At 37.2% G+C, this 144,179-nt stretch overlaps 3 protein-coding genes and 1 long non-coding RNA gene across 9 annotated transcripts in view; 2 read left to right on the forward strand and 2 right to left on the reverse strand.

Moving 5' to 3' along the window:
* Positions 1-641: 641 nt before the first annotated feature.
* LOC122313239 (DNA repair protein XRCC2 homolog) lies at positions 642-24,766 on the forward strand. Of its 4 annotated transcripts, none has more exons than XR_006243335.1 (10): positions 642-976; positions 1,165-1,315; positions 3,761-3,921; positions 6,372-6,442; positions 17,497-17,559; positions 20,129-20,266; positions 23,776-23,869; positions 24,171-24,226; positions 24,332-24,432; positions 24,509-24,766. XR_006243335.1 is itself a non-coding variant. In XM_043128062.1 (10 exons), the coding sequence occupies exons 1-10, from the start codon at positions 785-787 to the stop codon at positions 24,530-24,532; spliced, it is 1,032 nt and encodes a 343-aa protein (XP_042983996.1). In that variant the 5' UTR covers positions 642-784; the 3' UTR covers positions 24,533-24,766. The 4 variants fall into 4 exon arrangements, 3 of the variants coding, with proteins under 3 accessions (XP_042983996.1, XP_042983997.1, XP_042983999.1); XM_043128062.1 differs by having other exon boundaries at positions 24,171-24,207; XM_043128063.1 differs by having other exon boundaries at positions 1,165-1,230; positions 3,742-3,921; positions 24,171-24,207.
* A 32,606-nt stretch (positions 24,767-57,372) lies between these two features.
* LOC122313151 (peroxisomal ATPase pex6-like) lies at positions 57,373-101,634 on the reverse strand. Its single transcript, XM_043127905.1, has 24 exons — positions 101,328-101,634; positions 99,859-100,465; positions 99,626-99,750; positions 99,444-99,538; positions 99,126-99,365; positions 98,287-98,377; positions 94,620-94,671; positions 82,176-82,327; positions 75,242-75,312; positions 74,914-75,108; positions 74,724-74,762; positions 73,640-73,747; positions 71,987-72,076; positions 71,737-71,812; positions 69,922-70,018; positions 69,772-69,841; positions 69,509-69,685; positions 69,287-69,409; positions 64,327-64,410; positions 62,677-62,861; positions 62,241-62,379; positions 62,107-62,166; positions 59,299-59,370; positions 57,373-57,782 (listed from the first exon to the last, which is right to left on the reverse strand). The coding sequence occupies exons 2-24, from the start codon at positions 100,440-100,442 to the stop codon at positions 57,669-57,671; spliced, it is 3,039 nt and encodes a 1,012-aa protein (XP_042983839.1). The 5' UTR covers positions 100,443-100,465; positions 101,328-101,634; the 3' UTR covers positions 57,373-57,668.
* A 14,697-nt stretch (positions 101,635-116,331) lies between these two features.
* LOC122313879 lies at positions 116,332-118,783 on the forward strand. The gene is made up of 2 exons (XR_006243534.1): positions 116,332-116,502; positions 118,524-118,783. It is a non-coding gene; the product is annotated as an uncharacterized LOC122313879 (long non-coding RNA).
* A 22,253-nt stretch (positions 118,784-141,036) lies between these two features.
* Positions 141,037-144,179, reverse strand: part of LOC122313878 (U3 small nucleolar ribonucleoprotein protein IMP3-like) — a 4,040-nt gene continuing 897 nt past the window's right edge. For all 3 annotated transcript variants that reach the window (XM_043129165.1, XM_043129166.1, XM_043129164.1), the window contains exons 2-5: positions 143,646-143,881; positions 143,401-143,508; positions 141,841-141,924; positions 141,037-141,434 (exon numbers count right to left, since the gene is read on the reverse strand). In XM_043129165.1, coding sequence (XP_042985099.1) covers positions 141,203-141,434; positions 141,841-141,924; positions 143,401-143,508; positions 143,646-143,779 — 558 coding nt within the window. In that variant the 5' untranslated portion in view covers positions 143,780-143,881 and the 3' untranslated portion in view covers positions 141,037-141,202. The remainder of the gene's footprint in view (positions 141,435-141,840; positions 141,925-143,400; positions 143,509-143,645; positions 143,882-144,179) is intronic.

Here is a 144,179-nt window from a genome sequence, read left to right on the forward strand (position 1 = left end):
AAAAATATTTATTATAATTTACATACTTTTAATTAATAAAGTTTTGGAGTGAAAAAAAGGTGAAAAAACTTGCATGCCGTTTGTGATCATAATATATAGCCAAAGTTTAGAACAAAATGGAGGTATGTGAATATTGTACGAATAATTAGTTAATATTATATATTTTTACCAATTTTGATTTAAATAAATTTCTCTAAAAAGAGCTTGTGCAAAATTCATTTTTAAAGGCATTGGGAATCATTTATCATAATATTTGTATTTATAAATACAACATATAAATAAAATCATTATTTCAACATCATTTATAAAAAAATCAATCATTGATGAGACTCACACATTTTTCAACTTCTTACTCAAAAGTTAATAACTTAACATATTTCATACATCCAAATACATCAAACTCATTCTCAATAGGACCCACAAACGAAATAGTTTGATTCTTTAACTTCTCTCAATTCATATCATCTAATCATTACAACTTTCTTAAATTTGAATATAAAATATAATAAACAATTCAACTTTTTTAAATTATAAAATAATAATAATATTCTAATAATATTTTATTTAACTTTTATCTTGACTTAACTCAATATAAAAACGTAGTCATCTCTTCTCATAGTTATTCATAACTCTTCTTTTAACCATCTTCAACACCCAAACGTATCCTAGTAAATGTGATATTGAACATGCCTTCTGATTTGTTTGGCCAACTGTCATGTGCTGATATTGTTCCCACAGACTCCCGCCCAAAGCCGTCTGGAAGTAGTTTCAAGTGAAAAAAAAAATGGAAAAAGTGGTGGCCAGCCCCAGAGAATGGATCGATCGGAACGAGAGCGCCAAAGCGATGCTCGCTAGGGTTTTAACAGCGCGCCCCTTGTTGCTTCTTCCCCCACTTCATAGGGTTCCCCTACGCGTCGGTAATGTGGTTGAGCTTGTCGGCACTTCTTCTTCTGCCAAAACCCAAATCCTGATACAGGTCCCAGATAATGATTTCCTCTTATCTTCATTATTTTCATATTTTTGTACTAGAACTGGTCTATGATCATCCTATTGATAATAACGCTAGAAGAAAAAAGAATTATACTGGTTGCATATTTGAAGCTTAATTTAACTCAACTTATGATTATTACTCCGATGATATTCTCCATAATTAGATGTTTGTAGGCTGCAGTGAGTTGTGTTCTTCCTAAAGAGTGGAATGGGGTGTACTATGGAGGCCTCGACCGCTTGGTAATGTTCATTGACTTGGACTGTCGGTTTGATATTTTGCGCCTTTCTAAAATGCTGAAGCATCGAATAAATGGGCAATCTAATGGTGAGAATCTGTACCACCTTCCATTGTTTGCGGATAAAAGGGTAAATCCATGGCTAAGAGATACCATACTTTAGCTTATGAATTATTCTATTGACCATCCTCTCACCATTCTACGTGGTATCAACTGCTTGGAAAGCTATTTGATGCCACATCAGAGGATGATGAAAGTATGATGGTGATGATGAATAGCATTTTTCTTCGCATAACTGTAAATTTGTAGTATAGTTTATTACACCATCAGTTTCACCTGATATAGCATTCCAATTCTTATACTCATGGTACTACTTGACATTTTGTCTGAAAAAATAAAAATTACATAGTCACTGACATGGTCCAACACTTATACAAGGGCATCGCCTATGCTAGGTGATTTAGTGATACAATAAATTCTTGTAAGTTCATACCACTATAATCTATTACAGAAGTCCAATGGAATAAAGTTTTAAAAAAGAAAGTTCTAAGCTCATGCATTGACCACTCAAGATCTTGAAAGCTTCTATCATTCCCCTTCTCCCAAAGGCACCACCCACAGGCACATTGGAACCATCTTCCAGATTTCTACGATCTGTGAATTGCCCTGAAGGCATCTCCAAGAAGCTAGAAGATCAATTACTCTTCTCGGCATCACCCAAGCTATCCTAGCTAATATTTCATCCCACAAGGTCATGGAAATCTCACAATGAAGTAGTAGATGATCAACACTCCCCACTCTTTTTGCACATACAAGACCAATCCATGATAATGATTCGAGGTTTCCTTACATTATCTAAGGCAACGATCTTCCCTAAAGAAGCCATCCTTATGAAAATACTGCTTTTAGTGGAGCCTTAGGGGTTGTTTAGGAAACACATCCCATCTCATCTCATATCAAAATTTCTCAAAATTTCCTTACCAACATCATTCAAACACATACTTCTCAATTTAAAAAAATTTTCAACTTTTTCATCTAATCATTACCTAATCATTACAACTTTATTAAACTTCCAAACAAAACACAAAAACAATTCAAACTTTTCAAATCCCAAAACAGAAATAATATTAAACAATTATATTCTAACAATATTTTAACTTTATATTATTTTTATTCAATTCTTTCTCTCATTTTCTAAAACCCAATAAAACATCATAACTCAACATCATTTTACTACTATTCATAGATTACTCAAAAAAATGGACTTGCATTATGAGTAGCAAGGGATTGGTAAAAATGAGTGAACAGTGAATTTCCCTTTCTTTGTAAGACGCAAAGAAATCATATCTTCAATTTCCTCCCTCAAGAATTTGTCTACCTCTTATAGTCATTTTGAGATTATGATATACTCTTCTCCACCACCATGCTCAATCTATTCTCTAGACTTCCGAAAGAATTTTGTCCATCCCACTCACCAAGCTAATGGGACAATAATCTTTTATTTGTATCACACCTAGTCTTTTGGGAATGAGAGCAATGAAGGCTGCATTGAGACTTTTTCAAACTTGAAATTTTCATAGAATTCGTCAAAGACCCTTATGATATCTTCCATGATCACTTCCCAACATGTTTGAAAGAAGGCCATAGAGAAACCATCTGGGTGTCACTTGCCATACTTCTTAACACTTTCTGGATCTCCACTCCACCTCTTCAAACGGCATCTCGAGCCCCCCTTGCTTCTTGTGAATCAAGAGCATAAAAAACAAGTCATGTAACTTTGATCTCCAAGAGAATTCTTCTGAAATCATTTTCTTGTAGTAGAGCTATATGATCCAAGATCTCAGGGAGGTTAGAGGTTGGCACACCATTCATCATTAACATCTCTATGGCATTGTTTCTCCTATGCGAATTAGCCATCCGGAAGTACTTGGTGCATTTAACTCCCTTCTTCAACGATAAAAGGCTCTCGATTTTGGTCTCCAAGATATATCCTCAAACAAAGAAACTCACTCAAGTTCTGCAATCAGTTGAGTTTTACCTAGACCTCTCCACTTTTGACATGTCCCGCCCCACTCCTCCTCTATACCCTTCAATCCCTTGAGTTCCTGGTGGGAGGAACCCTTTATTTTTCTTTTTGATATACCATATAATAAGCAGAGTTATCCAAGTGAAAGGGCCAAACACGGCATTTTATTTTAAATGCCGTTGCAACCTGAAAATAGGAACTTTAGAAATGGGTCAACTATATGCTTTGTTATCACCTTGCTTTGTACCACATATAATGTATGAAGCCATGCGAAACAATTCTTCATTCTTTTCCTTATTCTCTATTGTTAAGAATGAGAATTCAATGCTGGTCAATTGACCTGTTTATGCAGTCATAGAAAAGGACTGTAACTACTGTTACACATGATATAGGAATCCTGATTTCATTTTATTTCCTTGAACAAAAATAAGTTTTTTAATCTCTTTATTCATATAGAACTTGAGCAAGTAATAATTTAATTTGTTGTAGTTTTGTTTGAATTTTTTAGGATCAATAAAAAAAATAGATCAGGAGCACATGGATTTTGACTTATGGAACAATGATACCAAAAAGAATCCTACTTATGACGAGGAATTATATTCTTTGTGCATGAGACGGTTCCTGTTCATTCGCTGTTATGATAGTTTTCAGTTTCTTGCCACTCTCAAGGTGAGGATATCTTTCGTTATTTTTTATCCTTTTTATCTCTAAATAATTTTTCTGTTTTTCATGCTCATGTTATTTCTTTGACTTTTCTACATATAAAAAAAGAACTCATTGAGTTTCCCATAAACCTAGAGGCCAAGAATAGATCCACACAGCTTAGGAGATATAAAGTGAAAAATAATGCTCCTCGGAGCAGGAATAATGATAAAATTATGCTCCCACAATAGTTCGTGCTTCATTGGAGGAAAATTATCATAACCTCATAGTAATTATTTGGTAACTACCTCCATTTACTATATGTGGAAGTCAAAGTTGATCTACTTAAGATATTAGAATTTACAATGAAAGTTTATTTTTGATAGGTCAATTTACACTGAATGTTATGTGCCGCTAGAAGTCAAATATAATACGAACATATTAGGATATACCTTAAGCCTGCCCAATTTGACAAATAATTTTTGCCTTCACAAAGATGCCCATATAATAGTTTTTCTAAAAAAGAAAAGAAAAACCCATTAAAAATAAAACTCAACTTTGTTGTTGGGTTCGTTGATCATATTCCGAATTGTCCAAGATCCAAGAGCGAGATGGTTCAATATATCTCCTCCAATAACAAAATAAGGGCAAGCAAGATCAGATAATGATTCACTAGAATGAATGGAAGGAAAACATAGCAAAGAAGGATAAGACATCACATAACTTCGAAAAAAATATGCTCCAAAATCTAAACATGCAAAACAGGGGGAATGAGAAGAGAATGAATGATGAGAACCAGAACAAAAAGCCTCTAATATGGATAAAAATAGCATTTAGATATATCTGAATGTTGCATCAAATGTCATGAAATTTAATAGATGTGGACTGCATAAACTTTTAGGGGACCATGTCATTTGTCACTAATAGTTCCTAGACTTGTTGACCTACCTTCTACTATTCAATGTGTCACATGCCATTGCTTTTATTCTCTAAAGTTTATTCCAACACCATGGTTTGAGTGTGTCATAGTGCTTGAAGGTGAGAATCAGTTCTCTTCCATATGCAGATCTGCAAAAGTTCACTGTCAAATTGAAGTGTAAATTTTCATTGGTAAAGTATGCTATCATGTCACTGATACAATGCTATGAAGCATCTAATATATTCTTTGAAAAAAGGTATCATTGTGGATAACATAGCAAGATGTAAACTTGATCTCATCCAGCAATTTTGAGGCTCATCCAAGCATGAGATGAATCTCATTCTCCTTGCCTTTAAGTGGTCAGTTTATTTCTCTAAGTAAATTTCTTCCTGCGGTAAGCAATCTTGAGGATTTTGAAAGCCATCATGAGATTCACTTATTACTTAATGGATTATGTTCAAACTTCGCTACTAAAATAATCTTGTGGTCTTTTAATGCTTAGATATTACTTTGATCAGTGAAATTTCAGCTTATGCTGCTTCCTTTAATAGTATGACTCCATTAAAGTTATTATAGGTGAGATTCCTAGAATGCCCACGTTGAGACTCCTAGAAGGTCCTTGTTAGACCACAAGGTTTATTACTTCTGTCCTCTCATTTTCTACTTTCTTTGAATTGTGGGTCACAATCACATCTCAGTAAGATTTCCTTTTAAACCTCATCCAACTGTAAAAATCATATTCCATAAATCCCTATAATTTCTACTGGTGATGAGTACCATTCAAAGGTCCTGGACAGCAAATCTATTTTTCTTGTCATTTTACAACGTCACTTCTGCCCTCATGTTTGCTTGACCTTGCTCACTGGAGATAGAATAAATTGTCTTACAGCAAAGATGCTTTTTGATGGGAGTTTCAAACTCAATGGTGATATCTGAGCATAAACTTGTTCTTATGACCTCCTGCTTTGCACTTTATTAGGCAAGTAGTTATAATTCTTTATATATTAATGTTGATGAAAATGAAACGCACACACATTGTAGTTCACTGGAATACACTTGCCAATAAGTTAGTAAATGTGAAGTTTTATTAAAAGCCATGAGCACTGATCTATAATCCATCCCTGACGTTTTTTGGCATGATGGACCACTTTGTGCCAACCTGCTGCCAATAAACCTTCCAGCTCATTGAACTATCAATTCTTTTTTAGGTCATTGTATCAAACAAAAAGGGATTCTCTTAAGATTAGATGGCAGAATAGTAACAATAATAAAAAATAAAATCGAAAAGTTTTAGAGGTGTTCTTTCCTTTTCTTGTCTCCAAGAATTACTCTTTCGAAAAGCATCATCCACCATGTTAGCAATGGCAGATATTACTTTAAGATGTGCATGCCAAAAAAGAAGCATATGATAATAAAATTAGCATGATTTTTTAAAGAATTACTTACTTCCTAAAACAATTTATATACCATATTCCTGTTTAAAACTGTCGCATTTATTTTGGTTCTATTTACCGTGGAAGATCTTATATATTCTGTTCTTGAACTTTCCTGATTATAGACATTGCACTATCGGATTCAGAAGGAACAAGAACTGCATGGCATTAGTGTTCATATACTCATGATTGACGGGTTTGTTTTCTAATATGGAACATTACATATCTGCATTGTTTTTCAAGGATTTTGTTAATGGCATTACCAATTCATGTTTCGGGTGTTGATATTTTTCCTTGCAGTTTATGTTACATTGTTACACTTGGTTAATTTTTAGAAGTGGTTAGTTTTTTTCTTTTTATTTTTATGTGGGTGGGGCTACAATTTTCACTTCAAAAGCTTCTCGAGTTTTAGCTCATTACTATAATCATTATTTTAATTTCTATAATTTTTGTGGTTATCATCATCAGTATAGAATATAGGTACATCATCTTTGTCTATAATTTAAGAATTAGTTTACGATACTAAAAAGGGTATGGTCATGTCACTTACCTTGTAGAGCTAATCCAATAATTTAATCACGAAGCTCGTCACCTATATAAAATAACATATCTTCAATTAGTTCTAATCAAGTGTGTGCTAATATTCTAAATAATTAACCTATACTAACTTTAAGAGAATAATTTATGTTGTAATTAAAAATAATTATTTAATTTTGATAAAAAACCAAACTCAGAAGGGACTGAGAAGGTGGCATAGTGAGTTTAGGTAAGTTTGAGTATAATGGGAGTCTCGAAAAAGTTAGTTATTGAATAAAAAAAGACTTTGTCTTGATTAGGGAGGGAGGCTCCTTGATCATAACAGAGAGGAGTTGGAAGGTTTGGGGAAAGCAAGGTTACACTGGTTTATTAGAGTATTGGAGGAATGCCTGAGGGGTGGGATGATGGATATGTATGCTACGACAAGGAAGGTGATAGAAGCTTCATAGCACAGAGGTGCTCAAATACTGGCGGCAGATATATGGCACTAGTGGAATATGGTGGGGGTGGAAGGCGTAACTTTATCTTCATTCCAGAAGATGTGGAGGGAGGGGTTGGAGGAGGTTGGCAGATGTGATGAAGGACCTTATCTCGGAGGAAAAAGGTGTGAAACATAATGGAGTTGGGATTCTGCAGGGGTTACCGGGATGAAGTTTAATAATCAGCACCAGTTGTATAGGGAGGCGTTGGTGAAGTCCAGGGAACAACATAGGGGTGGAGGCACTTGAGGGAGGGAAACTTATGGTAATGGCCAGAAGCCAGTAATGGTTCTTAAGCCCTCGGGTATAGTATGTATGCAAAGGGAAGGAGGTGGTTAGGGTTCAGCACAGACAATGTCGGACTTGGACCCTACCTCTGACTCCTACTTTGATTCACATAGCCCTCGATCCGACTCTTGTCGGAGTCAGAGTAGGATTTTGATTTTTTATTGGGCTTTTTTTCTTAGGCCATTTAAATTTCAATTTGAAAATTTTGGGCTCTCACTAATCGGATTGGGCTTCCATATTTCAATTTTATTTTAAAAAACATTTTTTCAAATTTCAATTTTATTAAAACATAACCAAAATTGAAAAATAAATCATTGTACAAATTAATTTATTATAAATTAGTATTAATATTATTATAGATTAATGTTTATACATTAGTATTACATGTTATTATACATTGATTATTATGCATTACTAATACATGTTATTATATTTTATTTACTATAAATTAGTATTGCATGTTATTATAAATTTTTATATTTGTGTTTGTACATAATACATAGTATTAAATATTATTATACATTAGTTATTATATAATTAGTATTACATGTTATTATATATTAGTGTTTATACATTTGTTGTTATTATACATTAGTGTTACATGGTAGTAATCGTTAATAGTATTGTGTTTACATATACTAAACTATTATTACTCAATTTATATTATTAAGTATATTATTCTATAATAATTTGCTCATACCAATATATTTATATAAGTTTTAGTTATATAATATAATATATAAATGATTGATATATAAAAATACATATGTTTTTATAAAATATATAGAATATCGTAGTTGGAGTTGGAGTCGGACAATCAAAGTCGGAGTGGAGTCGGAGTCGGTACAATCTCTACCTCCGACTGACTTTTTTGGTAAAAAAACTCCGACTCCGACTTATCAAAGCCGGAGCAGAGTCGGTGTGAAGTCGGAGTTGGATTTTCGGATTTTTGCTTAGCCCTAGAGGCGGTGGCAAGTTCTTTGATGGCTTGTCGAATAAAGGCGTGCACGCTACCTTACGAAAAATGCAAACATAGGTGGAGGCACTACAGGAGCAAATCAGCTTATTGATACAGTGCATTGAGGAAGATGAGGAGGTGGGCCTGGGCTTGGACCAAGAGATAGAACAAGGATGTGGGCAAGTTGAAGTTGTGGGCTTATGGGATGGTAAGGGTCAAACTGAAGGGCCTAAGGGCCAGGTTTGTGGGTCATAGCCCACAGGGCTCGTCAAGGGCATATCCAAAGCAGGAGCCTAGCCCGTTTGGAGAATCAAAGTGGGAGGAGGCTGGCCCCTCTACCGGCAGGATGCTGTAGGGTGTGCCAGCGGAGAAGATCCTGGTGGGAAGCTGTCGATTGTGACTAACCAGGTGGGAGACGACGATGTTTGAAGAGGTCGAATTTGTTCCTAGGTGTCGCACAAATGAGTGTCTATATTTAGTCCCAACAAGGACAGACAAGGCCGAGACGGATAGAGGTGGAGAGCCCCTCTCGAGATTCAGCCAGTAGCTTTGCCAGCGAGTGACTTTTACCCACTGGATGTAGCCTGTGTTCTAGTTTCAGAGTCTGGGAGCAATGGGAGGGAGGCTGTGTGGCCTTCAAGGATGCTAGTTGTTACAAACTTACAAGGGACTCCTCTGGGTGGGGGGAAAGGCCTATTTGTATTGAGAAAAAATAGAAGTGCCGATAAAGACACAGTGGGCACCCAGGGATGCGATTAACTTGAGGGGGGACCCGATTCCACTACAATACCTGCTACCAGATCATTCTAGTGTTTCTGACTGGGTGTTGCATAAGGTAAAGGAAATCCAACATTGTGTAGGATTTGAGTGTGGAGGTTTTGAGGAACAATTTATGGCTTTACAAATAGCCATTGAAGTGGGACATGATCAGTTAAAGAAACCAGATTCCAAAAAACAGCAGGAACTAAAGAGGTAACATGGTCTATAAATTATTAAGGTAGCTCAAGCTCCAGACTACAGTAGAGAAAGAGCTAAGGGGAGGGGACAAGCTCCACATTTATGAAGCCCAAAATAGTATCTTGGAATGTCCGAGGGCTTAATATGGCAAAATGGTTTTCTGCTATTGTTCTAAAGGGCAGGAATGTTCATGAGTTTCTATTTTCTTTATAGCCCACTAGAATGTAACTAGGTGTCTCACTTTGTATACTCTCTGTGTACTTGGGCATTGCCTAGTTTCTTCATATTCAATAAAGATTATTAACTTTTTTCTCTCTCCAAACTTTTTTCTCTCTCCAAACTTTTTTCTCTCCGTACACCTGAGAAAATACAGATTCATTTCGATGGTGATTGTTTTTAGTGATGCTTAGATTAGTCTTGGAGTCTTTGTGAGTGTTATATTTTAGAGTTAGTGTGTTGAGATGGGGTGGATTAGGAACATTGTTATTGACCAGAAATGTTTTGAGTTTGAGAAGGTTAGCGAGAGGTGGTGGAGATGTACAGAGAGCAGTTGTAGAGCTGTTCATCACATTTCTCTCGACCATGGATCCTTGGGGTGGTTGGCTGCAATGGTTAAGGAGGGGATAGCACACCGGGGGTCATCAGAGTTCATTAAGTCACGCAGAAGTGGGCCTCAAGTTCTGGTAATGCAGAGACAGCGTAATTCATATGGGAGTTTCTTCTCCTTATCAGAGTTTGGCCATGGGAAACGTCGTGGCGTGTTAATGATACCAGAAGGAGGAAAGGGGGTGGGATGGAGGTATCTTGATGAGTTGCTGCAGGAACTCACAGCTTCATACTCTGTTCCGAGAGTGCAAAACAGGGGTAGCTGCCTGTGGCGTCTTCCTTCATCATGGCAGGGAAACCATCCCCTGTCGTACAGTGAAGCAGTGTCTCGAGCGCCAAAATATGCAGAGGGAGCAGGTGAGATTTCCTCTCTGGTGAAAAGTCACACTCGTGTAGGGGATGGCAGGGGGATGTCGGGGGTGAATATGGAATACGTGGTTCGTGCTTTGGCTGATATGGAGAAGCAAGTGGGTTATTTGAAGGAGTCCTTGGCTGTTCTGAAACGCAGCGTTGAAGGGGGGGAAAATGTGGGTCTGGGCCAGGTAGAGGTAAGGCCCATGAAGGTGGGCTTTGAGAAGAATATTGAAGACTTGGGTTTAAGGGGGGATGAGGGAGTGTTAGATGGGCTTCAGAAGGGTAAGGGGCTGGCCAACGGCCCACGGAAGATATGGGTACCCACGGGAGGCCGAAATGTTTCGGCTCTGGGTTCTCTGAAGGGACCCGATACTCATCCAGGGGGCCCGAGTCTTGGACTGGGTCTTGGACAGAAGGGGCCGATGGAGGGTGGCGAGTCGTCTGGCGGTGGTGCGACGCTGAGGCTGCCGCCGGTGGAGGAGACGGCGAGGGAGCCTTCTCTCGGTAAAGTCAGGGAGCCTAATGTATCACAGTTGCTTCTGTTTTCTGAGGCTGAGCAGGTACAGAAGGGATCGATGGAGGCCTGTAAACCTTCAGGTGAAAGCTTGTGCATAGAAGAGGGGGAAATCTTTGAGGGTGATAAGCTGTCTCCGAGAGTACGGGAACAACAAGGGGAAGGAGTGGTTTTTTCATTGTCACCCGAATTAATGCAGGCTAATTTCAGTTCTTGGAAGGATGTGTGTAAGATGGGAGAGGTACCGGAGGTAGTTGAAATGAATTCCTTAGCTATGGTGACTAAAGAGGTCACGGCAGATCAAGAGTTAATAGAGGGAGAGGGAAATTTGGTTTTGTTTGAGCCGTGTGACAGTGTCTTAGAGGGGGAGGAAGATGTTGAGGCAGACCCAACCCCTATCAGTGTGGTAACCCCTACTAGATCTTCAGATTGGATTTTGAAAAAAATAGAGGACCTTCAGAACTGTCTGGGAATCTCTTGTGCGGGTTATGAAGAACAGTTTAAAGCCCTGATTATAGCCATTGAGGCAGGCCAGAATGGGGCTGGGACTAAAAGAGAGAGAGAGTTGAGGAGATTGACCTGGTCCATTAACTATGATGGTAAGGAGGGGAGCGCAAGCCGTGGTAGAAACAAAGGGAGGGTCGGATCAGTTGTTAAATGAAGCCCAAAATAATTAGCTGGAATGTTAGGGGTCTTAACGAGATTAATAAACGTCTCCGGGTAAGATCTTTATTAAGGCAATGGAAGGGGGATATTATTTGTCTTCAGGAAACTAAGTTGAAGCATATTGATAGAAATATTATTAGAAGTTTGTCCAGCTGTATGTATGTAGGCTGGATTTACTTACCGTCAAACGGGGCTTCCGGGGGGATCCTGGTTATGTGGGACAAGAGGGTGGTGGAGAGCATAGATGAGTTCGTGGGAGAACACTCGGTGGGATGTCTCTTTAAAAATACAAATGATGGTTTTTTGTGGGCCTTTGCTGGGGTTTATGGTCCTAATATAGATAGTGAGAGGCGGCTACTTTGGGAGGAGTTAGCTGGGTTATGCTCATGGTGGGAAGCTCCATGGTGTATCGGAGGGGATTTTAATGTGACAAGATTCTCTAGCGAGAGAGCAGGAGGGGGTCGTCAAAATCAAGCCATGGTGGATTTTTCAGACTTCATCTCCGAGATGGGACTTATGGATATACCGTTAATGGGTGGGGAATTTACTTGGTCCAACAACCATGTGTGGTCAAGGTTGGACAGATTTATTATTTCCCCGTCGTGGGAATCACATTATCCCGGCTTAAGTCAGAAAAGATTCCCGAGACTATGTTCGGATCATTTTCCCATAATGCTAGATGGTGGTGGTATACAAAGGGGGAGAAGGCCTTTCAAGTTTGAAAATATGTGGCTAAAAGTGGAGGGGTTTGTGGACGTGATTAGGCAATGGTGGAGTTCATACTCCTTCGAAGGTAATCCGAGTAAGGTGTTGGCGGATAAGCTGAAAGCATTGAAGAAGGACTTGAAGATATGGAATGAACAGGTTTTTGGTGATGTAACCGCTCAGAAAAAGAATTTGTTTTTAGAGTTACAAACCTTGGAGGGAGTAGGGGAGGAGAATAACCGTAAAGTCCAAGTCAGTGCTGAATTAGAAAGATTGATTCTAATGGAGGAAATATCGTGGAGGCAAAAGTCAAGGGCTTTGTGGCTAAGAGAGGGGGATAAGTGTACACAATTTTTTCACAGGATGGCTAATGCGCATAGGAGATTCAATGCCGTTGAGTCCATGAACATTAATGGTGAAAATTTTTCAGATCAAGAGGTGATAAAGGAACATGTGGTTAGTCATTTTCAATATTTGCTAGCGGAACCGCACGATTGGCGGCCGACCCTAGATGGATTAGCTTTTGAGACCATAGACCAAACTAGCAGAGATTGGTTGGAGAGACCGTTTGAAGAGGAAGAAGTACACCAAGTTATTAAGAAAATGAATAAGGATAAAGCACCGGGGCCTGATGGTTTTACTTTGGCTTTTTTCCAATCTTGTTGGGAGGTGGTGAGAGAAGAGGTAATGCTGGTTTTTCAGGAATTCTTTACGCATGGAAAATTTGAAAAAAGCTTAAACGCTACTTTTATTGCCTTAGTCCCTAAGAAGGCGGGGGCTATGGAGGTTTCGGACTTCAGACCAATAAGTCTTGTGGGCAGCGTGTACAAGATACTTGCAAAGGTTCTTGCCAATAGGTTGAGTACGGTAATGGAAAAGATCATTTCTAAATCTCAAAATGCCTTTGTGAAGGGGAGGCAAATTTTAGACTCGGTTCTTATAGCAAATGAGTGTTTGGACAGCAGAATCAAGTCTGGAATCCCAGGTATTTTGTGTAAACTTGATATGGAGAAGGCGTACGACCACGTGAATTGGGATTTTTTGGTGTATATGTTGGTTAGAAGTGGGTTTGGGGCAAGATGGAGGCAGTGGATAAGACACTGTGTATCAACGGCGCGTTTCTCGGTCTTGGTTAACGGGGATCCAGTGGGATTCTTTAATAGCTCGCGGGGGTTACGGCAAGGAGATCCATTATCCCCTCTCTTATTTGTTCTGATTATGGAGGCACTAAGCAGAATGGTGTCAGCGGCGGTAGGGGGTGGATTTTTCTCAGGTTTTAATGTGGGGGGCAATCATGGTTCCATCATTATTTCTCATCTCTTGTTTGCAGATGATACCTTATTATTTTGTGAGGCAACGGCAGGTCATATAGAATCCCTGAAGGCTATTTTGCTATGCTTTGAAGCTGTGTCCGGGTTGAAGATCAATCTTGCTAAAACGGAGATGGTTGCAGTGGGAGAAGTAAATAATATCAGGGGGCTAGCTAACATCTTGGGTTGTGTGGTCTCTTCCTTGCCTTTGAAATATCTGGGCCTTCCGCTGGGGGCTTCTTTCAAAGCAAAATCTATTTGGGAAGGGGTGCTGGAAAAATTCGAACGTAGACTGGCTGGGTGGAAAAAGGTATACTTATCAAAAGGGGGACGAATAACCTTGATTAAAAGTACGCTATCTAACCTTCCTACATACTTTTTATCCTTATTCCCACTCCCTGCTAGCATTGCACAGAGATTGGAGAAACTTCAGAGAGATTTCCTATGGGGTGGGATAGGAGAAGAGTTCAAGTATCATTTGGTGGGATGGGATAAGATTTGTACTCCGTTGAGAGATGGTGGGTTGGGGATTAGGGATGTAAAGGCCTTTAATATGGCATTGTTGGGTAAATGGCTGTGGCGGTATAATTGTGAGAGGGAAGCTTTATGGAAAGGAGTGATTGACATAAAGTATGGTAGTGAATGTGGGGGTTGGTGTTCTAAAGAGGGAAGGGGGACTTATGGTGTGGGGCTTTGGAAGTATATAAGGAAGGGGTGGGAGTCCTTTTCTTGCAATACCCGGTTATGTTTAGGGGATGGTAGTAGGATCAGTTTTTGGATGGATAGGTGGGTGGGTGATCTGGTTCTAAAGGATGCCTATCCCACAATCTTTGCTATTGCACGGGAGAAAGCAGCTGTGGTGGCTGATTTGAGGGTGATCTTTCAAGACACACAGGAGTGGAATATTAGTCTTACCAGGGATGCAAATGATTGGGAAGTAAATGACTTGCTGGAGTTTATGAATTTACTGTACAGCTTGCCCATTGCTGCCACAACTGAAGATGTGATGGTTTGGAGGCCGAATAGAAAGGGGAAATTCTCGGTACGTTCCTTCTATGAAGTCAATACCATGCAACAAAGGCCTAAGTTTCCGTGGAAGAATATTTGGAGAAGCAAAGCACCAACTAAGGCTGCATTTTTTGTATGGACAGCAGCACTAGGGAAGATCTTGACCACTGACAATCTTAGAAGACGTGGCCTTATTATTGTGGACTGGTGCTGTTTGTGTAGAAACAATGGAGAGACAGTGGACCACATACTCCTACACTGTAAGTTCGCAAGTGAGATATGGAACTACTTCTTCAACAGAATGGGAATAGCATGGGTAATGCCAGGTCGGGTGGTGGAGCTTTTAGCAAGCTGGCGAGGAATCTCCGGGACTCCGCAAATTGCATCTTTGTGGAGGATGGCTCCAATTTGTATTTTTTGGTGTATTTGGAATGAAAGAAATGAGAGACTTTTCGAGGATCATGAACGTTCCTCGGAAGAGTTTCGGAGTTTCTTATGGAAGACTTTATTTCTGTGGGCCATGGCTTTAGACTTTAATGGCCTAAGCTTCCATGATTTTCTTGCTTCTGTCTCTAGTTCCTAAATAGGTGTATGCTCATGTATACCTCCAGTGTACCTGGGCTATGCCCATCTTTATCTTAATAAAGCTCTCTATTACCTATCAAAAAAAAAAAAAATATGGCAAATTAGTGCCTTCGGGTGAAAAACCTGCTTCGTGAGTGGAAGGCAGACATTGTGTGTTTACAGGAAATTAAACTAAAATTTATCACAAGGAGGATTGTTTGGAGTTTCTGGTGCTGTACATGTATGGATTGGGCCTATCTTCCTTCCACTTGCCAAGGAAAGACTCTTCTTCACCTTTCCTTTGCCCTTGGAAGGTGATCTATCTTCTTACGCTGGTGCGTTCCTCACACAAGAAGAGTTGGAGCAGGAATAGATGATCGAGGAATTGGGCATAACACAATCAGTGAAGAATTGATAGAGTTGGCTGAAATTTCCTTACATTCTATAGTGTTTCCTAACCCGAGAACAATGAGTTTTGGGAAGGATATAGAATCAATGTGTTAGTATTTTGATAGATATTGGGATTACCCATAATTTTTTGGATACCTTAGTAGCTACTCAATGTCAGTTACCCATCTCGAAGACATAACTTATAAACGTGAAGGTGGCAAATGGAGAAACCTTATGTAGTGAGGGAAAATGTACTGATACAAACTTCAGGGTGCAAGGTATGAACTTTTCTACTGATTTCTTTATCTTTTCATTGGGGGTTTGTGATTGTGGTGTTGGGAGTCCAATGGTTAAGATCATTGGGTACCATAGTCTGGGATTTTGTGCAGATGACAATGAAGTTTCCCTATAACAACAGTATGTAGTCTTAGAAGGACTCCACACTAATAATGAGGAGTTGATTCATGGAAAGGAGGTTACTAAGGTTCCTAAATTGGAGAGTAAGGGAATTTTTTTACAGCTTATGAGCTTAACAGAAGTGCCACTCCTAAAGAGCAGACTGAAATTACTGCTCTATTAACAAACTCTACTAAGGTTTTCGAGGAACCTTAGAGTTTACCCCCTCAAAGAGTTCAAGATCACCAAATCACATACTCCTTTCCATTTCCGATTCCAGACCAGATCAACCAGTTTTTGTGAGACCTTATCGTTATCCATATTACCAGAAGACTGAAATTGAAAAAATAGTGAAAGAGCTCTTAGCAACTGAAGTGTTAAGGCCTAATCAGTCACCATTTTCATCTCCTGTCTTCTTGGTGAGAAATGCTGATGGTATGTGGCATATGTGTATCGAGTACAGTGTTTTGAACCAGGTTACAGTGAAGGATAAGTATCCTATTCCAGTGGTGAATGAGCTCTTGAATGAGTTACAAGGAGCTACAATTTTCTCTAAGCTGGACTTGCGTTCTGGTTACCACCAGATTAGAATGAAGGAGGAGGACATTTCAAAGACAGCTTTTCGCACTCATGAAGGCCACTATGAATTTTTGGTTATGCCTTTTGGTTTAACAAATGCACCTTCCACCTTTCAAGGCCTCATGAATGAAGTTTTCAGGCCTTTCTTGAGAAATTTGGTTATTGTTTTGTTTTATGATATTTGGTATACATCATGAGCCTAGAGGCTCATCTAATGCATTTGCAATCTGTGTTGCAGACCTTATAGGACCATCAATTATAAGCTAAGCAGTCCAAGTGCAAATATGTATACTTTGAGATAGAGTGCTTGGGCCATACCATATCTCAACATGGTGTTAAAGCAGATGCCTCTAAGATTGAAGCTATGGTGAAATGGCTCTGCCCTAGGAGTGTGAAATCCTTGTGGGGATTTCTTGGGCTTACTGGCTATTATTGGAAGTTTATCAAAGATTACGGAATGATCACTGCCCCCTTGACTGCCTTTCTCAAGAAGGACCCCTTTCATTGGAACATTTTAAAGACTGAAGGTTGCTGTCACTAGTCCTCCAGTGTTGGCATTGCCTGATTCTTCTAAAACCTTTGTTATAGAGTGTGATGCAAGTGGGGATGGGATAGGTCCTGTGTTAATAGAAGATGGATGGCCCTCTTTAAGCCAAGCTTTAAAAGGGAAATAATTGCAGCTGTCTACTTCTTACCTGCACATGTTCTTCCAAGATTTGTTGTTGACTTTAAATATGAGAAATGCAAAACACAGACTATCTTTTCATACTTCTAATATAATAATAAGAAACTTTAAACCTTTTGAAATTACATTGTATGCTTCTTACCCTTAGCATGATATCCAATGTGAAGTTATGTTGGTTTTAGTGCAATTGGATCTGAAAATAGATTGATTTTGTTTAATGGATAATATCTAAATTTGGATCCCTTTCATACCAGTATTGGAGCTTTCCATTGGATAGATCGTGCCTCAACATTCATGCCATTAGGGGCTACTAACAGGTAACAAGAGCAATTAGGTGACTGATACTTCAGTCGAGTCATTGATTTTTTTCCTTGTTATGAATTGTTTTGGCTTCTATGGATTTGTTATCAGTCAATTTATAATTTTTCCTGCAACCATATTTTTTCCCTAGTTTGGCTTTTTGGTTATCATACTAAGCACATAGACTTTGTAGCATTCCAACAGTGGCCCATATCAAATCTAGACCATACTTTTGAATAATTTGATCTTTATGCTTGCTTTCTCTGGAGCTTCTCACTCCTTGTGTCCGTTTAATGTAGGAAAAATCATTTGATATGCCTAGTTGGTGCTTAGAAATCAATCTCATAAAATTGGTCTCCAATGCCAGGAAGCCCTGGCGCTAACTTCAAGAAAAGCTTTAATTCAATATGCCACATGCATGTTACCTGTTCTTTTTATCAATCACAAAAGAATATTATATCTCACTAAGAGCAATACTTTTAATGTTTTGAACCCCATGCCTTCACCTTGAAAAGGTGGAGAATTTCAAGTACATTGCCAAATGATTGTTATTGCCTCTATTTATAGATATCGGAACCACTATACCCAAGCCACAATGGGCTTAATATTCAGGAATACCTTGTATCTATTTTTTATTAACTCCAGTTAGGTGCTCATTCTTGTATACATCCTGTGTACTCGGGCTTTGGCTAGTCTTTTATTCTGTTTTAAAATTCTTATTTAAATATAAAAAATATACCCAACCTAAAACTACATTATTTTAGGCTTAGGAACTACCACCGCCTAGAGTAGACAGATTGTCTTAATGTGAGCTACTGCAGGGGGGTGGGAGTTAAGGGACTTGATTTCGCCCAAGATGAATTTATGGATCTGTCAATGACAACACAGATATGAAGTGAGAGGCTTTTTACTGATTTAAAAAGAGTTTTAAGTGAACTGAGGTCCTCCTTCCGCAGGCTTCCCTTTTCTCCTTGTTGCTATGATTGCTGCCAGGAGGAACACACTGGAAGACAAGAACTGCTGGTGAACAATTAAAGGTTAAAAAAAAGACAACCCAAACCTCACAAACACTCTGTCAAGCACACGGTAGATGACAAAACGAATATATAAAATACAAACAACTGAACGTCACTGAAACAGTAAAGAGAGAGAGTAGAAGCACAAGAAGTCACAAGCAAAAGGAAACAAACAATCAGCAAAGGGAAAAAATAAATACACAAGAGTCAGTTTCACACCACAGCAAACTGAAGTTCCACCAGTCGAAGAAACTAAAACTTTTCTGCCCGTCAGTAAGCAAAAACTGTCTTCATTACCTGTTCCTCTATTTTCATGCAACAAAGAAAACCCACTAAAATAGACCATCCAGAAAACCAAACAAAGCAAAACACAAAAATCAAAGTAAAATTATCCATTCAAACACTGATATATTGTTTCAAGAGATATGGGAGGTGCAGTTTGAGAGATGCATGAAATGGCTAAGGTTTGGGGTTACAGATTCTTAGTTTTATTGTGAAATTGGACTTTTGGCCTTAGAATTGAAACTCAAAATCAATTTGAAGCCAATTTGAGAGACAAAAAATAAATTTTGCATTCGGCCCTCCAAATCCACATCCAAGATACAATTTATTGCCAAATCCAAGCATCCATCCAGATTGTACGTATAATTCATGCAAAGTTCGGTGTAGCGCTCGGTTGAAACAAGCTTGATCTTAGATTGGTGCAAAAGTGGAGCTGGGCAATAAAAGGAGTTAGATTTTGAATAAATAATTTGTCATTTTCTCATTGATATAGTGACATTAATTTCGTTTTGGTTTTCTGTTCCTCATACATCCAAGTAGGGGTGTAATTGATCCACTCAGTCCATTCGGTCCGGGCCAATGTAAAATGGTTCAAACATACAAAAAGCCCAAAATCACTTCTGATGTGTATTTTGACTATTTTCAGCCCATCAATACAAAAAACCTACAATGTTTGTAGTATTGAATATAAACTATTCCTCTTTATTTTCACATTTTGTGCTTGAAAATTGCCTAAAAAAAGTTGGGAAAATTATCAAAATTACCCATATCCATCCATGAGAATTAGCAATCATCATAATAAAGTTAAAAAAAAAAATAGAGAATGAAATTAAAAAATGCAATATCATCCAAAGTCCAAATACATATGGTCAATGGTGACAGGTTAGATGAAAATTACATAATTAACTCATATAACTACTATATAAAATAATATATATAAATTTCTTTTAAAAAAACTATAGATATACTTTGGTCAATCTGGTCCGGTCCAAAAAAATACACCCCGAGACTTAACTGAAAACCAAAACTCTAAGATATATATGGACGGGACCGAAAATGTCAGGTCCAGACCGAACCATTCGGTTCGGTCGGGTTTTCCTTTCTAGACCAATTAACTTACACCTCTACACCCAAGTAGCAATCATCCTCACATATATGCATTTGACTTTTATTATGTTAAGTTGGTACAATATGTGCTGTAAATTTAATAATTGTTGGTGTAAATCTGATTTGTTGCGAGATTCTTAGATCGTAACTGATCTTGCTGATTATATTGTTTGATTTGAAGGAAAACCCCCTCTCTTCAGACTGTGTCAGAAACTGTAGTTCAGGAGATTAGAAAGCTTCTGCTGCTGCATCCCATGCTTGTCATAGCTACAAAAGCTACCATTTTTGGAGATAGATATTCCATGACGGAGACCAAACGGTGAGTCCCCCCGAAAGGCCAAAAGTTCTGATTATGCCAGTTCCAATACTTTTCTTATCAGTAAACAAAATTATATTGGTCGTAAGAATAGGCAAAAGCCCAAGCACATGGGAATGTGAGTTCCAATCTTACTTTCCTTTTGTGTGAAAGATCCTAATTTTTTGTTCCCAAAGGTCAAATGATAATGATTCTAAATGATTTTTTTTTTTTGTGGTCAAGGGTCATATCATCCTAGATCCAAGCTCCAGATCTAGAGGTGGGGATTACCCTTTGGTAATTGATCGAACGAACAACTTCAGTATCAATTAAGTCTTAAAAAAGAAGTTTATTAAATGATCATCCAGAACATGACTAAATGAATCTTCAGTAATTACATTACAAATTAATTTTAATTGAACTGTTGACAAACCTCCTAGTTTCAAATTTGAAGTATTACATGTTGTATGTCATAATTCAGCTCCACATTATACAGAATACACTCAGACAGTGAATAGCTTTTCTCCAATATTTGTTCCATTCTTTGGCTTCAAGTAATATGAAAATTATCATATGATATTGATTTACCGATCAAGGTCTGTAAGACAGAGGTCAAAATTTTCATAAAGAGAAATATGATGAGTTGATATGATATCTGGACACAATCATATAAGTTGATATGCTCCCATTCATACAATATTCTGACATGACCGACCTCTATACTCTTTGACATGATTCAGCTCATGGGGTGTCATGTTCACCAGCTCGGCTAATGAATGGGAGGTTGACCTTTTTCATCATTCTTTGACAAGTTTTATGCACATATGGTGGAACAAAATGGTGTTAATAAGTTGCTTTAGAACCCATCTAGGAGAGACTTCTTTTAAGTGAAGTCTTAATGTGAAGTGCTATGTAATCACTCCAATGAACGTTTTAAATGGAAGCTTATTTGGAAGATAGGGTTTCTCCAAGGGCATCTTTTTACATGTGGAAAGCGGCTCTAAGGAAAGTCCTTAGTCTAGATAAAATTAAGAGGCATTGGACATGATAGCAGTCAACCAGTGTTGCACGTGTAGAAGAAATGAAGAGGCTGGGGATTGCCTACTTTTACATTATCAGTTTGCTAGCATGGAGCATATTCTTCAATTTTTTGGTACTAAGTGGGTGATGCCTTCAAAGGTGGTGAATTTGTTAGCACTTTGGAATGGACTGTTTAGCCACTATCAGTATGTTTGATCGTGCAAGATGGTTCAATTGTGCATCTTATGGTGCATCTGGAGGGAAAGAAACCTGTGTGGCTTTGAGGATAGTGAAAGATCGTGTCAGAGTTAAAGTTTGTGTTTAACCACCTTTTATCAGTGGACATAAGCCCATTATGGTGCTTCCTTTTCTATTTCTCGTTTTCAGAATTTTATACCTCTTTTCCCCTTTGTTAGATATGTGAATTCATGTTTAATTCCTGTATACATGAAAAGGGGAGAGTTCTCTTTGTACTACATTTCCAGCAGTATTTAACTTGGCTGGAAATCAGCAGGTCTCAATTTCAGAAATACTATGTCGTGCCAATGGGACGGTAACTTGGAATATCACTTTTACAAGAAATGCGCAGGATTGCAGGATTGGGACTTGAAGAGCTGGTAGATTTTTACAGCTATTTATATTCAGTAAATCTAGGCGTCAATGGGGGGGACCGTATGTTGTGGACTCACACGGGGAGTAAAAAGTTTACTGTTAAATCTTTTTATAAGGCCTTGACAATCCAACAGCCAACTTTCTTTCCATGGAAGAGTATATGGAAGGTGTTAGTACCTTCTAAAGTTGCTTTCTTTATTTGGACAGCCGCTCAGGGGAAGATTTTAACGATTGATAACCTTAGAAAGCGAGGTATGGTTGTCATGGAGGGGTGCTATATGTGCAAAAAGAGTGGGGAATCAATAGATCACTTGCTTTTACATTGTGAGGTGGCTGGGGAGTTATGGGCTGGAATACTTAGTAGAACCGGGCTAAATTGGGTTATGCCTAGGAGTGTGGAGGAGGTACTTGCATGCTGGAATAGACCACACAACAGTGCTCAACTGGCAGCAGTGTGGCGGATGATGCCCTTGTGCTTAATGTGGTGTTTATGGTCGGCAAGGAATGAGAGGTGCTTTAATGATAAGGGGTGTGGAGTGGGGGAAATCTGGAACTTTTTTGTATTCTCTTTGTTTCAATGGTTTTCTGCTATTGTTCTAAAGGGCGGGAATGTTCATGAGTTTCTATTTTCTTTATAGTCCACTAGAATGTAACTAGGTGTCTCACTTTGTATACTCCCTGTATACTTGGGCATTGCCTAGTTTCTTCATATTCAATAAAGATTATTACTTATCAAAAAAAAAAAAAAGGGTATCACTTTTCAAAATTTATCTTGTAAAAAATGAAGAAAATGCTAAGGTTTGTTGGGATACATCAGGGCTGACAAAAATAATATTTTTAACTCCTAAAGACTTGATTTCCTTGGAAAATTAGTTTGGATAAACTCCTAGAGTTTTGACAGCAAGTATTGGAAGAAGAGTCCTAAATCTATGATTTGTCCTAAAAGATAGGGCTGGCAGCAAAATGGCATTCCTATTTCTAATAGGAATTGAGTTTCCCTATGATAGACTTTTAGACAACTTCCTACTCTTTTAGGAAAAAGCTGGCAGCATAATTTGAGGAAAAGGTATCCTGAATTTTAGGCTTTATACATAAAAATTAGGGGGTGGCAGATCTGATTGATCAAGAGGAATCATTGTACAAGGATTCTTAGTTTTTCTTGCATTTTATTTACTATTCCTATTAGGACATGGATTGGGTGTTGTTACCTTAATTGTAGGAACTCATAAACTAGTTTTCTTATACCTCTTTAAAGCCCATTGAATAAACCTGCAGAAAGAATAATAGTGATACAGAGAATATTACGAAAATTGCTATTTTACCCCCTTAATAAAGTTGGTGGTGTGACAACAATCTAAGCTTGCCAGAAAGTTGAGGATGAGACTTGGGGGTTTGTAGCTATAATTTTAAAATTCAATTTTTGGTTTTGCCATGTGGACTTAAGAAAATACAGATAAGAAGTTGATAAGTATCTAGGAAATTACTAGGAAGGAGTAGGGAATGACTCATGAATCCTTCAAAAGTGGTGAATGGGTTTCTACATGTTTGGGAAGGAAAGTTTCTTGCCCTTTCACTTCAAAGGACTCCAATTGTAACCTTACTAGTCCTAAACGTGGCTTGGGCCGCCCTTGGACGGTTACCTAAAGAGCTGCTGGGAATTTTATTTAGTCTTTCTCTAACTTTGACAGACTGGTGTATATGCCTTTATATTAGCTTTTGCCAATTCTTGTCCTAAAAAGACTAGGTGGAGAAAGTGTCGTTCTTGAATGATAGAAAAGTGTGATCTCTATGTCTGTTCTTGGTTTCGTGACAGCAATGGATTATTTTTAGGCCACTTTTCCTTTGCAAGCCTTCATTCTGCTTTAGGTTCTTGATTTATTGTTCTATGTGCTGGCTGGCAGGAATTTGGGGAAATTGGATGCCTCAAATTCAAGAAGCATTAGCAGTACATCTCTGCAACTTCCTTACCGTGAGTACATGCCTTCTGTCTGGCAGGTAATGTTTCATGATTAGTTGCTTTTTAATATTATATTTTCACCAGTATATAACGAGGAGGTAATATTCAACTGCAGGTGATATCGCATATCATTATAAATTACTTGAATGTGGTGTTTCAAGATGCATACATTTTTGTCCATGTATCTTGTGGTTCTTAGTGGTTGATTATAATAATATGCATTGGACTGTGGGATAGTTATAAGGGACTTTGATGTTAAATTATTAATTTTGAAATTTTTAGGGTGCATCAGTGTTAAAAGTCTTATTGAATACTTACTTTTATCTTCAATCTTTGCAGACCTTTGTTACACACAGGGTACTTGTAGGAGCATCAGGTTTAGAATTTTCTTTATGGTGAAAATGCAAAGAATTTTGCCTTACTAATTGTCGTCATGGCAATATCAGCCAATAACTTTTTTTGTTCTCAACTACGGATGTACATTGTTTTGTTGCTTCCAGATGATCCTCTCATTCGAACCAATGACAGTGATCGCTCGCTCTATTTTTCAGAATGGCTGCTGCCACCACAGAGTTTTGTGGATAAATTTATAGTCAAAGAGGTAAGCAAGAGCCCATGGTACTCATCGATTGCGAATGTTCTAAATTTGACATCATAATTTGTTTTGGAACCTGTAGGCTGGTGTCTTCATGGTCCCATGAACTGCGTGAGGACTTGTGCAATATTCTTGGTTCTTTCTTGATCTCTAACATGATGCCGATCAAAAGGGGGAAGAAAAACAATTACAAGAAACTATTGTAAGATTAAAGAGAATCGAAAGATTGTAATATATGAATCTAGCTCTTCAGGAACTCAATATCATTTATCTCAAATTACTTATGTATTACATATGATCCACAAGATTCACTTTTATAGATATTGAAGGATAAGAACTATAAAATGGTGATGGATGAATTTCCATGAACTTGGAAATTCTAAAAAATGTACATGAATAGGAATTCCAAGAGTTCATATATGAATGGATAAGAATTTCAAGAGGTAGAATCTATATGATTATTTAAGTGTGTTGCATATTGAGTTAAATTGATGATGGATGGGATATCGTGACGCCCCTAACTTCCACTTGGGATGTAATGGAGATTTAGAGCGTTGAGACATGCAACACAAGATTACATATCCCGTACATGACAATTAATATACTTAGCTTAATCACACTTGACCCGTGGCATGCACTCTAGTTGATGCCTAAATGAAATTTCGACTATTGACCCATATGAATGCATGCATGATAAGCTTCTTTAATTGAAAATAATCACTATAATCCTTAATGACATGTTAAAAGTTTAATGTTAAGCAAGTTCATCCCAACACTTAATCATGCCTAACAAAATCCTTAAATTTTCACTAACTATACCTTAAGTGATGCATGATATGATCTTTTCATCAATAACAAGCTAGATTAAATCATGCATTCTTCTTATCCTAACTAGAAGGCTTTTCTAAATGCTCACATTTCAAACCTAAGTAAAATAAATCAATTCCCACAAATTAAGCATGATTTTAGAAATCAAACCATACATCCTTTAATGATAAACACAAGATAGAGATTAAAACCTATTATGGCATGTTTCTAACCTCAATTTAAATCCTCAAATCATTCTAAGACATAATCAAACCATATCAAGAATTATTAAGACATGTCATAGCTAATAATTCCACCAAAAATAATTTAAATGTTACATCTATCCATCAAGATTTTGGTTTCCACTAAACAAGGCGCCTCTTCCTAAATTCACCGAAATTTGTTCTAACACTAAAAAGTAGGGGTGAGTTCGGTCCGGGGAGGTTTTGTGGACCAGACCTATTCGGTCCAGGGTTTCTCCACCTTGGACCGGATCGAACTCCCTAAGGGTCGGGACGATCCGGTCCCATTCGGTACGGTCGGTCCACGATTGACTTTTTTTTTTTTTTTAATTCTATGACATTTTGTTTAATACTTATGTAATTATATTGTGATATATTTAATATATATAGTATACTATTATATATATTAATATATATATATTAGTAATATGCTAATACTATTAGTCTATTAGTATATAGTAAATTAGTAATAGTTATTAACTTATTTACTATAACTAATAATACACTAGTACTAATACTATAACTAATAACTATATGTAATAATAGTAATACTATATGTAATATACTAGTATTACTATATCTCTTCAAACACCACACATTGATTAATACTCTATGTAATACTATATTAAATAATAGTAATACTCTTTTTACTAATACTCTATGTAGTTATATTAAATACTATATTACTAATACTCTATGTAGTTATAGTGATTTAATACTAACATATTACATATTAAGTTAACTATACTAATACATTATAAATTTATACATATATGATATATTATAATTTATACCATAACTCTTATAATATGTTAATATATTAATATATACTAGTACTATATATTATAGTTAATAGTTATACATTAAACAGTATAATAATACATTGATACTAAATATATATAGTTATAGACTTATAATGATTTAATTATTATGAATTTACGATTAGTATAACTATATAATAGTATTTGTATTAGACTATTGGTAATTTAGTATAGTTATATTATATTAGTAATATTACTTATATTGAATCAATCAATTAGTATAACTATTTTGTACATTATTAGTATTAATAATATTAGTATTAGTTATAGCCATATAGCCTACATTAGACTTAAGAGTCTTAGATTATATAATAGACTAATAGTATTAGTACAACTGTATAAGTATATTGTATAGCTATATCAATACTAATTATAGTGAAAAGTATAACTATATAATAGTATTAATAGTAGACTAATAGTATAGCTATATATTAGTATTAGTTAGTCTCAGCAGATTCTAAATTGGGTGAATTAGCTGACGTGGCAAGGAAGAAATTTTTCTCTCTATTCTGGTGGGGCGACTAGGGCTGCATGCGTTCAGCTGCCTGTTCCTTGCCGCCGCCTGTAGGGCAGGGCGTTGGTGGAGATCCTGGGCTCCATGGAGAACAGGGGGGGAAGGTTGCGAGCAGTGTGGGAGGACTTCCTATCCAGGGTTTTGCAGAGGTGGTTGCTGCGAACCCACAGTTCCTTCCATGTGTGAATCTGCCTGCACGTAAACCGCGGTTTCATGATGGAGAAATGTATTTTCAATTTACAAAGGCAGAGATTCAACAATCTGCTGAGCCATTTCGTTACTCTGTGGTGCTGAAATTTCTTAGACGTAGACCTTCACTGGATCATGTTCGGGGCTTCATTAAGACAAGATGAGGATTAAAGTCCATACCGGTGATTGGGAAATTAAGAAACCCACGGAATGTTCTGGTTCGGATGGCAAAAGAAGAGGATTTCATCTCTGTGATGGCAAGAGGAAATTCTGAGATTCATGGGGTGCCGTTTCGTGTATCTCATTGGACTCCGAATTTCAACAAAGAAGATGATTCACCGTGGGTTCCAATATGGCTTACGTTACCGGGGTTGGCACCAAATTTTTTCCAGGAATCAATCTTAAGGAGTATTGGGAATGGGTTCGGTCGGTACTTGAAGCGAGATAACGCCACGGCGTGCGTGACTCGGCCAGAGGCTGCGAGAATCTGTGTTGAAGTGAATGTTGCCCAGCTTGTTCGAAGATTTTTTTGGTTGGGTCCACCTGGCCTTGCTACGAGTCGTTATCAGGAGGTAATATACGAATCTTTGCCGAAATTCTGTGTGTTTTGTAATAAATAGGGTCATCTGGAAGCAAAGTGTTTGAGGCGTGAATGACCAGTGGTGGACAAAAAGCTAAAACAGAGTGTTACAGTGCTTGAGAGTAAGAAAAATCAAGGCAAAAACGTATGGAAAAGGGTCGAAAACAAGGGAAGTAACAATTCTGGGGTTGATAAGGAGATGGGGGAATCTTCGAAATCTAGAAGGGAGGCTATCCTTGAGTCAATCCGGATACGTAAAGAAGGCAGTGGAGTGGATACTCCGAAAGTGTGGTTCGTGGCATAGGGGGGGGAATTATATGATGAATGGGAGGATATGCAACGTGATGAAGTAGTACCGGAGATGTGTAGTGATGGTGGAGAGGTTCAGGCTGAGAGAGGAGATGATCCAGCTAGTGATGAAATATTAAAGAAAGCGAGCCATCAAAATATTCAGACAAGGAATCAGGGAGGTAAATGGGCTGATATTATAGAGCAAGAAATGAAGAGGAAAGCCAGGAAATTAGTGTGTCTGCTGAGCTGAGAAGTTCACTTCGTTTGGTGGATGAGGCGTTGGAGTTTGAACTAGGTGAAGGGGGGGACCGAGAATTCCTGTTGAGTGGGGATGACTTGGCAATAAAAGTGGTTCCGTATAGAGCAGGATCTGAGGGAGAGGATGAGGATGGGCTGAATGAACTAGCAGAAAAAAATTTTGAGTCCGAACCGGAGATGCAAGTACCGTTGAAAAATTTGAAAGGGTTAAGGAAGGAGAAATCTATTGTGCGGATTGAGCGGCGGACTTGCTCAAAAAAATTTACTTCATTTAATGAATATTCTAATTTGGAATATTAGAGGAATTCTTTCGTCGAAAAGTAGATTACGACGTATTTTGAATAAATGCTGACCGTCAGTGGTGGCCATTTTAGAACCTTTTGTACATGTGAATAAAGGTAGTAGATGGGGGCGATGGATGAAGCTGCCATCGTTTGCTAATAATGTAGGGGTTGGAGGAAAAATATGGCTTTTTTGGGAGGATGAGTTTGATTTTGAACTCATAGCTATGCCGGATCAAGCAATTAGTGGATGGTTTATCAAATCGAATAAAAAGATTCTTGTTACGGTTGTTTATGCGAGGTGTTTTCGAGCGAAGAGACTGGAGCTTTGGGATTTTTTGCGAGGGAAGAATTCTGGTGGTAGTCCTTGGTTTGTTGGGGGGGATTTTAATATTATCTGGTATGATAATGAAAAGATAGGAGGACTTTTACAGGCCTCTCGTGCGAAAAGAGATTTTAATGATTGTATCCAAGACTGTGCGTTAATGGATATTCCTTGTATTGGGAATAAATTATCGTGGTGTAATGGAAGAATAGGAGGTAGCGGAATTTGGGCAAGATTGGATCGTGTGATGGTTAACTTGATGTTTTCGAATTTATTTGGAGATGTACAGCTATCCTATTTGCCGAGGACGTCATCCGATCATGCACCAATGCTGATAACACTAAATCGAGATCGGGAGGTTTGTGTTCGTCCTTTTAGATTTCTTCGGATATGGGGTTCGCATGATAGTTTTATTCCTCTGGTTCAGGAAGTGTGGAATTCTGATAATAACGGCTGTGCTATGGTTCGCATAAGCAGAAAATTAAAAGTATTGAAAGGTGCTTTACGGAAATGGAATAATGAAATGTTTGGTCGAGTAGAGGATGAAATAAAAAATCTGGAAGGCCGCATGGTAGAACTGGAACTTAATATTACTAACTCGTATTCGGAGCAACGAGAAACTAAACTGATAAATTGTAAGCAGGAACACCTGAAATGGGTGCATAGAGAGGAGATGTTGGCTTGTCAAAAATCCAGAATTAAATGGCTGACTGAGGGGGATGCTAATACTAAATTCTTTCAAGCTTCTATGCGGTTAAAGAGGAAAAGTAAGAAGATTGAAAATATGAGATTGGCAGATGGCACTTTACTCACATCTTCGGATGCAGTACATGAGGAGGCCGTCCGGTTTTTCCAGGAGCTTCTTACGACGTCAAGCGTGAACTGGGAATCGGCTGATATGGGATTACTGGAACAAGTTGTTTCGGGGTCTGAGAATGACATGTTATGTGCTGAACCTTCTTTAAGTGAGGTGAAGGATGCTCTATGGTCGATTCCAGCTGATAGTAGCCCGGGGCCTGATGGCTTTGCTGCAAGTTTCTTCATGTTAACTTGGGATATTGTGAAAAATGATTTGTTAGAAATGGCTTCTGATGTTCTTGCAGGTAAAACGTTTTCTACTTTCTTTGGTGCTACAAACTTAGTATTGATCCTGAAGGTTGATGAACCTGTTGGCTTTAGCCAATTTCGGCCTATTAGTCTTTGCTCAGTTGTCTATAAAATTATGACAAAGATTATGGTGTTCCGAATGGCTCCGATTTTGGATAAAATTATCTCCACTGAGCAGGCTGCATTCATTAGAGGAAGGAGTATTTTTGATAATATGTCGATTGCTCAGGAACTAGTTCAAGGCATTAACAGGAAAGTCAGAGGTGGAAATGTGATGATGAAAATTGATAAGGCAAAAGCTTATAATCGGGTTAATTGGAGTTTTTTATTGACGATACTTCGGAGGTTGGGTTTTTCGAAAAGATTGTGTAGCATCATTTTTAATGCTATTTCATCTCCTTACTATTCAGTAATGCTTAATGGTTGCACTAGAGGTTTTTTCAAGGCTTCACGCGGGCTTCGACAAGGTGATCATCTTTTACCTTATTTATTTATTTTATCGGAAGAGATTCTGTCGCGTATGCCGAAAAAAGATTTCCGGACGGGCTATATTAAACCTTTTCATTCTAGTGGAGGTTATGTGATTTCCCATTTATTGTATGCGGATGACCTTCTTTTTTTGCTAATGGAGGAAGGGCATCTATGCGTAATATTATGAAGGTGATGAGGAGATATGAGAGCATGTCAGAACAATTAATTAATGCAAGTAAGTCGTCTATTTTTTCCTCTTCTTCTATTTCGGCTGAAAGAAAGATGGCTTTGAAAGATATTTCTGGTTTTATAGAAGGAAATTGGCCGTGCACCTACTTGGGGGTACCTCTATATGTGGGACGTATGAAAAATTATATGTTTGATCCGTTTTTGGCTAGAGTTCAGAAGAAAGTAGCTGGTTGGAAGAGTAAAATTTTATCTTTTGGGGGAAAAATTGTTCTTATCAAACATGTGCTAAATAGTATGCCTATTCACATGTTATCGGTGATGAATATTCCAAAAGGGATTATTTCGGGGCTTAAAAGGATTTTGTCAAATTTTTTATGGGGATACTCGGCAGAAAATAAAAAAAGAAAATGGATTTCGTGGAAGCAAATTTGTTTATCGGTGGAGGAGGGAGGGCTTGGTATTCGGGCATTTCATGAAGTCCAACAATCCTTGATTATGAAGTTTGCTTGGAAATTAATTAAAGGAGGTACGATGTGGTCTGATTTTTTTGCTTCAAAATATGTTGGAAATGATCATGTGTTTTCAGCTATGCAGAAAAACAGAGGAACGAGATTTTGGAAAGGAATTATAGCTATTATGCCGAAAGTGCTGAATAATTTGAAGTGGTTAATTCGGGAAGGAAATGTTAATTTTTGGATGGAAAATCGGTTAGGTGATGGTCCCTTAAAAGAGTCTATGCCCATTATTGGAAATGAGAAGCTGAAGGTTAAAGATGTGTTTGATGATTCGGGGCCTATACTGAATTGGCTACAGCCTTTGGTAAATGACGCTAGCTTGGCAAAAATTGTTGCAACAGGTGTGCGGCTTAAATCAGGATCAGATATATGCGTGTGGAATCATACAATAAATGGGGAGTTCACTACAAAATCAGCTTGGCAGTTAATTAGAAACAGGGGGGCAGTGTGTACTTGGAAAAAATGGTTATGGAAGGAATGGATTCCGAAGAAGATGGCCTCTTTGTTTGGAGAGCTAGAAAGAGAGCTATACCGATTGATGATGTTATTCGGCGACTCGGAATACCTATAGTTTCAAAGTGTGAGTGTTGCGATCAAGCCAAGGTAGAGTCGTTTAACCACTTATTCTATGAGGGGGAAGGACCTAAAGCGGTATGGAAGTTCTTTGATGATGCATGCCACATAAATATTGCACACATTAGATGCTGGGAAGGTATGATGTACTGCTGGTGGAATAAAGCATCCATGAAATCTCAAGTGGGCTGGATTAGAGGTTCTCTTCCTATTGTCATTTCTTGGTCAATATGGAGGGCAAGATGTGAGGCAAGGATGGAAGGTGAAAAATTTATGACTGATAAGATAATCCGTTCAGTTAAAGTATGGATTAGAGATATGGCATACAAAATAAAAAATTTCCAGCACATGGGTGGAGAGGATAGAGAGACAATGGAGAGGCTTGCATGTCCGGTGATCCCTATTTCACCAAAGCCTATTAAGTTAATTGCATGGAGTCCCCCAAATAGAGGTAGAATAAAGTTAAATGTAGATGGTGGCTCTTGTGGAAACCCGGGACCAGCAGGGGGAGGGGTTATTCTTCGGGATTATAGAGGAGATGTGATTGGGGGGTTTGCACATGAATATGGAATGCCACTAATACTATTGCTAAATGCAAGGCCTTATATGATGGTCTTCGGTTATGTCGACGGTTAAATTTATGGGATGTGTTAGTCGAATCGGATTCTGTAGTTATTGTTGGTTGGCTAGCTTCCGGGATATGTAAATATTGGTTTCTTTGGGATTTTTGGGAAGAAGTGCAACTCATGGTGAGGGAGCTTAATGTACATTTTCGGCATATATATAGAGAAGCTAATATGGTGGCGGATTTTTTGGCAAAACAAGGAGCGAGAGGTTTGACGTTAGATTTTAATGATGCATCTGCCATTCATGGGCAGATTTGGGGTCTTGTACGGCTAGATAAAATAGGGATGCCTTATTTAAGAAGGTGATATGTAATGGGTTTTGGTTTTTTGGCTCGTAAGGGTGGGATGTTTTGGTTCTTTATTTTGTGATTGTTTTATGGTATTTCTCCGCCATACGTGAGGGTCTTTTAATAAATTCAGGGATGGGGTCTCTCATGGACAAGAGACCTTAGTCTATTTAAAATATATATATATTAGTATTAGTTATATTGTTATAGTGATTTAGTATATTATAATTTCTATATTATAATTTATACTATAACTTTTATAATATGTTAATATATTAATATATAGTAGTACTATATATTATAGTTATACATTAAAGAATATAATAATACATTCATACTAAATATATATAGTTATACTTATAGTGATTTAGCTATAACTATATTAGTATTAGTATTACTTATAGTATTTAATATAACTATATAGTCTATATTAGTATAACTATAGTATATACTATATTATAATATTAGACTATTAGTATTATTATTTTTAATACCATATTAGATTATTAGTATTAGTATAAATATTAGTATTAGTATATAATTATAAATATTAGTATTAGTTAAAAATTATATAATTAATTTATAAAATTATTTATATAAATTATATTTTATTTATTTATTTTTCATTCGGTCCGGTCAGGGGTGGAAAACCCCCGGACCGAACTCATTCGGTCCTCCTAAAAATGGACCGGACCCAAAAATGGCCGGTCCGGACCGGCCAAATCTCACCCCTACTAAAAAGCATAACTTAGCATGTAAACTAAGATATTGATAGAAAAACTTACAAAGTTTTCGTGGCCCTTGAAGCTTCCCACTCAAGAACTCACAAACTCAAAGAATAAGGGAAGAGAGGCTCTCAAAAACACTCAAAGAAAGCTTGAGGAATGAAGTGAGGAAGAAGTGAAGTGGAGAGCAGCTTATATATGACTCAATGGGGTGGTGAGGTGCGGCCAAGAAGGATTGCTATTGGTTGGTTTGGGCGGTGGGTGATGATGCCACCTAGAACCCTCTTTGTCGTGTTTGGTTGGTTGGATTCTGATCATCATTGCATCTATGTAGGCCTGAAATAGCTAGGGGAAGGGATAGAGTTGCTGTGGGGGGGGGGGGGGGGGGGGGGTGGAGAAATAGAGGAGAAGTAAATGCTTGGCATGAGGCTAGCCATCGTGCCGCCGGGTATGGTGCATTCCCAAGGCCAACCATTTTTATCTTATTCATTTGGACTCATCTCTATGGCTGTTATGCCTAGCTTTAAGGTACACTTGAGTGGTTTCATAGGTGGTAGACGATGGGGATTGGTGGTTAAGTGATGATGGTATGGCAGTCAAATAAATAAGGGAATTTTTTATGGTGGTTGCCAAGATGCTCATGGTGCTCTCGAATTGGGCCAAATTTTTGAGGTGATGCTAGTCCAAATTCTTCATGCTAATTGGAGGGGCATTTTGATAAATGGGAGTGGAAGATAGTGGAATGGGTGGTGGCTCCTCCATGGTAAAAAAAAAAAAAATTAAAAAAAAAAATTAATTAAAAAGCATGCCATTCGGTTGCTTTCTAATTAAATACTTAGTGCCTTTGGTTTTGGGGTTTTGGCTAGGTTTTTGAAATCAAAGCTTGGTAAAAATTTTATGAAATGAAATGAAGTGTCAAGTGACAGAATTGCCCTTGAGCAAATGGCATGAAAATATTTGAGCTAGGGGCACATCAGTCCACTGCACACAAGAGTATGCATGGGTGCCGATTGGTGTGGATTTCGGGTTGGACTTGTCATTACTCTAAATCACGTGTGTAAAAGTTTATCTAAAGTTCTAATATTATCTAAGAATGATGGAATTGGATAATCAAGCATGAAAATTTCAGATCATAAGGATGAGAAATAGATAAGAATAAAATTAAGCTTAAAATATAGTTTTAAAGATCACTAATTGTGTGGTGATCGATCAATGCTCTTGACCAAAATTTTAAACTTAATTTAATTCTTTTTAAACTCTTAGGGTAAGCATTATTCTGGGGGTGTAACTAGTCCAGTTTTTGACAAAATTTAGGACCAAACCGATATGTACCAGTTTTGCATTTTCAAAAACTAATTATGCACTGGTTACCCCCTAAATCGGTACTTTCGGTTGTACAGGTTCCAGTCCGGTTTTCTAGTTTTAATATACTATATTATATATATAATAATATAGTGATAATATATTATAGTATATTATAATATATTTTACAATATATTATAATATATATTATAAGTGTATTATAGACTATAGTGATATGTTATAATATATAACATAGTGATATATTATATTATAATAATGATATAGTATTAGTATAATAGAAAACTTTTAAACCGGTTCGGCTGTTCTAATTCAATAAACATCCCTCCAATAATAGCCTTCCGCGTAGGTCTTTCACTTTACAGCACACTTTAGAAGCACACATTTGACTAAATCCCATAACAAATGAAAAAAGATTCCTACGAATTCAAAACCCCTCCCCTGCAAAAAGCCATTGCAAAATCACGACTCTTGCATGAGCAAGAGAGATACAAAATTAACATGAGACACTTCGAGAGAGACCAAGGGGTGGCAGAGGGAGCGGGACCTTGGGAGGGAGCATTGACAAGAAGTACTCCAGTAATGAGGAACCTCCTAAAGAGTTTTGATTCTTGGAGCTAGATGGAACAAAAAGGGTAAAACTGAGATCAACTTGGGCATGAGAGCGCTAGGAGAAGGAGGCACTCCTCCACAAAAAGGTCATAGTTCTGAACCAGTCGCCTCAAAATTTCACAGAAACACCAATCTTCTAGATTTTTTTATTTTTATTTCCTCCACTCAAAGTTTTCAATATTAACATAGAAGATATTGTTGCTCAGACAAAGCTTACAGCAGAGGAGCCAACAACTACTGCAGAGGAATGCACAATAGTGCAATACAATACATGATTCGAATCCCTTTCAATATGTTTTTCTAATATGATATCAGAGCATTATCAACTCACAGTCCCTCTGATCCATGGCCCTCTCTTCTTCTTCTGCTTCTTCTTCTTCCATTTCCTCTTCAAGTCTCTCAACCATGTCCTCCTTTTCTCACATCATCACTACAAAGCTTAACACTAATAATTATCCCTTATGGCAAGTATAGATTTATGCCTACCTCTTTCAATATGTTGATGGTACACTGGTTCCTCCTGCTAAATTTCTTCCAAATTCTTTTAACCCAAATCTAGCTTATTTCTCATGGAAGCGCACTGACCAACTGGTCCTTAGCATCCTGTTCTCTTCTCTTTCTAAATCAATTATTGGTCATGTTCTTTGCCCAAACACGTCTCGTGCCCTTTGGCTTTCCCTCTTCTCTATTTACTTCTCGTTACCAAGCCAAACAGTTTTAAGCATGCTTTCAACCGCTAGCTAATATCACAGAGTACTTTGGCAAGGTCAGATCTCTAGCTAATATCCTTGCCACCGCTTGCACTCCCTTGCCTGCTCCCGAGTTTGTTACCTACCTCCTTATTGGGCTTGGTCCCTCCTATGATTCATTTGTTACTTCTGTGACTACAAGGGTTGAATCCATTTCCTCCAATGAGCTTTATCAATTACTTCTTGTGCATGAAATTCGACTTGCTCTTAGTGCACACTCCTCTGTCACCAGTGACCCATCTATTAACTACAAAAATGCTAGTGGGCGTGGTTGAGGTCAGCCTCGTGGTGGCAGAAGTGGACTCAATGGAAGGGGCATAAATCGTGGAGGTCGAAGTTTTTCACCTGCTCTACCAACAACTACTTCATACCAACAGTGTCCTACTTGCCAAGTTTGTAACAAGGCTGGTCATGTGGCCTTACAATGCCAATTTTGCTTTGACCATTGCTATCAGTATGGAGCACCTCCCTCTTTCTTTGCCAACTTCACCTGTTCAAACAACTTCATGGATTCAACTTGGTACCCAAATTCAGCAGTAACCCATCACATAACCCACATTTCAACAACCTCAATCTCTCCTCTGAGTCGTACTATGGTAATGATCAAATCTAAGTGGGAGATGGTTGATTGAGCTGAATTATTGCATTTTTAATGCTTTTGGAACCAATATATATTAATTCTTTCATTACTTTATTATTGGTTTTATATGGAAAAATGAATAAATCAAAGTTGTGATTTTAATTGATTAAAAGTATGAATTTCTACTCTAATTTTATCAACTGTTGATTAATATAGTTTATGGTACATATCGCTTGAGCGGCAGCTTCTGGCCGCTTGAGCGAAGTCAAGCAGATTCAAACGCTCGACTTCCGCTCGACAGTGGGCTCGAGCGAGTTGTGGGAAAAGAGATCGCTCGAGCGGAGGCATTTGGCCGCTCGAGCGAATTCAGGCAGAGTCGAACGCTCGATGTTCGCTCGACAGGCCGCTCGAGCGAACTTAGGCAGAGTTGAACGCTCAATGTTCACTCGATACTCCGCTCGAGTGAATATCGTATTTTACAAATCAGGGTTTATTCCACCGTCAGAGTATATAAATGATTTTTTACATCTTATGGCCGACTCTTGGCTGGGAAAACTCGGTTTTGAGTAGAGAAACACTTAGAATTTATTATTTTCCATTGATTTTCATTCAGATTCGGAGAGGAGGATTCATACAATTGATCATTCACTCACACTGCAGCAGATTGAAGAACTCCTTGAGGGGTCCAATTGCCACTGCAGCTCAGCCTCCTCCACCTCTTCGAATCTTCATCTCCATTCAACTGGCTTGATCTTTTCAATTCCCTACTTGCTATTTCATTTCAGTTTTGAGTTTCTGAATTATTTTGGAGAATTTTGATTTAGACGTTTGAGTAATTTATTTGTTATTCATTTAATTCATATTATTTATTTTTATTGTTTCGTTAAGTTTTCATTTTAATAGTGATTACAATTACGGTGGTTTAATTTGAGAATTTGTGATTTGAATATAATGATGAACCCTAGAACATTGAATTTGGGGCTTTTCAATTTTCAGTGCATGTTTTGTCAATTACTTCCTAATTTAGTTTAATTCTTAATTTAGTTTTATTAATTTCTGAGTTTAATCTATTAGTCCTTTAAATTCCAATCCGACAATCAAAATCTAAAAATATGAATCTAGTCCATGACTAGTACCCTTTTCCATCCATTGCACATACCATCATTTTATTTTCTTTTTGTGAAATTTTTCACCATTTTCAATGAGTTTGATTTTTAAGTAACTTTTCCTGAGGAGACGATCTAGGAATTTATTCCTAATTATTACACGACATCCTCCTGCACTTGGGATAGCTTTAGTGCTACTCATTTTTGAGTGAGTCAATGGTTCGGGTCTTCCAATTCAAGACACGGGTGCCTCTTCTCTAACTTCTTCTTTATCTTCCTTTTTACTTCAAAACCTTCTTCATGTTCCCAGCATTACCAAAAACCTCATTTCTGTTTCAAATTTTTGCTATGATAATGCTTGTTATTTTGAGTTTCATGCCTTCCTTTTCTGTGTGAAGGACATTGTGGCCAAGAAGATCCTCCTTACAGGGCCAATCCGTGATGGGCTCTATGTCTTCCCATTAGTGTCGGATCTTCCTTTCACTTCTCTTCCTTCTCCATCGGCTAGCTTCAGAGAGAAAACTTCAATGGCTCAATGGCACCACCTGTTGGGTCACCCTTTGTATCTCCCGTCCTTGTGGTGGGTCATTTTCAAAATGATTTTAATAAAAATTGAAGGGAATTACGGTTTCTTTTAAAATTTCTTTTCCTTTCATGCTAGGATACAAAAGACTCCATATTATAAATAAAATTCATTTTCTTAATTGAAAGATTACAGTGGAAAACATTACATTTTATAATTAAAGTTTCTCGTACAAAATATCTTGCCTAGGCCTTCGTGCTCTTCCCCTTGGGCTGTGCCCGTCCTGACCTGTCATGTTCATCTTGTCCCTAGGAGGGCACACATAAAAACTAAAATGATTCGATGACTTGTAAGCATTGCTTCATATAGTTAAAATATAATAACATAAGTTTTTAGTCACGCAGTTATCATTCCATACATACATATCATACTTATCATGCATGACCATTCAGTTCATTTTAAAACGTTATGAGGTGGGGTTTTTCTTTAAAAGCATGCTTTCTTTCCTTAAAAACAGTTCCCCATGCATCGCTGCCTTCATTTCTTAAAGGGTCTTTTCATGCATTCGTCTTTTTACATACATTCATGCATACATATATTCATGCGTTCATCTTTTCTTTCTTACGTACATTCATGCATTCAGTCCATTCGTACATACATGCATTCTTTCTTAATATGCATATGTTCTTTTCTTACCACTTTCATTGGCCGTTGCATACTGTTGCGCCCTTGTGCTAGGGTTAGCGGTCTTTTGGACCTGATTACACCCGTAGCCATGGGTTGGGAATCCATTCCGTTAGGGTGCAGCACTGGGTGCACTACCAGTACTACTTACTCGGCATTGCAATCTGCCCAGTCTAGTCCATTGGTACCTTTTCATTTTCCATTCATATGGCCGTTACGTATTTTTATACATCATCCATTTATTTCAGTCCTTTTATTCCTTTACAGTCCTTTCCTTTCCTTTTCAGTCCTTTACATTTCTTTATAGTTCTTTCTTACAATTCTTACGGTTCTTTACAATTCTTACAGTTTTTCAGTTCATAAAGTCATTTTAAAAGAAAATAGTTTTCTTTCTTTTCATAAAAGTCATTTTAAAAGAATTTTCTCTTTCCGTAAAAGTCATTTTAGAAAATCAGTTTTCTTTCTTTTCATTTTAAAAACGTCTGTTCTTGCATCTTTCAAAGCTTCGTTTCCTTGCCTTTCGTGAACATACATACAATACGCACTGCATATAGCATCCATTCACATACATACGCATAAGTACTTTGGGTGCGTGAAAAGGGACTGCCAAGGAGGGCCGCTACATACTTATACTTGAAAACTTATGCTTCGTTTTCTTTTTCGTAAAACGTGTCTCCGTAGAGAAAAGTTCTATTTTCCTTTTAGAGAAAAGATTTCATTTTCTTCTTCGTTTATATATGAAAACTCTAGAAGAGTATGAACGCAATACTTATTTGGACTTCATGCCATATTCATTTCATGCAGTCCATTCGTGTGCGTGTCAGATGACAACTTACATGCATACACATAATCTTACATCATCATCTATCTAATGCATAAGCAACTATGCTAAAAATAGAGCTATGCCTTACTTGGAACACTCTCCATCCATCCCTGGGCACTTGTGTGCCATTTACTATGCTAAAACCTTCGGGGTCTTATTCCTTAAAGTGAACCACCGTGATTCACCTTAGGGCTAAAACACTAAGACCTCCATCTCGTTCTTCTATTTCCACATTCCTACGCATGATTCTGACCTACAGAGTCATGTGTCTCAACCTTAGACTACTTACCCATTACTACATTCACGTATCCTAGCCCATACTGAATTCTCATTTCCAACCAGTCAGGCTACATGAATTCTAGCCAACTCTGGGGCTAAAACACCATGTAATCATGCTGAGGACAGATTATCCATTATATATGGTAAATCTGTCCGGCACATGTGCCTCGCCAGAGATACATGTATCTTATCCCCTTTTATCACCTAAGAGCAACTTATAATTCCAATGGACGCCCGCTTGTATAAACAAGCTCCATACTCCAATACCAACTTGCTCAGACCTAGTCGATAAGACTCTTCCTACTTCTTGGCCCTGTACAAGTTTATCCCAACACTTGACAGGAGATGACTGCATCCACAAATGCACCTTTGTCACGTCACGTAGCTCGAGACAAATCTCGAGTCACGTCACGACGCCCATCATGCTTCCGTTGGACTCTCTGATACTTTTCCACCATTTCCATATACTCTCAACCATAAGTCAACCACAAGATGACACCCGTCACCTCGAACTACAGGCCAGGTCATAGCTATTTCGGGACACTTACACAATTCCTACCACTTAACAAGAGGACTGAATCCACAAATGCACCTCTGTCACGTCACATAGCTCGAGACAAATTCTCGAGTTATAGCACAGCATCCATTATGCTTCCTCTGCACTCTCTAATACATTTTCACCACTTCACACACACTTTCAGCCACAAGTCAACCATAATGTGACACCCGTCACCCTGGGCTACAGGCCACATCACCACTGCTTCGGGACACTGTTACACAGTTCCTGACACTACACTATGCACTCCACACTTCTCCACTATGCCATCCAACCCTTCGTGACACGTAGTCAGGTGTATCACGACATAGCACTGAGTACACTCACGTGAACTCTCTTCCACCCACACTACGACACACATAGCTACGATGCACACCTCACAGTGCATCGCTGCACAACATGGAGTATGCACCATGTGTACTCCCTTCGCTAAATCACTTATTATCACGACACACATCATATGGTGCATCGTCATACAACACAGAGCACATGTCACATGTACTCTATTCACTCTACGCCACACGGCACTACAGCGCACATCACACGTTGCGTCGCTGCACTAGACGGACTCCCTTCACACTTCACGTTGCATCACAACTACGGCATCCATCTCATGCCCACTTCATAGCACAGTCCACAATACTACACAATCAAGCCCAACACTTCACAACTACGCATCGAACTCCACAATTAATAACTACACAGTCTATAGTCCAACCAATCAACTACTATAAACGTAAATAACTAGAGATAGAGGGTTATACCATCGACGGGATAACTCGTGCGACGCTCGTTGCCCGTCACGATCAAGACGTCGGAGAAGTTGTACGTGGTGATTAACATCGTGTACGGTGGCTGTCCACCACATAAAGTGGCGGTTTGGGCTTAAGAATAGCTAGGCGTGGTCTTGGAAAGGCTCAAGGTGGCCTCGTGGTGGTCAAAGGTGGAGGAACATAGCGGCATCACACCGTGAACAGTGCATTCGAAAAGGAGGGAGGTTGCTTGAGGTGGAGGAAGGCTATGGAATTTCATGGGAAATTAGGGAAAGGTAGAGGAAGATGTGGTGGAGCTGTGGTGGCGAGGTGGTGGCTCACGGCGGCAAATCAGGCCTTGTAGTGGATAAAAAGCCGTGAGAGAGTGGGGGAGAGTGAGGGTCGTGTATAGCTCGGTTGGACATGAAAATTATTGGGGAAGGTCGTGGTTATGAGAGGAACAAGATGGTAGTGGTGAGACATCGTGGGTAGCTGTGCGTGGCGGTGCATGGTGGTTGTTGCCCAGATGACTAACACAAGAGGGGGTGAATTGAGTTGTATTTAAAAATTAACAATTATAAATCAAATATACAATATAAAATATAAACAAAATACGAAGCAACAATAAATATAAAGAGTAAGGGTAAGAGAGAAACAGATTCAGTATGTTAACAATGTAATATAAACAAAATACGAAGCAACAATAAATATAAAGAGTAAGGGTAAGAGAAACAAATTCAGTATGTTAACAAGGTTCAGCCCCACTGCCTATGTCCTCCCCTCAAGCTACCCCTTAAGGATCTCCAAATTCACTATTTAACCTTCTTCAGGTGGAGATAGAAACCTATTACACCTTTGAATAATACCGCTACAAAGGATCCTTGTAGAACACCCTCTATACTTGCAATCACCTTACACGTAGTGATTCAACTATTCCCTGTGTAGAACACTTTCTACATGCACAAGGGTTATACACACTTTTTTACTGATACAAGAGCTAATAATGGGTAGGTTATCAGAAAACACTCATCAATGAGTGAAATAGGAACAATACAGCGCAAACTATATCTCTCAAAATGAACAAGGGTTAAGGCTCAATGCTTAGAGAATAGAAAATGAAAGTTTTGAATGAATGTTGTATGTTGTTGGTGTTGTAAATGTAAAGCTCTCAAATGATCTATTTATAGGCATATGAGACTTCATATTCAAATTTAAAAAGATTCACATGTCAAAGACAACATCATTCACTTTTCAAAAATTTCAAATCTAATCTTTTTACTTTTTGCATATGACGAAAGGAGCACATTTTACTTTTCAAATATTTCAAACAAAATCATCTACCTTTTGCATAAGTAAAAAAAACATCAATCACTTTTGAAAATATTCAAATAAAGCATGCACATGTGAAAGATGACAATCAATCATCTTTAATATTTTCAAAATTTTCAAACAAGATCATCTATTTTTGCATAAGTCAAAAAGAGCATCAATCACTTTTGAAAATATTCAAATAAAGCATGCACATGTAAAAGATGACAATCAATCATCTTTAATATTTTCAAAATTCAAATCTTTAATCATGTCATGCACATGTGAAATATGACAATCAATCATCTTTCAAAATTTTCAAATTTAATTTTCAAAATATTCATGCACATGTTGAAAATGTATTTTAATGTTTTATGATAAAATATTAATTTTAAGCCTTAAACCTAATTTTAAATTTTTAAGAGATTTACAACATTACTCTATGATTTTAATGTGAACTTTTTCCCTTCTTGCTCATGCTTGGTTCCTTGATGTGCTTGACTCCATTGTATAGACAACTTGAGTTTGAGACTCCTTTATTCTTTAAATTCATTTGTTATCATCAAAATCCATGTGTAGATATATAATTACATAAAGTTTGAAACCTTGGGGTTCAAAAATCTCTCCCTTTTTGATCATGACAAATACTTGATAGAGCTTGAAACATGTATTAATACTTAAGCTCCCCCTGACAATGTGCGTTAGTTTTTCAAGCAAAAGTATAAATATAATTCCAAGCATATATAACAAGTTTAGCAATTCAGACAATGTTAATGTTCTAGTCTAAAACTTCTCTCCCTATTGGCATCATTAAAAAGGATTCACAACAAGTAAATGGACTGAAGAAAAAAAAATGGTGTGTTAGTAAAAAAAATTGTAGATAGTTGAAAATTTAGAGCCGCCCGTGACCCGACAAGTGTGGCTTGAGATTTTAAAAATCGCCTGATGTTGTTAAAAAAAATGATCATTTTCATCTATTGGATACCAAAAAGAAATCACATTGCTCATTGACTTACATAATATATTGTCTTGTTCGTTATGCTATCTCTATAAAATCAATCTTAAAATTCATCTAATCCGCATCAAATCTTTTTCTCATCTCTATAACTCATCTGCATTCCTTCAACATTCTCGCTTTAAACTTTCAATTCTTTTATCAATTGCTCATTCTTCTAACATTCATCTGGATTCATCCATGAGGTATTATATACCTCAATCTACTATCCTTTCTGCAACTGCCATTAGTGCCATGTTGCAGTAACAAAATAATAATTTGGCTAGTAAGTCAGATTCCGATGCTATCTACGACTTGGTGAGTCTCGGGACTCGCTACTCCTCCTCTATAGTTACTTTTTCCCAGCGGCTACAGGTCAGAAACCATGAGGTTGAAAAGCTTAAAGAATAAATTATTGTACTTCAATGAATTGTTCAAGAGTCTCACAAAAGGGAAGGAATCCTTCGGTAGAAGAATAAACAGTTGAAATCTCTATTAGATTCTTCATTCCACTTGCCAGTTCCCATGGATAGGGATGACATGATATTGTATGAAGAGAATGAGCGTCTCAAACATGAGGCTAAGAACCTCAAGTTTATGTAAAGTATTTAAAAAATCTATCTCTATTTTTATTGACTCTGGTCTATCTTTTAAAAGATATTCATAGCATGCATCATACCTATTTCTCTTCTAATCATACATAATCTATCTTCTGGTAAAGGTTTTGTGAAAATATCTACTAACGGATCGTGTGTGTTTGTGAACTCTAGTACTATATCGCCTTTCTACACATGATCTCGAAAAAAATAATATCTTATTTCAATATGCTTAGTTCTAGAATGTTGTATTGGGTTCTTTGAAAGATTTATAGCACTTGTATTATCACATTTGATTGAAATGTGATTATATATGAGTTTAAAATCTTCAAGTTGTAGTTTCATATAAAGAACTTGAGCACAACAACTACGCGCAACAATATATTCTGCTTCAGCAGTAGATATGCAACATAATTTTATTTTTTACTAAACCAAGAAACTAGTGCGCTTAACTGCAATTAAATCAGATTCTTTTGGAGATGATTGAAAGCATGCGCATAAGCACACACTAAACATAATATCCAGTCTACTGGCTGTCAAATATAATAAGCTACCAATCATACATCGATATACCTTTGAGTCAACTGCCTTACCGGTTTCATCTTTATCAAGTTTAGTGGATTGGCTCATTGATGTTCTAATTTCCTTAGCACCTTTCATCCCAAACTTCTTCAGTAATTTCTTAATATATTTTGATTGATTGATGAATATCTCACTTTTTGCTTGCTTAATTTGCAATCCGAGAAAGAATGTAAGTTCTCCCATCATGCTCATTTCAAATTCTTCCTACATAATTTTAGCAAAAACTTGACACATATTTTCATTAGTAGCACTGAATTAAAAGAATATCATCATTTTCATGTTTAATGAAAAGAGTTGTGTCGATTTTTCATCTTAAAAAACATTTTTTAATCAAGAAACCACTGAGTCTCTCGTACCAAGCTCTAGGAGCTTGTTTGAGTCCATATAGTGCTTTTGTGAGTTTGAAAACATAATTTTGAGAAATATGATTTTTAAAACCTGGAGGTTGCTCAACATATACCTCTTCATTTATAAAACCATTTAAAAAAGCAATTTGAAAAAGTTTGAAATCTTTATAACAAGCATATGCAAGTAGCATTTGAATAGTTTCTAATCTTGCGACTGGTGCATATGTCTCATCATAATCAATTTATTCTTCTTGATTGAAACCTTGAGCTACAAGTTGAGCCTTATTTCTAGCAATGACTCCGGGCTCATCTTTCTTATTTCTAAAAACCCATTTTGTTCCAATAATAGTATGATTTTTGGGTCTAGGAACAAGTGTCCAAATATCATTTTTTTCAAATTGATTCAACTCTTCTTGCATAGCTAAAATCTAAGATTCATCAAGAAGTGCTTCATCAATTTTTTTGGATTCAATCTGAGATAGAAAAACAGTATGATTGCAAATATTTCTAAGAGATGATCTAGGCATATGAAACTTCATATTCAAATTTAAAAAGATTCACATGTCAAAGACAACATCATTCAATTTTCAAAAATTTTAAATCTAATCTTTTTACTTTTTGCATATGACAAAAGGAGCACATTTTACTTTTCAAATATTTCAAACAAAATCATCTACCTTTTACATAAGTCAGAAAAGCATCAATCACTTTTGAAAATATTCAAATAAAGCATGCGCATGTGAAAGATGACAATCAATCATCTTTAATATTTTTAAAATTTTCAAACAAAATCATCTATTTTTGCATAAGTCAAAAAGAGCATCAATCACTTTTGAAAATATTCAAATAAAGCATGCACGTGTAAAAGATGACAATCAATCATCTTTAATATTTTCAAAGTTCAAACTTTTAATCATGTCATGTAAATGTAAAAGATGACCATCAATCATCTTTCAAAATTTTCAAATTTAATTTTCAAAATATTCATGCACATGTTGAAAATGTATTTTAATACTTTATAATAAAATATTAATTTTGAACCTTAATCCTAATTTCAAATTTTTAAGAGATTTACAACATTACTCTTTAATGTGAACTTGTTCCCTTCTTGCTAATGCTTGGTTCCTTGATGTGCTTGGCTTCATTGTGTAGACAACTTGAGTTTGAGACTCCTTTATTCTTTGAATTCATTTGTTATCATCAAAATCTATGTGTAGATATATAATTACATAAAACTTGAAACCTTGGGTTCAACAGTGGTGCAATCGAACGTGTAGTTAGGGAGACTCATTGGAGAAAGAGAGAGAGAGAGGTAGAGGAAAATGAGGACATGGGGAGGAAGCCCATGATGTGGTGGTGCTGGTGGAAGTGCTCGTTGGCCATTTTGGCCGTGTATGGCAATGCTAGGTGGAGGAAATGGGTGTAAAACCCATTTTGAAGATGATGTTATGGAGGGAGAAGGAGGGCATGTGGGGCTCGCCAGTGGGAGGGATTGTTGGCCAGTGGGTGAGGGTCACTTGGTGATCGGTGGTGAAGCCATAAATGCCGTGTACAACGGCGTGAAGGAGGAGGATGGGTTTTTACCCCATTCGGGTAGAAAGGCCATGGGAGGAGAAAGGGAGAGCGTGGGAGCTTGCTAGCGGGAGGGGGTGGTGGCCAGCATGAGAGGAGTGATCAGTGGCTGGAGGTGAGGCCAATAGTGGTCAGCAGTGGCTGGGCTGTTGGAGAAGAAGGCTACGCACGGTGATGTAGAGAAGAGCACATTGGGCATGGTGAGAGAGAGAGGAGAGAGAAGAAGGAAAGGAAAAGTGAAGAGAAAAAGAGAGGGGCTTGGGTATTTAATCCAAGTTCTTTGTTTTGGGATTCTCAAAATGATCTAACGATGAGTTTAAACACTGATTTGAAAATGCATAAGTATTTTATTTAAATTAAAGTTTAAAATAAAAAACTGAGAGGAATTAAGATGAGTATTATTTTATAAACTAAAGTTTATAATATTTCTTCATCATTATTTAAAATGATGAAGTATCATTAATTACTCAAAGAGAATAAAATCATTTAATTTAATTTAGAGTTTTCAACATAAAGTTAAATCTCTTAATATTTTAAAATGATTAAAATATTTAATTTAAGTAAGCCTTTACAATTAGTTTGTGCTGATGTTTGGGGCCCAACCCATACTGTTTCTAGATTAGGTTTTAAATATTATGTCTCCTTTGTAGATCAATATATTCGGTACACTTGGTTTTATCCCTTGAAATTTAAATCGGATGTTTTACATGTCTTTTACCATTTTTTGCCATATGTTGAAAGATTGTTAATACTCAACTCATCACCCTTCAAACGGATGGGGTGGTGAATTCAAATCCTTTACGTCTCTTTGTCACAAACTTGGAATTCATCATCGCTTTTCTTGTCCACACACCCATCAACAAAATGGACTTATGATACGAAAACATAGGCATATAGTTGAGACTGGGCTGGCCCTTTTAGCCCAAGCCTCTCTTCCTTTCAAGTTTTGGGCTAATGCTTTTGACACAGTAGTGTATCTTATCAACCTTCTACCCACTCCAACTCTACAAAATAAATCCCCATTTTATCATGTCTTTTATCAGGATCCAGATTATCATTTTTTAAGAGTTTTTGGCTGTGAATGCTTTCCAAACTTGCACCCATATACTCAACACAAATTATCATATCGCTCCACTCCATGTCTCTTTTTGGGTTATAGCTCCACCCACAAAGGATAAAAGTGTATGGACTTGAAAACCAATCGGATCTACTTTTCTCGGGATGTACTTTTCCATGAGACCACTTTTCCATGCTCTGTTCCTCGACTCACTTCCTCATCAAACCGGATTACCATTCAAAACTCATCTCATATATCGTTGCCTATTGTCCATCCCTTACCTTCAATTCTTGGCCCAGGCCCATCTTCTTCAAATCCCTCTTCATCCCTGATTTCCCAATCTCAATCCCAAATCCCTAATTCCTCTTCTCCTTCTCCCTCTGCTATTCCAATTCTCACTCTACCACGTTCCCCGATCATTACTCGGGCTCACACGAATTCTTCCAGGACTCGTACATGAATGGATGGCACAATACCTTATCTTTCTCGGCGATGTCTCACTATCACGGCATCACCACCTGACACACCCACCAGCTACTCTGAAGCCTCAAAACACTCGGCATGGCGTGATGCCGTGGCCAAGGAATATCAAGCCATCATTCAAAACCGCACATGGATCTTAGTCCCTCCTAATCCTTCAATTAATGTCCTTTGTTGTAGGTGGGTTTACCAAACGAAATTACATGTTGATGGGTCTCTCGAAAGAAGAAAGCCATGACTTGTAGCCAAAGGCTACCATCAACAACATGGTCTTGATTTTCGCGAGACCCTCAATCCAGTGGTCAAAGCCCCCACCATCAGACTTATTTTGTCAATTGTGGTTACTCAGAACTGGCCCCTATAGATTGACATTCAAAATGAGTTTCTTCATGGAACGCTCACTAATAAGGTATTCATGCATCAACCTCAAGGTTTCATCAATCCCAAGTTTCCTAATTACATATGCAAACTGCAAAAAGCAATTTATGGCCTAAAACAGGCCCCGAGGGCTTGGTTTGCCCAATTGAGCTCTTGGTTGTTTGCTTATGGATTTCAGGCCTCTCAATCTAATGCATCTTTATTTTTTCTTAATCATGGTGATCTACGCATATATTTGCTAGTCTATGTTGATGATTTTATCATAACTGCTTCCAAGGCCACTGATATTGACACCTTGATTTGAGATTTGAGTCTAGCCTTTCTTGCCAAGGACTTGGGTCCTCTGTCTTTTTTTCTTGGAAAGGAAATTACACAATTGAAAACTGGTCTTTTACTCTCTCAAAGAAAATACATTAAATACCTACTTACTCAGAGTCATATGTTACATGCTAAGCCCATTACATCACCTATGGCAGCCTCTTTAAAACTGTCTAAATTTGATTCCTTGAGTTTTGATGATGTTACTGCTTTTAGAAGTATTGTTGGAGGGTTGCAATACCTATCTCTCTCAAGACCTGATATTTCTTATGTGGTTAATAAGGTGTGTCAATTCATGCACATACCCAAATTGTCACATTGGGATTCTGTAAAACGCATACTGCACTATCTACAGGGCACAATCAATTATGGTCTCTTTTTCTCCTCCCAATCCTCTTTTAAATTACAAGCATATTCAGATGTGGATTGGGCTAGATGCCCGGATGATCGACGATCTACGGGTGGATTCTGCATCTACTTGGGCAGAAATTTGATTTTTTGGAGCTCCAAGAAACAAAGAACCATTCCAAGATCTAGTATGGAAGCTGATTACAAATCAATGGCCTCATTAGTACCTGAGATTATATGGCTTCAAACACTTATCTCTGAACTCGGATTACCTCTTAAACAAGCGCCAACATTGTGGCGTGATAATATTGGAGCCACTTACTTGGCTGCCAATCCTGTCTTTCACTTAAGGACAAAACACATGGATATTGATTTTCATTTTGTCTGAGATAGAGTTGCTACCAAGGCTTTACAGCTTTCCTTCATTAGTTCCAAAGATCAAATAGCTTATCTTTTTACTAAGCCATTAGTAGCTAATAGATTTTTTAAGCTAAAATCAAGTCTCAATGTTGTTGACACGCCCTATGACTCGAGGGGGCATATTAACATAGAAGATGTTGCTGCTCAAACAAAGCTTACAACAAGGGAAATAAAGCTTATAGCAAAGAAGCCAGCGACTATTGTAGAGGAACTGTTGTGACGCCCCCAGATTCTGTTTGGGATCGAACAGATATTTGAAGCATTAGGACATGTAACACAAGGTTACCTACCCTCATTCATGACATATAAAATGCAATGTTCCTAACATGCATCTAGTATTATGTAATATTCGCAGTGGATAATTTTTTTTTAGAGCAATTCTATGCACCAAACTTATAATATCCCAAATAGTTAAATCGTAATCCAAACATATTTAACAAAAATCAACATCCATGATTTCAGTACGACTCTCAAAAGACTTGTAATCTTAAAAACATGGGAGGCCAGACCCCATATTTACATTACCAAAATACAATATTGAAGAAGTTCATCGAGTAACTCGTATAACTCGACTAATGAGGCCAGAATACTGTCAAAAAACTAACTATGGAAGCTGTAAGCTCCACGTCGTGTTTGCAGCGTCTAGTCAACCTCCTTCAATCTACCAATATCTGCTCCCTGCTCTAATCCTGACATATCGCCTACCATTCGGGAAAATGGTAGTTGGGACTACCACGGTGAGATTTGATTATAAATATCAGTAAGTTAACAGGAAACTCTCACACAGGTTAATGATGCATGCATGGCAGTAAAAGTATGAATGCATAATTAAAGTCGTAAGTAAGCATAGCATAACTTGACATATAGCATGCCATAACTGACATAACCTGAACTGAAATATGAAGTGAACTTAACTTGAATGACATGAACTTGAACTTATAATATAACATGGGCTAGCAACATAACATGAACGTGAACTTAAAATATAACATGGACTTGAATCATAGCATGAACATGAACATCCATAACATAAACATGAACTTGAATTTAACATAAATCTGAGCATAACATGACATAAACATGAACTTGAGACATAATGTAAACATGAACATAATATAACATGAACGTGAACTTGAACATAACATGTACGTGAACATAACATGACATAAATGTGAACTTGAAACATAACGTGAACATGAACATAACATAACATGAACGTGAGTTTGAACATAACATAAACGTGAACATAACATGATATGAACATGAACTTGAAACTTAACGTGAACATGAACATAACATATACGTGAACATAACATAACATATGTTGAACCCAAGGTTTCAAGTTTTGTGTAATTCTATATTTACACATGGATTTTGATGATAACAAATGAATTCAAAGAATAAAGGAGTCTCAAGCTCAAGTTGTCTACACAATGAAGTCAAGCACATCAAGGAAATAAGCATGAGCAAGAAGGGAACAAGTTCACATTAAAGTCATAGAGTAATGTTGTAAATCTCTTAAATTCAAAATTAGGATTAAGGCTCAAAATTAATATTTTATCATAAAGCATTAAAATACATTTTCCACATGTGCATGAATATTTTGAAAATTAAATTTTAAAATTTTAAAAAATGATTGATTGTCATCTTTCACATGTGCATACATTGATTAAAGGGTTGAACTTTGAAAATATTAAAGATGATTGATTGTCATCTTTCACATGTGCATGTTTTATTTGAATATTTTATAAGTGATTGATGCTTTTTTATACTTATACAAAAGGTAGATGATTTTGTTTGAAAATTTTGAAAAGTAAAGTGTGCTCATTTTGTCATATACAAAAAGTAAAATATTAGGTTTGAATTTTTTGAAAAGGAAAATGTGCTCCTTTTGTCATATGCAAAAAGTAAAAGATTAGGTTTGAATTTTTTGAAAAATGAATGATGTTGTATTTGACAGTTGAAAAAGAAGATCATTTTATTTGAATTTTTTGAAAAAGTGAATGATGTTGTCTTTGACATGTGAATCTTTTTAAATTTGAATATGAAGTCTCATATGCCTATAAATAGATCATTTGAGAGTTTCACATTCACAACACCAAGAGCATACAACATTCATTCAAAACTTTCATTCTCTCTTCTCTAAGCGTTGAGCCTTAATCCTTATTCATTTTGAGAGATATAGTTTGCGCTGTATTGTTCTTATTTCACTCATTGAGGAGTATTTTCTAATAACTTACCCACTATCAGCTTTTGTATCAGAAAAAGGGTGTGTATAACCCTTGTGCGTGTAGAAAGTATTCTACACGGGGAATAGTTGAATCATCACGTGTAAGGTGATTGCAAGTGTAGAGGGTGTTCTACACGGATCCTTTATAGCGGTGTTGTTCAAAGGTGTAATAAGTTTCTATCTCCACCTGAAAGAGGTTGAATAGTGAATTTGAGAATCCTCAAGGGGTAGCTTGAGACGAGGACGTAGGCAGTGGGGCCGAACCTCGTTAACATACTGAGTTTGCTTCTCTCTTACCCTTACTCTTTATATTTATTGTTATTTCATATTTTGTTTATATTTTATATTATATATTTGATTTATAATTATTATTTTTTTTAATACAACTCAATTCACCCCCCCTCTTGTGTTAGTCATCTGGGCAACAACATAACATGAACTTGATCTACTTATTCTTATCTCATGGGGTCACCATGATTGCTTATTCTTAACTTCTGGATATGAACTTGGAATCTTGTTCAATAGACTTAATTAATAACGTGACCATATGGGTGCTACACAAGTCCCCTTGAGCCGTGTCTCCTTGCCGATTACCGCATCACAACACAGGTATCTACACCAACTGTGAGTGCGTTAATACATACTCCACAGTTGTTGTGGCCCCACATATCTACATGTCACAATTGTTGTGTCTCACGTAGTGTATGCTCCACAGTTGTTATGACCCGATACTTCATGCTCCACAGTTGTTGTGGCCTCATGAATTGTTTGTGCCACACTTGCTATGAACACACGTAAAATAAAATATAGCTCAATTGGTGTTAGTGCTCGGCGTGCTCCGGTGACCAGCTATTTAGGCCTCATTCGCAACCTGTTGACTCTACTTCATCAACTCAGGGAATTTCATACCTATTTAGACACTCCAGCATGAACAAAGGAGTTCCACTAAGATATTACCCCATCCTAGCACTTAAGGTCGTGATTGACATGAATAATTTAGCACAAACGTGATCTGAAACTTGATTTAACATAAACTTGATCTGACTTCTTTACTTAACATGACATACTTGCAATGGTGAATATTACATGATATGACACACATGTAACATGTGGCATACTTATAACATATAGCAATATGTGGCAGAATAGATTATGTAACAGATAAATATTCATGACAGAATAAATCATGCATAACATATAAACATGTAATAGCGTGGCATATATGATAACATATATACATAAATTGTAATTCCCTTACCCATCATATAAACACAGTAAACTGATAGTAAGTTAGAAGCTAACTTACCTCGTTCGTCACTTTCTACAAGAATAAAGTGCGAAACACAAGGAACTGTAAGAGGGTATTCTAAAAGTTAAAAATTTAATTACTAACAATTAGAAATGTGTAAAAAAGATAACTTAGAGTAAAATTACTATTTTACCCTCTACATGTGGGAAAATGACCATTTTACCCCTAACCTAAGAATTTCACATCCTAACTCCAAAAATTTTCAAAATTTATATTCCTCATGTAAATTTTGTCCTAGAATCAAATATTAACTCAGATAAATTTAAAACAAATCACAACTATGAAAAACACACTATGGCCAAAACATCCACAGGCCATTTCTCTTGATTTTTGTTGCAATTCCTTCCAACTTCAAAACTCATGCTTAAACCAAAATTTTGCAACAAAGATCTTCCTATTCTAAGTTTAAAACCACACTTAAAAAAATCCATTTAGAAAAAGCTAATAATCAACACCAAACGTTTTGTAGAAAGATCCAAATACTTGAATCACAAGTTTTGACCCTAAATCAAAACATCTCCAAGAATTCCAAAAAAATCAAATCTTACTTCTAACATATTCATAACATCATCCTAAGATCAACCATGCTTTAAATCATCAAACTAAAGTCCCAAAATCCCAAAATAACACTTGGAGTTTTTGGTTTTACACTTAGTCCAAAAACAAAAACTTTTTCCTCAACTAGCTTTGATAAATCTTTTGATCAATGGCTTAAGAAGGTAAGATCTTCAAAATCAAGCATCACATGGTTTAAAAATGTGTCCTAAAGAATATCCAACCATCAAAATTAAAATCACTTGGCTAAAACTCAATAAAACATGGATCTAACCCAAAAACATAAAATCTTAGGCCTAACTGAAATCTTATTGCATAGAAAAATCATATATTTAAAACTAATACTAAATATCTTCAAAATAACATCCTAACATGAAAATAAGAGACTTGGGATCATCATATAAAAATATCAAATCCTTTAGAGTAAGATAAAACCTCGAAATATTCAAACTTTCTCCAAACAAAAACTGTTTTTCCAGTTCCAGTTTTTAAGTTTCTAGATTTAAGAAAATCTATCATCAAAAACTTTATTCATGCAACAAGACCTCAATGGAAACTCATAAACATATTCTAACAACACTCCATAAATTTTCGGACCAAGATATATCCATTAGTTTGGTCAAAAACTCCAAAACATAACATACTCTCCAGTTTCACGCCCAGAATTACCTTTCCATGGTTAAAAACACTTTTGACCAACCAAATCACCATGTAATGATACGAATAATATATCTACAGAAACTATACTCAGAGAGAAACAACTTTTATGAAGGAGTCATTGTGTTAAAATACTTACAAAGGGTTAAAAATCTCCACGCAAAAAGATCCATAAATCTACCTGAGAGAGCTCTTTTGGGTTTCTCTCTAAGAACGGGGTAAAGAAGTGATTAAATGGAAAGAAGTATGTCTTGCACGACTCTAGAAATCCGGAGGAGGAAGATATGATCTTGAATGACCCTTGATTGGAGGTGGCTATGTGACATAAAGTGGAGAATAGTAAGGGGAAATGACTGCCTGCAAAAGCTGTGAGGTATGGAGGTTGATGGGATGGTTTCTCCATCTCATCAAGGCACTATTGGGTGCAGCCAAAGGAAGTGAATGGTCTGCCATGTAGGGGAGGAAACTTCTTCAAGAAGTTTTGCCAAGGTAACCAAATTCATGGGCCTCAACCAAGTGGGCTTCAATTTGGGGTTAAAGGAGGTTTGGTTAGGGTTTGAGATGCTATCAAACTCAAATCTAATTTTTCTTGGCCCAATCAAATTTCCAGGATTTAAAAGGTTGGATAATGATGTCATAACAAGAATTTGAGAAATTAATAGCATGTGGAAGTGATTTAATCAAGTGATTAAATACAATGTTAGAAATTGGATCAAAAATGGTTTGAAGACCAACTTTAGGGTTTGGGGAAACCATTTAGGATTTCGATTTCAACCAAACTTTTGGGGTTTCAATTGGATTCCAACAATTTAGGGTTTCACTAGGGTTGAAACCCTCTTTGATCTGACTCAATTTGGTTGATCAGATGAAAAAAAAAGTTTTGCTTAGGTGGCATGATCTCATACCTTGATTTCCTTCACAAATCCAACTAATAGTTCCTCTTTGTGCCAAATGTCTAATACTATTCACTATGTGTGGCTAAGATCTTTCCAAGTGTCCAAATAAAACTTCTCTAACCTAATTTGGATATTCCACACTATGATTTTGAAAACACTACACTTAGTACACTTATCAAGGTTACTATTTACTCCAAAAAAATGAATAATAAACTTAGTACTGGAAAATTATAAATATTTATATTAACCTACAGTGAAAAATCGTTTACCAAAACTCAACCCCAAAGTGCCCCTAAAATAAATTCACAGTTTTGAATAGGCTTTTCGTCCAAAATTATGAAAGTTGGTTATTGCGCCATAAAATCCTAAATATTCAACTGAATCAAGTGGCACAAACCATAAAATATTCTAAAACTTCTAACTACCTCAAACAATTAAAATCGTATTTCTGGCACCCTAGTAAGGGATAACACTGACTATGTTGACAGACTAAAACCATTGCGATTAATCGATTCGTAAAAACTTACAGAGTTTTTACGAGATTTCAAAGTCTACAGAAATTCTACTATTGAATTTCTAGCAGACTGTTACAACCGTAGACATTTTTTGTTTTGTTTTTTGTCTCAAGGTGTATAACAAACTTATTCCTTTTGATATTTTAGAATATTTTACAGACTATAAATTTTCACAATAGTGCAATACAATACATGATTCGAATCCCTTTCAATATGTTTTTCTGATATTCACGAACTGTCTCTCTCTCTCCCTCTCTCTCTTTTGTGGTGATTGTTATTTACTATAAATCATGAAGTCGCATCATATTTCCTAATAAAAGTAGAAACATTCTTTTCTAGAAGATGGTCATAATCCTTAGTCATTGGATTCAACTTTGAATTTGAACTTCGAACTTGATTCCAAGAATGGCCTAGCTCGTACTCCATTCCATGTCCTTGAATTGGAGTAGGTATTCGCAGTCCACTAATGAGTTTGTTTTGTTGGGTTTGGGTTCGAAATTCCATCTACTCCTGTAGCTGGCAATCTTACGTTTTTTCTTCAATTTCGTTTATTTTTTGTTAATTTCTTTTAACAATTTTCATAATTCCTTTTTATTTTTTATGTGTACTGTAAAAAACTCTAGGTTGTTGTTTAAAATTTAGTTTTTAATTTTTTGTTAACCTTATGTTTTTTAATTTTAAATGTTTACTAATTTTTTTGTCTTTTTCTCTACTTGTTTTGTTGATTTTCTAAAACTTATAAGAAACTTATTTTAATCTTAAGTTTTAAAAGTTGTTTTCAATGTTTTCTAAGTTTTTTAAGTATATGTTTGGGAAATGAGATAAAAATATATATATATTTATCTATCTATTAATAATAGTGAAATAGCTTGTAAAATGTTAGTTAAATGATTTGCAAATAGTAAAATAGTTTTAGTTAAAATGTTTATTTAGGTATAGAGAAATAAGATAGAAAAAGTTGAATAAAAATATTATAAAATTAAAATATTATTTTCTAATATCATTTTTGTTTTGATATTTGAAAATATATTATGGTTTTATTTGGTAGTATAGGAAAGTAGTAATGATTATATGAAAATGTTTCAAAATTTGAAATTGAGATGTGTTTGTGTTTTGTTGACGTTTGGAAGAGAAAAAAAAAAAAAAAAAAAAAAAAAAAAAAAAAAAAAAACCCCTTAGAAAAAATTTCAGATAAAATGAGATAGTATATCTTCCCTAACAAGCCTTAAGTGTTTTTATTTTTTATTTCTTTTCTTTTTTTTAATACATTGGAGGGTTTCAAATCCAAGACCTACATTTTGGAAGCCAGGGTTATACCAATAAGGCCACATGCATTTGATTAAGTGTTCTTATTTTTTTAAGTCCTAATAGAGGGACTAATTTAAAACTTGAAGATAACCATGGATGTTTGTTCAAAACTTTTAAAATCAGCTGTAGCAGTTTTAAAGAAGTGCATGCGGTAGGAACTTGAACTGTAATTCTCCTTATGATAAAGCACATGGTGACACTAAAGAAAAAGAAAAGTAGGCAAAAAGAGAGGCTGTTTCGGACCACCAATTATACAAATGGGGACTCCAGAAATCCACCGGTCATGGCAAATACGGGGTAAACTTCAAAATTGTTAATTAGCTTTTTGTAAAATAACTTAAAACAATGCCTAAGGTTAGCAGTATTTTACAGGGCACAACTGGAACCGAAATATTTTGGGAAGGAAATTAAAAAAAAAAAAAAATCTATATGGCAGCTTTATTACATTACGTTACAAGACAAAGCCTTCTCCCTCGTCTACTCGAAAAGAGGAAAACGTGAGATTTCCTCTTAGGCATACATTTACACCAGAATTTGGTGCCCTTTTCCAAATTTCCCAAGAATAAATTAATGGTAAATCTCTAAAATTACTCCCCGAAACCAAATGGTGATTTCCGCCTACTTCCGCCTTCCCCATACTGCTCATTCCATTTCCTTAGCTCATTCATGCTTGCAGCATCATAGGCAACTGATGGCCCAACCTATACACCACAATGAGACATCAATTTAATGTTTCCGTTATGTTAATGCCTTCTACAGAAAACATATTCATACTGAAATAAATCATACAGATGAACTCGAATAAAAATGAGGAAAAGAAATTGGTGGGATATTCCATCTGAAAGGCTCCGTTAATTTTTGGAATATTCATGGCCAAAAAGAAACAAGAAACAACAACACTACTTAATCCTAAGCACAGCAAACAGTCAGTAAAGTTCCCAGACAGAATTCACCTGCAGAGCCGATCTAACTACACCAAGAAAATATCCACTCAGAGAGCATACAAAGAAGAGTGTTTGATTGAGTAATATAAGCAATATGAGCCCAAGAGAAGGAAAAACAAAAAAAAAAACAAAAAAAAAATAAAGAAGAAAAGACAGCTATTGCCTCAACTGCCACCATATACATTTTTGACACAATGTGATCCACACTTTCGGAATGTTCGTAGGATAAAGTGACTGCCTTTAAAGCTTCAAAAAAGTCCACCGGAACCCATGAGCAAAGATGGCAGAATCATAATGAAATCAGGGTGGAGGCGGGGTCCTAATGTCCGAAAATAAATTATTTTTCTCATATTTCTTCGTAAAAGCATAGAACTTTTCATCCATACTCTACCAACTAGCTTAAACTATTCTCAACCCTGTCTGCAATCAGCAGAAATTTCAAACTATAACACGACCATAGAACAAAAGCAATGAAAAGATGGCCTGCACTTTTTGCACTTGACTTGCACGTAACAGTGGTTGGGACTCATCTTCCATCACATAACCCAGAGATCAGCTTCCTTTCGTAAGGAGCAAGGTAACAGTTCGATCAGTTCTGATAATTAGAGACCTCAAGTAGGCCGTCGTTGTGAAACTTCTACTCAGAAGGGAAGGGGCACAAAGATAATCTAAAGGTAAACTAGAGAACCAAGATCCAAAGCGTGCAAAATGTAATCATTGCTGCTTTGAAAAAGGCTGTAAGTGGTGCAGCGTATATGAAGATGATGATGGGGAAAATACTTTTTCCGCTAGTTAACCCAATTAAAGCTGAAGAAGCTTATTGAAAGGTTACCGAATGGCTGTTAGTCTTAAATAATTTATGTTGCATTTCTATATTAACGTTTATGGCTGAATTATCTTGAAGCAATCCATCTGGTCCTGAACTATTGACCTGCCAATGAATAAAATAATCGCACCCCACTTTGAGAGTGTAACCTCTTAGTACCTGCTTTCTGATATTTGCCTGAATAAGTAGCTCCAATTCCTAACCAGCCATTTCAGAAACTCAATGATTTGATTTCCACGTTATTGTAAATCTTTTCCAACTTCATATACATAAATGTGAACTTCATAATTTCCTTTTCTTTGATAGGAAAACTTGCATGCACTTTGAAATGTAAGAGCAAAACGCATACCATGATAAATAATAATCTTATGCAATAAAGCCAACAACTTATCAATATAATAATAAATAAATAAATAACGTCAACTTCTAAATTTTAAATTTCCCCACCTTCGCTTTTGACTGGATAAAATCATCCAAACTAAGTGGTCTTAACACTGGACCTACACCACTTTTGTCTCCCTGCAAAATAATTAAAACGAACGCAAAAGGCAGATAAAAGGAAATTATTTAAGATTTTAAAAATATCAGAAGTTGAATGATTAAACAATAAGGTTAAGACCCACATACACAAGTGTACTAGGAATGGCAAAATAACAGGAATGCAGTTTTAATTAGATCATCAACATATATGCTAGAGAATCCATCTCCATCTGAGAGAGAGAGAGAGAGAGAGAGAGATGTACATTCAGCCTCAGTGGAGGCTTCTTGGAGCCAGATAATGAATTTTCAGAAAATTTTACAGGTTTCTCAATTCACGAATTTGCTCGTCTGTTTTCAGAAAATTTTAAAAGAAGTTTTGTTCTATCTCCAACAGACATTTTGTTGATGCATTCCTAATTTGCAAGATTCATCCTAGCATAAAGTGTTGAGGTGTGAATTGTCTCACACATACTTAGGTTGAATCTTAAACACTAAGTAAATTACTAAAATAGTCCTTGTGGTTTGCCTTTTGAATATATTGATCCCTATACTCTAGTTTTGAACTTCTAACTTCCTGTAATTTCGCTTTTGATCAAATCAGTCCTTCTGTAAACATTCTGGTAATTTTTTTTATTGGCACCGGGTCCGGGAACAGCATCCCGACTAATCCCGGGGGCAGGGCTGCATAGGCCCTTGGCACGGATTTTTCCGCAAGTACACCTCAGGTATTTCAAGGGAAAAATACTCGGTTCCTAGAAATTGTTTGCACCAAAAGCGATTTGAACCTTAGACTTGGGGGAAGCATACCCCCTAGGGCTGTACAGGAACCGACGCCGCCGACCGCCACCGACGCCAACCGACCGCCACAGCACGGAACCGGCCGAAACCGGCAGGGAACCGGTTGGCCGTCGGTGCTATTTATGTAAAACCGATGTCGGTCGGTTCGGCAGCGGTTCACCCCCCTAAAAATCGCTGAACCGGCCGACTATTTATATTTATATTTTTTTTTAAAATATACTTATCTAAACGGCGCCGTTTCACTCAAAACTGAAGTGAAACGGCGTCGTTTTATGGCTTAGTATTGGAAAAAAAATTTAAACGAACGGCGCCGTTTTAACTCTAGGGTTAACACAGCGCCGTTCCTCTTCCCTTCGTCTTCTTCTTCTTCTTCTTCGTATCTCTCTCTCTCACCAGCCGCCGCTTCTCTCTCTCTCTCTCTCTCTCTCTCTCTCTCTCTCAAGGCGCACACAGCGCAGCCACGCAAGGCCACCTCCGTCGCCAACTCCCTCTCTCTCTCTAAGCTCACCTCGCGGCGTCATATCTCTCTCTCTCTCTCAAAAATCTCGCGGCTTCACCGTGGTCTCTCGCTCTCTCTCACGGCGCACACAGCCACCGACGACGCTGACGAACCGACCGGAGTTATGCCGAGACCGAGGACGACGGTTTCCTCCCCCTTCTCCGGCCGGTTTCGGTCGAGATTTTCATCAGTTTCACCCCATCAGTTCGGTCTCGGTTTTTGTCCAAAACCGAAACCAATATGTCGGTTTTATTACCCCCAAGCCCAAGGTCTTTACCACTTAAGCCAACCCCTAAGGGTTAAAGTTCTGTTAATTAACTATTAAAAGTGTTGAGGCAGCATGCCACATCACATGCCCCATGTCATGAAAAACAAAATAAAAATAGAATAAAAATCTAAAAAAACCTATATTAAATTAAAATTTAATACAAAATCAAATAAAAATTTCAAAACAATTTAAATTAAAAAATTAAAACTCAAAATTGGTTAGAGAACTTGGGGGCCATCCTCGGCAGGGTTCTTGGGGGTGGTTGCAACATAGGGGTGCTACCCGCCAGTCTCCCCAGCCCTCCCCTGCCTAGGCGGGGTGGCTATTTTTATACTTGTGTGTCCCTGCCCTCATCTTTCCTCAAAATTACTGCTAGATAGGCGGGCGGAATGCATACCCTATCTGTCCCAAACCAATTTTTTAACACAATCCAACCAAACCCAAGTTCAAATCTGTGCCCTGTATGTGCTCCGAGACCTAGTAGAGACTCACAGGCATGAGAGGAATGATGACTGGTGAGTACACTGAAGAGAGGAAGAAACGAAGGAGGTAGACACTGAAAAATGAGAGAGAGAGAGAGAGAGAGAGAGAGAGAGAGAGAGAGAGAGAGACGACAAGTGTCCAATAAAGAGAGAGAATGAGGGGAAAATGTAGGGTTTTTATTTCTTATATACTTACATATAGCAGGTGGGTGGGTTTTTACCGCCGTCCGCTCACTTTCTCGTACTTACAAAATCCAAATCCACCTGCCTGTTGCCCAAAGGGAAAGGCAGATCTGGGTGACCTACTGCCCACCCCTAGCGGTCACCTACTTGCAGATCTCGGAGTGGTGGCCCCCAGTTCTCTTTGGCATAGTCTTGATTGTTTTAAAAAAAAAAAAAAATTGGTTTAAATTGTTTTTAATTTTGTATTAGTTTTTATTTTAACTTTTACGTCTTTTATTTGTTTTTAAGTATTTTTATTTCTTATATTTCATATTTTTATTTTTCAAGATAGATGGCGGATAATGTGACATGCCACATTAGCACTTTAAAAGGTTAATTAAGAGAATGTTGACAGAAAGACTAATTTGATCAAAATTGAAACCACGAGGAGTTAAAGGTTTAAAATTAGTGTACAGGTATTAATCTATCCAAAAGGCAAACTATAGTGACCCTTTTGGAATTTGACCCTAAAAACTGACTCAAGATTATATTTAAAGGCACCGTACCTCTTTTTCTTCCTCCAAAAGTTCTTGAACAGGTCTATATGCTGCAGCAATACACAGATTCTGAGCCCAAAAAAAAAAAGGTATGAGACATCCATTTCTTTTAATCTAAAACAAATTTAACATCTGTGCATTACCTTCAAATCGCTACCCGAGTATCCCTCAGTTGCATAGGCAAGTTTGTCAAACTGAAATTCAGGTTCTAGATGCTCTTGTGAAAGAAATATTCTCAAAATCTTCAACCGATTTGCAGCATCTGGTAAGTCGACGTATATCCTACATAGCATAGAAACATTACTCGACTAGAAAACAATGTTGATTCTGTTTTGCTTCAGATTAATATAAACTTTTACTTTCAAATTTTATTCATAGTAATAGAAGAGTATGCAGGAAGTATACAGGAGGAAACACCAAACTTTCACTAACACCAGGGTCTTTGGCACTAATGTATCAGCAAATAAAGCATGTAGTCAGTCAGATGCAGAGTGTAGGAAGGTTTTGGCCAATAAATGAAAAACAAAAGGCAGCCTATAGTCCTTCAATCCCAATAAACATTCTTACAAAGCAATTTACCTTCTCGGTAAGCGACGAATTACAGCATCATCAAGATCAAAAGGTCGATTTGTGGCGCCTAGAATGAGGATTCTTTGGCTGTCTTTGGACCTCAATCCATCCCAAGCTGCCATGAACTCGTTTCTCATTCTTCTAGTTGCCTCATGCTCAAATGCACCACCACGAGCACCAAGCAGACTGTCAACCTACAGCACAAAACCAAATATCTAAACAAAGAAAATTGCAGAGATGAGCAAAGACAAGCTATAACATATTATAAGGAGCCAACTTTGTGTAATTATGACAACTATGTATCACCAAGACGACAACAAAAAAAATCTTTTACTTTCTGTGACTGCCCCCCAGCCGATCCCCAAAGAAAAATAAATTTAAACAGATCATTAATTTTATAGCATAAAAAAATAAAAAATAAAAAATAAATAAAAAAACTTGAAATCATAGAACCTCACCAAAACTGACTCATTTTTCTTCTTATCATGCCAAACCCCCCACAACATCGTCCTTTGAGCCTACCTTTGGCTAGAAAACCTCAGACACACGATCCCACCCGCCAAAATTGTGTATCAAATAATCCAAGAAACTCGATTGCGGAATAGAGCATAGGATCCTGAGTCTATAGCTCATCCCAGGTCAGCCCTTTACCACTAAGCTGCACCATGATGGGCAAAAAACCAACTCGACACCTTTTGAGACAAACCGAAATGGGAAATGGTAAAAGTGGAAGAATGTGCAGCAACTGGAAAGCATTTTATAGGTTACTTTAATCTGCCTAAAGTTGTTAGAGATGGTTATCAAATTCTTCCCTACAAATAGTACCATAAGCCACATCATACTCCCCATTTGTGTGATTACTAAATAAAAATTAAATAGGATTTACAACTAAGTTAAACATATAAAACAAAAAATATCAATGAAATTATTTATTTTATTCAAAACTAAAATTATATTAAATGAAAAGTAATATATTTAATTAAATTACTATTTTCTATTTACATAATTTTCATAACACCTACTTTTTTGTTTTCTCGACTTGTGTATTTTTACTTTAGCACACTATATAAATAGCACTTTATCCATTTCTTCGCTCAAGCAAAGTTTGTACTTTAGCACACTATATAAATAGCACTTTATCCATTTCTTCGCTCAAGCAAAGTTTGTGAGAAATGGTTTCTCATCACTAACATAAGAAGAGAGAGAGAGAGAGAGAGAGAGAGAGAGAGAGAGAGATGATAGAAAATTAAGTTGCTTAACCAAAACTTTGGAGATCAAAATGCTAATATTGACACTCTTTTAAAGGATTTTTGTTTTTTTAATAATGCCTCAAGGTATATTAACTTAGTTGCATAGTATATTTTTTATTAAATAAATTTAGTTATTCCTGCACATCACACAGGTTTGCGACTAAAATGTTTGAAAAGCTAAGTCATTTGGAAGTTTGTCATACCATCCCACCCAAGTTTTTCATTGAGGGATAATACAGTTAGAAAAGGCTATCCATATGCTAGTCATTGAGATCTACTGTCAGAGTAAACCACATGTGCATTAAAAAAGAACTACACAAAATATTTATGTTTAGATATGTAGATGTATCTTTTCATGACAGAAACCAAACTCATCATTTATTGCATGTTTTCCATAATGAAAACTCACCTCATCAACAAATATAATGACAGGAGCGAGCTTGCTAGCAAAGGAGAAGAGAGCCTTGGTAAGCTTTTCCGCGTCTCCAAACCACTGTATTGGTAACAGTAAAAAAATGAGTATTTTTTGTGCAAAACAGAAACATCAGAAGCCCCAAAGTAACACCATTTTGTTTCTTGTGGGCTTGGTATGAAGCACCCATAGAATTAGAACTGGCAGACTCCCAGCCACCACCCAAAAACTGACAGGGTGCAAGTGCCATATATGCTACAGTCCATTGGTAAAATATAACCCATTTGACAAGTTGACACATCTGGGGAGGTAATACAATAGTGAATAATATTGCAGACCAAGATGATTGAAAATTGGGTGGATCCTTGCACAATTGGTTGTTGATGAAAGTATAATGAAAGTAAAAACTTCTCGAGATTAAAATGGTTGTCGCGGGTGGATACATATCCGGTGGCGAGGGTTCCATGTGAATGGCCAAAACTTTGTAGCCAAAATTTAAATGATATGAATATTTGAATTAAAGGAGCTGAAGTGCTAAGTCTCGGAGGTGTACATTGCAGAAGCGTGTAAATTTGTGACGTAAATTTCAGGTTTCTGGTTTTTGTATTGAAGTCTAACAAACTTTTATTGGGAGCTTTCCAGATTTGATTCTAGGAAACAAATTTAATGCAAGTCTCATTCAAGGCTTAGATAAGGCATAAATTCCTCTTATTAAAAATTGTGTTGGTTTAAAGAGTTAAATGGTTACTCTTTTAGTGTAGGGCTCGACGTATTGTATTGGTCTTGAATTAGGTTCCAAGTGACAGTTGGTAAAGGATCATCATGGTCATTACATTGACTAGCAAACAAGTGGCTCTTGAATGGGTTTTTTTGTTAAATATTAGTTGAGAAAATGTGCACTTTAGACTTGTATTTTCAACTTGTATAAACTTTGGCTATGTACACATTTCCTTGTTATTTTGATATTAAATGTGGGCCTTTGAGAAAATTTTGTTTATGGAATATGTTGGAACAGATGGAGAAATGCTTTTGCGTATATTTGGGGTTTATGAATTTTTGGAACTCGTGAGCATGCCATTTATTCTTGAGCCCGTGATATAAATGAATTTGTGACCTGTTTGAGGCCCATCATGGCGTGATATCTTTGTGGTATATCAATGTTCTCATGGCATGATATCTTTGTGGTATGTGGTGATTTCCCTCTTTATCATGTAGCCTTGAATAATGTTTTTGGTTGAAACACATTGTTTTTGGTAAAATTTGGTATTGCTCATATCTACTCTTATGAGAAAAGAGCCAGTTGTGAGATTTTCTTGACACACAGATGGATGAAAATGTCCTTGAAGGGATGACGCTGGTGCAGCATTTTGAAGTTATCCTTTTGGTCATTTTGCAACTTTTACACATTGGCTGGAGCCCTCTGTTGGATTTTTATGCTTTCCACTCTTGTTACTGTCTCATCTCGCCTGGTTCCAAGGAAAAAGTGTCGTCCCATTTGTTGCTTTACTTCCCCCATCTAATGCAGTTGTCGCGTCACACGTCAATTTTCATCCTCTTCAGAAGCTTCACTGTCCCCAATCCCTGATAACTTCATTACACTTTTCACTGGCCAAGGTGTTTTCTTTACACTGCTGTCTCACATTACCCTTCATTTGTCCGCTCTGCTACCACCAAATCCTTTCGTGTTTTGCTCCTTTGCCCTTATTCCGTGTTCATGTGTTTATCTATAAGAAAGGTCTTCCAACACATTCACGTCTAATGTCTCGTCCCACTTCCAAAATCAGGCTCCTTTACCTTTTTGGTGTAAAAAGCAGGTGTCCTTTATGCTGATCCCTCAGAAGAACTGGACCCTCTTAATACCCATCATTAGTTCATCCTTGGACCCACCATTTCATAAAATACTCCTACTACTATCCACATACGGACCATAAATACCTGCAAAGCCCCATTCGAAACCATCACCCACTCTCTTAAAATGGCATGCCACCAAATATTCTCCCACATAATGATCTATCAACTCCACCACCCTCCTATCCCACATAACAATGATACCCCCCAATGCCCCTCTCGATACTAACTCAACCCATCACACACAATGACAACTCCACAAACTATTAACAATAGATTGATTTACAAACTACAGTTTGGTTTCTTGTAAACAAATAACATCAACCCTCCATTAACGAATCAAATTCTTCACCCAGAGACATTTTCTAAAATCATTAAGCCCCCAAACATTCCAAGAAATTATCTTAGGTTTCATTAATAATCATTGGCAGCCCTCCCCTTGCCTTTATTTCTGAAGGCACTTCCCCGCCCCTACCATTATCAATGACTGAGCACAACAATCTCTTCAATTCCCTCTCCTTTTTCTAAGCAGATCTAGCCAAAGAAGGTTGACGAGTCTCAATAGCAATAAGGAGGGCTCTAAATTGTTCCTCAAAGCCATCATAAGAAACTCCCACACAATCCTTAATTTCATCCACCTTCCTCAACACCCAATTAGAAGATTTATTATTCCAATCAATCCATGGAGGAATGGAACACAATGGATTAGGAGCATAATCCTCATCTAATTCAAACATATCACCAAATTCACTTTCCTCATAATCTTCACCTCCAAAAAGAGCCAACTGCATATCTGTATTATTAAACTGGGTGCAAGGGACCCCTGAATCATGTATCTTGACAACCCCATGAGCATTCACCCTCAGCCCCTCACCACCATCTACCTCCTCGACTATCACACCCCCTAGCACATGCTCAACACCACCATTACATAATTGATACGACAATAAGATTGCATTGAATCCTCATTGCCCTTCTCTAAGATAAAATCATTATGTGCAACCCCCACAATAGGAGAACACGACTTCCTCCCTCTCACCGGAGTAAATCTTATCGTCAGAGATCCCCCGGAATATTCTCCTTTCGTCGTCAACCCCTTCTGAGTTGCAAGCCCATCCATCTAAGTCGTCTATGGACTGGGCTGAATGTCCACTCATGACGGGCTCTTGGATCTCTGCCGACTAAGTGTCACCTTCGTGGAACTCAACACCAGAATGCCCCTGAAGATTCGCCTGCTACCTTCGATCCTTTTTGTGAAGATGAAACTTCCATCGGAACCGCCGTCCGCTTGGGCTGAGCCTCCACCACACCTAACAGGCTTGAGACTTTTGCTGCCCATGAAGAATCTTAGGCCTCCAGTGGACAGACTCAGTGACTGGTCCAGCCCAACTCCTTTCTTAGCAACCAGAGGCCCAGACAACGCCCCCGATGCCTTCTTATTTTCTTTAAAAATCACTGAGACCTAGCCCAAGCCCATGAGCAAGCCCAAGCCTCTGAGCAAGCCCGAGCCTCCATCTACCAGTTTCAGCAGAGAATCAAACTTCTCCTTCTAGCCAATAATCTTTGCCTGTATATGCCATAGTGACCATTCCGCTTCTCCAAGTCTCTACAACACTTTGGAGGACCAACCTACAGCTCCGCCATCAATTTGACTCTGTCGGGACTCCACTATCGAACCTTCCTTCCTATTTGTTCCTTCCGACATAATCTCATCCTTTCTCTGATATCCATTACCACCCTTCTGGTGAGAACCAGAATGCCCAGGCACTGGCTTCAATAATGCCAACACATAAGAAGCTTCACCAGAGGAGGTTGCACCTTTGTGAGAAGTGGCTGTAAGCACCTCTTTACCTCTAGAATCCTGTGAAGCAATGCTATTGTTAATAACGACTATGTTATTGTGAGCAGAAACAGAGGAAGATGAACTAACCATCTCTCTCATATTCCTCACAAAGCAAGCCCATCCACTCCCTTTCCGCCCTTCAGGAATCACTAATATACCCTTTCCCCTACCAGTACCATACTCGATCAACTTCACAAACCTACCATACGAATTTTGTCCTCTTTGAACCATGAAAATTCTGTCTCCTTCCCTTCTAGTCTGGTAAGAATCCATTTTTCACAAAGTCCTAGGGCAATCCTCCACCACCTTGGCCATCCAAAAAACCATCCCTCCAGAAAGATAAAGAGACTTCATTATCTTCCTGCTCTTTTCATAGATACGAAAAAAGCTACCCCCTTTTCTTCTGAACACAAACAACTTTGCTTCTATCCAAAAACTACAATCCATCTTCAACTAAGGAAAAATAAGCAATCCCCATAAAGAAATTGCTAAAAGAAAAAAGAGAGGGTAAGAGGGCTCACAAACAAAATACAAACTAATATAAGGTTAACGATTATTCCCAGCGAGAAGCACCGAGAATAGAAGACGAAAATACATAGCAGAGAGAGAGAGAACGAGAGAGAGAATTACAAGCATTTCTATCAGAGTAGTCGAAGGTTCTTTCTCTTGAGGTTATAGCTATCAAGTTCAAAGACTTCGGATTGGACTAGGCTATAGCTGCTCGAGGTTGAAGGCATTGTGGCTGGATGATCATCGGCTTGCATTTTGTGATGTTACAATGATAACTTTTGCCAGTACAAAGAGTTTTAGTTGTAATTGGACTTTTAGGTTGATTAATTTTTTGGACTATACATTGTGTAAATATTCAAATTTCAGTTGCTCTGGCCAAACCTTGGAAATGTTTTGAGATATTATTTCTTGTGTTGGGAGATTGCTTTGAGATTTTGTAAACAGGGAGGAACTCTAAATCATGAATGGATCGGTCTGTTTTGTACTTTTGGGTTTGAGGCATCATCCAATATCACATGGCTGGCCTTACTAGGTGGTTTTGATGCTTTATGTAATGACACAAAGAAAGCCTGAGCTACATCAAGGTGTATACTCCAAAAGGACTAGGTTGAAATTGGAGCTTCCTTCTAATCAATATGGGATCTCATTCATCTCATATTAAATCCTGGGTATTAAAAACATAACAAAATAAGAGATACGGCTAATTGTTTGGTCCTAAAAGATTATTACGGATTGAACAACTTATTTTATGCATACCTTCGATGTAAGAGTCGAACCCGTTATGCTGATAAAGTTTGCCCCAGCTTCTGTGGCAAGAGCCTTGGCAAGAAGGGTTTTCCCTGTTCCAGGTGGCCCAAAAAGTAATATTCCTTTGCAAGGCTGGAAAAGCATTCAGAAAATCATATAATGAAAATGCACACCACAAACCCCATTCATCCTTGATCAAAATGCATACAAGGCATAAAAAAAAATCAATACCCGCAACAAGTTTCCATGAGAGAAAAGCTCAGGTCTCCTCATTGGAAGAATGACAAGTTCATTTAGTGCCTTTTTCACATCTTCCAAAGCACCTATATCATCAAACTTGACACCAATTTCACCCGGGGGTACCACTGCCGAAATAAAATTGCTCTCATATTCATTTTTTGCAATGTTCTGCCATAATTTTTGTGTTAGAGATGTACATGATATAACAAGGCTTTATTAATAGTATTCAAATACTCATTGTAAATGAAACGTGCCTTCAAACTTTGTGAGGGCTTTCGAGATATAGCTTCTTGTTCCCTCAACCTCAAGATTGCAATTTCAAGGCTTCACACACCAAAGGACAACAGCCAACTTCAAGGGTTTGCAAAACCTTAATGATTTATAACAATGGAAAGAAAACATACCTTTCACGTGGTAAAAGCAATCTTTCCCCTTTTATCAATGGAAGCTCACAGTAAGACAAGTAATGATTTTTAGCCCAGCCAACAACTTTCTCAGCTTCTGCAGACAAAGTTTAAAAATAATGATTTTCGGAAAAATTGGCTCAGTTGACAAGACAAAAGACATAAGTGACAATCCTGCATGTGAAATAAGCAAGCTTCCACAACCCATAATGTAAACGGATGATTTCTTATACTATCTTCTAGGGCCATACAAGCAGGACTGAAACTGACTAGACCGGCCAAAACTGGCTGGAAACCGATAGATCTGGCTGAAACCATGGCAGAAGCAGTCAGTATGAGGTCCAGCTTGATTGGAAACCGACATTGGTCAGGTATTTCTCGTTTCTCCTCCTCTGTATTTGGTTGCAGCCTCTCTGGTCTCTCCCCACCGCAGTATCGCAGTGTTGCAGCCATTGCTCATCTCCCCTTGAACTGACTGCTGTCACTTCCGAAGTCCATTATATGTCGCCTTCTCTTTCCCTCTCTCATCACCCATTTTGCTGTTTTCGGTAAGTGCCCAAACCAATGAACTGACCGAATCGACCACAGACCAGCCAGTTTTAGGCTTAAAAAAATGAGTTCTTGAACCAATTTGCCAGTTTTTCACCCCTACTATCTGATTGGGCACATATCCAACCTCTTTTTTTTTTTTTTTTTTTTTTTTTTACTTGAGCATCCTCATGGTTGGTGCAAACGGAGAAAATATTTGCACATCAATTCTGCTACGGTCAGGCAATTTTGGGCACCCTTTGTGCACACCGCTGCATGTCAGCAGTTGTTTTATTTTTATTTTTATTTTATTTTTTTTTAATTATTTGAAAAACACAAATACAACGGACTCGATGGACTACTCCAAAATCTCTCCCATTTTCATACTTGATGATCTTTAGAGTTTTCCTTTGAAGAAACAAAGAAAACTACGGAGTCAGATCACATAAATGGAGGAAACCACTTTCTCCCTGTGCACTTTGTATTGTTTTGCAAGCAGTGTCTTTTCTCTCTCCTAAAAACAGCTTGTAAAAATGTCATTTTTCCATGTTCCAATTCATCAATGCCTTTGTCATTCACCCGCTGGACCTTTTCTTCTCATTCCTCAGAACTATTGAGAGAAGGAAAATCTCGAACACCCAGATTCAAACCCGGTATTGATTTCTTGACCCATTGTTTCTAAATCCTCCAAAAATCTGGAATCACTAACACCCAGATTCGAAGAAATCAAGCTTATCTCTGAACCCTAGACCTCTCCTCCTGTATCGAATGTTTGTGGGAGGTTTCTAAATCAAAGCTAAAGATCAAGGAATCAACCATTTCGTGACCAAACTCATTCAACCCATTTGGTTGATTTTTCATGGTTATAAGAAATCATAGATATACCCAAATTCAAAAACTATTCCGAAGGTCAAATTCTAGCTTTTTGGCAGGCAACAAGAGAACGACTTGGTATGAGGAAGGAGAAGAGAAGAGAAGGAAATGGCAGAAGGCATCTTTGACTAGACGACGGGTTCAGATGCAGGAGAAGAGAAGATAAGAGAAGAGAAGAGAAGAGAATGGCAGGAGGAGAATCTCGTTTTGGTTGAGACGAAACGCACCGTTTCATAAGTTAAAATCTTTTTCCCACAACGCGTCATTTCATTTGTTACTGTGGCCTGCCAGATCGTTTTCATGCGCAAGGGGTGCACGAAAACGACTGTCTTTAGAGTTTTCCTTTGCACATAGGCATATAACAATGTAGTTTTTCAACAAATAGAAAAAACAAAAGATATGTTAGTTTCTTACTCCTTTTGGTCAATACCACATCATCTGTATTTACATGCAATAGGTCCATGCAAGACAGCTCATTTTCTTCGAGAACCTGCATATGCAACATCAGCAGTCAATGTCATGGGTCAAGTAGGTTAAATAACACCAACTTATGCATTATGAACCGTTCAGAAGTGAAACAGAGTCCATCAAACAAGAAGTAAATATTTATCCAAATCCAAAATGCCATCTTTCCTTCAATACAACTTTAGAACCAGCTCCATACCTTATTTAATTCATTCAAATTGCTCCGTGTTATCACAATCCTCCGGTCTTCTTCAACCTGTTTATTGAAGGTTCTAAGGAGATCCTCCTCCTGCAAAAACAAGGAAAAAAAGTAAGGTAATCATTATGAATCACAAAAATAAATTTGTAGAACAAGTTAAAATGAAACGTTTTTTATAAGTATCAGTTAGAATGAAAAGTTACAGTGACAAATGAGAGTTGAGAAGTTTTTTATGACATGAAATCTCACCAAGGCAGGAGGGGCATTCAAATTCACCCCTGGAGAGAAAACCATACACAACCCACCCTCACAAAACCGTGTAACAGATAAAAAATTTAGTTGAGAAGTTTTAGATATATAAGCATAAAGAGAGTCCTGAACAACAATATCCAATCCCTTCCATACAATGTATATTAAACAAAAACAACCAAATATTTTTACAGTTTCTGGACAAAACCTGGAGGGACTAATCAAGTTATTTCAATGTCTTTCCTTTCTCAAGAAACATCAATGTCCTGCAACTCATGTTTGTTTTTTCAAAAAGTAAATATATATATATATGGAAGGAGAGGGAGGACTTTAAGTACACAAATGGTGTACCAACGTTCCCCCAGACCCAAAATTAAATGTCAATACAAAAAAGTCCAAACATAAAGAAAAATAGCAATAATGAAAGGCATACTACCTTTTGACATCCAATGAACTCTAAACCTCAAAACCAAATATATTGACATGTTAAAAGGAAGCTCAACCAATGCTTTAAATTCTGTTCCGGTGATCATTCCGGTTTAAGTACTGCAATGGAATATTTCGGTACTGGTGCATTCCGGCGTACCATTTTGGGATTAGCTATACATATACATATATATATATATAAACTGATAATTAATCAAAGAAACACATGTATATGACACACACTTACATGTATATGTATTTATTTGATTAATTATCAGTTTATATAGATATATATGGAAGAATTGAAGATTTCTAAAATGAATATGCGTTTAAAACATTAAAAAAAAAATTAGAGATATTGGTGTCAAAAGATAATATTAAAAAATCACCAACTTCGTTGAGACACAAAAATACAAAGACAAAATAAAGAGCCGTGAAAGTATAAAAATAAAAAAAATAAAAAAAATAAAAAGAGAAAATAGGGGGCAAATATTTGAAGTTACACTTTGGAAGCTCAAGAATTGGGTAAAAGATGAATTGCTTAAGGCAACATATTTTTTAATTTCATTAGAAGCTCAACTCGGAGAAATGATGAATTTCAGGTCTTCGCCACTTGTTGCAAATTTAGCACATAATTCATATGGAGTCACTTCAGAAGTTAATACTATCAAACCACAACATGTAGACTTCAACCTAGGCAAACACATGGACACCTGGCATTTCTTAGGCCACCACAACACTTTTTTTATTTTAAGTTCCATCAAAAAGTGTGAGACCAAATGTTCCAAGCAACAACCAAAAACAAAAAAACTAGGTCATAATTCTTAGCATGTAGAACCCGACAGTAATATAATGCATAGAAAGACAAATGAAATGGCAAGCAAAATATGAGCAAACAAACATCATTAAAATATGCCTCAAGGTTATTACAATGATTATTTCATTTTCTAGTATGCCCAAGAATACGTCAACATTTACCTTGGGGGGATATATGCACAAAACATTTTCAAAGAGCTTATATATTTCGTTGTTATCCGATCTCTTTGTCGCCTTCAGACCCTCAGTGAGATGCTTCAAAGGGAGCGGCTGAAAAGTACAAGTAATTCAAATTTAATGCAGCAAATTATATTAGTTGACTGTAAAAGATAACAACAGCTGCACCAATATCAAAAGCATCAACAATGCAAGCAGTCCACAGTAATAAACAAAATCCCTAACATGGATTTTAAAGAGAAAGTGGTACCAATAAACCATATAATATCAGAAATAAAGCAAACATGGTGTCTGTACAATGGAAATTTCCATGTCACACAGCTAAATATTCCATCAACACAATATGCTACCATCTAGTGCTTAATCTATTACGCATTGGCTATGAGAAAACGAAATAAATCTGCCACTCAATTTTGAATGTATACATATAGAAGTAGCGGAATGTTTTCTTTTTTTTAAATGTGTATATATATATATATATTTGGGGGCATAATGCCAAGGCCTAACAAATGGGAACATATTAGGCTTGCATTTGGAGACACAGAATTAATCGTGGCTACCACCTACCATGCAAAGGTTTCATCATAATCTGGTCTATATGCTTGACTAAAGCCTTGGCTACTAGCCTAACCTTCAATTTTCCTATAAAGCTTGCTAGAAATCTATGAAGGAAAGGTGCATCCGTGCATGGATAATATAATCTAGGCAGTAGGTATAATTTTCTTATAACTTCCAAAATGACTCGTGAGGGGGAATTGTTGGTGTCATAATCAGCACCCAAAACAGCGCTTCATGTCAGATGCCCAATAGTGCACTTGTTTGTAATATTGAAAATGCTACTCTTTAAAAGAAGTGTTTAGCAAATACAATGTACGGGTAAATTCACATTCTTCAAATGTATTCAACCTCTGATTCCAGAAGCTTGAATGTGCAGTACATTATTTAAACCATTTGATCAAGGTAATCAAAGCGGTAAGGTAACTGACAATAGAACATGAAAAGTCGACAATCTATCAATTTAGAGAGTCTGTGTCGATTGCAGGGTGCTCATGAGCATAGCAATCATTACCAGTTTAGCAAGGCGTCCGAAATTTGGAAGTATCATCGTCTGCCAAACAACATATAAAGATGAAGTAAGAAAAAGTTTAAAAGCCAAAGAATGCACCCCAACGCCGCCCCCCCCCCCCCCCCCCCCCCCCCCCCCGCCCCCCCGGTCGGGGGCAGGGAAAAACAAATTAAAATTGGGACGTAAAGCTTACAAATTTCTCCTTCTCCTTTGACCCTGATTCAACTTTATTCTGCCCACATATTAGAAAAACTGGACCTGATAACACGTCAAACATTTCCTGCACCTTATGGACAAACTCCTTACGATTTGACTTGGGAACTGCCCTAGACAACCATTCAGAAGAGTCTGGAAAATAGACAATGAGTGGTTGCATGGATCTCAAAACCTAAAAACATTTCAAAAGTGAACATCACATGTTTAGGGAGCATTGCTTGAAGTATTATCACATTTGATTGTATTTTGTTCTATTATTGTTCACATCAGAAAACAAATATGTCAAACTTATCTTCACTTTATACCTCGCATAAAGCATCTATTGCAACATAGCAATCTTCTGTCTGAGTGTCCAGATCATGCTCTATCTCCTTAACTGTAAGCAAATCAAACTTTTTACTTTCATTGGAAGCAAATGAGCAAATACACATGCTAAGAGTGACAGATAAATCAGGAAGTTAACATCTCTAAGGTATTGCTGCTACTATTTTTCTTTTCTTTTTTTTCCTTACAAAACCAGCATTATAAAACCCTACTTGGCCAATTTTTTCCTTTTTCAAAACAAACAGAGAATGATATGATCCAAGTCATATTCATCAATCCTACGCAGATAAGCAAAACTCAAATAGAAAAATAGTTTGAATGATACTCAGCATGAAAAAGGAACACTAGCAAATTACTTAACCCTTCACAGGTAAAAGCATGAAGTCTCTGCAAATTAACAGCTACAACAGCTGATCGGGTGAAAAACAGGCTCACATATAACTTCAGAATAGCAGTTCCAAAGACGATTTAAAAAAATGGAAAAAAATATCAGAGATTCAATCACAATTGAAGCTAACAGATTGACAACTATTTGATGGTATCTCATGTCAAAGCTGTCCATCTTCCATAAAACAAGCATCAATCTAGCAAGAAAACTTATGAACATAGACTGAGAAAAGCAAGCCTCTCATACATCAGAAGACTAGATAAGAAAGCCACGACTCACATGAAACAACATATTGCAAAATGACAGAACAACTGATTTACATGAACCTTTGTACTGATGGAAGGACAAGTTGACAACTGTATTGCGCTGGTAAAAAAGTTCAATATTGAATCAATGCACAAGGATTTTTTTTTTTTTTTTTTTTTTGATAAATAAACAAATTGTATTGATCAATGGCAAAGCCAGTATTACAACTCTAACGCCCTAACTAGGTAGGCACATTAGATACAATAAAATCATGCATGGCCATGCCATTAAAATCCACAGCAATAGCCCAGTTACAAAGTGTTCTAAAAAATAAAAGTTTAAGCTCCTCTACTGATCTTTCTTGGTCCTCAAAGGTCCTCTCATTTCACTCCTGCCATACACACCACATAATGCATAGAATGATCATCTTTCAGATAGCTTGGTTTTCTACCCCTTATATTTGACCAGCTAGACAGCGCCGCCTCCACAGTTTTAGGCATCACCCAAGCCATATCCAGTCGCGAGAATACCTCATTCCAAAGGACCCTTACCGTATCACAATGTAGAAGGAGATGGTCTACCGACTCTCCCCCTTTTCTGCACATGCAACACCAGTCTGCAATAATGATCCTCCTTTTCCTCAGATTCTTTGTAGTAAGTGTCTTTCCCAGGGATGCAGTCCAAACAAAGAATGATACTTTAGGAGGAGCCTTATTTCTCCAGATTTTTCTCCAGGGACACTAAGAAGTGGGCTTCTGGGTGAGGGCCTTATAGAAAGAGCAAACTGAAAAATTACCTTTGTCTGTTAGAGACCACCACAACACATCCTCTTGCTGGCTATTGGGTCTTATGGAGTATATGAGGCTATAGAAGTCTGCAAAAATGCTTAATTCCCAATCTTGTGCAGCCCTACTAAAATTAATGTTCCAAAGAATCTAGTCCCCCTCTAACTCCATAACTTCTGCCACTGAAGCCTCCTTATCTCTAGCCAACTAGAACAGAGGAAGGTACAAGTCTTTCAAAGCCCTAATAGCACACCATAAATCTCTCCAGAATTTGATTCTTGATCCCGTGCCCACACAAAGCTTTACATGTCGGTTAAAGACCCCCCATCCTATTCTTATATGTTTCCATAACCCCACTCCATAAGCTCCCCTTACTTCTCTAGTGCACCACTCCCCCCATAGACCACCATACTTCTTCTCAACCACCAATTTCCATAGAGTCATGTTCCTTGGCAAATCTCCACAGCCATTTACCTAATAGTGCACGGTTGAACATCCTTAGGTTTCTAACCCCCAAGCCTCCCCCTGATATAGGACGACACACCTGCTCCCACTTAACCAAGTGGAATTTGAACTCCTCCCCCAAGCCCCCCATAAGAAATCTCGTTGGAGCTTCTCAATATGAACCGCCACGCTTGTTGGTATTGGGAAAAGAGATAAAAAGTAGGTAGGTAAGTTAGAGAGTGTACTATTTATCAAAGTAGTCCTTCCACCTTTTGACAAGTACAACCTCTTCTACCCCGCCAATCTCCGCTCTATTTTTTCGATTAATGAATCCCAAACTGCGGACGCCCTCGAAGCACTCCCTAAAGGAAGTCCCAAATAAGTCATAGGGAAAGAAGATATCTTACACCCCATCGTTCTCGCTAGGTGGCAGATATTAGAAACTTCCCCAATTGGCACCAACTCTGACTTTTCCAAATTCACCTTTAACCCAGAGACGGCCTCGAAGCAGAAGAGTAAAGTCTTTAACACTTGCATCTAATTTTGCTCGGCTTCACATAGAATAAGTGTATCATCTGCAAACAGGAGATGAGAAATGATAATATTGTCCCTGTCCGGGTTACCAATCAGGATCCCTTTTAGGAGTCCGTTATCAACCAAAACCGAAAGCATCCTACTTAGGCCTCCATAACTATCACAAACAGTAAAGGTGACAATGGATCCCCTTGTCGCAATCCACGAGAACTCTGAAAGAAACCAACTGAAACTCCATTTATCAACACAGAATACTTTACCGTAGATATACACCAGTGTATCCACGTCCTCCACCTTTCCCCAAAACCACATCTCCTTAGCAAATGTAGAAGGAAATCCCAGTTAACATGATCATAAGCCTTTTCCATGTCTAGTTTACACATGATCCCTGACTTTCCGTCCTTCAACCTACTATCAAGGCATTCATTGGCAATTAACACCGCATCTAAGATCTATCTGCCTTTTACGAAGGTATTTTGGAGTTTTGTAATAAGCTGCCCCATAACCTCACTCAGTCTGTTTGCAAGTACTTTCGAAATTATTTTATACAACCCATTGACTAGACAAATAGGCCGGAACTCCTTTAAATCCATAGCCCCCACCTTCTTGGGTATCAGTGCTAGGAAAGTGGTGTTTAGACTTTTCTCAAATTTTCCAGCGATGTAAAACTCTTGGAAAACCTTCATAAGGTCCTCCTTTAATACATCCCAACAATCTTGAAAAAAGCCCATGGAGAAACCAGCCGATCCTGGAGCTTTATCCCTGGCCATCTTACTCACTACCTTAAAAACCTCTAACTCCTCAAACTCCCTTTCCAACCGAGAGACGTCATTTGACCCAATAGTGTCAAATTCCATCCCATTTAAGGGAGGCCGCCAACCCTCCTGCTCTGTCAATAGGTTCTCATAAAAATCGACTACATGATTGTGAAGTACCTACTCATCACTACACTCCGCACTATCCACTATCAGCTTCTCAATATTGTTATTTCTCCTATGAGAATTTGCAATTCTGTGGAAGAAACCAGTGCTTCGATCTCCTTACAACAACCACAGTGCCCTGGACTTTTGCCGCCAAGACATCTCTTCTAACAGAATCAATCTCTCAATCTCAATGACCAACTCTGATCTCCTGTCTTGTTCTTCCTGAGTGAGTGGTTGTACCTCTTGCAGCCTCTCAATCTCCTGGAGTTCCAACAGCTTGGCTTTCCTGTTTACTTCTACGCTGCCAAAAGACTCAGTTCCATTCTTTTAGACCTCTTTTTAGGGCTTTCAATTTACCTGCAAAAATGAAACTAGGAGTACCTTGAAAATGATAAGAAGACCACCACTGTTTGACCCTCTCCACGAACCCTTCTGATTTTAACCACATATTCTCAAATTTAAACGGTCGACGACCATTATGAACTCCTCCGCAATCGATCAGAATAGGCCAATGGTCGAAACCAATACGGCGCAAACGTTTTTGCCAAACATCTGGGAAGTGGCTTTCCCATTTTGGAGAAATTAAGAACCGATCCAATCTAGACCATGACTGATTATTTGACCAAGTCGCAATGCCTCCAGCAAGTGGCAAATCCACCAAGTTCACATCAAAAATAAACTCTGAGAATTCCTCCATGGCTGGTCTCAATCTTCTAGTACCCGAAACTTCACTCGGGAATCTTACCACGTTGAAATCTCCCCCTATACACCATGGAAGTCCCCACCAGGAGTGAATCCCTGCTAGTTCCTCCCACAAAAGTTTTCTTGCTGGATCTAGGTTGGGGCCATAAACACCTGCAAAAGCCCATAAGAAATTATCGAAGACACACTTAAACGAGCATGCTACCAAATATTGCCCAATGCAATCCTCCACTTTCTCTACCACCCGTCTATCCCACATTACCACAACCCCTCCAGATGCCCCGTTTGATGCTAAGAATGACCAATCCACATGACTACCCCTCCATAGGCTCCTCACAATTTTCCTATCAATCAACTTCAGCTTCGTCTCTTGTAAGCACACAATATCCGCCTTCCACTCCCTAAGCAGATTCCTAACCCATAGCCGCTTATTTGCCTCATTCAACCCACGGACGTTCCATGACACGATTTTAGACTTCATTGAGGAACAGACAGCCCCTTCCCTTTCGCCCTTCCCCTACTAGCACTACTCTCCGTGTTCATCAACCAATTTAATCTTTTAAGCTCCCTATGCTTCTTCGATTCGCCTTTAGTTTTTTTATTGTGGCCCACTTCGATTGCTGTAAATAGAGCCATAAATTGCTCCTCATATCCTTCACATTCAATACCCACTAGTTTTTGTATTTCCTTCACCTTATGGAAGACCCAATCTAAAATATTTGGTTGCACTGGTAAGCAAAAGTTCAACGGCACCGGTTTCCTCCACCCTACTGATCTGCAAACCCAGAAAATCTCCTTCTGCTGGTAGGTCATCCAACCCTAACTGTCCACACACGTCAAGGAAGGTGAGTTCTTCCATCTCTTCATCCACCGAATGCACTACCTCCTCTGAACCCTCCTCCTCTTCAACCACTACCTCCATTGGTGTGATAGAAGCCTCCACCGAGCCCAAAAACAATGGATCTGAGCCTATCGGGCTCCTCTGTCCTCCCTATGCCGGAGAAAACCCATCCTGACATAAGCCCAGGCTCGGAGACGAGCACGGCGACTTCAGCTTCTCGCTCAGGGCCTCCGGGATATCGTTGGCGGTCTCCAAAACCACCGTCTGCGAGTTATGTGTCATCGCCGTGACCCTATCTGCCGACGGCTACGACAGTGGAGTCTCTAGGTCCTCAGAGACGTCAGCTGAAACCGGGTTGAAACAACCTGGATTGAGTGAAGGCTGACCTGAGTTTGGGTCTTCAGAAAAGAACCTGGGCTGAGGAGGCCTAGGCCCGAAACAAGGCCCTCCACTCGTGGAGGCCTTGTTTCCATGTATTACAATTGGGCTACTGGGCCCAGAACCCATCGCCAGGCCCACGGCATACAGCCCTAAGAGAGGCCCGGCCTTATTTGTTTCACTAATCCCATCCCTCTGAAACGGCACCGTATCAATCCTCACTCTGTCATCCTCCCATCTCCCTCCTTTTTCCTTAAACAGCCCGACAAATTGTCTGACTTCCTCCATCTCCTTCTGCAGCTTCCTCAACTACCCCTATAGCTCCAACAATTGTTTACTTGACACCCACTTCTCCTGTCCAACTAGCCTGCCAGACTCTACATTTCGAAACTGGCATGGGGCTCGACGTTCCCCATCTGTGACGTGACCAGCTCCACCAACAGGCCCCCTCTGCGTCAGTCCCGTCGTGAGAACCTCCTTGAAGGTTCTGGCCACCATGTTTGAAGCCCTTTCCACTCTATTTCTCTGCCCTCCTCCGCCTGTTCCATACCCATTACCATTTATCTGAACCATCTCTAAAGCCAGGTTTTTCACTTTCCTCCATCCCCATCCATCTTCACCTTCTGGAAAACAGAGCAATCTAGTTCTTCCTTCCTTTTCATATTCGGCAATCGACAAATAACGCCCACGCCTATTCGAGCACCATTGAGCAACAAAACTGCGATAGCCTTCTCTAATTACCAAATACACCTCCTTCTTTCCCCCCTTCAGGCAGTCCTCCAACACTTTTACTATCCACAGAGTTTTGTTTCTGCCCACCAGTAGATCATACCTCTCCTTCCATACATGTTCAAAAAAACGTATATTAATTCCTTCCTTTGTGAGGATAATCAACTTGGACTCAACAACTACTTCACGTGAGACTGCCATTGCACCCTCCTATAACTGCTAAGATTACACCGGAAAACAACAAGAACCTCGCCATGACACCCTTACCACAGTAAGAAGTAAAATGTGTACGAAGAGAAAACAAAGAGGAGTCTTCTTTACTTTTTTCACATTTTCTTAAGTAGATCAAACTAATTCAATGCACAAGGATTAAACTGGTAAAAGTAATGGTGTAGGCAATGATATCAAAAGCCACAACTATTTGATGGGCTCCAGTAGAATAATAAGGGCTTAGGCATATGTCCGGTTGCATAGATTCTATTTTTTTGTAAGTAAATGATTTACTAAAAATAATATAGAAACTCATTGTAAAGCACATGTAAAGATCTCTAAAAGATTACAATTGATAATTCATACAATTAAGGGGAAAAACAGAGAGAGAGAATTGCAAGTTACATTGCCATGGAGATAAGTTTTGTCGAATAGCTGCAAACTAGTTATTTTTTCATAAGTTCACTAAATTCAATCAGCTAAACCTTTTCCATTACCATTCAATAAGTCACAAAACTGAAAAGTTTTTTCCAACAGAACAGCTTTAAATCGTAGGCACCATTACATACAAAAACACAAGGATGACACGCATTCAAACATATCAAAACTGCAACTTTTTTTTTTCTTTTTTGACTAGTACATGTCAAAACTGCAACTTCATCCACATTGAATTTAAAGATATTTCCACCAAATAAAATATCAAAGTATTAGGCTTTTATTCAATTAGAAAAGTACCATCTATCCAATAAATTGGGGGTTTCGAAGGTTCTTCTTTGAGTTTCTCCCCCTCTTCATCATTAGCATTTTTTTCACTGATATCCAAAATGACAGCAACTCGATCTCCATTCACCTCATATACCTCCCCATGTTGACCATTTGATAAAGGCCTGCAAAGATGCCAAACTTTGATCAATGACTGTAAGATATTTGATATTATGTGATAAGAATAGAAACATTTAAATATCAATTATTCTGCGAATTAAAATGAACAGCCCAGATTTATGATGATACCAGAAAAAGAGAATTCAAAATAAAGCAAAGCCTGAATATAACTAGGTTTCATAATAACATATTTGCAAGCATGAACGTAGACCTATCCCCACTGCCATTCTTCTTCTTTTTTCTTTTGAAAGTTCTTTTTTATCGTAAGAATTGGCAAGAGCCCAAGTATACAGGACATATACAAGAGCAACGCCAAAGAGTGCTAGTTTAGTGATATAAGGGATTCATGAAAAGTCATGCCATGAAAATCAATTACAATCGACCAATGGAGTAAAAGTATTGAAAAACAAATTTCTAAGCTCATCCATTGACCACTCTTGATCTTCAAAACTTCTTTCATTCCTCTCCCTCCAAATACACTACCATAAACATATTGGAACCATCTTCCATATCGATGCAATCTGAGAGTTGCACCAAATGCCTCTCCAAGAAGCTAGGAGATCGATTACCCTTCTCGACATCACCCAAGCTAATCCCCTCCGAGCAAAGACTTCATTGCACAATGTCATGGAAATCTCACAATTAAGTAGTAGATGGTCGACAAACTCTCCACTCTTTTTGCACAACACCACCAATCCATAACTATGATTCGATGTTTCCTCAAGTTGTCTAGAGTGAGGATCTTCCCCAAGGAAGCCGCCCATACAAAACATGTTGCCTTTAGGGAGTACCTTTGTCTTCCAAATGCTCTTCCATGGCAATGGATTGGTATTGTGTGTTGTCAAGGCTTCGCAAGCTTGGTAGAAAGAGCAGATTGTGAACTTCCCTTTCTTAGAGGGGCACCAATCTTGGATTTGTATTGCGTGTTGTCATGGCTTCGCAGGCTTGGTAAAAAGAGCAGATTGTTTACTTCCCTTTCTTAGAGGGGCACCAATCTTGTCTTCAACTCCCCCCTACAAAAGGGTGGAGTACACTAGGCCACAGAATTCCAAAAAAGCATCCATTTCCCAATCTTTTGCATCTTTGAAAGTTAAATCTTAATAGTAATAGAACAAGTTGTTGCTGGGGTCATATGCCATATACATGAGAAAAACCCATCAAGAAAACATGAAAAGAGTACAGAAAGTCTAACAGCTTAAAATAGAAAAACCAAAATAAGCGCACATCCAATTATAAAGGGTTTAGAAGAAAAGATCCTTAAGATCCACCGTTTCCTTTATTCTGAGAACTCCAGTCCTTCCTTTCTCTCAAGCAACACGACATTAGACCCAAGTTTATTTTCCACAATGCTTCACTTTTTGGGCAACTAAATCTCCCTTTCCAACATGTCAAAAGTTCCACTCGCTGCAGGGCATGACCCAAATCTAAGCTGAACAAACCAAAATAGCATTCCAAAGAATGTTGGCCGCCTCACATTTGCAATAACAGATTATCTATCATTTCCCTCACTGCTCCTACACATGCAACAATAATCCATACAGCAATGTTCCTCTTTCTTAAATTATCCAATGTGAGGATCAAGAGAGCTACTCTCATAGGTGCCTTGCCCACCAAATATCCTTCTCAAGTGAATGGCATACCAAAAAGTGGATATAACTAGGTAGAGAATGACTTTACATCAGATACCCCACGTTTAGAGGGTGCCCAACAGATCTTACTCTCACCTCACCTTCTTAGCCAAACCAAATGCAAATGATCCAAGGTGGAGGTAAAAGACTACCTCCCAATCTTGTGCCATTCTAATAAAATCCATACCACCAGGGAATATCACTAGAAGATTGCGAGCAATCCATAACTAAAGCATCCTTAAAAGAAGTGATGCTAAATAACTAGGGGAATCCTAGGGGTTGGCTCAAGTAGTATGGGCATTGGTCTCGGTGGTATGCTCCCTCCAGTTCTAAGGGTTGAATCCTCCTTGGTGCAAACAATTTCTATGGGCCATCGGACTGGGGGAACTTCTCGTTGAATTACCCAAAATTCACTTGCGGGAAATTCCTTACCATGGGCCTCTGCAACCCGGGATTAGTCAGGACTTTGTTCTTGGACACCCAGTGCCAATAAAAAAAAATAACTAGGGGAAAACTGGCTTAAAGGTATAATTCCACACCACACATCATGATAGGACCTTATTCTTGCTCCATCAACCTAAGAAAAACAAGCAAATTCTCCCAAACCCTCCTAATATTTTCCAAGCCAAAAGCATAGTAGACCTTTCTAACTCATGGAAAGGAATAGATGACAGTCCACAAATTGCAAGGTGAGGAAAATGGTTCTATATTCTTGTTTGGTGTATATGGAGGGAGAGGAATGACAGAAAATTTAAAGATCGGGAATGAAAGATAGAGGAGCTCTAGACTAATGCATTTTTTTTTTTTTTTTGATAAGTAAGAATCAAATTTTATTGAAGTGAATGAAATAGGCATAGCCCATGTACACAGGGAGTATACAGAAGAAATGCCTAAAAACATTCTAAAGACGCTAAATTAAAGATAAGAAGTCATGAACATTGGTTCACTGAAGCACAATGGCTGAAAACTAGAGCAGTAACGGGTAAGAAAAAATTCTGAAGCTCCGCCATAGTGCGTTCCCTATCTTCAAAGCACCACACATTCCTTTCCAACCAAGTGCACCACATAATGCACAACGATATCATCTTCCATACTGTCGGCACCCGAGAACAGCTGTGAATGTCCTTCCAACAAGCAAGTCGATCAACCACCCTCAATGGCATTACCCAAGAAACATCAATTCTTCTAAAGATCTCATTCCACAAAGTTCTTGTCACCTCATAATGCAATAATAAGTAATCCACTGACTCTCCATGTTTTTTGCACAAATAACACCAGTCCATCACAATTAATCCCCTCCGCCTCAAGTTGTCCGTGGTCAGAATGTTCCCAAGAGCAGCAGTCCATGCAAAGAAAGCCATCTTTGGAAGGCACACGGGATCTCCAAATGCTTTTCCACGGGAAGAAAATGTTACCTTGTGATGCCAATAATTTATAATATGCCTTAACTGTGAACTTCTTGTTGCCACTGGACCTCCACCGTATCTTATCCCCCTGTGTCGTTACCTTCCTGTGGAGTATATCAAACTGAAAAATTCTGAGATGGTATGCAACTCCCAGTCATGATTAGCCCTATTAAATAGGACATTCCACTGGTGAGAACCATGAGAAAATGCATGTAGATCTGCCACAGAAGCCTCCTTATTAGAAGCAATACTATAAAGAGCTGGGAAAACCCTTTCAAGAGCACTCTCTCCACACCAAACATCATGCTAGAACCTGATTCTGGTGCCCTCTCCAACTACAAAACGGATGTGGTTTTCAAAACACGGCCAACCCCTCCTAATAAATTTCCACAAACCCACACCATGCCCCTCCTCACTACATTGGAGCACCAACCCCCACCCCTCCGCCCCCCCCAAAAAAAAAAAAAACACTTCCATGTCTATGGTCAATAACTTCCTTCCACAACAAATCCCCCTCCAAATGATACCTCCAAAGCCATTTCCCAATAAAGCTTTATTGAAAATCCTCAAATTGCATACTCCCAAACCTCCGGACGAGATTGGGGAGCAAACTTTATTCCATTTAACAAGATGGAATTTTGTTTCCTCCCCCATACCGCCCTATAAGAATGCCCAAAATAATTTCTCTATTCTAGTCGCCACCCCTACAAGCAACAGAAAAAGAGATAAAAAATAGGTCGGAAGGTTAGATAAAGTGCTCTTAAGTAGGGTAATTCGACTCCCTTTTGATAAATACAACCGTTTCCAACCAGCCAACATTTTGTTCTACTTTCTCAATAACCCCATCCCAAATAGCTCTTGCTTTAAAAGTTGCCCCCAATGGAAGGCCCAAATATTACATGGGCAAAGAAGACACTTTACAACCCAAAAGACTTGCCAACCTATTGATTCTAGGCACCACTCCCACCACCACCATCTCCGTCTTGCCAAGATTTACCTTAAGCCCCAACACGACTTCCAAGCATAACAAAAGTGCGCGTAACGCTTGAATATGGCCAAAGTCAGCATCACAAAAGAGAAGCGTGTCATCTGCAAATAAGAGAGATGAGATTATGATAGAGCCATTAGTACCATTAACCACTGAGAAACCGACCAAAAAACCTCTTTCAACAGCTGCATTCACCATCCGACCAAGTACCTCCATGACAATAACGAAGAAAAAAGGGGATAATGGATCCCCTTGCCGCAATCCACGTGAACTGTTGAAAAAACCAGCAGGGGTGCCATTAACTAGCACTGAGAAGCGGATGGTGGTAATCCAATGACGAATCCATGAAATCCACCTATCACCAAAGCCACACCTCCCGAGCAAATAAAAGAGATTCCCAATTCACATGGGCGTATAACTTTTCCATGTCAAGCTTACAAAAAATGCCTAGTACTCTCTCCTCCTTCAACCTATGATCCAAATACTCATTGGCAATAAAAACTTAATCAAGTATTTGTCTCCCCCAAACAATAGCATTCTACAGCTTAGAAATAATTTGTTCCATTACCAAACTTAGCCGATTAGCAAGGACTTTTGATAAAATCTTGTAAACCCCTCACTAGGCGTATAGGACGGAAATCCTCAACTTCCATAGCCCCCTGCTTCTTTGGTATGAGAGCAATGAACATCACGTTGAGACATTTTTCAAATTTTTTGAAAGAGTGGAACTCAAGAAAAACCTGCATAACATCACATTCACAATCTCCCAACACCCTGGAAAAAATCCCATCAAGAAACCATCTAGACCTGGCACTTTGACTTTAGCCATACAATGAACTTGTAAATCTCATCTTCTTCAAAGGGTCTTTCCAACCAACTCGGACTCTATGGATCAATGGACTCAAAAGACAAATCATTGAGCTTCGGCCTCCAACAGGTCTGCTCTATAAGAAGGTTCTCATAATAATGTGCAATATGATTCTCTAATTTCAAGGGGAAGAGAGAACTTGATTACCTGAATAGAGTGCCTCAATAGCATTGTTGCACCTATGTGAATTAGCCACCTTATGGAAGAACTCCGTACACTTATCACCTTCTTTTAACCACAAAGCCCTAGATTTTTGTCGCCACGAGGTCTCTTCCATCAACAATACCCTTTCCAGTTCAGTCACAACCGACCTCTTCCTCAACAACTCCTCGTCCGAGGTATCTCCCGACAATTCCCGCCCCTCTAGTTCCTACAGTTCCTCCATTAAGGTAGTCTTCTAGTTGTCAATGCTGCCAAAAACTTCCAAATTCCACTTCTTTAAGTCTTGTTTCAAAGCCTTAAGCTTTACCTACAAGAATGAAACTGGGAGTACCTGTGAATTGATAGGAAGACCACCAAGAATGCACCTTCTCAATAAAGCCATCAGCTGCCAACCACATATTTTCGAACTTGAAATACCGGCATCCCCCATGAATACCTCCGCAGTCTAACAAAATAGAAAAATGGTCCGAGCACACAACGGGGTAACCACTTCTAGCACAACTCTGGAAAGTGAGCCTACCACGAAGGGGAGACTAGAAAATAGTCCAGTCTCGACCAACCCTTATTGTTGGACCAAGTGAACTCGCCCCCGACTAGGGGGAGATCCAAAAGATCCAAATCAAATATGAACTTCGAGAACTCCTCCATGGCCAAAGAGTTGCGATGAATCCCCGACCGCTCACTAGGGAAGCGGGTGATATTTAAATCCCCCCCATACACCATGACACATCCCATAAACAATATAAACCCGCAAATTCCTCCCATAGCCTCCTCCTATCTCTATCCATGTTGGGCCCATAGATACCTACAAAAGCCCACTCCCAGTCATCTACCACATTTTTAAAAAGATTAGCAACCAAGAAAGCCCCAACACACTCTTCTACCACCTACACTCGTACGTTGATTGCACACGTTAGCCTTTTTCTAAGAAATGTTTATTTTTTGTAAGTAAAATAAACTTTTATGAATCTAATGAATAGGCGTAGCCAAAATACACAAAAAAATATAAACAAGGAAACCCCTAGTTTTTTTTTTTTTCTGATAAGTAAGAAGTATGGAAACTCCTAGTTAAAGAGTTAGGTGCTTGAAACAATAAAATCATCGAAGCCATCATTGAAATCAATTACAAAATCCATAAAAATAAACAATTAGAAAAGAATCTTCAGAGTTCTTCTGATGAGTGTTTTGTGTCTTAAATGCTCAAATTATTTCTCTTCAACCAAATGCACCTCATAAGACTCAAGGGAACTATCTTCCATACCGCTGTGAGTTCAGGGTTCAATGAAGCCTCTCCAACCAACAAGGTGATCCACAGCCCTCCTAAAACAAGGCAAATTTAGTACTGCTTATATCATCCCATAATGACCTAGCCACCTCACAATGAACGAACAAATAAGCAACCTTGAAAGGCAGCTTACTCCTCCAGATACTCTTCCAAAAGAGGGTTTAATTCAAACTTGTCACTTAGCCTTGTACAAGTGCCGAATAAAGAATTTCCTATTTTCGGATTGTCCAAATCATCTTGTAGACCTCAACACTACCAATTCTCAAAGAATACAGCAGGCAGAAAATTTTTTTTTATAAGTAAAAATATTTTATATATCAAAAGGAGTAACCAAGTACACTGAATGTATACAAGAAAACACCTAGCCTATAATAAAGAGCCCCTAATGACCCAAAAAAGCCCAAGAAAAACAACCCAAAATACCCAAAAAATTACACTGAACCTCAACCCCTTGTTTCTCGTAGAACTAATACCCAAGCCAAACCCCAACTCCTTGTGTTTCCCGTCTTCACATTGCCCTCCCTTTAGACTTCCCTCTACTTGAGCGACCTCCCTTAGTGTCGTAGTTAATTGCCCAAGAGAGACGCTGTAACTCCCTGTTTTTCTTGAAACTTTTGGTTTCTAGCGCGTGGCTTGCCTCGATCGCGGTGATTAGTTCATTGAACTAGTCTTCACATCCTCCATGTGAAATCCCCATGAAATGTAGGATCTCGTTAACTTTAGGCAAAATCCAACCCGCTATCGGAGGAAAAGAGACCAAGGGAGGAACATTATCCTCAGACACATTAACCAACTGCATTCCCAATTCTGGACCTTCTTCCATGCAAGGCACCAACGACAAGTCCCGTACCTACTCATCAACTCCATCGTTTCTTTCCATTCCCATTGGAGCTTCTGAAGTGACAACAAGTCCCTTCACCTCAAGCAACCCTATACGTCAGCAGGTCCTACAACTCCTTTACCATTTTCAGGCAAGGGTGTAACACCGCCTTGGTTTATCCTGTGTTACCTGAGGCGAATGACATTCCATTACTACATTCTCTACACCAACACCTAACATAGACCCCACTTCAAATAACCTAGATTTCCTTTTGACCCGCCACGCTCTCCTGGATCTGGTTATAGGGACAGGGCCGAATCCGATCTTCCGTTTCCCTTTTTTTGAATTTAAAGGAATCGGGCCTATCTTAGTCTTAACAACCCTGTTGCCTCCAGCTGAAAGCGTGTCTATTTTCATAGAAAAGAAAGCTATCGCTATCTTCAACTCGACAAGTTGGGTTTCCATATCCTTTAGGGAATTTTGCATCGCTTCAAGCTGGTTCTGAGCTTGCGTGATTTGCAGACCACTGTCACTGTTCCCCTTGTTCTAAGCCACAAAAGCATGGCCCATCTTCAGAGCTGCTGCATACGATCGCTTCACCACCGTGGATGTGCTTGGGTCTTTGATGTTCTCATTCTTCTTTTCCTTCCTTGACCCCTCATCAAAGAGCAAATCCGCAGCTCCATGTAATTCCGCAGCAAACTTCTCCCAACCTTGTCCTTCATGCCCTTTAGGAATTACTACAACACTCCACCGACCTCCTCCACCATATTCAATGACAGTTAGATACCAGCCATACTTGTTGAAGTATCGTTGAGCCATGAATTCTCCATTACCTTAGCGCAAGTGTTTTGTAAAATCTGAATTTTTTCCCGCCTTTAATGCTGCTCCCACCATAGATATCAACCATTCTATAGCACTCTGACCCATCACTACAAATCTCTAAACCCTTCTACCCTTCTCCAGGAAAATGTGTCCACATAAAAGAGCATAATCATTCCTGACAGCTAAAAGAACATTTTGATGTTGGGTCAATCATAAATTTCCTTTCCTTTTTTCCCCCTTATTTTGGTGCTTACCATTTACACATGTAGGCACATTATCTTTTCCAGGGAGGAGTTCAAGCAAAGGTGATAAAGCCTTGAGTTTAAAAATAGTTGAGCATCGGGATCTATATCTAGAGATTATAAATCCGAAACAAAGCTGCTTAAAGGCCAAGCAGCCATAGTACTATGGAGATCCTACCCCTAGAGCTCTAACCAAAGCTCCTGGTCATTGACTCCCAGAGAAAAAACCAATCAGAAGTTGAGAATTATATTATGTGGGTGCTAGCATCTAACTCGTCTAATGAATGGGAGTTACCAAGCTTTTGAGCCTTGGCTGAAGACACAAAACTGATTCCTTTTTACAGCTCCAATCCTTTTTAACACCACCAGCCTATAGTACTAGGTACCAACCAACCCAAACAACCAATTATCTTGACTGCCTCACCCCAATGACTTGTTCATCATTCAACATGAGATAGGCACAAGGTGATTTGAGGTTTGTGGTTTCTCTTATAATTTTGCCCACATCTTAATAGACACATAACAGTGGGACAAAAATGACAATAATATGTGTTAATAAAGATAGACCATGGAAGAATAATATATCCAAGTCCAAATTTCCAGTGAATAAGACCTTGTTTTTGTTTTCAGAATTTCTATGCTCATGACAAGACAAAAAAAAAAAAATGGACTGGGAATTACATTTATGAGCTCACGCCAGTCTTGCAGCACACCGGCACTAAACTTTTTCATTACTTAATATTTTCAGGTTTTTTTTTACAAGTAAACAATTATATTAATATTAATACAAATAGGCATAACCCAAGTACACAATGGGGTATGCAAGAGTTAACGCTTATTTAGGAAGAAGAAATAGAAACAAGAAAATCATGAAAATTGAGGCCATTGAAATCTACAGCTTTGGCCCAAAAAAAAAAAACAAAGTTCTAACAAAAAGTAATCCAATCTCCTCCAATTAACGCCACCTGTCTTCGAACATCCAGTCATTCCATTCCTGCCAAATGCACCACAAAATACATATAGGAATCATCTTCCATACAGCTAAGATTTGTGGAATACCACCCAGGTTCTCCAATATGCCAGAAGTTCAACCATTGTTGCAAGCATAACCCAGGCTAGCTCTACCCATCTGAATACATCGTCCAATAATGCTCTAGCAACCTCGCAATGTAGAAGAAGATGGTCCACAGTCTCACCACTTTGTTTGCACATACAACATCATTCCACTACTATCACCCTGCATTTCTGTAAATTATCCATTGCCAAAATCTTTCCCAAAGAAGCTGTCCAAGCAAAAAAAGCCGCCCTAGGAGGCGCCTTAATTCTCCAAATCCTTCTCCATGAAAAATGATTATTCTGCAGTTGTGTGAGGGCCTCATAGAAAGAAAGAACTGAAAATATACCTTTTTTGGCAGGTACCCACCACAAAGTGTCAGCTCCTTGAGTACTCGGTCGCATGGAGTATAAGAGTTGAAAAAAATCTGCAAAGCTGCTAACTTCCCAATCTTGGGCCGCCACAGTGAAGCTCACATTCCATTGGCCTAAGTCACCAGCCATCTCCATGAGGTCCGCCACTAAAACTTCTTTCTCACATGCAAGCCTAAACACAATAGGGAATGAGTCCTTGAGGGCGCTATCTCCACACCATATGTCATGCCGTAATTTATTTCTTTAACCGTCTCCCATCACAATTCTAGTATGAAGAGCAAACACGCCCCACCCTCATCTAATGTGCTTCCATAGTCCCACACCATAAACCCCCCTAACCTCCCTAGAGCACCCGTCCCCCCCCACCCCTCCCAAAAAAAAAACACAAGCCTCCATACTTGAAATCAATCACCGACTTCCATAAAGGTTCTTGTTCCGTATTATATAACGCCATAACCATTTCCTAAGTAATGCCCGATTAAACACTCTCAAATTTCTAATTCCCAAACCACCATAAGAGATTGGGGAGCATATCTTGTCCCACTTGAGCAGATGAAATTTGAATTCATCCCCAAGTCAACTCAATAGGAAGTTACGATGTAATTTCTCAAGTTGTGTCGCCCACACTCGCTGGAGTTGGAAACAAGGATAAAAAATAAGTTGGTAGATTGAATAGAGTGCTTTTGAGTAGGATAATCATACCACCTTTCGACAGATACAATCTCTTCCAACTTGTCAATCTTCATTCGATCTTCTCAATGACTGCATCCCAAATGGGTTTAGCTCTGTAGGCAGCCCCAAAGGAAGGCAAAGAAAATTCATAGGGAAAGAGGAGACCTTACATCCGAGAGTGTTAGCCAATAGTCGGATGTTACAAACATTACCAACTGGGACCAACTGACTTAGATAAATTCACTTTCAACCCTAATACAGCCTCAAAGCAAAGTAGAAGTGCCCTGAGTGCCTGGATCTAGTTTTGATCTGCCTCGCAAAAAATTAAGTGTCATATGCGAACAAGTGAGAAATGTTAATAGTGCCTCGACTTATATCACCAATCGAAAATCCAGCCAAGAAACCATTATTAACCATAGTTGTAATCACTCTACTCATCACCTCCATGACTATGATAAAGAGGAGTGGAGACAAATGATCCTTTTGCCTTAACCCTCGGGAGTTGTTAAAAAAACCAACTGGGGTACCATTAACCAAACTAAGAACCTCACTGTCAATATACCACCTAATCCATGAGCACCAACTCTCCCCAAAACCACACCTCCCAAGCAAGTACAACAAGAAATCCCAATTAACATTATAGTAGGTATATCCAACTTGCATAAGAGAACCAGATTGCCAGATTTTAATCTACTATCTTTTCATTGGCAATGAGTACTGAGTCCAGTATTTGTCTTCCCTGTACAAATGCATTTTGGTGTTTTGTAATGATCCGCCCCAAAACTTCTCCTAGGAGATTTTCCAGCACCTTGGAAGTATCTTATACACCCCATTTACAAGGCTAATGGGCCGATAATCCTAAACCTCTGATACCCCAGTCTTCTTGGGAATAAGTGCAATAAAAGTGGTGTTGAGACTTTTCTCAAATTTCCTAACCGAAAAAAATTCATGAAATACCTTCATTAAGGAGTTGTTTGGATTGACAGAACCTCTCAACTCATCTCATTTCATCTCATCAAATCATTATAATTTTTCCAAACTCCTATACAATATAATAAACATTTCAATTTTTCAAATCCCAAAAAAAAAAAATATTCTAACAATATTTTATTCAACTTTCATCTCATCTCAACTCACTATCCAAACCTCCCTAAGTCCTCCTTCACCACTTCCCAACAAGATTAGAAGAAACCCATAACAAATCAATCCAGACTAGGTGTTTTGTCTTTGACCATCTTCCTAATCACTTAGTGAACGGGTCCCCTCAAACCTCCTCTCGAACCAAGAGACATTCTACCACTCAATGGACTCAAACGCTAGCCATCAATCTTTGGCCTCCACCCCGCTGGCTCGATAAGCAACTATTCAAAATAACCGGCGACATGTTCTTGAATCACAAGAATCTCCATGCAAACATCTCCATCAATATTCATCATCTCATGGCATTAGTTCTCCTACGGGAATTGGTCTATCTAAGAAAAAACTTTGTGCTTCGATCACCTTCTTTCAACCACAAAGCTCTAGAATTTTGCTGCCAAGATATTTCCTCCAAAGTTAAGGTATTTTTATATGATCAATTTAGTCATAAAGAAAAGATCTAATGTACTTATCACCAAACACCTCTCTAATCAACATATAGAAGAAATGCCAAGAATATTCTGAAGTCAACTCTAGTTTTCAATTTTATGTTAACATATTAAACCTTAATGCCTCGTTTGGTTACACAGATGAGATAAGGTGAGATGAGATGAAATGAAATGAAAGTTGAAAGTTAAATAAAATATTGTTCAAATATAATTTTTTAAATTTATTTTTATTTTGGGATTTGAAAAGATTAAAGTATTTAATGTATTTTGTGTGGGAGTTTGAGAAAGTTGTAATGATTAGATGAGATGAGATAAGATGGTTTGTGTAACCAAACAAGGCCTTAAATGCATGTAATAAGAAAATATAGGAAATAATCAATTTATGACCTGTTATCCGCTGCAATGCATACAGAAGGCCCAATGTATTTTACTCGATCACCTAGAACAAGATGAGCAAGAAAGTAATTAGAGGCAATTAAGAAAAAGGCCAATAAATTAAAATTATTAATATTTTGTTATAAGCAGGTTAAGCTTTATTGATATAAAGGATGAAATCCAAGTACACAGAAAGAATGCAGGATATACACCTCAGCAAAAATAAAAAGGAAAAAATAAACAAAAAAAAAACTTGATAACTAGACATAGAAGAACAAGATTGGGCAACCATCCAAAAGAAGAGAGTTCTAAAGAAAAACGTCCTTGACTTCTGACACTGTATTCTCACAATCCTTGAAAATCTAGTCATTCCTCTCCCCAGACTTGCCCGTGTGCCAGACTTGCAGCAAGACGCACATGGGGAAGTGCTTGATGGGAACCAACACTTGCTTGAAGTGTGGGAAAATGTGACATTTGGTTAAGAATTGCTTATAGTTATGTGCACCTTCAATGGTGGACAGAAGATGATGGTCCCAACTCATGTTTTTACACACTTCAAGTGACATCGAGACATCCAATGATGGGACCATTGGTAAACTTCCTAACTCGAATGGAATCATTGTATTTATTTGAAACATGGAAAACATTAGAAATGAAGAACAATTTAGGACCCTAGGTCAAACAACGGTAGACACGAAGAGCACAAACGACTACTGCTAATGGACTAGTATGCAAGGTATACGATCACAATACGTTATGATGAAAGCACGCCCTATATTTCCCCACAAATTGGAGTACAGTACGTTGAGCAATCACACAGATTGAAGCTGTGTGGAAACATGAAAAGGATATGAAGGACAAGTATGCATGGAGGTGAGTGAAAACAGGAGCAAGTTCTGCAAACGGATGTTTTTAAGGGGGAAGTTTATAATACCCCAGCCCTAGTTTCTTGGGTTGTATGAGAATATTTTTACTGGGCCCATGGGCCAATGAATTTCTGTAAGATCCATATTTTTGGCCCTATTATGGACATGAGATGCTGGCCCATGATTTGGGGTTCTGGAAAAACGAGGTTTAAGCATAAGAAACTTTTTTTTTATTGGCACCCGGTGTTTGAGAATGGCATCGGTTTAAGAGTAAGAAACCTGACTTTACTTGCATAAAAAAAGCCCAAGAAACTTGATAGTGCACCTGACCTATTTGTAAAACACCTCAACGCTATAGAAATCCATCCAATATACTCCCCTAATTCGAATTGATCTCTATAGTTCTCTCCACCTCTCCTACCCACAACAAGATCACTCTTCTAGATGTTGCTCAAGCTGATCAAACCATGAGTGCTGTTTCAGTGCTTTGGACCGTCACATGTTTTTAGCCTCGAAACCTCTTGAATAAATTGGACTGCAAATCCTAGCCACTTTAGTTATAAAAAAATAAAAATAAAAATAAAAAAATAAAAAAAAGGTGCTACTTGACTTCAGCACCAAACTCCTCTACAAGAAATCCCATTGAAGTTTCTTCAGGAGATGGGCTTCACTGATATAAATGGGGAAGAGAGACAAGTAGTAAGTGGGAAAATTAGAGAGAATATTCTCTATCAGTGTGATGTGCCCTCTCTTGGATAAAATACAACCACTTCACTGTTTCAGTTATAGGGGTTTAACTTCCAAGAAAAATAAGTTCACTTACCATCCACAATTTTTACCCATGTCTTTCCAAAGCATAACAACTTGATCTACTCACTCAGTACAGAGTATCACCCCTAGAGCCATTAAAGCTAGATTAAATTTTTTTTCCAAATCAAGAGCAAAGCTAAAAAGTTTCAAAACCCTAGTTCTCTCTCAGTGTAATGCCCCTCCCAATCCTTCATACACTAGAACTATCATCCAAAGAATGAAGTAAAATCCTTCCCAGGTTCTTCACTCCTTCCACAGCCATTCTCCTTATTTGCCATCAACAATTCAAGGAGAAGTGCTGGAAATATCCACCAAACCTGCTAGCAGCCCATAGACTAGTAACTCATAACTTGCAGCCCTCACCTGTATTCTCTTCTTTTGCTGCCGCCATTACAAGGTAAGTGAGATGAGAATTTTTAGTTCAATTCAAGTAGAATAATCACTGGTCTTCCTCCCAGCAATTTGATTCACCTGTTAACCTTAGGTTTTCCACTCCTTTTAAACCCAACAGCATTCTTCTGTAGGCTGCAACTAGTATTAGTGATCTCACTAGTGACACGTTCGGACCCAAAACTAATTACTATAAACTGTCACTTGCTGTCCAGGTTCTGGTCAAAATATTGGGCAAGTGTTTTCAATAATTCTTTCTAGATTTCGATAGAATAAACGTAAGAAAAGTTTCTCCTTCATGCTTTCCTAATCCCATGCCCTAAAACTTGTAACAGCAGAGTACTGCTACTGTCAAAGGTAAAGGACCTGCCCTATTCTTCTAATTCTGAACTCACGGTTGAGTTGTGCTTAGGTATGAGTTTTGATAAATCCTATATCAGATATTAGTTTCACTATTGTGTTTACCTATCAAAATAAACTATTTTGAGAAATTATTACTCGGACCCATTGGCATGCGTGTATAAGGAAGTTAAATGTGATGTGTGGTTTTCTATACCTACTACCAGCCTAAGGAAGGAAAGATGAAACTGAACTCTCCCTTTATGACATAAATATGGCTTAAAAATCATGATTACATGAATTCCCAGATGTTTGGCATCATAATAGCATGTAGCACGATTATTTGTGTGTGTTGCATGTCATATTAGAGGCCAATAGGATGATTAGGTTGCTGCAGAAAATTCCAGCAGCACAGCAGTCACAAGAGAGGTAGATGTAGGGCCCTTCCCAAGATAATATGTTGCGGCGAATTGACATGTTTACATTGAATTGGACCTCAAATAAGCATAAAAGTAATATTCCTCAAATATACATAAAGTACCATTCATACATGTATTGTGTCCACTTTCTACCCACTAAAAAAAGATGCAAAATTATCTCAAATTGAACCTGCCATTATCCCTCTTTCCATATAATAAGTTTCCCGCTTTTCTTTTTATTTTGTGGGTAATGACAATAAACAGATTTTTTTTTTTTTTTTTTTTGATAAGTGGACCTCAAATAAGCATAAAAGTAATATTCCTCAAATATACATAAAGTAACATTCATACATGCATTGCATCCACTTTCTACCCACTAAAAAAAGATGCAAAATCTTACTCAAATTGAACCTGCCATTATCCCTCTTTCCATATAATAAGTTCCCCACTTTTCTTTTTATTTTGTGGGTAATGACAATAAACAGAATTTTTTTTTTTTTTTTTTTTTTTTTTGATAAGTGGGTAATGACAATAAACAGATTGAAGGGGAGAGAAAATAACATAAACATAGAAACATGTTATAATATATCATGTCAAACACAAGATACAAATGTTTCAGTTTGAGCTTTGAAGAGAGATTTAGTGAAGCAATCAATGCTAACCAAGGTCTTAGTACTGAATCTGGCATCCATGCTCAAAGTGTTGATTTGCAACTCACAAAGCATGTGTAAAACACCTTATATTTTTCCCCCATATATGGAGCAACATATTTTAAGAAAACCATGCCATATAACAAAGAACGCATCACAACCATAGAAATCTATTACGAAGATAATAGGTAGTTTGAATAATAACCTTTCTTTAGTGGTCGTTTGGATTTATTAGCAGATTCAACCGCCTCAGACTTTGTGGACTCAGTGCAACTCTCAGATTCTCCAGAGGCCCCCTACCACATGTGTAGTTCCGTAATGACAAGTAGATCATAGTATGTGATCCCTATTGATTTTACTATAAGATTCTCTACATGCCATTACAATTGTTTCAAGAACATGTTAAAGCATCATAAAGACTTCCACTTAAAACAAAACAACAATGAAATGAATATATGATAGCATTGCTTTGAACCAAATGATTGAGGCGGCCCCGTTTGGATTGAGAAGTGATCTCAACTCATCTCATCTCATCATTACAACTTTTCCAAATTTTCACACAAAATATAATAAACAATTCAACTTTTTCAAATCTCAAAACAATAATAACATTAAAAAATAATATTCTAACAATATTTTATTCAATTTTTAACTTTCATCTCATCTCAACTCACTATCCAATTGGAACCTAAGAGCGCAAGTCAAATATGATATGAATCAAACATTCACCACAATTTTCACGCAGTCTTTTTTACTATTAAAAACAACCAAATACCATCAACACTCAAAAACCACTCCTCCAATACCACCAATTTCAAAATCTTCCATTCCTTTATCAGCTCTTAAAACCTTTTAAGGGTAAAAATTTTACTGAAAACACATAGATAAATGAACATTGTAGAATGATGTGATGTACCTAGTATTTCAAACTATATTATGTTATGTTGCATTTTAAACTAGGCAAATATAACCAACTTATGAAAAAATACTAAGCAAATATGACCAATGCACAATGTCAAACCCCAATACCCCAAAATCCAATACCTTTCCAAAATCTTCAAGGTTGCATGGAATAAGCTTCTTGAGAGCCGCTTCTGCAGTTGCTTGCACATCATCTTCATCATTATCACTACCATCTACATTCGCCTCAGCACTGCTAGACCACTCTTCTTCGTTGTTCACATCATTCTCATCCTCAACCTCCGATTCTGAAGTAGCCTCCTCCCCGGATTCGGCATCATTATCATCTGATTCACATTCTGACGTAACATCATCACCAAAATCCTGCTCCAACATCGACAGAAAAATTATTATAAAAATCCTTGACTAAAATAAACAATCAAAAATTGTCACCACTCTTACGTAAGGAGCAAGAACACTGCTGTCAAGCACCAGTAGGGGAACTTGTAGATCCCGTGCAAGTGCTCTCACTAATCTCTCTCGGTACAGTTCAGTACCTGTAGAATTATTACTTCCATTCTCTTAATAAGCACAAGTAAAGACAGGTAGTTGTCTTGAAAAATTTGACAGGGTCAGTGACCAACCTGGAACGCTTTGAAGCAATATTCTCCCACTTGAAGTAGTCAACCGAGCACCATAAGACGCAGTGAACTTCTTATGTTTCAAATGAGAGGCAGCACATTCCACCAAAATATTTTTGGTGTGCTCACTATAAGAGCAGAAAAAGAAAATTCAAGAAAACTTTAAGTTACCGAAAAGTACCATAAACTAAAGATACAAAGTAATAATGACTAGAGATATGAGCAAGTAGTAATACTGAATATGGTAAGGGAATGTCTCCCAAGATACTGATATATTTTCCCAAGGAACAATCCTCCGTAAAAACTCAGTTTTGAACTTCTCGCGTCTGGTCAAAAAAGGCAATTCCCTCATCTTACTCTCAATAGCAAGCTTCTCATTGGCCAGCCACTCTTTCTGATCTTGCTCCCCAAGCCGAGCATGCGCATCTGAACGCCTCACATCTTCATTAACATTTTGTCGCCGAGTCTTTCCCTTATCAGAGCTACTCCCACCTTCAATGGGTGTATGCTTCTCCTCACTCGCATTCCGTCCATCACCTTCAGAACTATAGACACGTAGCTGGCTACTCTTTGAATATAAACTAAGCCTCGCATGCAGACCACTGTAAGTACTACAACCACCAATACCCCTGGATGTAATAAAGTCTAAAACATGTCTTCTGATCAAACCATTATGTGAAGAGTGGCTTCTCTTCACGAGTGTACGACTCAAGAATTGAGAAGAAGCATGCTCTGGGCAGTTTGGCCAACTCAAATCTTTGGGTTGCTGAAACTCAGAACCCCATCTCCGATATCTACACTTTATTCTCCTCACATACATCGCTACCTTTTATTTTCAGCTTGCTGCATAGCATCATAAACTGCCATTAGTTAACACCTGAAATTATGATTGAAAATGCCAAAACCACTCCCATTACTCCAATGGGTTTGAGTGAAAGTGGGTTGCTCAAATCTGATTGGTTCAACTCTGTTTATCGCAATGTGCATAGCAAAAAGAAAAAACAAGTGTTCTCGCATAAACGAAGAATCGAGATATTGGCATCAATTTCGTGGATTTTTTCTGTTTATCCTCGAAAATCCATTTTCTAAATTTTGTATATCACTAACAAATTTAATCTGCAGACAATTTCAATCGCAAGACCCAACCATATGTTTTCTATGTACTTTTTATTTTCCTTTAAAGTGCTTTTTGATGAAGGAAACAACGACAGATGTTGCACATACAAACCGCAATCAGCGTGCTCTAAAATGATTTTATAAATTTCCAATATTGTTCCCAAGAGTAGCTTTCAGCGTAATCAGTTTGGTAACCTAAGTATTAATAAAAGAAAAATTATATTCTCAAGCCGGTGTGCTCTGCACACCGTGTGATTAAGCATAATTTGATTTAAAAGATAAAGTTTAAAATTTGAATTTTATAAATCAAGTATTACCATTGAATTGATGTAGATAATGTGTTCTAGACACTGGATTGAAAAGATAATAACTTTTAATAAAAAAGTTCAAAATCTTTATCACTTCTTCATTCGTCAGATTTATCGTCCTTAAGATTTATAAAGGTCTAAAAGCTTCGACTTCTTTCTTTGCTCCCATCAATTTTTGAGCAATAACGAAAGTGGAAATAGACAAAACCATAAGAACTCAACCCATTTTCAGATAAATCACAGTCCACGGAATGTTAGAGATAGACAGAGAGCGATAATACCTTATTTGATAGCTTTGAAAACCTAGATTGGGTCCACGGCCATAAAAGAGAAATAGGGCGGTAAAAGGGGAAGGCGGGCTAAAGGAGATGCGGAAGGACCGTTTAGCAAGGAAGAGAGATCAGATGTGGGTTTCAGTGAGTTAAGTGTCAGCGACGGGCACGGACAATGGGAGGTGAAACACAGAAACAGTGCTTGTGCGTGCGCAACTCTACGTTTACTCGCATCATGCGTAGTGTAGTAGGTTCGACATGTCGTGTAGAACGATGGGCAGGGCCTCTGTAGTTAACCCTTGGTCCACTTCTAAGGCCTAAAGGCAAAATATGGTCGGCTCGCCTTGAAAAGGCCTAACCTTACTTCGCCGGAAAATAATTAACATGTAACTTTTTTATAAAGAAAATGTTAGTATGCCTTGTCAGTTTATCTTCTTATTTTAACAGTTTATCTATTTAAATAATTTTTATTTAATATTTAAAAAAGTAACTTTTAGTATATTAGTGTATTTTTTATTTTTTAAAACTACTTAAAGATGTTTAAAAGATATGAGAAAGAAAAATAATAAAATGTAAAATTTGTACTAGTGGGCATGCCCTGCGGTCAAAGATGGGCAGCAAACTAACACCACTCTTTATAATTCTTTTACAACTTCAAATTAAGGGAAAATGAACTTGAAACTCTATACCCTAAAATGAGTGGCATATTTATATTGATTTTTTTTTATGGAAATATGCTTCATTGCATTCATTCAGTAAACGAAATTACAACTGTAACTTATCAATACAGGAAAACCAGACTATAAGTCAACTAACGCAACTGTTCAGAAACTTCCCCGTACACAAAATGACGAGTATTGTCCTTACTTCTAAATCTCTCAAAAGAGAGAGTAAACGCTCTGTATGACCAGAGACGGAATGGCCCCTCCAACCTCCAGGGAGGGGCCATACGGGAGACAATTTCTATAAATATACAGTCCAATAGCATATACCTACACTAAAACTAAATAAACAGAAAGACCCACAAAACAAAACACAACAAAAACAACCCAACCATGAGCTCAGCATGAGCTCCGACAGCACACCCTCCGCAGACAATCGGCATCACGAGCCCAATAGCACGAGCACCCAGCTTGCGTACGAACCACAGCAACCTCCACAACGAAGGCCGGCCGTACGACCACCGGTCATAACATCGTCCACCGCTCTCAGCTCTTTGCCTCAAATTGCGACCGATCAACAGCTAATCACCTCACCCTGGACATCACGGGAAACGAACAAAACAACAAAACAAACAAACCCACAGCGGCAGAGGCAGTGCAAAGCACAGACACCTTCGACAGCGTGTAGCTGTGCAGGACACAAAAAATCAAACTCCCAACAACGAAAAAAACACACACACCGGCAACACCAACCAACAACGTCAGAGGCCATGTAAGAACACAAGAACCGGAAGTTGGAAAAATGGAAAGACAGAACACAAAACAGCCGGCAAAAATAGAGGCCGTGCCAAAACAAACTACTTTGGGAGGAAAACCACTGCTCGGAAACTGAAGTACCGAAGCCTGAGGATCCAAAAAAACCAAGAACAGCGTCTGCAGGTGGCCCCATCGTGGTGCGTGACAGCCACACGCCGTAGAAAGTCGAGCCTTCGTCCCACGCATGCGGGCAACACCCCACTCCGTTTGGCACCACATTCGGTGGGCTTGTAGATCGGTAGCTGACTAACATCCTATAGGGGCGCGTGTTGACGGTCGGTAGCTGGTCAGTCCGGAGCGGCATTCCTACCTTATTGGCCTAAGAAAAACCAAAAAAAGAACAAACCATTAACAAAGAAAGGGAGGGGAGCGGGAGCCGACGATCCCACCCCCCTACTGGTCGCACGGCTCTGGGTTGGGGAAGATTAGAGGGACCGCTCGGGTAAGAGGGATGGGCAAGAGCTTTTTTTTTTCAATCTCAATGCAACTTTCATTTATATTAATTGATTGTGAAATGAGTTGTAAAAGAATTGGTAGAGTTTAAGGTTTTGTTTAGATAATGAAATCTCATTATCTCATCTCATTTTATTTTATTTCAATATCTAAATACCACAAATATAAATTTAATTTTTTCAACTAATCATTACAACTTTCTCAAATTTTTAAACAAAACACAAAAAATAATTCAATTTCAAATCTCAAAACAAAAAAATATATTAAAAATTTATATTCTAACAATATTTTAGTTTTATAATATTTTTATTTAACATTTTTCTCTCTCATTTCTCAAAATTCAATAAAACATTTTAATTCAAATTATTTCTAACTCATCTCATCTCAACTTAAATATCTCATTACTATTCACAAATTATCTCAACTTACTATTCAAACTAATCCTTAGGGGTTGTTTGGGAAAAGAATCTCATCTCATCTCAAAATTTCTCATAATTTTTTTCATAAACATCACTCAAACATAAATACTCTTTAATTTCAAATTTTTAACTTTTTCATCTAATCATTATATTTTTTTCAAATTTCTAGAGAAAACACAAAAAATAATACTACATTTTCAAATTTTGAAACAAAAATAATATTAAAAAATTTCATTCTAATAACATTTTAGTTTTATAATCTTTTTTACTTAACTTTTTCTATCTTCTTTCTCTAAACCTAATAAAACACTTAACTTAAATAATTTTACTATTATTCACAAACAATTTTAATATTATTCATAAAATTTTCATCTTATCTCATTTTCCAAATATCTCATAGTGTAACATTAGCCTACTTTGCTCCCATGAAAATCCCTTTTAATGGTTTTCGTGTTGAATTTATATGTAATATAGACAAGTACAATCCCCTTGATACTTCAATATAAATATGATTTAAAAACTAATGAAAAATGAATTGATAAGATTTAAATAAATGTTGAGGTGACCTAAACCACCTTGGGAATCTCCACTTGTGGTGGCCACCATCCCTATAGACAATTGGAATAAATAGCCGCAAGTAGGGGTATAACTGATTTGGTTCAGTCTGATTTTAGACAAAATTTAAAACTGAATGGGTATATACTAGTTTTACATTTTAAAAAATCAATTATACAATATTTCTTTGGTTGTTAATAGCTTCAAAATTAGGGTATTCTTCATGAATAATTTGATTATTATATTCTTTAGTCGATTGATTAGTAGTTCTATTTATGGTTGATAATTGGTTTGATTTATATATTTCAAACCAGGTGAAGAAATGTATCTTAATTTGTACGCTTTCTAAATACTCATAATATTTCATTCGGATATAATCTCTTTCAATTTTGTGAAAGTAGAGAAAAATGTTAATCTTTTTTGTTCATTTTCTTCTTTCATATAATCTTGTTTTAGGTAATCTTTATTAATTTTAAATTCTTTTTTACTCAGAGATGAATATTTGAGCATCGTCTCCAACTATTTGTGAATATATCGGAGAAGATGGCTCTTTATTTTGCTGGAGATTTTGAGAGGCGGATGTTATATCAGGATGATTAACAATATATATTGGTGCATCAATAATATTTATAGGAATAATTCCCCAGATTTGGATATCTAGGTGTTGAGATCTGGTGTCAAAATTTTGAAATTTATTTCTAGAAACTGAAATAAGAACAGATCTGGGTGTATGATAACTAGACGGTGCTGGTGAAGAATAATGTGATTGTGATAATGATCTCCTAAAAGGTTGAAAGGCAATTTGGACTGTTCCGTCTAATTTTTTATCTATGTAATCTAAATCATTTTTAGAATTATTTTCTATTTTGGGTAATGGAACAATATTTTCTAACTGTCATTCATTAGGGAGAGTAATCTGATTTCAATTTATTTGTTTAGGGATTTGTATATTAGAATTTGGTGTGCTAGATTGTAATAATAATGTGTAGCTTTTTGGGCTAATAATAAGAGCTTATGGTTCTAAAGTTGTTTTCATTAATTTATAATGAATTCTATGCACTACAGTTAAAGGAAGTGATCTTTTCATCATATGATAACCATTTGTTTTAATATTTAATGTTAAAGTATGTAAAATATTAGTATCAAATAATGAAAGCGAATAATTAGGATAACAATTAAAATATACTAGGCCTTGAAAAAGGCTAGACTCTACCATTCCAAGTAATGAATCATGAAAATTATAATGTATTCTGTCTCTCAGACAGAGTAATACTGAGGCATTTAATCCGCTTCTAGTGAATGGTTTTATAGCCACTTGTACTAATTCAATATGTATAAAAAAATATTTTTGTTCTTTATGGTGTTTAATAGCTTCTTTTGTTAATAATTGTAATGATTCTTAATCATTATTTAGACTAATAGTTTTTTTCTACTGTTTTAATGGTATAATTAATAAGAAACGATAATTTTGAAGAGAAAGTAAATTATTTGTATATTTGATTTTTAGGACATTAGGAATAGTCCAGCCTTGTAAATTTCTTTATATGTCTATTATACTATAGTCTTCTTAGTTAATATTATTAGGTTCAAATTCTATACTTATATTAATAGTGGATTCTTCTGATTTAAATAAAGAATTCATAGTGATAGGTTTTAAAAACAAAGATTTATTATATTCAAATAGAGATGAGTAGATTAAGATCTTTAGAGAACACCACGGGGACTACCCTTAATGCCTTTTTGACATGAATGGACTGACCAACGGATTTTTACGGCTTACCAACACAAAATTTCCAATATACTTCATTTTCTTTTATATGGGCTATATTTGTTAAAAAATCCGTATCACTAATTTTTTTTTTTTTAATAATGCAAGAATACTTAAGTGGTTTTTTATACTTTTAATTTTTGCTCTTAAGAACCTACAATGATCTTCTAATTCTTCTATTGCAGCTTGTTTACTTTGATATACGTAATATCTTTCCATCATTGAGCAATAATCTAGTATCATTTTTTATTATTTTTCTTTAAGATCCTTTACCCTTTCCATATAATGTTTTAATTCAAGTCTAGTATTATATTCTGCACAAATTAATTCATTACAGTCACAAAAACTAGTTTGAACAAGATAATAGTTCATTATAAATTCACAAAATAACAATCAGGCAGTAAGATGGCAAAAATAAAATAGCAATATCAATATATAATAGCCAATGGCTCTGATACTATATACGTATTCCAGGTAATATATAATAGTTATATAGATTTATTTATATATAATAAAAGGCAGTATAACCATTCTGATAATATAAAAAAGAAAAACAAATAGTAATAGGTAGTAGAACTAGTCAATGGCATAAATAAAAGACAAAATGATAAGATGGATTTAATTGAAAATATAATACTTACAAGGAGATTAATTTTCAAAAAGGTTGATAGCAGTTGACATGAAAAGAAGCTTAGATTACAAAAGAGGATATTTGGAGAGTTGGAAGAGCGAGAGAGAGAATGAGAATGGCTTCAGATGAGTTCTGAATCCCTTTTTTTATATACAGGCCCCCTTTTTATAGACACATTTACAATAGAGATATATCATGCTTGACACTAGCACAATAGACTGACACTAGCACAGTAGATTGACACTAGCTATAAAGTCTATATTCGTATGCCTTATCTTCCTTTATTTATAGTAATTGACCATAATATGCAATATAGACAAAGTCATTTGTCTTCTAGTTAGTTACTATTGTTTACTTGTAAACAATCTTTCGTCTAATTTTGAATAATAATTTGACAATAGACAATAATGAAAGCAGTTCTGACAATATATAATAATGAATGCAATTGAAAAATATTCTGATAACAGTTGAGCAATACTCTGATAGTAGACAATAATAGAATCAATCATTTGTCTTGTTCTTGAAGGAGATAATACTTCTGACGTCTGAAAAGATAATGGTTCTGACAATCTTATCTTGTTTTTACATGATTTGAGAATCATAATTAGAGAGTTCTAAATTAAATAGATCTTGAGAATCCATCCAATGAGGTAGATAATTTTGAGAGGGGGAGACCTGTTGGGAAGGAGAGGCCTGATTAACTGGTGATGATGCTGCTACTTATTATAATGAAGATAATCTAGCTTGTTGTTGAGGGTTTTCTTCATCGTCACTGTCTGAGACCTGTGACATTAGTTCAGCCAGTTTTTTCAAATCTCTTTTACTGGTAATTGATGCTAATTGAGTCTAAAATCTACTTATCTGGACTAGAACTTCATGAGCCTTGGTAATCTTTGAAAACATTTTTACAACATGATCATAATTGTACTTTTCCCACCATTTGATAGAAACTTGGCGAATAAAAAACATAACATTTTTTAGAGAGAGATAAGGTTTAATAACATATTCTCATTTCATGATCTAAATTAATTTTGTTTTAAAGAATAAAAGAATAAGTGGTGGACAATGTGATATGGAAGGTAGATAATCATTTTGTAGTGTAAAATTTTAGAGATTTTCTTGGAAAGGAATTGGAAGAAAGAGAGATTCAGATTCAAACTGATCCCACCATAGTAGGAACCATCTTGTGAGAGTTTTAATTTCCTGTAATTTGTCAAAATGAAGAAACCTGAAATGGCGCAAATTTTTATTTTGTCTTAAAAATGTTTTTGTTCATGCCTTCTGGTAATCATAATAATCAAAATATAGTGGATCATGTGGTTGAGAAAATCTTCTGATTAAATAAGGGCTTTTTCCCCACTATTCTAAGGTAAGAACTTGTTTAATAGTAAATTTATAAAAAGCAATAATCGGAGATGCAGGTGAAGAAGATTAAGATTGAAGAGAATAAGGAATTTTAGAAATAATAATAGAATCTATATCTACCAAAATAAATTCATAAAAATTTTGGATTTTTGTAATATTTTGTGAAACATAATGCCAGTTTGGTAGTAGAAAGGCATCAAGTAATGTTTTAGGATCAGTAAGGTGTTCTAGCTCAAATTCAATGGGAAAAATTGGGTGTCAATGGGTTTTGAAAATAATAAGAGTTATAGAATGTTAAAATAATAGTGGAGAATTGATAATCTGGGAAGAAGTAGAAACAACTTTTGAATATGTAGTTAATTTTGGAGAAGACAATGGTTAGAATGGATTATAAGATGGTCTGATATTTTGTGATAATGTTCCTAATACCGTGTAAGATTTTGGAGTGGCAGAAGGACAAGGTGAAGGATAAGAAGGAGATGGTGGTCTGGCATAGGAAGATTTAGATTTTACTTTGAATTTTGAGGATGACATAATTTTCCCTGTAAGAATTCTCGAGATAGAAAATCAGGAAGAGAATTAGATTCTCCTTTAATATGCTCAATATCAAAATAAAAAAATACTTAAAATAGCTTGTTATCTAGCAAATATTTGTTTAGCGGCCAGGTTTTTTACATCTTTAATCAAAAATTCCTTGGCTAATTTACAATCTATTCTGAGTAAAAACTTTTGATTCAATAAATCATATTGAAATTTGAAAATACATAATACAATAGTTAAAATCTCTTTTTTAATAGTACTATAATTCTTTTGAGCAGGATTCCAACATCCTGAATGAAATCTAATAATTTGTTTTAAGTTATTTGATAATTTTTGTTTCATAATTTCTCTATAACCGAGATTAGAAGTATCTATTTTAACAATTTTAAAAGTATGAGGAGATGGAAGTACTAAGCATGGTAGTTTCTTAACATGAGATTTTTTTATTTTATAATATTTGTATGTTTTTCTGTCCATGGTGATAGATTGTTTTTTAATCTTTTAAATAATGGCTTGCATAATGGTCTGATAGATTGATAAAAATCTGCAACATAATTAAGACTTCCTAAAAATCTTTATAATTGTTGCTTATCTTTTATTTCATCAGGAAATTTATTAGCAAATTCTATTGCTCAACTAATTTGGGTAATAGTTCCTTGGTAGATATCATGTCCAAGAAATCTAATTTTGTTCTGGAATAATTTTATTTTTGTTGATGAGACAACTAATTCATTTTGTTTAATAATTTGAACAAAAGTATTTAAATGTTTCCAATATTGTTCAATGGATGAAGAAAATATTAATATATCATTTATATAAACTATTGAAAAGTGAATAAATTATGTAAATATTTTATTCATAATATTTTGAAATTCAGTAGGAGCATTTTTTTAATCCAAATGGCATAACATTCCATTCATAATGTACAAATGAGACTGTAAATATAGTTTTATATCTATCTTTTTTAGAAATTTGGATTTGTCAAAATCCAATTTTCAAGTCAAAATATAGTAGTATTATAAAGTCGAGATAATAAATCTTTTTTATTGAGAATAAGATACCTTATCCATTGTAATACTTTATTTAATTACTTATAATTTATGACTAATCTAGGAACACCTCTTTCTAATTCTGTTTTTTTTTTTTAACATAGAAAGTAGCACAACTCTATGGTGATCTACTTTTTCTAATTAATCATTTTAATAATAAATCATTAATTTCTTTTTTACAAAATTCTAATAATTCATTATTCGTTTGCATTGGCCTTGCTTTAGAATGAATATTATTTTCAAAATAAACTTTTTCATATAGTAATTCAACTATATGTTGTTTTCTATTCCAAAAAGTATTAGGTAAATTAGAGCATACTTCTTTTTCGATTATAATTTTAACATTATTAATTTTTTGAATTAATAATAAATCTTTTAATTGTTTTTCAATTATTTTGTATTTTAGTTCATGTTTTAAAAAATTTATATGTCTTTCTTTTCTTTTAATCTTATTCTTAGTTAATGATTAATTTTTTTAACTAATAAAACTTTTTTTAAAGCATTAATTTCTTTTGAAATTTGGGGAAATAGAAATTTAAATTGAACTTCTTTACCTAATATTCTTGTAGAAATTCCTCCCTCTGTTACAAAGAAATGATTGAGTATGGCAAGAAAATGATTTCCTAATAATACTCTAGTGTTAATATTTTTTATTAGAATAAATGTTGTTTTAAAGGCGATTCCATTATTGCAAATATGTGCATTTGATAATTTATAATTTCTGTTTAATTTTGTTCCATTAGCTTGAGATAATGTTTTTTTGTTTTTTCAAAATATTTAGAAGGTATTATCCCTTCTTGTATACAGTTTAAATATGCTCCTATATACAGTTTAATGTACTTACCAAAAGAATTATATTGAGAATTTATTAGGCAATAAAATGTATTTAATATTTAAAATATATGATCAAATAAATATTCATGTTTAAGATTAAAATGTTAAGTTATAAATTATAATATATTATTTCATACATAATTATATATAAAAAATTATATATAATATAAAATATATTATATATAATATTAAAAATTAATAATATATATATATAATATGTGAACCGGTTCAGTCCAATGTTGGAAAATGTAAAACCGATTTTGAATCGGATTTAACTGGTTTTTAAAATGAATAAACCGATTTCGGACTAAATCGGTCGAAAGACCATACCCAACCGGCCTAGGCCGATTTTTCAGTTTATTTTTACACCCATAGTCTCAAGCCACTTCTCAAGGTATTGATCGCCATTCCAAGCGATGGCAATGCAGTGATTGAAGATATTTTTAAAAGTAATAGAGTGAAAAATTGACGAGTTTAAAATTTATATTCTAGATTTTAGTTTAAGATTTTAACTATTATTGGAGGGTGTAATTGGTTTTGCACCAAGTTCTGACAGTAGATGCACTTAGGCGTGGACAAAAATTTTGAAATTTTGACTCTAGCCGAACTCCGACTTAAAGAACAAAAAAACAAAATTCTATCGCCTTTTTTATTGCTTCTCCAAAAAAAAGATAAATTCATATTAACTTTAGCGTACTTTTTTTTTACCCATTTCAGTATGTCTGTCTCTATGTCTGTTCTATCACTATCAATATGCTTGTCTTCTGTCTCTCTGACAAAGAGCCTCTATTGCATTTTAATGTTTACGTTTGGGTTCAATTTTTAATTCACTATCTTTTACTTTTTTTGAATTTTTTCTATTTTTCTTTCATGGGATATTGTAGAGACTAGTAAGAGTCGTAGACAGTAGATATTCTTGTAGAGTTTTATTTTTCAAATGAACCAAATTAGTGTCAATTTTTTGCTTCTTTGAATTTTTTTATTTTTTAATTTTTGTTCTAGGACTTCGTGAGGAGTGGTAGACTGAGTCACTGATGTTTAGTCTTTTGAGTTTCCAACTTTTCACTTTTCATATATTGTCAGTTACTCAACTTTCGTCTTTTTTAATTTTATTCATTTTTTTATTACTGTTGGTTTAAGTATGGTGAACATTTGTTTCAAGATCCAATCTTGAGTGTTGTTCCTTTACATCAACGGCTAATTTGAATATAGTGATAACAGTGCACATATATATAATTAGATTGTTGTTCCTTCACCGTTGAGTCTCTACTCTCTTCTCACTTCTCAGTTCCATTTCCTTTTACATGTTTATGTGGAGCATCTTAAGGAAGAAATGCATCAGTGGAATACATGTATACAATTGTTCGACGACGGCAGCCAATAGTGGCCAACAGAGCCCTCTCTCTCTCTCTCTCTCTCTCTCTCTCTCTCTCTCTCTCTCTCTCTCTCTCTCTCTCTCTCTCTCTCTATGACACTGATGTTCCAACGCTAATCAGAGTTAGAGTCCGCTCCTGATCAGGGCTGAGCACCGACAAAGTCGGAGTCGGATTTGGCCTCCTCCGACTTCGACTCCGACTTTGTCGGAGGCCAAATCCGACCTCCGACTCCGACTCCGACTCCGCTTAGACCCCACTCCGCTCCAACTCCGACTCCGACTTGTCGGAGCGGAGTCGGAGTTGGGCTTTTTGTTGGGCTTTTTTATTGGACTTTTTTTTAGACTTTTTTCTTTGACCCAATTAACATTTCAATTTTACAATTTGCAACTCTAATCGGATTTGAGCTTCCATATCAATTTTTTTTTTTAAATATAATTTGAGATTTCTAATTTATCTAACCAAAATTAATACATTAGAAAATAAAATTAAGTAACAATTTAATGTGTATTATTTAATTAACTCACTAAAAAAATCACTAGTTAATTATTACTTTATTAATTATTACTAACTTAGAGAGTTAGTTATATATTAGAAATTTGACAAATTTTTTTTATTGTTTTTATATCCAAGGGAATATATTTAATAATTATGTAATTATATTGTGATATTAATTTAATATATATTAACTAATAGTATACTATTATATATATATATTATATATTAGTAATATACTAATACTAATACTATTAGTCTATTAATATATAGTAATATTTATTAACTTATTTACTATAGTCTATAACTAATAATAACTAGATGTAATAACTAGTAACTAATAATATGTAATAACACTAGTTACACTAGTTCTAATAGATAATAACTTAAAGATATTAATTTAATATATATTAACTGTGATGACCCGCTTTTAAGTGTATTTTCGCTGAAATAATTGTTTTTATTTTAATTAATATATCAGATATTTTATTTTATTTTAATTGCGTTTTTAAAGTTGGTTTTTAATTTAATTTATTTATTTGAGGTTGTGTTTTATTTCTTTTAGTTGTTTTTGTAGTTTTAATCTTTTTGGCGGTTTGTTTCTTTTCCCGGAGTGAGGACTGGACCTCATTTCTTTTCACATCTTTTTTTCTTTTTCTCTTTTTCCTTTTTTCTTTTTCCCTTCTTTTCTTTTTTCTTCTTTTTCTTTTTTCTCTTTCTTTTCTCTCTCCTCTCTCCCCGACTCGGACCCCCCCGTGCTCTCTCTCTCTTCTCTCTCTCCCTCACGCCAGCGTCAACCTTCCCCAGCCCCTACCGCCGCCGTCCGGCCACCGTTCGGCCTCCCACCGGTCCCATTCTCTTCCTCTCCTTCCGGTCTACCTTCCCTCCAAAACCCACCCCCAACCGGCCGGCCATTTGGCCGGAAAAAGCTCAACAAAGGCGCACGGATTTTGCTCCGATCCGCCGCCGTCACTCCACCACCGGCCACCATTTCTTCACCACTTCATCACCGTTCCCTTGCCGTCCTAACTCACCCATTTCCGGCCTCCAACGACCACCGGAGCAGCTCCCACGAGCTTGTTTTCCGATTTGCCATTTTCGGCCATTTCCGGCCATTCCGCCGCCACCCACGGCCGTCCGTCACTTCCAATAGCTTCACAACCACCTCTAGACCATTCCCTATCAATCCCGTGTCCTAGTTTGTCCCCGTTCAAAAGTGGGTTTTTCAGACCCACGGCCACAGTGAATTTTCACTGTGACGTTGCTGTTTTCCGCCGCTTGCAACGCCGCTTGTTTTCTAAAATTGCCGTATAGCGCTGTAAGTATTTTCCAAACCCTACTTTCAGATTTAAATATATATTGCTCATTCCATAAATATCTGTTGTTGGTTGTTGATTCCGGACTGAGTCCGAGGAGTTTCGGGGGTCGGATGGATGGAGGACGGAGTTACTTGTTTTATTGATTTATATTGTTGGATTATTTTAATATGCATTGATTTGGCATTTCAAGGTGCATGCACGTGTGTTTGTGGGATTGTGTGAAAAGCCTGTGTATTGGCGTGACTGGTTTTACGGGTGCGTGTGTATCACGAGCCCAAGCCGGGATGGGTTATTATCTCGGTGGAGCTCCTCTGGTCACTCGGGAGCGGAATAAACTGAGTGATGTCCCCTGAGTTATCGAGAGAGATGACGGGAGCGGGACTAGGGGATGCTTGGCTACGAACGTGCCGGGCATGGAACCGGGCATCGCCCTACTCACCGACTCCGTGGCCCTTCGCTGGCGAGGGCTAGAGGATGCTTGGCTACGCACGCGCGGGGCGCGGAACTGGGCATCGCTTGTTAGTTGTCACATGCGTGGTGGTACTCTGCGGTGTGACACTGGAGCCAGGGTGTGCGGATGACCCCTAGGGGAGGTCATGGTGCATACGGTTAAAATTGGATAATGGTTTATGAGGCCAAATGTGACTTTTGGCGTGGGCCAGATGGACTTCTGGTGAGATATTGGGCCGGATGGACTTCTGGCGAGATATTGGGCCAAATGGACTTTTGGCGTGTTTTTCGGAATGGATATGTTTTTGGGCCAAGTGGGTTTTTGGCGTGTGTGGAAAACTGGTGTTTTTGGGCTTTGTGCATTGGGCATGTTTCATGCATCTTGTTTGAGTTATATGTGTTTTTATCTGGTAGTGTTTGGGGTTTTACTTACCTGCGGAACCATTTGTGGTTCCGTAGCTTTTGGTGCAGGAGTTGAGGATGAGGAGGAAGAGGCTGAGCCCGAGGATGCGGCTCCGCCGGGTTGCTGATGTTATCTTTTTATTTGTTTAAAACTGTATTTGTGTTTTGTAATATTTTATTTATGTACGTTTTAAACAGCTTGTATTACGTTAAGAAAAATTCTGGTACTTAGTTATGACTTTCTTATCCGCTGCGTGTCTCTCTGTACACAATTGCTGCCTTGCACACACTCGGCACCCGTCGATGGGATGGTGACCCGGGGTGTCACCATCCGGACGTCTCAATTTCCCCGTGTTCGGGCGTGGGGATTTTGGGGGCGTCACATTAACTAATACTATACTATTATAATTTTTATATATATTATATATTAGTAATACACTAATGCTAATACTATTAAATTAGTAAATTAGTAATATTTATTAACTTATTTACTATAGTCTAATAACTAGATAGCCTAGATGTAATAACTACTAACTAGTAACTAATAATATGTAATAACACTAGTTACACTAGTACTAATAGATAATAACTTAATGATATTAATTTAATATATATTAACTAATACTATACTATTATATATATATAATATAAATTAGTAATACACTAATACTAATACTAATACTATTAGTCTATTAATATATAGTAAATTAGTAATAATTATTAACTTATTTACTATAGTCTAGTAACTAGTAACTAATAATATGTGATAACACTAGTTACACTAGTAGTCTAGTACTAATAGATAATAACTTAAAGATATTAATTTAATATATATATATAACTAATAGTATACTATTATATCTATTAGTAATTTACTATATACTAATAGTCTAATACTATTAGTCTATTAGTATATAGTAAATTATTAATATTTATTAACTTATTTACTATAAGTTTATAACTAATAACTAGTGTGAATTACTAGTATATTATTGAATTTAACTAATGATGTTAATATATAAGATATAGTTATATAAAATCTATATAATCAATTTTAATTTTTATACATTAGTATTAAATGCTATTATAAATTTATTACTTATATATTAGTGTTATATGTTATATTATACATTAGTATTATAATGTTACATGTTATTAAGCATTTTAGTATTTATACATTAATATTACTCGTTATTATATTTATATTTATATGATTAATATATAGAAAAACACATATATTATTTATAAAATATATACATTAGTGGAGTTGGAGTCGGAGTCGGATCCGCCTGGACTCCGACTCCGACTCCGACTCCGACTCCGACTTGTCGGAGCTGGAGCGGAATCGGAGTCGGAGTCGAATTTTCGGATTTTTGCTCAGCCCTACTCCTGATCGGAGTCGGAGTTCAAAGTTGGGCTTTCCAACTCTGTCAGAGTCGGAACCCAGTCCTAGATGCACTCTTTCAAGTTAGGCTCTATTTATTTTTTTCACCATTTTCCCTTGTTTAGATACATTTAGAAAATTCGATCAATATAGGACGATTTTGGCCCATGAAAACTTCAAACTTTCTTATTCAAAAATTGGCTTCAGCGAAAAAAAAAAGTTTTAAACATGGCTTTCAATCTTTCTAGATAGCTCCCCACTTTCAAGTAACACTTCATTCTTCTTCTTCCTAATTGCCTCTCTCTCTCTTCTTGATCTCATTCCCTTCTTTTGTTTATCATTTTAAACATATTTTCAAGTTTTCAAATATTTTTCATTTTTTTAAAGATTGTTATCTTCTTACACATAGCATGTCATGTCAAGCTAGGGGTGTGCAAAAAAGGCCTTGGGCCGGTCCGTCCGATGCAACCGAATTGAGCCCACCCGACAAATGCCGGGTTCTTCAAATCCAAGTCACTTACGGGTTGAGAGAAATCCATATCGGTCGAAACCAATAGATCCGCTATACGCTTTCATTGCACAAGCTCTTCCTCTCAGTTTTAGAAACCCTAGCCACTGCCGTTCGATTTCGCCGTTCGACTTCACCGTTCGTCTTCACTGTCCAAGCCGGTAAGTCCCTCTATTAAACGCATTTTCCCCTAAACTGAGCGATGATTTTGTGCCCTAGATCCTTCCTCTCTCTGTTTGCAAGAAAAAGATGATCCTATCTCTGTTTTTAGAGCTTCGTTTCTAACTGCATTGATATGGATATCTGCATTTGGTTATGTCATTTTTATTAGTGTTTACTGAAGTTGGTTTTAATTCTTTTTCCTGAACCTAAGTGATGGGTTTTCCTTGAGGTAATGAAGGAGACAGGAGGGATGGGTCTTCTCATAGGGTTGTCCGCTTTTGGATTGCTTCGTTTTTTTCTTGCACTTTCCCTTTCTGGGTCCTTCAATGGTTTTCGGATCAGAGGACAGGTCCTGTGAGTTTGGCGTAGGCAAACATTAGTGAATAAGGGATAATGGATGGGTAGAAGATAGGTCCTTCAATGGTTTTGGATTGGCTCCCTCTTTTTCTTGAACTTTCTGTTTTTACCGTATGTTGCTGTCATAGGGAGGAGAGAGAGAGAGAGAGAGAGAGAGAGAGAGAGAGAGAGAGAGAGAGAGAGAGAGAGAGAGAGAGGTGCAAAGTTGAGGTGTTTTCATTCAACTGGTAAAACGCTAAATGTAGTGTTTCAATAATCCACACTTTTGAATTTTATTCTTAAACGTCCAAAACTTAAATGTATAGGGCCTACCCCTTTATGCCTCTGTTTAGAGTTTTTCTAATGAAAACAAAGATGGATATGAAAAAACCAAGCTAGCTCTTATTGGGATAAAATGAACTTATCACAACCAGACCCTCAAATTCTTAACTTAAGAAGTAAACACCTAGCTAGATCAATTGGATTGATGAATGCAGTACCACAGGACCAAACTACTTCACTCTTTTGAGTAGATCCCACCACTATTTCATGATTAATCCATCCACGAATTAAGATGATCTCTTAGACAAAGTCAATGTCCAAAAGTTATTAAAATAGATAGATACAGATAAAATGAGTTTTACAATAATTTACTACAATAGAAATTATTTTTAGTGACAGTTTGGAAATTATAACAGTCCTCAAACTGTCACCAAAAAGCATTTTTTGTGATTTTGTGTTTATATATATCTCTTGTAGGCCTGAAATGGAATCTTAGATGATTATGCTAAAGCTTAGCATTCAATCGTAATACCATGGCTTTTCCCTTTCATACCATAATGTATAAAACAATAAACCCTTTCATTAGAGAACCAAATGCAGATATCCATAACCAAATTCAGTGCTCATAGTTCATTTGGTTCTAACTGCATTGATATGGATATCTTTCTTATCTGATCTTCAAGACAGAAAAGTCTTTGATATCTTCTACAGCCTGTCCAAACCAAGACCAATTCTCTTCTTTATAGCTAACATTATTAACCATTGGATCAAGGGCATCCCCTCAAATATTACCTGCTGAAGACCTAGCTCCAAACTCAACTCTATAGCTCTTTCAAGTGCCAAGACAGCAAGACTACATATAAATCTCCTTGGCAAACCTGCAGAAGCCACAAATTCTCCATATGCATCCCAGTTCCTTAATACTATACCACCTCCCATAACAGACTTTTTCTAAGTAAGATAGTAGTTTGGTTAAAAATAACAAGTACAGAGGATGGGTAAAGGTGGTGACCCCAATGAACACCCTAAAGCTGCTCTTACAAAATAAAGATATAAAAATACTTGAATTGTAAAATGACTCCAACCCTTTGGGCCAGTCCTATATATATTCTTTGGCATGATGGGTTAACGTATCTCCACAAAAACTATTTTTGAGACGATTTAGAGATTAATTGTTGTTATGTTCTAGATTTCTAGAGTATTACAAGTTGAAGGTATTGCCATTGAACTCATGCATTGCGAGACTACTTGTTCTTGTTATCCTCCTCTGTTCTTCAGTTTTAATACATACTTTTTATTTTTCTTGCAAATTACACTGTGATTTGTATATGATTTGCATGAATTAAAAATTCTAATTTGATTTTCCCCAATGTTAGTTTCTAAACCTTTGATATTGGATTAGATTCACTTGCAAAATGGTGGATTAAAATGGAATGTAGGTAGTAGCTTTGGAAGCCCAAGGATGAGTGGAGGTTTTTGAATTATAAAGGATGCAGGGGAATTTTGTTGTTGCCTTCTCAAACTATGGAATTGGTTTTAATAGGTTTTAATGGCTTTAACAGTAATTGTATAGAAAAATATGTTTATTTTGCAATTTTTTTATTGATAGTTTTGTACTAGTATTTTGCTCACTCTTTAGTAATGAATTGATATTGATTCGTATGGGAAAGACAACAAACAGATAATCAACTCACCTGCAAGAACCTTCAGAAAAAAAAAAAAAAAAAAAAAAAAAAAAAAAAAAAAAAAAAAACCGATCCGTCCGTACAGAACCGCATGTACGAACGGGTCGGGTCGGGTTGGCACGCTTTGCTATCTGGGTCGGATCGGATTAGGCACAGATCCGACTATTTTTAATCGGGTTGCAGGCATTGTCAACATAGTGTTGGGAATATATCCTCTAAAGGCAAGTTATAATTTTTTGACATTTTTCATCAAATAGGATTTTTTATTATGAGAAATTAAATTCAGCATTTATATGTTATTTTAAACCAAGTGTTTTTAAAATCCCCTAAGTATCCTTTTAAAATCCAAAATTATTTTAAATTTGGATATTTTTAGAGTTATTGGACTAAATATAAATTTTGAATATAGCCTCTTTAATTTTGATGCCCCAAAAATAATATAGTTTTACAAAACAATTTTTTTTAATGATTTATTTCTTTTAGAAATACTTCTTAAAAACTCACAATTTTACTTTATATATTAAAAACTCTATTTACTTGGAACAAGAGTAAGAGAATTTAGTTGTATGCCTAGTCTATTTCAAATCCATCTTATTTTCATTCTTTCTTTCTCATTTATTCCTTTCATTTCTTTGTAAATTATCTCCAACCTCATATTAAAGGCTGGCATAAGTGTACGACTAGGATTTATTTGCCCTCAACCTTATCTCCCCATTTACATCTCAGACTACACAAGTCCTCTCTCTCTTTGTGGCGCCCTAGGCCCTCGGTAGCTCTCCAACTAGGAGCCATGATGTCCAAGATACGAGCTGGTCGGTTGTATCCCTTTGGCATGAAAGTAGCGTACACATATGCCGAGCACATGTATGTAACAAGAATCGCAACCAAAATAGCCAAGGGAATTGGTCAGAGTCTAATTTAGTAGTACCAGAGAAGTCTACAAATACTCATTTAAGAATAATAATAATAATATCCTTACGTCACTATTGCTTCATCTCCAATATTGTTATGAGTGGAGACAAAACGGTGAACAATGAGTCATGTACCGTTTCTTTCCTCAGCATATTAGGCGCCACTTGCAGACACGCACAGTGTCTGCAGCAAGTGACGCCTCAGACTCTTGCATAAATCACTGCACCGAAAAAAAATTGTAGGCGGCTTTCTCCTATAAATAGGAGAGAGCTCAGTTGAGGTGAGTGTGCAGCAAAGAGAAAACAGAGAGTGTGTGCTGCGTGTGTGTGCAGACAGAGTGTGAGAGAGAAAGAAGAGAGAAACAGAGTGGGTGAGCAGAGAGAGTTTACAAGAGAGAGTTTTTGTAAAAATTATTTGATAGTGAAATTACAGTAGCTGTGGACGTAGGCAATTGCCGAACCACGTTAAATTTCGTCTCTCTTTTATTTAGAATCATTTCTGTGTCAGAACAGCTCCCAACAACTGGTATCAGAGCACTGGTTCGAGCTGTCTGAAAATTCAAGTTGTTCAAAATCAATTTTGACAACTCCACAGTGTTCCTCACGTCGAGACGAATCCGTTGCCGCAAACAGAATCGAAAACGGAGGTCGGACGAGTCTACACGCGCCCCTAGAAGATCGGCGCATGCATCTGCTGCAACTCACGCGCCCCCACGCGCTCCAGAGGTTGAAGACGCGTGATCCACATGCGCCCACGCGCCCTACAAAGGTTCGGCACGTGTATCACACGCGCCTCACTCTCTCCCACGTGCACACAGTGCTGTAGCGCGTGTAATACACACGCCTACACGCCGCCCACTCGCACTGTGCAGCGCGTGTATCCCACTCGCCAGACAGATCAGAACCGTCCATTTTTCAGATATGTTTTGGGCTAAATTTAAGCCATTCGGAGTCCGATTTCAACGATCAAATAGTGCTTTTCAACTATTTGGATCATTTCGGACTCATCCGTACAGTTAAAATTTTGATATTCGTCATCAGTACATTGGATATGAACCATCCACGTGTTGCAGATCATTTTGGGCTAGATCAAGCCAGTTGGAGTTCCATCGCGACGATCAAATAGTGCTGACAAACTATTTGGATCATTCCGGACTCGTTTCCAGCTAATTCGAGTGTTTCGGACGTAACGGTGATCTTTGTTTGTTTAAATTTGAACTTATTTGTAAAGTTATGACTGGAGAGGAAGCTAAAGGTGTTGGTATCGAGAAATTTGACGGTACAGACTTTGCCTACTGGAGAATGCAGATAGAGGATTATCTCTATAGGAAGAAACTACATCTTCCACTCCTAGGAAGAAAGCCAGATGACATGAGCAATGAAGATTGGAGTTTCCTTGATAGACAAGTGTTGGGAGTCATTCGACTAACACTGTCAAGATCAGTTGCACACAATGTGGGAAAGGAAAAGACCACAGCGGATTTGATGAAAGCTCTATCAGACATGTACGAGCAGCCATCAGCCAATAACAAAGTGCATTTGATGTACAAGCTATTCTACTTGAGAATGGCAGAAGGAACTCCAGTTATTTAGCATATGAATGAATTCAACACCATCATCAATCAATTAGCTTCAGTGGGAATTGAATTTGATGATGAAGTACGTGCACTGATTGCTCTAGCTCAATTGCCAAAAAGCTGGGAAGCCATGAGAACAGCTGTTAGCAATTCTTATGGCAAAACAAAGATGAAGTATCAAGATATCCGGGACCATATTCTTAGCAAGGAAGTTCGCAGAAGAGATACAGGAGAAGCATCAACTTTCAGTTCTGCCTTAAACCTCGAAACGAGAGGTAGAGGAGTTAGTAGAAGTTCAAATCGGGGCAGGTCAAAGTCCCGAAGAAGCAGAAGTAAATCTAGGTCTTGAAAACAAGTACAGTGCTAGAATTGTGGCAAGATTGGCCACTTCAAAAATAATTGCAAGGAAGCAAAGAAGAAGAATGAGCATGACTTTGCTAATGCCACAACAGAAGATCTCCGAGATGCCTTACTCCTTTCAGTCGACAACCAAATTGAATCTTGGGTGTTAGATTCAGGAGCCTCATTCCACGCTACAGCACACCGAGAAATCATGTAGAATTATGTCACTGGTGATTTCGGAAAGGTGTACTTAGCAGATGGTGAAGCGTTGGAAATCGAAGGCATGGGAGATGTACCAATCAATCTGCCCAATGGAAGTGCATGGTTGCTACAGAAAGTGTGACATGTTCCTAAGCTCATGAGGAACCTGATTCTGTAGGACAACTTGATGCTGATGGGCATTTGGTACTATTTATCGGTGGCACGTGGAAGATAACAAAAGGAGCTATGGTAGTAGTTCGAGGCACAAAAAAAGGTACTCTATATATGACTTCAAGCATTAGAGATACTGTTGCAATTGCTGACACAAATGCCAACCTATGGCATCAAAAGCTTGGTCACATGAGTGAGAAAGGAATGAAAGTACTATTATCCAAGGGGAAGTTATCAAAGTTGGAATCAACTGATTTCGACATATGTGAAGGTTGCATTTTTGGGAAGCAGAAAAAAGTTAGTTTCCTGAAAAATGGTAGAATTCCAAAATCTACAAAGTTGGAGTTGGTGCACACAGATTTGTGGGGGCCATCCCCAGTCGCTTCTCTTGGAGGATCGCGGTACTATGTTTCATTTATTGATGACTCAAGCAGGAAAGTATGGGTTTATTTTTTGAAAAATAAATATGACACATTTGATACTTTCAAGAAGTGGAGAGCCATGGTTGAAAATGAAACAGGCTTGAAGTTAAAATGTCTGAGGTCAGACAATGGAGGAGAGTACATCGACGGAGGGTTCAAAGAATTCTGTGCTGCAAATGGGATTAGATTTCAGAAGACTATTCCCGGGACACCGCAGCAGAATGGCGTAGCTGAACGCATGAACAGAACTCTCAACGAACGTGCCAAAAGCATGAGGCTGAATTCAGGATTGCCTGAATGTTTTTGGGCTGATGCAGTTAACACTGCAGCCTATTTGATTAATCGGGGATCTTCAGTTTTCTTAAATTTCGATCTACCAGAGGAAGTCTGGAGCGGAAAGAAGGTAAATCTTTCACATTTGAAAGTTTTTGGCTGTTTATCATATGTTCACATAGATTCTACTAATCGTAACAAGTTAGAAGCCAAATCTAGAAAATGTTTTTTCATCGGTTATGGTGATGAAGAATTTGGCTATCGATTTTGGGATGATAAAAATCGCAAAATCATCAGAAGTAGAAATGTGATATTTAATGAGCAGATTTTGTACAAAGTTAAGTCACAAGCTAAACCTGAGGAACAGCCAAAGAAACCTGAGGTTGTTGATTTTGATGTTACTCAAGTCAACACTGATCAGAACGAGAATCAAGAAAATGATGATACACAGATCGAACACACAGATCGAACAAGGTACACCACTCACTATTATTCGAAGATCTTCAAGGACAATTAGGCCACCACAGCAGTTCTCACCATCTCTATATTACATCTTGCTAACAGATAGTGGTGAACCGGAAAGTTATGATGAAGCTCTACAAATTGAAGATTCGATCAAGTGGGAGAAAGCCATGCAAGATGAGATGAAGTCACTGATGTCAAATCAGACATGGGAGCTAACTAAGCTTCCAAAAGGCAAGAAGGCTTTGCACAATAAATGGGTGTACAGAATTAAGGAAGAACACAATGGTAGCAAACGCTGCAAAGCCAGAATAGTCGTGAAGGGGTTTCAACAAAAAGAAGGTGTCGACTATATAGACATTTTCTTTCCAATTGTAAAATTAACCACGATCAGGCTAGTGTTGGCCATTGTGGCTGCAGAGAATCTACATCTTGAGCAGTTAGATGTGAAGACTGCATTCCTTCATGGTGATTTGGAGGAAGACATCTATATGCACCAGCCACAAGGATTCTCAGTAAAGGGAAAAGAGAATCTAGTTTGCAAACTGAAGAAGAGCTTGTATGGCCTAAAACAAGCTCCACGACAATGGTACCGGAAGTTTGACAACTTCATGTGCAGTAATGGATTTACAAGACTGCAGGCTGACCATTGTTGCTATATGAAGAATGACTCACTCAAAAATGAGTAGCACTAAAGCTATCCCAAGTACAGGAGGATGTCGTGTAATAATTAGGAATAAATTCCTAGATCATATCCTCAGGGAAAGTTACTTAAAAATCAAACTCGTTGAAAAAGGTGAAAAACTTCACAAAGAGAAAATAAAATGATGGTATGTGCAATAGATGGAAAAGGGTACTAGTCATGGACTAGATTCATGTTTTAGATTTTTGATTGTTGGATTGGAATATAAAGGACTAATAAATTAAACTCAGAAATTAATAAAACCAAATTAAGAATTAAACTAAATTAGAAAGTAATTGACAAAACATGAACTGAAAATTGAAAATGCCCAAAACCAAGATTCTAGAATTCATCTTTGTAATTAAATCACAAATTCTCAAAATAACACATAACAATTGTAATCACTATTAAATGAAAACTTAAGGAAGTGAGAAAAATAAATAACACGAAATAAGTAAACAGAAAATAAATTACCCTAACTTCTAATCTAAACAAATCTCAAAAGTATTCCATAAATTTTAAACTGAAGTTAAATAAAATAGGGAACGAAAAGTCTAAACGAAAACTTCCTTTCACTATTCAATTGAAATTCAAAACAAAAAGGAAACAACTTCTCACGTATCACTCTTGAAAATTAATCTCTAAACCTTTAATAATAACTCTAGAACAATTCCTCTACTCCCCACGTATGATGTTCAGAAAAATCAAAAACAAAAACAAAAGCTTAAAACCAAACATTTCTTGCAATAAATTAAGGTAACACAATTAATCAGAACTTCTAAAACAATTCTTTTTGTTTTATGAAACAAACTAGCAATTTGATTAAAACTTCTAAAACAATTTCTTTTTGTTGCATGAAACAAAATAGTAATGAAACAAACTAGCACACTTAATATTAAGGTATTACTCTTAATGAAATAAAATTCTAGAACAATTCTTAATACACTTAAAAACTATAAAACAACAAAACATTGAAGCTAAAAGGAGAAACAAAATTGCCGAAAACAAAAATGAGCTAATTCTTTCAAGTACATAACAAAGAAATAACAAAAGCAGAAAATTGTAGTTGTGTGTTGTAAGTTGTAGATGTCTAAGTTTGAGTTCTCTTGTAAGCTTCGGACTGCATCCTTTTATAGCCGAACATCTTGGCTAGTTGCATCTCACATTCATACTTCATTTGCATTCACATTTAATTGCATTCACACCTCAATTGTATTCACACCTCAATCTTGCATTCACACTTAATTTCGGCTACCTCTTGCATTCCTCCTCTCTCATTTTATTCAATTGGTTTCTTAATTCAAACCAAACACCTAAGTCCAACACGGTTCTTCTTTGCCTAACTTCATGCCTAACTTGTTGAAAATTCATACCAGCCGACTTCCCATATCTCTTCTCTTCAATCTTTTTTTTTTTCAATTTCAGCACACAACACTCACTTTATTCACACGTCTCTCTCTATTTCCCACCGATTGCTCCTCTTTTTCTTTTCTTTATTTCCCTCACCTCACGTCTTTTACTCACCCTCTCTATATTTCTGAAAACTCCCCTTTGACTTGAAGAATGCTTCTCACCGACTGCTTATTATTTCCAAAAAATTTAAACCAATCAGCATTGGCCTACACGTCTCCCTTCAACTCCAGCACATCCCAAACCGACCGACACCTCTTTACTTTCCATGGTTTCTTTCACTCACACGTTCACATCCCACGTCTCTCTTTTTTAATCAATCAAGCACAGCTCTTCCTAAGTACCTACTGCACCGAATTCTTGCCAAAAGTTTCCCTTAAACCCAACTGACCGACTCACTTATTAGACTTCTCACTCAAACCAAATCAAACACGGCAGTGCATGCACTTTCTTCAATTTGCTTTTTCAATTCTGCCGTCCAGCCACTCTCACATATATATATATATATATCTTTAGATGGCTGCCGCCCTTCCTCCAATCAATTTCATTTCAGCCGAAATCCATCTTCAATTCATCACATGTTCTCTTTCTATCTTCCTTCACTTCGGTGGACAGTAGCAGCCTTTGATTGCACCAACTTCTTCCTTCATTTCGGTGGACAGCAGTTGGTGGACAGCAGCAGCCTTCTTCTTCCAATCCATCACATGTTCCTCACCTTAATTTAGCTGCACCAACCGATGTAAGTTAAGCCAAACAAGCAGCCTTCCAATTAATGTATAATTTAGGTGGGTTGTTGGAGGGCAATGGTGGGTCATGGTTTAAGTGAGCATGATGTGGGGTGATTGGTGTAGCCGTGTATGAGGTTAGATGGAGTTGTGATTGTTTGAATGGTGGGAAAGCTCAAGACAAAGTATGAACAAGGCATGAACATAATGAACCATGGTATGCATGAAAAATGGAGATAGAGATTAAAAAAAGAAAAAAGAAAACACTCAACAACAAAAGAACATAAATGAAAGATTAGCTTGAGCAACTTCCATTCACGGATGGCAAGAAGTGCTTCTATCTTTTGAGGTTCATGGATTGAACCCAAAAGATGGAAAGATAGCTCAAGAAACTTTATGAATATGAAGAACAAGAAAAACAATGGTACAAACGCAAATGATAATGGAAAGCAAGAAAAATTATGAACTAGAATGCACAGTAATCAATAGTTGGTAGAATTCAAGCAGAAATTCATGCTTTTAATCAATTAAAATCACAACTTTGATTTATCCTTATTAATCATTTTTCCATTTAAAACCAATAATAATGTCATGATGAATTTAAAATACATTAGTTTTAAATAGTTAAAATATGCAATATTTCAGCTCAATCACACCCCCCAACTAGCATTTTGCTAATCTTTGAGCAAAATAGTGAAAATTAATTTAGATGAATATTGCATAAAGATCGAAATCCAAACAAAAACAATCGAACACAATTCTGAATTCTCACAAAAGTGATATGTTACTACTCAACCCCCAAGGGTTACACCCACCAAGACTATCTCAACAATCTTTCACATAGAATTAAGGCAAATATCTCAGGACTTAAATGTGTGTGTGGAGCTAAACTGGTTGTGTGTTCCTTATTACTAGCCATGATTTGCCATAGGATTTTTTTTTTCAACCTTAAGATTAATCATTGCTGATTCTAACTACTTCAAAGCCAAAGAGACTAGCAGTTTTCACGCCAGCTCTATTTTTAAAGGTTGGATACTCAACCCCCAAAGTCTTGGGTAACTGTTTCTAGCCCTTTTTACTTAGGAAAGTTCACTAAGTCGCCTTTATTCATTTTCTATTTTTTTTTAATCCTTTCTCTTTTCTTTTCTTTTTCTTTTTGGCATGGCTCAGTAGTCCTGCAGTTTACTTCTCCAGTGTTAAATCAATGAATGGTAAATGAGGAACACTACAAGCGTAAGCATGTGCAAAATGTCCTTCAAACTTTGCCTTTCGTTCTACAAAATTTTTTATCAAGTTTCATCTCAATAACTATAACATCCTGGTGTTTCAAGCATATCAACATAATATGATGCATCAAAAATCATGCTCTTTGTTTAAGCTTGAAAATAAATCCTCACAAATGATCCCGCTCAACTACTCTACCAAGATGCTCAAATTTCACAAATCTCAAATTTCAAATTTTTGGGTTTTTTTTTTTTTATATATGTGCACACATGCTACCCCCAACTAGTGAGAGACACAGTCCTCAATGAATCGAACGAAAGAAAACAAAGTGCACAGAACTAAGCAAGCAAAACAAACAATCAACATGAAATATAAAATCAAAGCAAACGAACAAATAAAAACAAAGCAAGTAAAGAAAACTGTAAAGAAGGAAAAACAACTTAAAACACTTCCCTGAGGTTTTGCACAAGCAAGATCTCATCATGTGGATCAAAGACCTTCAGAAATGACTTTAGACGTTGTCCGTTGACAGTGAAGCTATTACCATTCTTCGGATTGACAATATCTACCGCGCCATGAGGATGAACGGTCTTTACAATGTACGGCCCACTCCATTGGGATTTCAACTTTCCAGAAAAAATATGCAAGCGAGAGTTGTAAAGAAGAACTTCCTGGCCAAGTGTGAAATGCTTTGGATGAATTTTCTGATCATGCAGAATTTTCATGTGTTCCTTTGCCAGTTGCGCGTTGTCATAAGCATTCCGACGAGCTTCATCCAATTCATTGATCTGCAATTTTCTCAGCCCTGAAGCTTTATCAAGTGACATGTTAACATGTTTTAGGGCCCAAAGAGGTCGATGCTGAATGTCAACAGGTAAATGACAAGCTTTACCATAAACTAATCGATAGGGAGACATCCCTAGATTTGTTTTAAAAGCTGTCCTATAAGCCCACAAAGCATCAAGAAGCTTAATCGACCAATCTTTCCTATTAGGATTTACTGTTTTCTCCAGAATGATTTTTATTTCTCTGTTTGCCAATTCAGCTTGCCCATTTGTTTGAGGGTGATAAAGGGTAGAAACTCTGTGTGTGATACCATATTTCTTCACAAGTGTAGAAAATGGTTTATTGCAAAAATGAGAACCCCCATCACTAATGATAACCTTGGGCATGCCAAATCGAGCAAACAAAGATTGTAAAAATTTTAGTACAACATGATGGTCATTGGTTTTGCAAGCGATGGCCTCAACCCACTTTGAAACATAGTCCACAGCCAATAAAATATATGTGTTTCCAAAGGAAACCAGAAAAGGTCCCATGAAGTCTGTTCCCCAACAATCAAAGATTTTTAAAGTAAGAATGGGGGAAAGGGGCATCATGTTTCTTTTGCTAATGGCTCCCAACTTTTGACAAGACTCACATGCTTTACAAAAATTGTAAGCATCCTTAAACATGGAAGGCCAATAAAAACCGCTTTGCAAAATTTTTGCCACTGTTTTATTTGCTGAAAAATGACCACCACATGCACCCGTATGACAAAATCTCAATACTGAAGAAAACTCATCATTAGGAATGCATCTCCGAATCAATTGATCCGAACAATACTTGAAAAGATAAGGGTCATCAAAGTAGAAATGTTTTACCTCAGATAGAAACCGACGTTTATCTTGGGTTGACCATTCAGAAGGCATTCGCTCAGTCACCAGATAATTGACTATGTCAGCATACCAGGGAGCTCTATTAACCACAAACAGATGCTCATCCGGGAAACTATCATTAAGAGGAAGGCTGACATTTGAAGAAGGAGATGATGACAATCTAGAGAGGTGGTCAGCTACCACATTTTCAACTCCTTTTTTATCATTAATGTTGATGTTGAACTCTTGAAGTAATAGAATCCAGCGAATCAAGCGTGGTTTTGCATCTTTCTTAGCCAACAAATACTTAAGAGCAGAGTGGTCAGTGAAAATAGCAACAGGAGAACCAAGAATATAAGCCCGGAATTTATCAAGTGCAAAAACCACTGCAAGCAATTCTTTTTCAGTAGTGGTATAATTTTTCTGGGCATCATTCAAGGTTCTACTGGCATAATAAATCACAAAAGGTCTGTTATCCACTCACTGCCCCAAAACAGCTCCTAAGGCATAGTCACTAGCATCTGTCATAATCTCAAAGGGAAGGTCCCACTGCGGGGGTTGCACAATAAGGGTAGTGGTAAGCGACTTTTTCAAGGTATCAAACGCTCTTTGGCACTCATCAGTCCAAACAAATTCAATATCATTTTGTAAAAGAGTGCACAAAGGTTTTGTAATGGAACTAAACCCTTGAATAAACCGTCTATAAAAGCCAGCATGACTAAGAAAAGAACGAATATCCCTAACTGTCCTAGGGATAGGAAGTTTAGATATTAATTCAATTTTTGCCTTGTCAACCTTTATACCCTCAGAAGAAACAATATGCCCTAATACAATGCCCTGAGTAACCATAAATTGGCATTTCTCTCAATTAAGTAAAAGATTTTTTTCCTCACATCTCTGGAGAATACGTGCCAAATTATGCAAACAACTCTCAAAGGATTTTCCAAAAACAGAGAAATCATCCATGAATATTTCACAAATATCATCAATCATGTCAGAAAAAATACTCATCATGCATCTCTGAAAAGTAGCTGGAGCATTACACAAACCAAAAGGCATTCTAGTAAAAGCAAAAGTGCCAAAAGGACAGGTGAAATTGGTTTTCTCCTGATCTTCAGGCACTACAGCAATTTGATAATAACCAGAATAGTCATCCAATAAACAATAATATGCATTACCAGCTACTCTTTCCAAAATTTGATCCAAGAATGGTAAAGGAAAATGATCCTTCCTACTGGCTGAATTAAGTTTTCTATAATCAATGCACATTCTCCAGCCAGTAACCATTCTAGTTGGAATCAACTCATTTTTATCATTTTTTATGACAGTCAAACCAGATTTCTTTGGTACCACTTGAGTTGGACTTACTCACTTACTGTCTGAGATGGGGTAAATGATTCCCACTGCGAGTAGCTTAAGCACTTCCTCTTTCACGACTTCCTTCATGGTAGGATTGAGCCTACGTTGAGCATCACGAACCGGTCTAGCATCTTCTTCAAGATGGATTCTGTGCGTACATACAGCGGCATCAATGCCTTTGATGTCGGCTATTGTCCAACCAATTGCGCCTCGATGCTTTCTTAATACTTCAATCAACTGGGCTTCATCCTTCTGATTTAGCTTTGAGGAAATCACCACCGGAAAAGTTCCTTCTTCAGGTCCAAGAAAACATACTTTAAATCTTGAGGAAGCGGTTTCAGTTCCAACTGAGGAACTTCTTCCTCTGAAGATCTAAGTATGTCTGGTAGTGGTAGAGCTTCGAACTGGGGTTTCCATCTTGCTCCCGCAAATTGTACTTCAAGTGGTAAAGATGAATCTGCAAAACAATCAAAAAAATCAAAGTCATCTTCATTGATATGATCAATTTTCTCATCAAGTAAAAATTCAGGTGTCTGAAAAATATAATCATCATCAGAGAAAGGAGAAGTTGAGCAAATAAAATCTGTTGATGTCAAACTCTCCACAGCATTCAAATCACTTGTGTCATCAAAATGTGCCGGCATCTTGCAAGCGTTGAAAACGTTCAACTCAAGTGCCATGTTCCCAAAGGTAAGCTTCAAAACTCCACTTCTGCAATTGATCAAAGCATTTGATGTAGCTAGAAATGGTCTTCCTAGGATGACAGGAGCTTGATAAATAGTAGAGACCGGCTGCTGCATGTCAAGAACCACAAAATCTACTGCGTAGTAGAATTTGTCCACCTGGACCAACACGTCCTCTACAATACCCTTCGGTACCTTAACTGATCTGTCAGCCAGCTGTAGCATGATGGAGGTCTTTTTCAGCTCACTCAATCCTAACTGCTCATATACTGAGAACAGTAGTAAGTTCACACTACTCCCCAAATCAAGTAAAGCTCTCCCAATTTGTGATTCACCAATCATAATGGAGATGTTGGGAGAGCCGGGATCTCCAAACTTCTGAGGAGTCTCGCTCAATATCAATGAACTAACTTGCTCCGTTAGGAAAGCTTTCTTCTTCACATTTAGCTTCCGCTTCACCGTGCACAAGTCCTTTAAAAATTTTGCATATGAAGGCACTTGTTGTATGGCATCCAAGAGTGGAATATTGATTTTCACTTGCTTAAAAATCTCTTAAATTTTCGTGTGATACTTATTCTTTTTGCCAGCTGCCAATCTCTGAGGATAGGGTACCACAGGTTGGTATCCCTTACTAGTTTCAGCATCTGCACTCACAGGCTTCTTCAGTTCTGGTCTCGCTACCTCTGGTTCTTTTTCAACTTCATCCGTCTCTGCTGCATCTTTAGGCGTAGGAGCAATTACCTCTGTGTCTATGGTCATCTCAAGTCGGGAAACTTCCTTTCCACTTCTCAAAGTAAGAACAGCTTTTGCTGTCTCAACAACGTCTCCTGAGATATTATGCACTTGATGTTGTTGTTGTCTGTATACTTGAGGATTAGGCTGAGGCTGTGCAGGAAATTTCCCTTTCTCTAGGGTGCTCAAGGTTGTGCTCATCTTATTAACAGTGTCACGCAACTCATTTATGGCCTGAGTATTTTGATTATTTGTGGTGGCCTGAATCTGCATGAATTGCTGAAGTGTATTGGCCATCTGTGCCATACTGTCATCTAGAGTCTTCTTGGCAGATGATGAAGGCTGAGGACTTTGTGCAGCTACATGAGGTTGAAATCCAGGAGGAGCTACATAAAGATAGCTCTGAGGATTCTGATATGGCGGATATTGGTGCTGAGGAGCACCTTGATTAAATGGATGCTGCTGAGGTGGTAGGGACCGACCAGGCTGATCATTTCTCCATGAGAAATTTGGGTGATTTCTTCACCCCGGATTATATGTGTTGGAGAAAGGCTGATTATGTGCTCTATTAACCCAGTTAACTGATTGCATTGGCTCAGACCCACTTTCTTGAAATACTGGCATAATCGGGCAGTCTTGGGTCTTATGGTTTGAATCAGCACATATAGAACATGCCTCTGCTACTTTCGCAGCCTTTACTTTTTCCATTTCCATGACCTCCATTCTTCTAGTCAATGCAGTTATTCGGGCTTGAACATCAGTGTCTCCTTTAAGCTCATATCTGCCCCCTCCAGAAATAGCCCTCAGTGGCTGTGCTGTTAATGGAACTCGATCAGTACGAGTGTTCCATTGTTGTGCGCTCTCAGCAAGGTAGTCAAAAAATGATAATGCTTCATCAGGTTCCTTGCTGAAGAACTCCCCATTGCACATTGTCTGAACAAATTGCTTGCATTCTGGAGTGAGACCAGTGTAAAAATAGCTCACCAGCCTCCAGGATTCAAAACCATGATGTGGATAAATGTTCACTAAATCTTTAAATTTTTTCCAACTAGCCTGAAAGGTCTCATCAGGTCTCTGATTGAACTGGCTGATCTGTTCCTGCAAAAATTGAGTTCTCTGAAAAGGCAAAAATTTCTGTAAGAATTCACGCTGCATGTCAGACCAACTAGAAATGGAATTAGGTCTCAAAGAGTTAAACCAAATCTTCGCTTTATCCTTTAAGGAGAAAGGAAATAAACGAAATCTAATGAATTCATCAGTAACAGCCCTAGTGATAAAAGTAGCACAAGCCAGCTCAAAATCTATCAAGTGCTGGTAAGGACTCTCAGAATCCATCCCGTGGAACTGAGGTATCACTGACATCATGCCATGTTTGATAGAGAAATTAGGTGCATTTTCAGGTAAAATTATGCATGAAGGTGTAGTGGTACGAGTGGGTTGCAAATAGTCCTTAAGAGTGCGTGGTGCAGGTGCAGCCATGTTTTCTTATTCAATTTCAATTTCGTCACCTGCCTCACTCAAAGAAAAGACAGACGAACTATCTATCTCCAAGCTGTGTATACTACTCTCAACACTCGATATGACTCTAAGCAACCTATTTGAAGTGTCTCTCACCCATGACATGAAACATCAGTTTAGAGAAGCAAAATAATAATAATAATAATAATAATAATAATAACGAGTTTAAATTCAAGTTAAAATACTGTCCCCGACAACGGCGCCAAAAACTTGACTCACTCAAAAATGAGTAGCACTAAAGCTATCCCAAGTGCAGAAGGATGTCGTGTAATAATTAGGAATAAATTCCTAGATCGTCTCCTCAGAGAAAGTTACTTAGAAATCAAACTCGTTGAAAAAGGTGAAAAACTTCACAAAGAGAAAATAAAATGATGGTATGTGCAATGGATGGAAAAGGGTACTAGTCATGGACTAGATTCATGTTTTAGATTTTTGATTGTTGGATTGGAATATAAAGGACTAATAAATTAAACTCAGAAATTAATAAAACCAAATTAAGAATTAAACTAAATTAGAAAGTAATTGACAAAACATGAACTGAAAATTGAAAATGCCCAAAACCAAGATTCTAGAATTCATCTTTGTAATTAAATCACAAATTCTCAAAATAACACATAACAATTGTAATCACTATTAAATGAAAACTTAAGGAAGTGAGAAAAATAAATAACACGAAATAAGTAAACAGAAAATAAATTACCCTAACTTCTAATCTAAACAAATCTCAAAAGTATTCCATAAATTTTAAACTGAAGTTAAATAAAATAGGGAACGAAAAGTCTAAACGAAAACTTCCTTTCACTATTCAATTGAAATTCAAAACAAAAAGGAAACAACTTCTCACGTATCACTCTTGAAAATTAATCTCTAAACCTTTAATAATAACTCTAGAACAATTCCTCTACTCCCCACGTATGATGTTCAGAAAAATCAAAAACAAAAACAAAAGCTTAAAACCAAACCATTCTTGCAATAAATTAAGGTAACACAATTAATCAGAACTTCTAAAACAATTCTTTTTGTTTTATGAAACAAACTAGCAATTTGATTAAAATTTCTAAAAAAATTTCTTTTTGTTGCATGAAACAAAATAGTAATGAAACAAACTAGCACACTTAATATTAAGGTATTACTCTTAATGAAATAAAATTCTAGAACAATTCTTAATACATTTAAAAACTATAAAACAACAAAACATTGAAGCTAAAAGGAGAAACAAAATTGTCGAAAACAAAAAGGAGCTAATTCTTTCAAGTACATAACAAAGAAATAGCAAAAGCAGAAAATTATAGTTGTGTGTTGTAAGTTGTAGATGTCTAAGTTTGAGTTCTCTTGTAAGCTTCGGACTGCATCCTTTTATAGCCGAACATCTTGGCTAGTTGCATCTCACATTCATACTTCATTTGCATTCACACTTAATTGCATTCACACCTCAATTGTATTCACACCTCAATTGCATTCACACCTCAATCTTGCATTCACACTTAATTTCGGCTACCTCTTGCATTCCTCCTTTCTCATTTTATTCAATTGGTTTCTTAATTCAAACCAAACACCTAAGTCCAACACGGTTCTTCTTTGCCTACATCCCAAACCGACCGACACCTCTTTACTTTCCATGGTTTCTTTCACTCACACGTTCACATCCCACGTCTCTCTTTTTTAATCAATCAAGCACAGCTCTTCCTAAGTACCTACTGCACCGAATTCTTGCCAAAAGTTTCCCTTAAACCCAGCTGACCAACTCACTTATTAGACTTCTCACTCAAACCAAATCAAACACGGCAGTGCATGCACTTTCTTCAATTTGTTTTTTCATTTCTGCCGTCCAGCCACTCTCACATATATATATATATATATATATATCTTTAGATGGCTGCCGCCCTTCCTCTAATCAATTTCATTTCAGCCGAAATCCATCTTCAATTCATCACATGTTCTCTTTCTATCTTCATTCACTTCGGTGGACAGCAGCAGCCTTTGATTGCACCAACTTCTTCCTTCATTTCGGTGGACAGCAGTTGGTGGACAGCAGCAGCCTTCTTCTTCCAATCCATCACATGTTCCTCACCTTAATTTAGCTGCATCAACTGATGTAAGTTAAGCCAAACAAGCAGCCTTCCAATTAATGTATAATTTAGGTGGGTTGTTGGAGGGCAATGGTGGGTCACGGTTTAAGTGAGCATGATGTGGGGTGATTGGTATAGCCGTGTATGAGGTTAGATGGAGTTGGGATTGTTTAAATGGTGGGAAAGCTCAAGACAAAGTATGAACAAAGCATGAACATAATGAACCATGGTATGCATGAAAAATGGAGATAGAGATTAAAAAAAAAAAAACACTCAACAACAAAATAACATAAATGAAAGATTAGCTTGAGCAACTTCCATTCACGGATGGCAAGAAGTGCTTCTATCTTTTGAGGTTCATGGATTGAACCCAAAAGATGGAAAAATAGCTCAAGAAACTTTATGAACATGAAGAACAAGAAAAACAATGGTACAAACGCAAATGATAATGGAAAGCAAGAAAAATTATGAACTAGAATGCACAGTAATCAATAGTTGGTAGAATTCAAGCAGAAATTCATGCTTTTAATCAATTAAAATCACAACTTTGATTTATCCTTATTAATCATTTTTCCATTTAAAACCAATAATAATGTCATGATGAATTTAAAATACATTGGTTTTAAATAGCTAAAATATGCAATATTTCAGCTCAATCAAAGAACTTTGACAAATCTTATATTATCCTACTGTTGTATGTGGATGATATGCTCGTTACAGGGTCAAGCATCGAGGAAATCAATGAACTAAAGAAGCAGTTGTCAAAGCGGTTTGAGATGAAGGATTTGGGTGCTGCAAAACAAATCCTTGTATGCGAATTGTTAGAGACAGGACTAATGATTCTCTGAAGCTCTCGCAGGAGGAGTATGTAAAAAAGGTGCTCAGAAGGTTTAACATGGACAAGGCGAAACCAGTGAGCACACCCTTAGCTAGTCACTTTCGACTAACTAAGGATCAGTCGCCAAAGACGGAGGAAGAGCAAGAATGCATGAACAGAATACCCTATGCATCTGCTATTGGTAGTCTTATGTACGCCATGGTCTGTACAATGCCAGATATTGCACAAGCAATGGGAGCTGTGAGTAGGTACATGAGTAATCCAGGAAAGCAGCATTGGGAAGCAGTCAAGTGGATTTTAAGATATCTACAAGGCTCTTCAGATACGTCATTATGCTTTACAAAAGCAGGTTTAAAACTACAATGGTATGTAGATGCTGATTTAGCAGTGACGTTGACAGCAGAAAAAGTACTACTGGATTTGTGTATACGCTGGGTGGTACAGCTGTATCGTGGGCTTCTAAGTTACAGAAGATTGTTGCTCTCTCAACTACAGAAGCGGAATACGTTGCTATAACTGAAGCAGGGAAGGAAATGGTTTGGTTGCAGTCATTCTTGGAAGAATTGGGAAAGAAGAATGAAAAAGGTATTCTGCACAGTGATAGTCAGAGTGCTATTTTTCTTGCAAAGAATCCAACATTTCATTCCAGAACAAAACACATACAGTTGCGATACCATTTTATCCGATCTCTTCTCGATAGTAGACAGCTGATACTTGAGAAGATTCGAGGAACAGAGAACCCAGCAGACATATTCACAAAAGTAGTTACTATTGACAAACTGAAGCTGTGTGTAGCTTCAGTTGGTCTTCGTACTTAAAGGCATGACTTGAAGTTGCTGTAATGGTCGCTATGAAGATATGTAGACTCATTTGTCTCCAAGTGGGAGATTGTTATGAGTGGAGACAAAACGATGAACAGTGAGTCATGCACCGTTTCTTTCCTCAGCATATTAGGCGCCACTTGCAGACACACACAGTGTCTGCAGCAAGTGGCGCCTCAGACTCTTGCATAAATCACTGCACCAAAAAAAAATTGTAGGCGGCTTTCTCCTATAAATTGAAGAGAGCTCAGTTGAGGTGAGTGTGCAGTAGAGAGAAAACAGAGAGTGTGTGCTGCGTGTGTGTGCAGACAGAGTGTGGGAGAGAAAGAAGAGAGAAACAGAGTGGGTGAGCAGAGAGAGTTTACAAGAGAGAGTTTTTGTAAAAATTATTTGATAGTGAAATTACAGCAGCTGTGGACATAGGTAATTGGCGAACCACGTTAAATTTCGTCTCTCTTTTATTTAGAATCATTTCTGTGTCAGAACAACTCCCAACAAATACATCATAAGTTCATCACTTACATCAAGAAATAATGAGCTATAAAGTGATCGTCACCTAATTACAATAAACATCTTAAAAAGATGTACAAGAATAAATATACTAAACGGGAACAAGCCACTGTGACTATTCTTCAAGCTGGGTGAGTCTTTCTTCCTTGGGGTAGCTCTGCTAGTCCACATATGCAACAAAGTCTTTTGTTCCAATGAACGAAACAATTGTGAGACTACTAGGTGAGATTTCAAAGAAACCTCAGTACATTAAAATTAGACCTGCAACCCAACCAATCCCGTCTGGATTTGGACCCTACCCAATCTGACCCAATGACCAAGGCTACACAAATCAACCCGAGTCGGGCCAACCCTTATTTTTTTTAAAATAATAGTTGGGTTAAATTATGTAATTCTTGGCTTCTGCAGAAACTTATATTTGCAAAGAAATAAAGTGGAAAATGATTATAAAGTGGTAAAGAAGGTACGGATTACCAAGAAAAAAGTAAGACACAGAAAAAGAAAAAAGACAAAAGTTACAGAAAAGCTATTTCGATGTGCTGGGTTTGACAGTATATGCTATTCTCCTGAGGTGCCTTTAATTGTGAACAGTCTCAAGCCACTCAGTGGCTGTGATTGTGCCATATAGAACAGTCATTGTCGTTCATGACAATCTCCTCATTTCCCAAATTCAAATTGGTAATTAATATTCCATAACATGTCCTAGCTCCACTATAATAATATTTTGTGATATGCTTGGAAAGAAAGAAAGAAAAGAAGGGGGAAAATAAAAAACAACACCCTGAAAAATGATTATAAAGTAGAAAATTATACATTGTGGGTTTGCTTTTGCGCCTAGCTTTGCTTCTTAGGCTACTTTCACTTGGCACCTCCATCTTCTCTTCCTTCTTTATTCCTCTTATCGAGACAGATGAACCTTTTCCCTTCAACTTTTACCATTCTTGTTGATGTTGCTCATGTTGGTTGTTCTTACTGTTCTTCCTTGCCCATTTTCATTTTCTTCGATTGATTTTTTCTGAAAGCCACATGGGTTTCATCTAATATAGGTTATTCTTTTTTATCTTGGATGTCAGGTCTCTCGACGATCTTTCAAGGCCTAACTCTTTTTCTAGGGGTTTGAGGCTGTGCTTGTTGTTTGTTGGAGTCAACGGTGATGACGAACAAAGTCAACAGTGATGACGAACAGAGTCAACGACAATGATGATAATGACAGAGAGAAATGGGGAGGGATGGCAGCTAGGGTTTGAGATTTGGGAGGGGATGGCAGCTAGAGTTTGAGATTTGGGAAGCTGTTAAAATGTGTTTGTTGGATCGAAATCGACATTTAGCGGGTTCAACTTGCAAGTTAGTTCAAACCGCTTTTATCTGTCGGGTCGCAAGAACGGACCAGGTCAACAACTTTTATGCACAGGCCTAGTTAAAATCCATAATAGTACTAATAATGAGAGACAATAATGATGAATATGCATGCTCGATTTCATGTAAATGAGGCTAAGAACATAGATATACTTAGCATGGCGAGGAATTAGCCTCTAAGCTAAACAAGTGTATTCGTAAGCCTACAAATACTCATCCTATGAGCAAAACAAATATATTCATAAGCATAGCGAGGAAACACCCTATGAGCAAAATAGATATATTCATAAGTATGGCGAGAAATCACCATTGGAGTAAAACACATATATTATCATCATAACACCACATAAGGGGAATCACTCCACTCATTCGACGTGAGGAGTCTCTCTACCAGGCGAACATGTGAAACACATTCACCAAAACTCAACGGGGAATCACTCTACCCATTTGACGCGGAAAATCTCTCTACCTTGCCAACATGTGAAATATATCCACCAAATTACAAAGGAAATGTTTTGATTGATTAACGAGAAGCACCCCACGCAATAATCATGGAGAATCGCTCTACCCATATGAAACTCGTGGTAATGTGCCACCAAGAATGGTACGGAAAACCCTTAACCCGATCCTATGAGAACAAAGTACATTGAAAACACATCACTTTAAATCATATCATTTGAGGTCTTAGATCCGTTAGGCTTATTATGTAGATTGTAGGAAATGATTTTGATAAGATTTAAAGTTTAGATTTTGAAGGTGTACATAAGCTTGATCTAAAGACAGATTTGAAATTCTGCAGAAAATAATATATGACGTTTTGGATATTTACTAGCTTTAGGAAATAATCTTTAAATTTGATGTATAAAAAGTTACGGACCACAAGAAATGATTATGTTGATATTTTAGATTTTGGAATCCGCAAGCTTTAGGGGCAGTGCATGCACAAGGGTACTATTTACCCCATGTTTTTTGTAACAACCATTATGATTCTTTATTGCCAGTGCTAGTGAACCAATATTTTAAAAACTAGTTGTTATTACTTTTGAAATAAAACCTCAGTGAAGGTAATCATGATCACATGATGTCATTATAAAATAGCAGGGTATCTTTCTCCCGTAAATTGATTGGCATCTTTGATTGAAACAACAAAATACAATGCTTGTTTGAGCATGCGTATTGATGCAACATGATACCTACAATAGCAAGGGATAGAAAACTACTTCAAATTAGGATTTCCTACAATTCTTTGACCCAAACACATTTTACAATTCAGAAAGAACTAAATACAACATGTAGACTCCACTGCATTAAATGTTAGAATTTACACTATCCGTGAGAAGCATTTAATGCAAAGTCATGTGCTATTTCTATCTCTCTCAAAATTGTAGAAAGTATTTAGATTAAAAAATATATGCAGCACACACATGATTAGTGCAGCTCGTCAATCCAATTCAACCAACATAGTTAAAAGGGAACATAGAAAGACTGACAGAAGCAATAGCACTGAACTAGAGGATGCTGAGGAGTTATCATCTATCATTCCGACCAATGCTCGTCTATATTGGCTTGATCGAGTAGCTGCAACGTTTCTTTAAAAGAAAAAGTCTGCCAATTTGGTGCATGTCAGAGCAAAAGGAACTTCTGCAGTCAAAGAAGAGGACGATGAGAGTAGAAGCTTGGAAGACCGGGAGATTGTGACGAAAGGGAGACTCTCAAATGCAAGGGAGATGATGGGATTTTCCAAGGAGTTACTCGCATGGCTGGATGACATGAATTCTGCCATCATGGGTGTTTTGGCTGATGTGCTATCTGGCAGCCTGGCAGGGCTATTCAGTGTGAGGAGTCAGGACTTTGTCCATGCTACAATTAACGCGGGGAAAATCTGAAAGATCATACCTATAATCAGGGCATTTTAGGGGTTTTAATTTCAAATTCCAGTGGCCAATGACCCCACATATGCCTGTTCTATTCCTACCGAGTGAAGGTATGGGTTGAGCAGGTAGAGCATATATTGCTCCTTGGTAAAGAGAAAATGAAGTTTTGTCCCTTAAAATCTCACTTGATCTTGCACTGTAAATTTTTCACCCTAATGCCTGTTGTATTGCTGCTCACCAAATAGATAGCAGATTGTCCTGTAACTGGATCCAGATTCTAGCCCGTTACCCTAAAGAGGGAGCTGGCTCTGGGTGGCGTGGAGAAGAGTAAGATGGGGAGGGGACAGAAATCTTTTGTTTTTTACTTTTAAACTTCAAGAACGTGATTATTTTCCCAGATGATCAAAATAAATATTTCTCCTAGGATGACCAGTTTGCAAATATTAAACGACCTTAAACAATCAGATCGCATTTTCATTTCATGAATCTAATAAAATGATCACAAACTGCTATAATCAATTCGCAACAGAGTTCGAAAAATGCGAAAGGAAGAACACAGAAATAACAATATCAAGTGCTACATTCCTCATAAGAGTGGATCATATCATTGCGTCATAGTCGTCCAACTGATCATTGTACTCCAACACCTTTCTCTTTATCTTGGATGAATCAACCCACGTAATGAAGTCTTCTAGATTCCTCGTTACAAGAAATGCAGGGTCAGTAACTGTGTCTGGACCTATTCGTATGTGTCCCTGCTCAATATATGTGACAGCTTCTTTCAAGTGCTCACAAAACTTCAGCCGCACTAAAACGGTTGAGAGCCTACGTCTACAAAGAGAGGATAAATACACAGAATTAAAATTCCAATTACATAGGCTTTGCACCAAGTGGCTGGCTGAACAGAAGTCAACACTTATCTGGAAAGGAATGGAAAGAAATTATGTCCAAAATAATTTTTAAGCCAATGGCAATAGAAGAAATTTTTTTTTTGATAGGTATGGCAATAGAAGAAAATTTTCAAATGTCTTATTATAAAAACTTAGGGTTCGTATATGCAGTAAAGCAAGTGGAAACAAGAATCACTACTTTTTTTCTTTTTGCTATGTATCACGGTGGTGCATCTTGGTTTGTGGTTAAATTGTGCAGCTTTTACTTCTTTCTCTTTTTAAGATATGACATAGTTGTTCTGTAACTGAGAAAAAAGAGAATTTTATTTAAAGAAGCAATTGCATACCTACAGAAGGATGATGCTGTTATGCGTTCACATACTTTTAGAGCATCAGTGTTGTGCTTGGATGGTAGTACACCAATGTTGTACCTGCCATTGAGTCAAAAGAAAACCTTCTATGAAAAATGATAGTTGAAAAGGTAACAGTGTTAACATCGAAATAAAGAATGATCCTAAACAGAAATATTTTTCTGATTGCCCCCATAAGATACCACACAATCCTTGGAACAAACAAATAAAACTACAATATTTATCTAGGAGGGCGTTTTTTCTCTAAGATCGGAAAAATACACACTAACATAGCGGACTTGGGACCACAACTACAAACTCAATCCCATTCTCCTAAAAAGGGTGATCATTTGAGCTAGCTCATTGGCAAATTGGGGTTTAATGATGACAACCTTAATCAAGTCACATAGTGATCTATAATAGTTGTAAATCCCTAATAGCTGATAGGTAAATGCAATAGATCACATGGAGCAGTTAAAGACATTGGTTGCATTCACTTTAGAACCATGACCACGTAAAGCAGGTAGACATCTTTTTTTATAGGTAAAAAAAGATGCCTACCTGCTTTATAAAAAAAGTATGTCTACCTACTTTATATATTTCATTGTCGGATCACAAGTAATGGAGGCAAAACAAAGAGTTATAGAATTGATATTTCTACCCATTGCAAGAAGAAGCTTATAGACAGATTATGATATGGAAGAACTACATGATTATTATTAGTATTATTATTATTATTATTTTGATAGGTGAAGTACATGATTATCTCATGTTGAGATTACAAGAACGAAGTTACATGCCCCATGAATGAACTAAAAGTAAGGATTGATATCAAATGAGACTACAGAACCCATTTTGAAAACCAAAATTGGATATTTCATATCTAACAGAAACTCCTAACAATCATGCCTGAGCATTAGTGGACCCAACAAGGCAAGCAAAAATTAGGTCCCCAAAAGCAACGAAATCAAAGCCAGCACCCAATTACATACCTTTTTTTTTTTTTTTTGTCTCTGCACAAAAGCCCTGTTATACTTAAACCATGAAAAGAAAATATGTGCCTATTATTAAATATTACTCCATCTCAGAATCAAAAGAGTTCGGGTAACCAAAATTATACCCTACCACTCATTAACTAATCTTATCCAGATTTTTTTTTGATAAGTAAATAAAACTAGACGTTAAACACATGTAGAGTATCTGAATGCATGAGCCTTATTAAAAAAGAGGCAAATGCTAGAATCTCAACTCCAAATCACTGATCTTATCCAGATATTATTATCAACTTGAGTTTTGTAATCATTTTTGTGGATAATAACTTGAGTTTTGGTGATGTATCAATAAAAAGAAAAACAAAGTGAATTCTAATCGTTTTGTTTTCAACTCGACCCTGACTGTATTTCTGATCCCCAACAACAATGTCATTTAACCATGGAGCACATCTTACAAGCCAACAACAGATCAACATAAAGCCCATTTTCTTTCAGTTCACTCTATTTCCCTTATTAGTTAGAGTAATTTAGTAAAAGAAAACTGTAGAAGCAAAAAAACACTCACAGCTTTTCGAGCAGCATACTAGTCATCTCAATCCGAAAAGGGTCTTTCTGGTCCATCTTAGTCAAAATGTTCACTAACTTCTGCACCACCCGGCACAAACTTGCATACCTATTCTCATTTTTTTTTTTTTTGCCAAAAAGTTTTCAAAAAAAAAAAAAAACTCAGAACTCTGAAATAAGCTGAAATATTTATTGGGTTTTGAATAGAAAAGGATAATATTAGAAAGGAAAAATTAGAGGAAGTACTTCTTGTAATCGTCACGCTGGGTGACATGGTAGCGTTGCATAACAAAGGCTTCCCGGTGACCATGTTCTTTTTTCCAGTCCAAGAAATCAACCTTCTTCAGCAGCTTCTTTTCATGAAACTTTAGCTTCCTCATGTTTACCAATTGACAGAGAGAATGTGTGTTCTTTCAAAAACCCTAGGAGTCAGCAGACAAATGCTTTTTTGCTGTGATTGAGTGTGAGACCTCCTTCCGTGGCTGAAATGGTGTTTTTTGAGGGATGATAGTTAGAGTGAGAGAGGAGATTGATAATGTCTGAAATTATATCAATGTCCTTGATGCTTATAAGGGTTTAATGATTTGAAATTGTCTTCTATGGAATTTGAAATCCAACACTTTGGAGGGTTATAGCAGCTATTTTGGCAAAATGAAAACAATAAAACATGTAGAATCAATTGTCTTTTGGCAAGATGGAAACAACGAAACATGGAAAGATAGAACCCCATTCCACATTCAACATTCGAGAAAATTGACGCAGACTTACCTGAAAGTGAAA

This window comes from Carya illinoinensis, chromosome 6 (assembly GCF_018687715.1).
Source record: "Carya illinoinensis cultivar Pawnee chromosome 6, C.illinoinensisPawnee_v1, whole genome shotgun sequence".
Lineage (NCBI taxonomy): Eukaryota > Viridiplantae > Streptophyta > Magnoliopsida > Fagales > Juglandaceae > Carya > Carya illinoinensis.

Coding starts and splice junctions, on each gene's coding strand:
- LOC122313239 (XM_043128062.1), top strand. CDS start 785: ATGGAAAAAGTGGTGGCCAGCCCCAGAGAATGGATCGATCGGAACGAG. Junction 3,922..6,371: donor AGTTTCTTGCCACTCTCAAG/GTGAGGATATCT, acceptor TCCTGATTATAG/ACATTGCACTATCGGATTCA. Junction 20,267..23,775: donor TCCATGACGGAGACCAAACG/GTGAGTCCCCCC, acceptor GCTGGCTGGCAG/GAATTTGGGGAAATTGGATG.
- LOC122313151 (XM_043127905.1), bottom strand. CDS start 100,442: ATGTATGTGAGGAGAATAAAGTGTAGATATCGGAGATGGGGTTCTGAG. Junction 98,378..99,125: donor ACCTTGAAGATTTTGGAAAG/GTATTGGATTTT, acceptor CACATGTGGTAG/GGGGCCTCTGGAGAATCTGA. Junction 59,371..62,106: donor TTTTGGAGGAAGAAAAAGAG/GTACGGTGCCTT, acceptor ATTATTTTGCAG/GGAGACAAAAGTGGTGTAGG.